This window comes from Diadema antillarum, unplaced genomic scaffold (assembly GCF_040938485.1).
Source record: "Diadema antillarum isolate AM-2024a unplaced genomic scaffold, OU_Dant_1.0 seq00001153_RagTag, whole genome shotgun sequence".
In the NCBI taxonomy this organism is placed as follows: Eukaryota; Metazoa; Echinodermata; class Echinoidea; order Diadematoida; family Diadematidae; genus Diadema; species Diadema antillarum.
Genome location: NW_027271964.1, coordinates 269,564 through 413,742, shown reverse-complemented (window position 1 = coordinate 413,742; position 144,179 = coordinate 269,564). Strand labels below are relative to the sequence as shown.

At 38.7% G+C, this 144,179-nt stretch overlaps 5 protein-coding genes across 5 annotated transcripts in view; all 5 read right to left on the bottom strand.

The window, feature by feature from the left end:
- LOC139744279 (serine/threonine-protein kinase PLK1-like) overlaps nt 1–21,302 on the bottom strand; it is a 78,840-nt gene extending 57,538 nt beyond the window's left edge. Inside the window, exons 1-2 of the mRNA XM_071654723.1 lie at nt 21,182–21,302; nt 13,126–13,436 (exon numbers count right to left, since the gene is read on the bottom strand). Of these exons, the coding sequence (XP_071510824.1) occupies nt 13,126–13,407 (282 nt within the window). The 5' untranslated portion in view covers nt 13,408–13,436; nt 21,182–21,302. The remainder of the gene's footprint in view (nt 1–13,125; nt 13,437–21,181) is intronic.
- Nucleotides 21,303–25,910: 4,608 nt separating this feature from the next.
- On the bottom strand, nt 25,911–26,528 carry LOC139744286 (dynein light chain Tctex-type 5-B-like). Its single transcript, XM_071654731.1, has one exon. The coding sequence runs from the start codon at nt 26,526–26,528 to the stop codon at nt 25,911–25,913; it is 618 nt and encodes a 205-aa protein (XP_071510832.1).
- A 7,431-nt stretch (nt 26,529–33,959) lies between these two features.
- On the bottom strand, nt 33,960–34,760 carry LOC139744278 (dynein light chain Tctex-type protein 2B-like). The gene has a single exon (XM_071654722.1). The coding sequence runs from the start codon at nt 34,578–34,580 to the stop codon at nt 33,960–33,962; it is 621 nt and encodes a 206-aa protein (XP_071510823.1). The 5' UTR covers nt 34,581–34,760.
- Nucleotides 34,761–47,882: 13,122 nt separating this feature from the next.
- LOC139744284 (tyrosine-protein kinase receptor Tie-1-like) lies at nt 47,883–70,525 on the bottom strand. Its single transcript, XM_071654730.1, has 18 exons — nt 70,489–70,525; nt 69,485–69,715; nt 66,388–66,747; nt 62,469–62,744; nt 61,556–61,690; nt 60,899–61,051; nt 59,920–60,057; nt 58,851–59,006; nt 56,898–57,029; nt 55,852–56,157; nt 55,054–55,374; nt 54,793–54,866; nt 54,037–54,277; nt 53,287–53,389; nt 52,521–52,662; nt 51,693–51,768; nt 48,796–48,989; nt 47,883–48,107 (listed from the first exon to the last, which is right to left on the bottom strand). Exons 1-18 carry the CDS (start codon nt 70,523–70,525, stop codon nt 47,883–47,885), a joined length of 3,300 nt encoding a protein of 1,099 aa, XP_071510831.1.
- Nucleotides 70,526–82,595: 12,070 nt separating this feature from the next.
- On the bottom strand, nt 82,596–140,378 carry LOC139744283 (angiopoietin-1 receptor-like). Its single transcript, XM_071654729.1, has 28 exons — nt 140,321–140,378; nt 139,026–139,313; nt 122,753–123,016; nt 121,681–121,812; nt 120,171–120,308; nt 104,622–104,750; nt 101,527–101,661; nt 100,969–101,084; nt 100,033–100,210; nt 99,197–99,469; nt 98,388–98,693; nt 97,951–98,024; nt 97,090–97,312; nt 96,337–96,515; nt 95,570–95,672; nt 93,425–93,736; nt 92,790–92,913; nt 92,144–92,280; nt 91,295–91,485; nt 89,219–89,456; nt 88,574–88,684; nt 87,239–87,444; nt 86,716–86,829; nt 85,756–85,826; nt 85,057–85,097; nt 84,447–84,543; nt 83,908–84,007; nt 82,596–83,467 (listed from the first exon to the last, which is right to left on the bottom strand). The coding sequence occupies exons 1-28, from the start codon at nt 140,376–140,378 to the stop codon at nt 83,375–83,377; spliced, it is 4,431 nt and encodes a 1,476-aa protein (XP_071510830.1). The 3' UTR covers nt 82,596–83,374.
- Between the last annotated feature and the right edge of the window lie 3,801 nt (nt 140,379–144,179).

Sequence of the window (144,179 nt, the reverse complement as noted above, 5' to 3'; positions counted from 1 at the left end):
CTGTTTTAAACCCATTTAACCAACTGAAGACTAGTCCCAGTACTTGGGCAGGTGTCTAGGGGAAATGCGTGTGGTAGCAAAATCAGCCCGTCTTCTACAGATTAATACCAAGGAGCTTCAATCCTTGTTAATACCCACCATCAAAACGCATTTGCAAAGGCCTTTCAGATGGCCTTTCTCGAGTTGTCGCATTCATCATCTCTTCCGCCAGTCGAAAGGAACTCCTTGTTTAAACTGTGTAAAGTCTATTGCACTGTTTGACCTGAGGAGCAGAGATCATGCATGCAGTTGGCAAGGGTAGATCCGAGATATAAATGCGTTTCAAACCCATTTTGTGTTTATCATCTCCACAGAAATGTGATTCTGGCTCAACAAATTCAGAGATCAAACTTTTTTCAGTGTATCAGAAAGGTGTTTCACACCTCATAATCAAAACAGCTTTGCATTTATTAACTGCCAAAATCTCTCCAAAAGTTATCTGGAAAACGTAATTCTAGGAGTGACCTTCAGGCCCCATAGACTCAGTGTGGGCCAGCGGAGCGGTTGAGAAAAAGTGTCGCGTGACTGAAAGGCCTATTCTATGCCAGAAGTGAGCTGAAACGCTCCCCAAGTTGGGTCAACCTTCCCATTGCATGGTATACTGTATCCCTATGCTAGCGTGTCCTTTAAAATGAGAAATACCGTATGCCAAGAGCTGTGCTGACCCATATACATGTAATGTCATGAATAAAAATGTGAGTGAGTCAAGATAATGATTCGCTGATTTTCAGCCATCCTGTTCTAACTGCTTTTACCTTTGTACCCAAATCTGTATAAATTAATACTACTATACAAAAGTTAAAAATCATTTATCTTTTTTTTTCTTCAAATGGTAACATGTTATTAAAAATCCCCAATGAAGTGGAAAATACAAAGTATTCTATGATAATCTGTCACTCTCCCTTCCAACGCTCCTCCTGTTTTCTGTGTCTGTACCTCTGTCTAATCTCCCTCTCGCTCTCTCTCCGCAGTTTGCTTTGCCGATAGTTCCCCATGGTGAGTCATCAGTGACAGGTTTGAAACGCAGGAAACTGGGAAATTGGGGGCTGCAAAAGGGGGGGGGATGTCTCGAGCAGGAACAGGCACGTGGGTATGAGAAGGGCATGATACACACACACACACACACACACAGACACACAGACACACATAACACACCATAAACGAGATCTTTGCAGGAGATAAAACTGCTAGGAATGTCTAATAGCCATCGCCTGCTACCTGCTATATACACAGGCTTTCGCATGTTTAAGCGCCGAAATGCATTTGAGCGTGGCCAGCAAACTCTAGACGGTTCTCGGTGCTCCTCCGGACATAAACACACAAGGATCTAATTAAGCTAAGATCTTGCACAAGATAAACAGTGCATGACGAACATTTTGTATATCAATTAGAGTTTTACTGGTCTGAAAAGCTGACACTTCAGATAACTTCACTCACTGTTTGCACAGCCTTAAGTTCTTCTCATACACATAATAATCAACAAAATATGTTCACATAAGCACACAGTCTTTGAGCATACTGTATGTGCATGATCATACAGGGAGGTTGACAAACATTCTCCACAAACTATATATCGATGGAAAAATATACAACGTACGTGGACAGATTATTAGACAGATGGATGTGGACATTGGTAAATAGATAAATAATTGATAGACAGACAGATAGATTAACAGGTAGATGGATAAATAGATTGATGGATAGATAGATTGACTGATTGATAGATGGATAGATAGGTACATAGAGGGATAGATAGACCAGAAAAAAAATGCACAATTTTTACAGCAATATGCGTGAATGATGAAACAGCTTCAGTGCTCATATGTGACCCTGCACCACAAAACAAACAAAAAGTCGCCAGACATGAATTTTTAGTTAAGACTACATTCTGAAAGAGCAGACTGTAAGCTTTAAAATGATGTATAACTCCAAAATGGACTCTCCTAACCTATCTACACGTAAATATTGGAAAGAAAGCACAAACTCAGGAAAAGTGTGAACTTTACAAGGTTTTTAAAAAATGAAGAAGGGACTCTAAAGACACACCTAATCACACTATTCTACCAAAACTGTTCGAGATAAACTGCTAAAAAATACACTTTCCCGCCCGTTTATGACCCCAAATTTTAGCATAATGTAAAAGAAGACTTGCTCTTTCAGAAAACATGAAAAAGTCGAGATCGGCTAGGTTGACCCATTTCACTTATTTTCAGTCCTGACGCAAAATCAGTGTGTGCGACTTTTTGTTCGTTTTGTGATGCACGGTCACATATTATAATGTAAGCATGAAGCAGATTTGCTTGAAACTCAATATATGCCACGTTTCATGAGAGAGCTCTGTCTTTTCCACCAGTTTTACAATTCTGATTCAGCCATCTTCCGGTAAATATTTTCCCTTTTCTCCCAAGTTTTAAAATAGCATCTATAGATTCCTCTTTTCTAAATAAACAGTGGCTATTGTGAATGTGTGTATGAAACTTTATACTTGCTCTGCTCGTAGACATTCTTGTATGGTTTGTGCTCAGTCAATAATGACAAACATTAGAGTTTGATAAGATCAAAAGACTTAGAAAACATCCACACCCCCTCTACAATCTACTTGATAGGGGTTGAAAATAAAACCGAAAGTACAGTGATCAAGATGGGGCAAGAAAACATAATTTTGATGTGACCCGTGCCCGATAACTTCTGAACCCATGATGATATTGTTATTCTAGTCATACTCTAAAGCGATAGGAGTATCTTTCAGTGTGAAAACTGAGATAACATATTTGAGCCTTACTGTATTGTTGAGCAAGAAAGGCATGCATACACGAAGGTACCATACTGTTGTGTTATCTGAGAACTTTTCTTTGATACGAGTTACAAATACCTAACATACGAATGAATAATATGAGTAAACAGAAGTCAATCATGAAAAAGAAATGGATGTTTGTCTTACACTTGTGTGGAACATACTGTAATCTGCAATTGACAGAACTGAGTAATGATTAAACTATTAAGACCGACATTACGTAGGTTTTATAATATAATTGAATCATAATTTTGTTAGGCTCAGAAACTATAGCTGTATGTCTATAATATATTCTGCTGTGCTGTAAGAACTCCATAATGCTACTCTGCTGCACTGAACTAAATGAATTAAATCAGGAAATATTGAATATCAAATCCATGAAACATGTTTGTTTTCTCCATTTTTCATTCATGTCGTAGCACATACCTTTTCAGGTAAATCTTCCCAGTGATAAACTGACAATGTGTCACATTTCATCACCACGAGACCCCATGGTGGTCTCTTGCATTCGATTATCTCTCATCTTACTGGAAAAATACCTAAACTATATCTTGTTTACATGTTTTGTTGTTTATTGTACAATAATATTACTTATCAAAAGCTTATCTGTTTGTTTATTGTTTTCCTACAATTTCAATCATTGCATTTGTCAATCTTTGTGTCTTTGAAATTTGTGTTGAATTTGTATCTGATTTAATGCAAAAATGAACCAAGCCATGTAACGGAAGACTCTGAATAATGTATGCATCTCTCTTGATTTTTTCTCTCCACAGTGCACAGACATTTTTCTCACAGTCCTAATATTTTTCTATGAACGAACCTTGTGACAATGTGTTATCGTGTTACGGTTTCATTGTGTGCATTGTTTCCAAGGAATTTGTGTCGATTCTTCCCTCTTCAAGATCCCACATTTCTCAGGTAAGGACTGCAAGTTCAAAGTGATATTTTACATTTGCCTATCCACTGAATCATGTACACTGTAGTTCTCAGATTTTTTTTTTTTTTTTTTTTTTTTTTTGGGGGGGGGGGGGGGGTCTTGTCTTTTGTTGTCCTTTATTCTTAAGCCGTAAGGGGCATCTCTCCTAACTTGTGTAAACACTATTCAACTTCCCATCAAACTCCTTTAATATGCACATCAAGTCAAGTGGCAGACAGTTATAGCATAATAATAGTATATCAATTGCAATGTGCAGCTCAAATTGAAGTCCCATTAAATGTTGGCAATGTTCCATGCATTTCCTCCTTATTTATTGCACTTGAATACAAAAAAAAAATACAAATATCATGAACTTTCCAGACATTGATAGCAGGAAGTGAGGCAGTTGGTGAAGTGTATCACTTTTCAGTATGAAATGAACAAAACAGGCAAAATCGTACACTTGTATGTTGTGACATACAGCTGTACATTGTACATTCATCCACTACAGAACAAACAATTCCAATTGCTACACGTATCTTGTAATTGTAACAACATCTTGTTGCAAAATGAGAGCTTTCAACTGTTCTAAAAGACTACAAAAAAGTAAATTATAATGGTATGCTTAACAATCTACACATAGGGCCTATGCGTGACAGAAATGTGCCGGCTTTCACAGAGACTGGATTTTATTGCATTGCTGTGGTCACCATCTCAAACCGATTTAGTTTATTTGAGTTTTGTCAACAATTGACACCTGGCAACAAAATAAGAGACAACAGTCGCTAACACAAAACTACAACCACAGACAAAGAAAAGACATACCAAAGCATTTGAATAGGCCCTACATCCAAATATTTTATGTATTATATGATTTATGTATAGAACACTGCCTAGTCATGCATGCATCAAGTTTTTGTTTGCTAACAATCTGATGACGTCCAACAGAAGGAATGATCAACGTACCGACAGTTCATTGAACCCACTCATGCGGGACGTCATGTTTCCGGCGGCAGCGGGCCGCCTACTGTCCCCGACTATTTACATTGTACTCGAGAGCACAGTTAGATACCATGCACCAGTAATGGGCCTTTTGTGAGCTACCTGGAAAGGCACGTGTTTACACACAGCTGGAGATAGAGAGGCAGTCATTCTACAAGTGGAGATGAGGTTGCCACTCTCCCCCTTTGTCTGTCCTGCTGTACAGTACAACTCCACAGCAATTTCCCGCCAAATTTCAGCTGGAATCAATCTCTTCTTACTAGCATGGCATAGCATCCAGAATCGCAGTACAATAAACCAATTCTGCATATAGGGGGCTTCATGTGGGCTAGATGGCAGGAATGAAATGATGGATTGTAAATGAGTAGTGGTAAAACTAAAAATACAGTATGTATTTTCCTTGCAGGTAATTCTCAAATGGTACAATTACATGTAGCTAGGCATTATCACGTGGCATCACTAACAATATCAAATTCATACATAAGTGTAGCAAAATTTACAGATGGTATGGTGGGAATTGCCGCAGAAGAGTTAAAATACCTACATGTACTGTCAAAAGGTAATTAAATTTACTTCTTTGTATGATGATAGTAAGTAGTATAAGATAATGCCTTCTATCCTTCATATTTCCGCAAAGTGATTATGACATGATTGATGCAAGAAATCTCACTAAGCAGATAGGCCGACTTTATTGACGTAAAGATAGCTATGGAAATTATGTAGACAAGCAGATTTTTGGACAAAACAGACATTACCAGCACTTGCACATAATATTGCTAGAATATTGCTGTGATCTACAGTACAAATATGCACACCATTGTGCTAAGGTCACACTCCATAATGGCCTTGTAATGTGCAAAAGGCTAGCGCAAGAAAGGTAATTAGGTACTGCATAATAGATAACAGCAGGTACAAATTGTAGGCCTACCCTTACCTTTGGCTGGCATATTTACAATCTATTATGCAGGCATTAGAATGTCTATTTCAGTCTGAATGTGGTGGGGGGGGGGAGGAGGGAGGTCAAATGTATGTGTAGGCCTACTTCCTAAAGCTCAATAATATCCTTCATGTATACAGTTTTACATTTTTAAAACTATATTCAATATCTTGGAATTTCTATTTATCACATTCAAGGTGATCTTGTATATAATCTCATTTCCCAAAGTAGATTGCATAATACACCATTGAGGGAGAGGGAAACTGCATACTAGTGTTAATTGTCACTGATTTCATTTTAGTGGACTCCCCTACTCCAAATGTAGTGATGGGATGATATCCAGACATATGTTCTCTTTCATTCATTATGCATGAAATAATGAGTACAATGAGAAAACATGAACTGTGAGCTTTATAGTCTTCACCAGTTGGTGTAGAGCTTAAATATGGACGATAGGCACAGTGAAAGCCAGTAAAAATATTGAGACAAACAGGAAGTTCATGTGCCTTTTTTATTTTAATCAGACATGAGAATATGAACATGTGATTTTGTTGTTTTCAATGTGGTTATGTCTTTGTTTGCAACACACGCAATCCAAAAAACTGCTAACTCTTCTGTGTGAACAGGTCTTTCATCTTGAACTTTTGAAGTTTTTCCTTATCTGCTTTTGCCAATGCACTGTGTATCCCTACTTTCATGGACTTGCTCCAAGTGAGCGATGAAGGAAAAGTATTAAATTTCCCCTCTGATAACAGAACACTGCAGAGAGTGAGTGAAATATTGTGTAGGTGTGCCTCCAGTGACAGAAGTGAGAAAAAGTCTAAGGAGTTACTGTATTCATGGGGCATAAGAGCCCTGGAGAACTTTCTTATTTGACTCTACATTAAAAAAACAACTTGATTGTGGCAATGACCCATGACCTTTTACTGACCTTAAATAAACAGGTCAGTCCACCCAATGCCTCCACTCAGGGAAGGGAAAACAGGTAACAGGTGCCTTCCCCTCCCCACCATTCTTCCCCACATATTCCAGCTCCTTAAAATTTCCTTCTCAAGCTACATTCAAAGCCTTCAGTATCATCATATACCATAGCCCCTGCAGTGATTGTCAAACCTCAACGAACCCCTTGCCTCAAATCTAGAGAGAGCCATGAATGGAAGTGTTGTCAAAGATGGTCATTTTGGTGCATTTTCCAGTTAAATTTCTTCCGAAAGACTGAAACTAGTAGGTGCAAAGTAAAGCTGCTGACCAGTATTCTTTGACAAATCCCCTAATCTACTGTGAAGAAAAAATTGATATTTGTCGCATAACTTCCACTTGTATGCCCTGTGCAGAGCTCTACTGAGCTAGTCCACCAGGCTATTACCCTACTGTACTTCGCATGCAACAGACTCTCAAACCAATATAACAACTACAAATGTAGCACAAACTTTGCAAATTATTTTTTTCCACAGTTATAACCTTGCAATTTCTTGTTACAATGTGAATGAATGCTTTCAAACAAAGCAAAGATAACTGCCATAAATATATCTCTATAATGGGGTTCACACTTATGCGAATTAGCAGGATGCAAATCTTGAGATTTGCATTACGATCACAATCTTGATATTTTTGCATGACGTCATGTGGACACAAAAATCCCACCACTTATCAGTAGTGTGATCAGCATCGCGATACTAATCCTAAGCAATCTTTTGGTCCATATCACAATAAGTGTTGGTTGATTGAATGTACAGTATTTTATCCATTTTGGCTTGAGGGCTCCAGCCACAAGCACAAATTTGCTTCTTAGGAGTCCTGGCATGTATCTGTTTCTTTGTAATGACCTGCATGTTGTATATTGTTTTATATTTTGCCAAATAAATGAAATGAAATGAAATTATTTCTGAATTAGGGTGCTAATTTGCCATGCGGTGAGCATGTGAATCCTGGACCAAATAATCTCAAGATTTTGTATCCCATCCTTCAAAGCGCACATCACCACAGGGTGCGCACCACATCACTGCGATGCACAAGAACAATAGATTTACTGATTTATCAAGCAGCTCATTAGCGGGTTATTTCTGTCCATGTGAATGCTTGCAAAAAATCACGAGATTTGGAGAGCGATTGTTATCCTACTATTTCTGACCATGTGAATGCTTGCAAAATAACTCAAGATTTGGAGCGCAATCATTATCATGCTATTTTGTGCTTATGTGAATGCGGCTAATATGAAACAGCCCATTGATGAGGACAAAAAGCAACATAGTTTTACCAGCATATCATAAACTTACAGACACCCTGGCATCCCTCTCTAAGTTTCTTATCTAACTGGCTTTAATAGAAATTAAAGAATCCTGTGCACACATCACCAGTGAGAATATATTTCTGTTAAACCAGTGATTAGCATTGTCCATCTATTTCCTGTTTTCCTGACTCTTTTTATGATTAAAAAAACTGAACAGAACAGAAAGTTCTATAGTATCTTCCATACAGGCAGGGTTGTTTTTTTTTTTGTTGTTGTTCACAGGCAATGCTGTAAGCCACATCAATTGAAAGAGAGAAAGAAAATAGAGTCAAATCTAAACTATTGTCATCACCACAATACTTCTTTAACAAATTGCACTAACATCAGATACGAGGTACAAAGAAGTTCATCATTTTGAAGCAAACACCCTATACCCCTTAAAAAAAAAAAAAATCGCTAAACAAATTGGTATATTGCCCCTCTTTGAAGCCGATGTTACAAGGAAACCAAGTAGGCCTATACACGTCATCACCGCTCCTTCTTTCCTTTGTGTTTACTGTCTATATATACAAATGAATCTCTTACTGGTTTCGGCAGTCAAACTCAAAGCACCCGCGTAAAGCGTACACAACGACGCCAGTCATTTGTAAAGTTCCTCCTTCGATCCCTTTTTTACGAGCTCTAATCGCTTTTGTCGTCCAGTAAGAGCGCCAATTACTCATGCCTCTTCTGAAGTGAATAGAGTAAATAATACCAGTTCTTGTAGCAATAGGATTACCGGCAATGATGGTCCTAGTATCCACCCTTCAGTGAACACAGCCCAGAGAAAGACAGAGAAATGAGAGCAAAAGAGGGAAAAAAGGGAAACTGGACCATGATACGCACAAAGAATAAAAAGGGCCTCATCAATTCTCGCCATTCGAGAAAACAGGAAACAGCCGTCACTCAAAGAATCTTCGTCTTTTCCTTTTATCCATTGGCTCTTTGTGCGATTTCAATATGAAATCGCACGCTGAATGGATGCCAATGTACAATGTGACAGCTAAAAATTCATAGTGTCTGTTCGATCACACATGGAGGGACTCATCAGAGGCAAAGTTTGAATGATGGGTGTAATCCAATTTGGATGATTCGACAGCAGAAAGACGGGCAGCGACAGACGGGGAAACATCCTAATTGAATTTCATTGACTGTATCCAATCATGATGACATAGGCATAACTGTTATATTGAATGTAATGACAAATAATTCCGATGTACTACAAAGACTACCATGAGACAAAAAAAAAAAGAGAGAAAGAGAGAGACAATTATTGTCTCTCACTGATTCACTGCAAATCAAGGGCCAGTATTAGAGTTCTGAGCACAATTGTAGATTTACATGCAGTTTGATTGTGTAGCATTTCTATTTTCCTGAAAAAGTTGATCAATAATTGAGTTCTAAATGAACAACTCCACATGTTATTGCCTACCATGACACAACAGTGCTGTATATATCTTCAAAGTTGAAACTTGCTCAAATTAAACTTTACCCTGAATTTAAGGATAATTTTTCTCACTCCATCACAGAGGCTCTCAATTACGAATTTGACAATTTGTAAAATTATCTTTTGAGTACCAGTTCCTGGATATTTCCACTCAAGAAATATAATATATTGCATGGTGAATAGTATACAGTATTCATTTTCTTTTTCACATCAAAGGAAAGCAGAGCATAAAAGCAGTATTGTGCTTCCAAACATAACACGTCGATTGGGCCTTCAGGTTCAACATTTATGACTACAATAGTTTCAAAACAACAACATTTCTGAAAGTGCATCACACTCAGCTTCGGTTTATTTTAGTCTGAGAGGGCTATGAACTTTCATTCAGATAAGGAGTCATTACAATCTGTAGGCTCTTTTAATATTTACAACTGATTTGTGAGGAGTTTGCAAACAACTGAGGCAAAGCCGAGGGCAATCTGGGTCAACGTTTAAGCATTGTCTTGAGATATTCTAGGGACCAGCCGCACAGAGCAGGTCAGGTACGAGTTTCCTCCTGTTATCCTCCTATCATCCCAGGGTCTTAATTGTCCCCAGGGTATGTGCATATGTAATCTAATATTTAACCATCATTTTATAAGCATCATTTAAACAAAAACAAAATAGAGCGGATAAAAGAATATTGCAAGTAAAAAAATAACCACGTTGGGAGAAGCTGCACAAAAGTTGCTGCTTCCTTCACTCCTATGTACTCAACACTCTTAACTCTCTTTTGGTGACAAAAAAGACAGAAGTGAAAGCTCAAAAGGTACAATGCAGTACGTTGTCTCTCAAATGCAAACACTTGAAAAACCACAAATGAAATCGTCCTACTTTTCACTTTCAGCTATCAGAGAAGAAAATAAAAAGTGACAATAGACCATTCAACATGCAAATTTCTTCCCAAAGCTTGCACTGTACAATGAGGGTATCACCGAGTGTTAAAATAATTCGCAACTGCGCAGGCTATAATTGGCTTGTGACAGGCCTGAACTGTGCATGACTCATCCTGGCATTTATAACTTCAGGGAAACATGGGCATAGTGTGGTAGTAGGCAGGATTTTCTCCTTGCCTTGGATGTCTGCTAACAGAAACTGCAGAGCTACTTTTAATACAAAGTTTGTGCAGAACGGATCGGAAACAACATTTCCACATCTATCCCTCCTTGTAGCAGAACATGGTGAACCAAGAGAGAATCCACAAGCCAGATAAAATTCTACCCTCATTCTCTGAAGGCAATTCCAAACACTAGACTTTCCTATGTAATATGATGCATTCTCCAACATACCTTCCCTGTACATATACAGGATATACAGTGATGGATCCAGAGGGGGGCACACCGGGCATGTGCCCCCTCTTTTTTTTCTGTTAAATCAAAAGAAATTAAAGGAAAAAATAATGGGGGGGGGGGGCATGTGCGCTCCCCTTTGATTTTGTAAAGGCACCTCCCCTTTACGGAATTCCTGGATCCGCCCCTGCATATACGGCATACCACTCAAAACAGCCGTGTAGTCTATCATTCTCCCTTCCAAAGAGGAATTTAATACACAAAACAATTCCATACCACACTGAGAACAAATGGACAGGATTCAAAAAGTGTAAAGCTGTAATTTAATCTAAGAAATTATTTTCATGTTTTCATTCTCATTCAATACCACCTGCTCTTGCTCCTTTTAATCATACCTTAATGATTGTTCATTGGAGTCTCCTGATGAATTTAAAGAAATCAAATTGGCATACACAGCATTCTTACTACTCAGTAAAAATCTGCTGCAAAGTGCCAAAAGATCTCAAAAGTAAATCTTTGAATACTAAATGACTTTTTGCTTCGTTGTTAAAATGATGCCCACTTCTACTGTTTGGGGTTGGGGGGAAGGGGAATGGGGGGGGGGGGAGGAAAGGGAAAAGGATGATATCAGCACTCAAAGCCTGGCGGACACAGTGCTCCCCTGAAAAAGCACACTTTGTGAATGACTGATCCCCCCCCCCCTTAAAACTTCTTGTCAAATAACAGGAAATTGACTAATGGTCTCACACCCAGGTTGTAGCATAATACACTAAACTTCATTTACACTAGCATATTGGAGGGTACATCATTTCGATGTACCACAAGGGCAGGAGATTGTGTTTGTGTGTGTGTGTTGGGGGTGGGGTACTAATGGCAAGGTATAGTTTAGATGTACTTCCAGGCTGAAATACTTTCTTCTGTCGTTCAGGATTGCATACAAACTTTAAAAAAAAAATTGAGTCTAGTTCCCTGGTGCTCTGAAAAACAAAAACACTATGCAAGATTGATTGAATAATGACACATAAATGTTTCAAAACTTTACAGTCATTTGACACTGAAATACATTGCAGTATTATAAAATTGAAAAAAAAAATATGATTGAGACTATACCATATGGAGTATGAAAATACATGGGTTGTATCCCCTCCCTAAACACACCTTTTTTTGATAGTGATGTGTGGATTTCAGTGGACCTGGGGAAGAGCCACCAAATCTCACATATTTTTTGCATAAATCCTCTTTGCTTCACTTCAGTTTCACACAGAAATCGTAGCTCAAAAGATGCATGTTAGTACCAAAATCCTTTGTGCATTGGGGCACGTTTTGACTTGAATTAAAAATACGACACACGCATCAAGAGTTGAGGCACTGGGAAGTGTAGATGGGAACCTTCGCTAATTATAGCGCAGGGTTGACCTGACAACAAGATGCACGGAGGAACCGCTGTTTCTGTACCATTATCGCTGTCATCCTAACGCTCCACTTTTAGGCATCCTGCCTAAAAAGAACCGCTCGACTGGGGGAGATATTTAAGGCTTGCCGTTGAGTCACTCTGGCTAGCAGTTTAAAAATAGATGCCCCCTCATACATCTCCTTGTCAAAGGAAACATTAAAAGAAGAGACCAAAAGAAAGAGAGAAAACCTTCCCAGATAAATTTGTCTCATATAATGTGAATAAAGATCATATGACTGCAATTTAGGGGGATGTGGTTTCAGGCAATACCCTGCTCTATCAGGCAGCAGGGGGACACTAATCATTTTTAAGCCAGTTAAGTGCACCATCCAGAAGTCTGGAAGTTCCCGACACACTGCTACATTACTCCAAGAGTCCCTGACCTGCTACTTACAGGGACAAAAGGGTTAAAGGCATAATTTACAATTTGCAGATTAAAAAAAAACCTAGCATAAGTGCTTCAAAAGAGTTCTTAAATGTGAGTTAGAGATAGAAACAACTCATTGAATGTAAAAATTTGAACCAGTGTATAATCAATGTTAAGTATTCAGACAGATGGAATCTATTGAAAAATATATGAAGCGAATCATTGAAATTTCTGATATACCCCTACACCTGTATGCACAAACTCCTAAAATCCACTTGAAAAGTTTATATCCTATATGTGCATTGACAGTCAGGCATCACAGTGTGTACGGCTTCTCGAAGCTTTGCCCTGCAGGAGCCCATAATGAAACAGGAAAAGACTACAGGTTCCTGATTGGGGCCACAACTGTAGTTAATAACTTTGCAAAGACTTTATAATAATAGTAACAGCTGGAGGAACAGGCGGAAATCTTGACAGGTGATAAAGGCCCCTAGCTTAGGTATTTGCTATCAGAGTGAGGTACTGCAATATCAACCAACAGGGTACTGGTTCTCAAAACTATTTTTCCCTGCTTACCTTTCCAAGGAGCCGTCCCCTGCGGTACCTGTCCCCTGTCTCTGGGTCCACGATCACAGCAGGTAGCTCTGGCAGCTTGCTGGCAGTGGGGGTGGACTTGGGCGCCCGGGCAGGTGGGATCGGTGGTTTCACGCCCCCTTCTCCGGGCCTGGGGGGCATGCTCGGGGGTGGCGTGGACGGGTATGTTCCTGCCACCGGCGTTTGCGGGGATGGAGGCGGGGTGGCGCGGGGGCTACCGCTGTCGGGCGTGGCAAGACCGGATTTCATCTGGAGCTGGTCCATGATGGTCCACTTAGCATCCTTGTGGGGACCTGCCATGTGGGAGAGTTGGGAGCGAGTTAATGGCATGGCAGTCACAGTGTAAGTCCAGAGATGAAGTTGCAACTAATCAGATATCACACTAACTATTACACAAACTAAATAATTACGCAACAGCTATGCAGAGGTCGTGTCAGGCTTGGGGGGCAGCTCAAGGGTACAGTGCCAAGTGAAAGGAAATGTAGAGTTAACCCAGAAATAAGGGACAGAATACAAGCATCTACACTGACATTCACACTTCGTTAGTCACTGATGGGCAACTGCTGGATTCTGGTCAGACTGCGGCTGATAACCATCGAGGTATCACTTCCTGACAGCTCTATGCCGTCCGCATCGAAACTTAAAAATAGCGCCGCTATGATGTATTGACATCGTCAACTTTCTGTCCAGGCAAGTTGTACAAAGCATACTGTAACATCACAGATTTGAATCAAACAGTGTAAAATCCAGTTCTAAAATCCAACTTTACATTTCATTTTGTTTTCAATTCACGCCATATACTTTTCACATAATTTTCATGGCTTACACCACAGAAGTCACAGTGGCAGTAATAAAATCTTCAAAAACATGATTATTGTATGTATAATAGATCACAACATGGACTTGAACTTAAACAGAGTGCTAGTATGTAGGCCTACTTAGCTCAAGACTCACATTTTATGTCACAATTTTTTTATTCTCACTTTCTGATCATGCAATCAATCAATTTTAAGAGAAACTACCCATGTGGCTAGCCTTTTGTCAAGGCCCTCTCACTGTAATGGGCGATCTCTTTTTGAGATCTGCTTCATGCATTATTATTCATGACACGTGAACCCTACTGAATATTCATATGAACGGGTTCCGGTCGACCAATGGAATGGCGCGCTCCCCACATCTTCAGCCTTGGTGTTGTCATGCCTATTCGCATGCATTACTGACCACCTGCGGAGGTCTGTGGCGTGCATTCGCTGTGTTCAAATCGGGTTCAAGCAGACAGACACGCTGATTGGTCGACTTTTGCTCCCAAAATCGGTAATTCAAAGGGCTAACAAAAGGATGCGAAGCAGATATCAAAAGGCCCTCGCGAAACCCCACTCAGCTGGGCTCTCTTCACCATATAGCGAGAGGGCCTTGACAAAAGGCTATATACCATGTGGTTTGAGTCTGACCCATCGCAAGTCAATGAAAGTGAATTTTGTTGGGTCTGTTGCTGAATTTATAGATTATAAATATGCATACAGCATTCTACTGCACTTATATATCAATAAAGTGCAGAATCAGCCCATACAGTAAAATACCGTAAAAGTGGAAATTTTCTCTCTTTTTTTTTTATAGTGTTCAGCCATGTAAAATCAATTTTGTGTGTTTAGATTCTGCAGCATCAGAGAGATAAAACATCATATTTTTGCATTACTTTCACAGTGCGTGAGTTGAGCACAAAATTTCCCTCAATGGGTTTTTGTAACAGCATATGGTCCGAAACCTACATTGTGTGTACATACAATTGTACGCTGTAGGCAGATCAATAATCTCACAGAGGTCCAATGTTCAGTCTAGACAGCTTCTTTGTGCACTTCTTCCCTAACACTGTCCTTTTTGTCTAATTTCTTAAAGGACAAGTTTACCTTCATAGACATGTGGGTTGAGTGAATGCAGCAATATTTAAGTAGAACACATCAGTGAGAGTTTGAGCAAAATCGGACAATCCGTTAAAAAGTTATGAATTTTTTAAGTTTCTCCTCAGTCGAGGCTGGATGAAAAGACTACTATAGCTTGTGATGTCACATAAGTACAACAACATAAAGAAAAAATAAAGAAAATTCAACATATTTCCATTTTTCTCGCATAAGAAAAGAACACTTAACTTCTCTCTTTCAGAAGGCAGGGGGAATAATATCACCCTTAACATATGTCAGTAGCAAGTCGAAGAAATGTGCACTTTATTCAAAAAGTAAAGTTTTGTGAAATTCTCTTTTTATTTTCTTTATATAGTTGTACGCATGTGACATCATACACTGTAGTAGTCTTCTCTTCCAGCAGTGACTGCGCAGATACTTAAAATATTTGTAACTTTTGAACGGATTGTCCAATTTTCCTCAAACTTTCACTCATTTGTTCTACTAATATTGCTGCATTCTCTCAATCCTTATGTATATATAAATGAAGGTGGACTTGTCCTTTAATGAGAGCTGTGGCTACACATACTGTATTATAAACCTGATGCACTGCCTCCTGAATTAATCTACTTGGTGTGACACAGACCCAGTGAGGAAGGGGGCAGCAATGCTGAATGAATTTACAGGAAAAGGAAATTGAGTTTTAACTTCTTCTACACGTCTGATTTTATCACATAATATTATGGTATTTGAACCCATTCAATCCTTGCTATCAGCATTGTGAGTTCAAAATAAACTTGTTAGTTTGTTGGTGTATCTAAACACTGAGTCAATCTTTTGTAAACTATAACAATTCTTATCTTCACTAACCTGAAATAACCATAGTAGGAATATCTCCTTTGTCATAAAAAATAACCAACAAATTTCAAAGTACATTTGAGGCATACCTTATCAAAAAAAAAAAATGGGAGTGAGTCATGATTGATACACTCTTTTTCTTCTTTTTTATGACAAATTTTACTGCAAAATATTGATATTTCAATCTCTACACATTTTATATATATCTTTGCTGAGCTGATAGAGACTACATATAATAGTGCAAAGTGTGCTTGAGCAGGTGTATTTGGGTACTGTATTGTTCACACCAAAATCAACCCATTCTCCACAGGCTGAACATACATGTAGCTTCACAAATCTTACACATGGTGCACATCTTCAATGATGTATTTGTATCAGATGTATTTGTATCAGCAGAATTCCTGCACTGAATCTTCACAAGTTGAAACCTCTCGGCTCTCAACTGAGACATACAATGTGTATCAAGTTCTAGGTTGTATGTGTATTGTTGGCCTAATAAACTGTGATTTATGATAGACACTTCCATAACTCATTAACCTCGAAGCTCTGGGGAAACTGAAACCTGGGCAAAACTTGGTTAAGTACACTGTATCATATTTTTCTTCTTTCTCAGTGCTCCCTGTCTGTTAACTCACTCTCCTCATCTTTGTGTGTAGAACTCCCAATGCAAAATCCTTCCAGAGCCATAAGGGCTTTTTACACTTGTAAATTTTTGCTTAGCCCCGGACCAACGGTGGGGCTAAGGGGGGGGGGGGGGGGGGGGGGGGGCCTTAGCCCCACCGTTGGTACGGGACTATCCTTAGCCCACTTTCTGTTTACACTCGTTTTTGCCAAAGTGGGCTAGCCCCACCGATAGTACGGTACTATCTGGCCCTGCAAATTAGCAGGGGTTAGCACCGCAATTGCGCGTGCCAAGCAAGTGAGTGTAAACAGAACGAAAAAATAATCCTGGGCTAAGCGAAGGAGGCGAAGTCCACCCTCACTGACCAATCAGAAACGAGGTAATCAAGTGCTGCCGGTGCGTGCGTGTACGTGTACAGTACACAGCGTAATTATGAATATTCATGTGGTTTGGAAAGTCCGGGGCTAAGAAATACGAGTGTAAAAAGGTCAGTTTTCTCCTTAGCCCCGGACAAGAGATAGTACGGGACTAATTGGCGAGTGTAAAAAGCTGAAAAAATTGGTACGGGACTAACGATAGTCCTGGGTCAGAGAAAGTCCGGGGTTAAGAAACACAAGTGTAAAAAGCCCTATAGAGTCTTTCCCCCCCCCCCCTCTCTCTCTTTCCTTTACAGTGAAATGCCTCTATATGATCGGGGTGACTTGAAGAAACACATTGAATTCAAATAAACAAGCAGAATGGTTCCAATCAGATGCTCATAAACTACAAAATACAGGTAAACCTGCCTTTAGAAGCAGCCATCTGTATACAGCAGCCACCTGTCTACAGCATCCACCCATCTCAAACAGTCCTCTTTTTGACTACCCTGCTTGTGGTGCCTGCTGAACATGTCTGACTCTACTTCAAATATTTAACAAATCAATTAGCCCAATTCCCTTACAAAACATCTTGAAAACCTCATGGGCATTTACGCAGGATATTATGATATACATTGTAGGCACAGGGTTTCATATGATACTGAAAAGACAGCAATATTGGTAAGATCTGTAATATGCAAATTAGATGGTGATGATGTCATCACATTTCATGCTTCCAATCTGTCAGCAAAACATTTTCCTTAGAATATGAAAGGGAAAAGGAATTTAAGCCATCTTCTTTTTACCAAATAATTGCAGGGTTGCAAACAATGGCAAATCTCTGCCGAAAGGGTTTGCAGTATAGATGTAACTTTACCAATTTACAACAACGAAGAGAGAGAGAGAGAGAGAGAGAGAGAGAGAGAGAGAGAGAGTTTTGATTTCTAGGTGCCGTATATATAAGTCTTGTGTGGCAATGACATCAAAACTAGATTTTTTTAAAATTCATTAACAGACTTCTAAATGCACTCAATACTAATAATCCAGTTTACTATCATTAAATATGAGCTTTGAAATAGTTGATACATCACGTTTGGTCAAATCAGTTTAAATGCGTTGGTTCTTTCTACTACAATGCTTTCTACCCTACTTAAATTTGTGGGAATTATTTCAAGAATTTGTTATTGAATACAAAAAAAAGTATTGTGTAGAAAGTTAAAGCTTTTGCTCAAGAGCATAATAGATACATGTGGGAGTCTGTTGATGTTTGTTTTGTTTTGTTTGTTTTGTGTTGACAGCTTTAAATGTCAAGGCATCCATTTTGTCACCTTTGGGAAGTCATGCATGAAGTGTAATCTACTACTCTGACCATGAGATGAATGGTAATTGTTAATCCAGTGAATGCTTTCTCTCCTGAAGTTTGTGAGAACTATTTCAAGAATTTGTTATAAAAAAATGTGTAGAAAGTTAAAGCTTTTGCTCAAGGGCATTTTATATGTATGCGGGAATCTGTTGATGTTTGTTTTGCTTTGTTTGTTTTGTGTTGACAGCTTTAAATGTCAAGGCATCCATTTTGTCACCTTTGGGAAGTCATGCATGAAGTGTAATCTACTACTCTGATCATGAGATGAATGGTAATTGTTAATCCAGTGAATCATTATTTGCACTTCAGATGACCATTTATTCTGAAAGAAAAAAGAAATCAATGTCTCTGCCAAACTGAAGGTTATTTTAAAATGTGAGTAAGTGTACAGGCTGTAGGCACCTATAAAGATAGTGTGCGAGTATAACTCTCAGGAGGTTCTGCACAATACAGGAAGAAGAAGAAGAAGGTGAAGAAGAAGAAGAAGAAGAAGAAGAAGAAGAAGAAGAAGAAGAAGAAGAAGAAGGAGAAGAAGAAGATATCAATCTTTTACCCGACTGGTACAATTTACATGTATGTTTGGGTGAAATAAATTTTTAAAACATTTATGGTAGTTCAAAAGTGATAAATATTTAGTCATTACCAATGGTGTTGCTGCTTTATGTTTTGCTTTTGTTATTGCATTTCTCTTGGAGCAGTATTAAGCATTTTCATATTAACCTAAGTCTATGTAAAGGTCACCTATCAATGTCTCACCATAATATTCTAATTAATGTTCAATACAGCTGATTTTCACATGAATTTATATCTCCTTTCACCTAAAGAAAATAAAAAATAGACTACAAAGAGAAGAAAGATGGAGCAGGGAGGTGAATTTCCACCTCCCTAGATAGAGTAAAGGAGTGTGAAGATACACTGTAGTTGCAGGGAAAACAATGACCATTACAGTCACAATGCAAGTACAGGCAGAGACTCCAACCCCCAGCACCTTATGATCTGGAGATTCTCCCGCCTGAAACCCCTAGCAAACGGGAGACTCCAAGTTGATGTGCGCGAAGTGCGAAATTCCTTGCGGCCGGGGTCCAGTCAAAGGTTCTAGATGCTCTCTCGTGCTATCTAAGGCTTATTTTTCAACTTACAATATGGCAATAAGTAAGAAATCCTTTCCAACGGGAGGCACAGAGCCAGGGCGGGAGAAATCAAATCCCAAGCGGGAGAACGGGAGATTTTGCAAAAATGGGCTTTTGACGGGAGATCTCCCGTCAAAAGCGGGAGAGTTGGAGTCTCTGTACAGGTACAGTATGTATTCACTACACAGAGATTTTGCTTTCTCTAGCTAGAACGGCACTGAAACATCATCATCAATTTGGTCCAGCTGAATTTGCTGTAACATGCATTTCCCATAGACAAATGCCTTGGTATACATGAGTTCTAGTCTCTAAGGGGTTATAGAAGAGAGCTCTGAGAATGCTAAAAGATTAGGGTACATGAAATACAATGTATGTAGACCTACTATTCATAAACATCATGCCTCTTAGTTTTAAACTATTTTATTAGGAAGAAAATGAAACCATAAGCACACACACAGGACTCAAAATTGATTAAAGTAAGAAATCACTACCTTCACAATTAGCTACTGGCAGCACACTCATCGAATCAGTGTGCAATTTCTTCCCCATGTCATTGAATTGTTTTAATGGAAGTGGAATGGAAGTGAAATGTTAAACAATGATTTTATTTTGATAGAAATACTAATACATTACTGAATAACTAAAATCAGAACATAACACCAAATGTGGGGTACAAAAAGGTACAAAAAGGTACAAAAAGGTACAAAAAATCAATTTATTCAACAAGAGAACCATGGCTCTACTTTGAAAAAAAAAATGCATGACCCACAAAGGAGACAATATGAGCTTTTAATGCCTTCAGGTAATTTTTTGATACAGGGCATGAGATATATGATATGATGTTTCAAAGCTTGTTTGGAGGTTAACTAAATAATGCATACAGTGGTGGCATAAGAAATAACATCTTCAAGTTACAAGACAAATATTGCTCCTTATGCCAATATGTGAGCACTATTTCTATTCTTTCAAATTTTCATTATGTAGGCCTACATGTATATGCAGAGTATTTATGTTGAAATTAATTTGACAAAGTGGTTACAATTCATACACAAACAAATATATCATAAAATATACACAAACATATTATCAAAACATCAAATTATTACACTTGTATGTTACTTTAGTATGTTACATTCTTTGTTTAATAGGCCCTATACTCCTCGGGCAACATGCTATTCAATGTCAAAATGTATTTTTTAATTCTCACAAGTAGTATACACTGTAAATGCCTATTACCTAGAAAATCACAATATTTCTGACAATGTGACTTGCCATATGGGCACGTTATATGTTATATGATTCCATGAAACAAACTACAATGTAATCTTATTACCATCAGGCATATAACTAGCATATCATTATCATGTAATTAAGATCCAGGGATACCATAGCCGATGGCCAAGGCACGGGTCTAACATTATCTATTATCAAAATTAGGATGCACTGAAAATGGCCTGATTTTAGTCACATGTATACCCTGCAGCTGTTAAGAAAATGAAAAGAGATGGTTTAGTGATCATTTAGTCTCCACGCGCAGCTTTTTCATGATGACAATTGAACGTTATTTCACGTCGAGATCAAGTGCGCAAGGCCTCGTAGTCGTACTATTTATGAGACACATTTTCTCGCTGCCCTAGCTGTCGCCTGCTTTTAACACGCTGGCTCTCAGAACCCAAGCGCGACAAAATGCTGGTGGGTAGGTGCGCCGGTTTCAATTTTGCATCTCTGTTATGAAATATAGGCATACGCATAAAAATCACATGGATGATTCAGCCATCATAGAATTTGATGAAAATGTACTCAATACTCACCAGATATCGTAGTAGGTATCCCTGTGAGCCAGCGAAGGCTGGTATTGAACAGAAAACTCAAGTAGGTTGGTTGGTTGAAGATTCTCGCAGCTGCTGGCTAGCTGTGTACAACACGCGATCGTCCAAGCAGTCTCTAGCTCTTTGATTGCGGGCTAGTATCCGAGTACGAGTAGTATCGAGTCGAGTCGAGGTCGTCCGTCGCACACCAATTCATACACACCGCTGAATGCACATTGGTGGCCTCGTGTGTGTGCTTGCCCACACGATGATGCGTGGGAAAATAACGGAGGCAAGATCAGAGCAGTGTACACAAACTAACCTCACACCCAGAAACAGTCCGGTGCGCCTCGCTCGACATACCTTATAGCAGGGAGGTGGAGTTCCACCTCCCTGCTTATAGTACAATGAAATTCATTGCACTGGAATAACGTTTTAAATAACCTTATGTACAAGTAGACTGTGCTTTTTGCAAAACATTAAATGATAAAGGATCATTACCTGACTAGAATCAAATCAACAACAGATCCGGATAACAAATATGTAAGAGAACGTAATGATTTTCGGAAATTATTTTACTTCTTATTGCGTGTTGTGTGCATCTATTGATTTTTGTCAATGTGAAATGTTGTCCAAGGAGCACAAGGGCATAATAAATTAACCTTTTTTTTTGCAAAGAATTACCTTTCTCAAGAATTTTAGTGAAGAGACTCTAAAAAAACTATTAAAGATTCTCTTGATCTTTATTTCAAGCATCAGCATCCGCACATACAACATAACACATCAAGCAGATTTTCCAATTAATTATTCTGACTTCATACATATATACTTCAAAGCAAAGGCTGTTCCAGAAGCTAAAAAACCTCATCTAAAGCTTTCTTAGAAAACTGTTCCTGTAAAAGAATTTGTTTCAGATGACACGTAATGACAAAATTTAGATTTTCTGCAATAAATGTGTAAACATGGTGTTATTCCTGGCCGAATAAGTACAAAGATAATGATCAGTTAGATAGCCTGCACAGAGCATATTATTGCAACGGAACAGAATGTTCAAGATGTATGATAATTATTGGTATAATAATATGCTGAGAAGCGATAACATCATCAAACTCCTAAGTTGCATGTTCCTAGGACTGTTCAAGAACTGTTTCGCGAAAATTAGAAAAAGATTACAATTTCTTGATTTCCCGCATTTTAGTTTAGTCAAATTATCTCTAGTGTTTGTAAAACTTTACTCTTTCTTTTCCGGATTAGGTATGATTACGTGCTAATTTGATAAATGACATTTGAAGGCAAGGAATAAACTTGCGTTCTCCCATCGCAGTCAAAGTAAAGTAGCGTAGCGCCATCTACAGTTTAAAACATTACAATAAGTTCGTCACTCTCAACTCGTACCTCACCACCAGCAAAATTCAACGTTCTTCTTCAAAGTTTTTCTCCAGTGTTCAGTCACACCGTCACCACTGTTGGCAGCAGAAAACTTTTCTCCAAGGCCCCTGAACACCAAAGAATAACACTGAGTACCGCGTAAGATACTTTTGATACATGCGGAACAATTCTTTGAAGGGATAGTATAATTTTGGTTGAGATGCCGGATTCAGATTTTAACTGTTTGCGAGATAATATTGGAAACCACTTATATGAGATATAAAAGAGCATACAATACTATTCTAACAGGAGTGAAAAGTCTATTTGATGAATAGCTGAGATAAAACAATACAACGTAAATCAAAACTGTCCCAATAAAAATTGGGACCCACCTGGTATTATCGGACCACTTTGTTTTTGGATACCTCAGCAAATTCAAACCCAATATTCATCCAGATATACGTTTAATTCCTCCTACAATTGCATGCTCTTTTATGTTCATAATACGTGTTTTCTGATAATATCTCCCCAAAAGTTTAAACCTGAATCCCCATCTCAACCAAAACTATACAATGCCTTTGATTTAAACAACCTCCACACGGGCAAATTAAACTTGCCCTAGACAACTACCGTTGCTCAAGAGAGCGGCAGTTACATTGCACACGCTGACATGCACACACGCTGTACATACTGTACACAAAATAATACTCACACATACATAGAAATACCCACACATCCCATCCCCTCCCAAAAAAAATAAATAAAAATTAGATGATTGAAGGTTACTGTGTCATCTTTTTATGACCCTCAAGATCATTGACAATGATAAAAGAAAATTTCTTGCGGAACAACGTCCAGACGTAATTTCCTTTGATCTCAAGAAGATCAAAAATTTTTTCCCCCTTGTAATATATATATTTATGAAGAATATTTGACTTGAATGAGCTGTTATAAAGACTTTTCTTAAAATGTACTTAAAAAGAACGATGAAGACTTTGTTAAGAAGGGGGCTTCAATGTGTGTGTGTGTGTGTGTGTGTGTGTGTGTGTGTGTGTTTGAGATGAGAAACTACTTATGAAATCTGAAAGAGCATAATACAACCTAATTCTAAAAGGAATTCAAAGTTTATTTGATTTAAAAAAAAAAAACTGTTTTGAAATGGTTGAGATATCCAAATCAGAATGGTCCTAATAAAGAGTTTGTGGGACACACCTTTTATCAGGATCACTTTGTTTTTAGATATCTCAGCCATTTTTTAAAACCGATATTCATCAATAAACCACATGAAATAAATACGAAATATGAAAGAGCGAATGATTCTGAGAAGAATTCAAACTTTGGTTGATGAAAATCGGTTTTAGAATGTCTAAGATATCAAACACAGCTAGGTCTGCTTTTGTTTAGTTTGTGTGTGTGTGTGTGTGTGTGTGTGTGTGTGTGTGTGTGTGTGAAGAAAAGGGATTAATCCACTTTCAAACTTTCAAAAGAGCAATCATTACCGCAGAGAAACTTTTCAAGTTCTGAGGACATGACACCGTCCTGCTCCATAAGATGAATGGCGCCAGCTATTGGCGAAATTAACAAAAAAAGAGAGCAAAAAAAAAAAAAAACCAAACATGAAAACGAAAGTAAATGCGTGGTGTGTAGTTTACTAATCCTCCATGACAGATTATTTTCATCAAGCGTAATCTTCAGCTGATAATTGTCGACCAATATGGGTCACACATTTTAAGTAGATAACAAAAATGATAAACTGTATATAGTAGTTCATTCATTCAATCGCAGAGCAAACATGAAAAATCGTCGTTGTATTAAGTTCTTTTATCCCCTTCCCGTTAGTAAGCAAACGAACATGGCATGTAATCATGCAGTGACATAATTTATAAAATAAAACGTTTCTAATAATGGCTGTTGCTGTTACTCTGTTATGTCTTTACTTGACATCATTTAGTTATCTCTCCTTCACTTGGTAATGCATTTCTCGAAAGTGAGGGAGAGAGAAAACTCTTTACATCTTCTTACTTTTAACTCATCAATTCAATCAATTCAATTCAATCATAGTGTATTTCCAATCATCGAAAATCAAAAAAACATAGTACAAAGTATACATGTGATGAAATAATATTGTTCAAACGTTTGCAAAAGATTCATGTAATATAATTATATACGAGACAAATTATAGAACAACATATAACATGTACAATATTTAGGAAAAACACTGTATAAATACTTCGTGGGCGAGCGGAAAATAAATTCGATTATGGAAAATAGTGATCCACTAAAAAGCAAAGCTTGTCGGACGTGGATCGCTAGATAAATAATGAGTAAATTATATACTATTCTATAACAATATACATGTAATTATTTTGAGATACACCGGTTGGGAAAAAAAATATAGAATACCAATGCTAGTGCCCGGACTCTTCGATTTAATGATTCGATATATTGCACATAGATTAATTTTTGCTATTGTACAAATCGAGTGTTACCACATGATGTAAAAAAAAAAACCAAAACAAAATAACAACTCATCCTAAATTTGACGAAAAAGTTTAAAATGCCAGCCCTTCCGATACACAGGTGGTATTCCCAAGAAATAATCGACCAAACATAGTATATAGGTATAATTATGTATAATTCACTCGTTCCTAATGAGCACGTTTCATTTCGGATATCAACGGTTTGCACGTAATAGTTGTCCCTTTATACACAGCGTCGGACAAACGTTAGGCTAACTCCGGGATTGTCACAACCAATCTTTGTTTTATAAAGATGGAATGATATCGTGTTATTAAGCAATAATTTCAATTTTCAATTTCAATTTCAATTTATTTTCATATTTCTCGATGAAAAATTACATCAAATATAACAAAATTAAATGAGATACATGACATAATAGAATATTGCAAATATATAAAACATAATAGTGGTCGATCTGTTAAGTTTGGAATCTGTGAATGAATGCTAAAGAAATAATTTCCTGAATGCTAGTAAGAGGCCTGTATATAATATATATGCGTATATGAAAATTGTGGACATAATTTCCTCTGCAAGGAACTACAATTTACAATTTACAAGCTACTCCATCTACAAAATACACATATCCATCTCTTTTTTTCTTTTGATAGGCCTACCTGGAAAGCCATTTCATTCATTGTTGTTTTGTTGGGCAAACGTCGGGCAGTCTTGCTGGTTGGCAGGAAAATCTTCGTCCTAAATCATGTAAATAGGTCTAAATGAAATTTGAGTCTGTGAGTAAAGTAGTCTATTGGATCAAAACTGTCATCTTTGATGTGGAGAAAAGGGCGGAAATATGTGGCAGATGACCAGGATTGTTCCTTGATGGGTTTTCGTGCAGCTACCACTATTCGTAGTAGAGTCCGTGAACGATGGCCACGGCGTACATCGTCTGGTTCTCGAACGACGCGCTGGCGAAGTTGTCTGTCTTCTTGTCCCATACGGCGCGGGTTGCAATCTCCATGCCCTGTCCGGTCAATGAACCCATGTAGAGTTGGCAGACGATCTTGTAGCGCGGCATGCGTAGTTCCTTGACGCGCCGCTTGATTTCATCCACCAGATCCTGCGTCACTATGGAGACGTTCGTGGGTGAGTATCGCTTGTCTGATAGGCGACTTTCTAGCAAGTCTTTCAATATTTTCTCGACGGCGCTGGACCTGAACGTCGTACCATCGTCCGGTTTCAGTTTATACGTATTCTCACGGCTCACGGTAGGCTTGGCTCGCTGGGAGCCAGCTGTGGATTGCTGCCCGAAATGCCGATGGAACGCGGTTGTCGAGAAGGCGTACGACATTCGGCGCCAGCGAATTGCTGCGGCCGAGAGCTGCTGCGGCTCACTGTCTTTCGTGCGGTCGGAGCGGCTGCTGGCGATCGAGCTTCGCCGCGACGGCAGGGACTCCTGGCGCCTGCGGCCGAGCATCTGGTTGTTGAACTGTTGGAGGTTACGCTCATTCAGGGAGGACATGATGTGCGTTTGTGTCGGGGCTCCCGTTATTTTAGTCTACTGTCAGATGGATTTAAGCAGTGTTTTTGATGTAACGTACGTTATGTCACCCTGCGTTCTGGTCAAACATAAACCAATTGTCTGCAAGGAAAACATAGAAATGGAAAATATCAAAGAACATTCTATAACATCTTCTAAGTGAGCTGTCGTCTCATTTCAGGAGACATAAATTTTAGATAAACTCACGGCGTGATCAAACCAGGTGAGAACTATTGTAATTGCCGCCATATCTTTTCAAGCAAAGAATCAACTACACTGATGACTAATGGAATGATATAGGACAAGGCAGTATAGTCATCTAATGTTAGACTCTAAGCTTTAAAATGATGTATAACTCAATTCCAATGGACTCAACCTATCTAAAAATAATACTGGAAAGAAAGTACACACTCTGGAAAAGTGTGAACTGAGAAAGAGGTTCTGAAGTACAGTCTATTCAAGCCGTGTCAAGGATGTAAACCACCGGAGCAACAACAATAAAGGGATTATCAGATTAAGCTGACATTGAGCATGCTCTATAAACACATTCTGTCCATGATTGATAACAACTTCCAAAGCAGTAGCATTCTCCTTTCAAAAGTTATTAGACTTGAAAGTGAAGAGAGTGCAAAGGATTTTAGAAATGAAAAGGGGCCTCTAAGATATATCTGATAATTCTACTCTTCGACCAAAAGTGGTTGTAGAAAAACTGCTGAAAACACGCTTTCCCATTCATGTTATGATCCCAAACTAAAAAAAAAATAACGTCTGACATGTAGGTCCCTATAAGAAAAATAGCTCTTTCAGAAAATATGAAAAACTCAAGATTAACTCGGTTGACCCATTTCACCTTTTTTGAGTCCTCATGTAAAATCAAGGACTGCGACTTTTTGTTGGTTTTTGCGATGCACGGTCACATAATTATACATTATGTTTAATCAATGATCATTCACATAAATAAACTCCACTAAATACACGCATTGAATAATAACAGACGGGACTTATCTTGAAAAGAAAATCTGCGTATGAAAAGACGATATAATAACTTCATTGCATGAAACTTAAACGGATACGTAGAAACTTCATACAGAAAAATCACATGAAAAAGCACAGTCCGATGTTAATACTCACATAATATTCGGAAGATGTATGACGTGGTTCGTGATGTATTTGTCCGCACAACCACTAACATTTCTTCTTTCAACGTTATTCCTGGCTCATATCTCTGCACAAATTTGAAGCCGAAACATCGACTTCGGATTAGAGTGAATGCTGTGTTGTCTCTACGAAAATAACGGTGCAAGTGCCGTCTCCAGACCTTGTGATTGTCAGTCTTTCTTTGCGGCTCCCCACCGAACCTAATCCGCTGGATTTAGTTCGCGCGATTAACTGGAACAAATTGAAAGGCGGGATTAAAATAATGATTAACGGAAAAGAATTATCGAACAATTCCTCGAATCGATTACGTTGTGTCAGTTATGCAAATGAAGTACATCTTGGTAGGAGCTGCCTGGCTTCCGTGTTTTGACCTGAACTATGATTATAATGTACAATACCGAATACTTGCTGAGCGGACAAGAAATGTAGAGTGTGAGGTCTCGAACCACGCGGTCAGAGAACTCGCCTGTCTGAAAAACTAACGAAGCGTTGAACGTAGAGGGGGTTGTGACGCAGATTGGCCTCGAGAGACTAGAGATTGGCCCTTTGTTGCCAGGTGTGGTCGGCACTCATTCGTGATGGACGTACACGGTTGATGGCGATGAGTTACGGATGTTTAAAGGAATCTATACTCGCTGATTCATTGCTCTTAATGAAATTAATCGAAGAGTTTTCACTCCACGTGGAGATGATTCGACGCAGATTATTTTCACAAAACAGATCCGTTCATTTCCATCTGAATTAACAGAATCTACCAAGCACACTATCGTCAGGCTATTGCTTCCCGACAACGCGAACATTGATCTCGTCGGGGGAAGTAATCGTTGTGATTGTGTTCAGTGGTATCTAATATTTGAAAGCTGTGTTTCTGAAATGAATATCGTTATGTCAAAGACGACAACACACATACACATGCAGACATATAGCAGAGTCAGGATTGACACAAATTCAACGTATACTCTGCAAATTTTATGAACAGGACATGCGCCATATTTCTGCTTGCCTTGACAATTATTGTTTTATTCAACAATCAGACACACTCTTGTTAGTTAAGCGTTTAACTGACACGGAAGAGGAAAAGTTTTACGTATGTCTTGTCAGTGTTTGTTATACATGTGTCTTACCTGAAACCCTCAAACATATACACACATAATTATATCTCCCCCTTTCTCTGTTCATCCTGCTGTCTGCCTCTCCCTCTCTCCCTCTCTCTCTCTCACACACACACACACATACTCTCTCTCTCACACACACACACACACACACACTCTCTCTCTCCCTGTCTCTCTCTCTCTCTCTTTCTCTTTCTCTCTCTCTCTGAAAAAATACATACAGTATAATTATGTATCCGGTGTATAACAGATGTATAATCTGATGTGTTTGTAAGCACACAAAGGTTGCGCAGTCAACGAAAGAAACCAACTTGGCGTCTTTTTTTTTTTTGTCTAGCCCAATCATAGTAATAGTGGAGCTCCCATCTCTGTGACCAGTTTTGCTCTACTTCAGTCGAGCAACAATAAATAGATAAATATTTCACGTTTGTAATGAAGCATATCGTTTCCTGTTAGCACAACTTCTTAAAACTTAGATCTTCCTTAGATCGGTTAAAAGAACAATCTCGACTCTCGGAGAAAAAGCCTTTGTTGCTGCAGCCCCATCTCTCTGGAACGCTCTTCCACTGAGGATCCGATCAGCAGAGACCATTGAAACATTTAAAAAGCTTCTGAAATCACATATGTTCGCATCTTGTTTTGATTGAATTTTCAACGAATTGCTCATTGGGTGTATATCTCTATCTATCTCTTTCTTCTTTTTCAACCTTCTTATGGACAATTATGACTACAATGTATGCTATTCTTTTTGTAATTACGTCCCTCTGCGCCTCAGAATAGGCTACTAGATCGAAGGTGCATTACAAATGCTGTACTTATCATTATTATCATCATCTTCCTAAAAAAAATACTTACCAATACCCAATTGTCAGGTTGGTGTCAGAATTGTCATCATTCTGCCTTCTGCTTTCACGATCCTGTTGATCACGTAAGAAGTGTGTTAGAATTTAATGATATCGATAGGGAGTGAGTTAATGCCATCGATTTTCCATTGTACTACTCTTACACAACCTAGTCTTATCATCCTGTTCTTGCCCGGAAGCTTCACCAGTTTTCCTCACAAATCTCTGCATTCTGCAATTCGCTAGACGAGAAAATTAGTCAATTTCCCTGCGAGGCAACAACAGTCGTATGCAAATTTGAACCACCGTCATCTTGAAGATAAAGATCTCTTTGTAGTGCTAATGTGTTAAATGTATAGTTCTCTGGTACCAGAGTATAGTACAGGGGAAACTCGGTATAACGAACACTGCTATAACGAGATATCGGTTATAACAAGGAAATTTTCCCGGTCCCAAATTTCCTTCCACACAGGTCTATGTAAAATGCTACTCTTATAGCGAGATCGGCTATAACGAAATAACTGCTATAACGAGATAAATTTTGTGACTTCCAAACAAAGAAAAACATAGTCAATCAAACCTGCTATAGCGAGGTAAAGCAAAATGCCTTCGGTAAAGCTTTACTTCGCCTGTGCTATTTGTCTTGTACACACATAATCATTTTCTTCAGTGCACTCCAACTAGCACTGCATGTTGTACGTGTAAGTGTGTGTGTGCGCGCACACTGATACATGCAGAAAATGTGGTGGGACGGCCATATGTATACATGACATCATCATGACGTTTAGCAGGTGTGAGGCAATCTGATGCTGTGATTGGCCTTCTACGTAGGGAATTTCCCATCTTCACACACACACACACACACACACACACGCAGTCATAATGTACATACAGAATGTGTCACATACACACACAGCATTGTGCAGACCATATTCAAGCTTTCCACACAACACACACCCATACGATAACCACATACCAATCCACAGACGATCTTGATACAGTAGTGATACAATCGCAAGCTATATAAATTTACAAATTCAAACATCTACAATTAATTAGAAACACATTCTTGATATTGGATTTCCTTGGTGAAAAACATCTTCTTACCCATAAAGATGAGTATTTCCCTCACACACAATATCAAGTTATCAGTATTGATTGAAATACGATGGGTAGTCCCACATGTGCAAATTAATGTCTTTATGTTATGCCTTCTTTTATGCCTACTGATATAACGAGATATCGGCTATAACGAGGAAAATGACTCGGTCCCGACCATCTCGTTATATAAATATCGAGTTTCCACTGTATGTCAAACAATCTGCCATGGACACTTTCAGCAAGTTATAGTATAATCCGCAAATCAGAGATTAGAAGACGTGAAAGCTTTTATAGATTTTATGCAATTCTTGTAGAATAGAAGCCAACTACATGAACTAAAGACAGGAGACGCAGATCATAATTATTATGCAGATTGACAACGGACAGACGCGATATTTTTCCCATTAAATTTAAAGGGGATTATTCCAGTGCAGTTGAAAGCTAGTCTGAAAAGAAGAAGTAAACTTTTTTAGCACAACAATAACAATTTGATCAAAATGGGGAAAAAAATAAGGAAGTTATGACATTTTTCAAGTTTCGCAAATTTTTCAGGAAACAGTTATTGAACAGTCAATAAGGATATGCAAATAGTGAAGTGATGATGTCATCCCCTTACAACTTGCCATATAGTTTGTACATAAATAATTTGAAATTTCCAGGTTTTCATTCAAACACTACGCCCCATATTCTCAAATCTTGATTATATCTTAACTGATCATTATTCTGAACTTATTCAATCAGAAATAACGTTTTACCCTTAACAACAGAGAGATATTCAATTTTCGCCGTTTTTTCACGATCAATGAAAAATTGTGAGGTGATGAGACATCTTTAGCTTACTCATTTGCATAATCCATATATTGTTCTCCGGAAATTAGCGAACTTCACAATTTCAAAATTTTAAACAGATTTTGATCAAATTTTCACCTTTGAACATTGTTGAAGTCGTAAGATTTTACTCTATTTTACCAGACTAACTTATAACTCGACTGGAATTCCTCTTTAAAACAAAGGTACTAAGAGCCTCATCTCACGATACACCTTTCTTCAACGTGAAATTCATTACACAAAGACTGCAGTATATTCATTCAATTAATCGCCTTTAATATTTCATCAATACACCGCAAGACAGCATAATTAGGATGTCAGCTGCCTCAGTATTTACAAAGTATATGCGTAATTCTTTTCATCTACTTTTTTTTTAGCTGCCCAAAATATGGATAGCCATCTTGATAACACACCGTACTGTCATGCACGGAAAAATGATTTCATAGCAATCCTTGAAGGGAATCGGTGCTATCATTTGGCTATAGTCAGAAGAATGTTGCTCCATGCAGACCTCATATACAAGCGAAGAATTACTCAATTCAATTCAGTATTTTCATTGCCGAAGATACAATCATTTTCTTCATCACGACATTTACACGATTTTAACTCTTGCATTAGAAACACGAGACTATACCAGGGGAGCTGAATATTCGATATGAATACAATTTGTTAATTCGTTCAAAAAATATAAACTCCAACACGTTTTGGTACGTTCCCCCCCCCCCGTATCTATCCACACACAGTGTTAGTGATCTAAAAGTTTAAGAGAGAGGATCATTAATCTAATGATTGACATGAACCGCCAAAGCCAGGGTTAATAACATGGAGGATATATCATTATTACTCTTTTTCTTTTAACAGACAACTTGATAAACCTTTTCTTGTACTATTTTGTGAGAGTGGGGTTCATTCGTGGATTCTCCTCTTCTAACAAATTACACTCAAAATACTCAACCAAATGGTCACGCTTCAAAAGTGAATAACTGTCCTTAATTCCACTTTACTTTTCTACGCGAGGGACATAACATGGTCTCCTACTTATCTTAGATCTGTAATCATTTAATACTGTTCTGCTTGACCTGGACTACGTTTAAGTGCAGATGGCACCTTACTCCATGTACCCAAAACCAACAGTAGAGCGGGGGACAATGCTTTTGTGACGGCTGCGCCGCGATTGTGGAACGATCTACCTCGGTTCGTCCGCATTTCCCCATCCCTTGGTGTCTTCAAGAAGAATCTTAAGAATTTCCTTTTTTATTCTAAAATGTGACTGAATTTTGTTGTGAAGTGCTGTGAAACCAGTCATTGACTGTGTAAGGGCGCTACGCCGATCCGATTGTATATTGTATTGTATATTGTATTGTCCACACGCAATTCATGTTGTTTCTCAGTAGAAATAATCCGGCCGTACACAATGTAAATCGTGTGTCTAAAACATGGCAGTTCCACCCTTCAGGTGCTGACATAGTCGTCACCAATATATTTTCATATTTTGAATAATAGTAAGATACATGTATTGAAATCTTTACTCGTCGTTATTACTTAGTTATGATTATTACGCAAAATTGATATGATTATGATCTGAAGATCATCCTTAACCAAGCAACTTCTGACTTTCAAGTAAAAATGAAGAAATCAGAAGTTGTCTTTGCATTGATCAAACTTGTTATATTTGCCATTGAGATGTTATCGCATCTCGTATTCAACCTTTTGAGTTGCTTGCCTTTTCTAAGAATTGTACGATTTCTTTTGCATCATGCACGCACCTAACTTTTCAAATCTATGTACAAGTATGTATTTCAGGTAATAATTACGATGTTTGCAAGGGCGCCTCTATCTTCATTCGAAATTAATCGTACTATGAAAAAAAAACAACAACCCAATATTGAGGACTGTGCCACCTACCTCACTTTGACCTAACCATTGACCTTTGACCTTCGATTGACAAAATCTAGGCGGAGTCGAGCGCCATGATAACTTCGGCGATAAAATCGAGATGTTGACTTATATTAATGGCAGAGCCTGAAAACTATACATGCGTTCCGTCAATATTGCTAGTTTTTTTTTTTGCGTAGACATAGGTTTTTGTTTGTTTTTCAACTGAACTCTTAAAGATGAAGAATCCGCATGGACCTTTGTCATAGCTTGCTTTAAAAGGGCCAACATCCGTTGTGGTAGCGTTTACGTTTGAGCTAAACCCAGGCGAATCTAATAAAATATAATAATTATTCATGTACTTATTTCTTTAAATTTCATGTTATCATTATCATTATTATCATTCGTGTATATTCATTTATTTATATATCTATTTTGTTAGTAGCAAGTTCCATGACCCTAAAGGACAATGCATATTGTGATGTGAGATACACGTTTCATTCAAAGTACGTGGCATGGACGGATGCAACGGCGTATAGGGATTCGTTCTGGAACGTTGCCGTGGCAAAGTTATCGGTTTCTGTGTTCCAAACAGCTCGGCTAACCATCTGCATGCTTTGTCCATTCTTCGAGCCGATGTATATCTGGCAGACGATCTTATAGCGCGGCATTCTCAGGTCCTTCACGCGCTTCTTGATCTCATCCGACATGTTCTGAGTGAAGATGGAGACGGTTGTTGGCGCGTACTGCGCGCTGGATAGGTGCGTCTCCAGGACCGTTTTCAGAATCTTTTCGATAGCACTTCTCTTGAAAGCAGTCCCTTCGTCTGGCTTCATCTTGTACGTGTTCTCGTATCGCACGGCAGGTTTCGACTGCTGCGACTCTGCTGCGGAGCGGAGCAAGGTATTTCCGCGATGGCTGCCCATGGATATGGAGTAGGCCCGCGAGAGACGACGCCAGCGGGTTGGCGGCGGCAGCGGCCCGTCACCATCCTTGGTGGAGTGACTGCTACTGACGATGGAGCCGCGGCGTGACATGATCGAGCGACGACGCCCTCCCTGTCCGCCCGGCTGCTGCTGGTTGAACTGCTCCAAGTTACGTTCGCTCAATGCTGCCATAGTTCCGTAACGGCGCACAAGTGTGTCTTGAGGAGTTGTGATAAACGTGAATAATGTCTGTAGTGTGCGAAAAGTGGCCTACAACTTCCTTACAGGCTGCATGTCCGAATCATTCCAACAAGCAGGTAGAAGTTGGTTGGATGAGTGAACAACCGTTTTGCGCCCAGGAACTACTCCGAATCATGGCGTTATGTCTGTAAAAAATCAAATACATACAAAATGTTAATGCAATTAATGAGAAACATAGTAAGAGAGCAGTACAGAGGCCGAACAATTGTTTTTTTTTAATCGACCAGAGATGATTTGGAAGAAGGGGACATTTGAAAACAGAAAAAGTTATAACCAGAGACTGTACGAGAGATGTGTGACGAGAGATGTGTGATAGGGCGGTGAGTTGGCTCAGTCGGTAGCGCGTCTGCCTCACGATCGCGCGGCCCGGGTTCGAACCCGAGTCTGGACTGAGCAATGTTGTGTGTAAACATACCGTCCCTTCTAGCAAGAGGCAAAACACTCTGTCCCTCGGATAGGACATAAAATGGAGGTCCCGTGTATGAGAGAGTCACAGCTCATGCACGTAAAAGATCCCGCTTCATTCATTCATCGCAAAGAGCAGGGTGTCTAACCCGGTGAAGTGGTCCCACCCCACATCCAACTGGACCCCATGGAAGACCAGCTTAGTGTAGCTGAATATGGGCTATCCAGCCATCTTCGCAGATGGAAAATGAACAACAACAACAACAACAACAGGCTTCTTCCAAACGATAGGGGCGATTTCGGCATAAGTCGCTTTCTGTGGTGAAGTTGAAAGGCTTGTGATGTGAAATCCCAGTCAATACACTTCGTCGTATTGGTCCTACTCGCGAAAAATTCATTACCTCTTGATACCTAGTTCACTGTAACTGTAACTACACTCCGCTGGTCCGACTACATTATTTCTCCCGACGGGATTACAGAAGATCACGCGGAAGAAACACTGTGCCACCCAACATAACAGCATAATGCTACATAATCACTCGCACACACAACACACAAACACACACAAGGTAACACACTGCTTTATACGTGACAATTAAGGTTGGTGCACATTACATGAATCTAATAGGTAAGACTTTCATTCTTCTTAAACATGTTTTATGATGGGCTACCTCTCTTATTCTATGCTCTTTGAAGGCTCAATTAGGGTGGAGGGCTATGAATTTCTACGAAAATATGACAACGAAAGATTAGCAGACCATTGTAATGCACAATGTCTATCTAGTTGTGTGGCTAATTCTCGCCCGAGATCTCACTCAAAGCGAACTCACTGCCGCTGCGTTTGGGTCCCGCTTCATAAAACTTGTTATCAGTAACAACTGCCACATTTCTGCGTCACATTTGCTCTCAGCGAATCAGATGCAAGGATTTCGGTAGCGTATAACAACTACTACTACTTGTTATTGATAACAAGTTTTAAGAAACAGGGCCCTGATTGTCTCTGTCACCTGTGCTTTCTTTATCCTAGTATAGGTCGGGGACAGACTGATGAAGGTACCCATGACGAATGCCAGGGCTGGAGAACTCTCAGGGGAGCGAACATTTTAGATTTCGTTCCACTCAGCTTGCTCCTTCTGTCCCCGATGTGTGGAGATGCTATATAGTGGGGCCTACGTGCGCGTCGTCGAAAATCGATTAGGACAAGGTGGCTGCACAATCACCCACCCGTGACCCTGCTAAACGACATTGTGTACACTGGATCGAACCGACATTGCTGACCTAACTAACTCAAAGGCAGGCAACAAAGAGTTGAGGTAACATTCTCATCGCTGAGTGCAATGTGCTTGCCTGCCTGCCTGACTGACTGTATATGACTGACTGACTCTGCATACCGACACGTCAGTTATGTATACCCAGAACTGAATTGATAGCAAGAGTGTTGAATTTCTCACAAGAAGATTTAGAAACCAGGTCCAGGACCGACGAAGACACCACCACCACCACCGAGAACAGAACTTGAGCACCAGTGCGTGGGATGCATAACATGATCTCTCAAACTGTGACTCCTAACAACCCATTATTGTTTCTACACTGGTGCTAGTTTTTCGTGTTTCCTTCTTCACCTAACTGTAATAATAAGCTCGAGACTTTCCAAGTAACATCCTGATGAAATATTTTTATATGAAGGAGCGCCAATAATGACTGCAACAAAAGAGTGGGAGACCTTGAGGTTCTATTTCCAGACAATAGTACTATGTCCTGTTAAAGATTGATCACCATGAATATCATTAGAATCTCACTATCAATCTCTATCCATTGCAATTCGTCACCTAAATGGCTCAGGCCTTGACTGCGGGGTGTCCGCGCAGCATCCATTTAGATTTCGAGGAATGAAAGAGAGGGCGCTTCTTAAAGGAAGAAGGAGAGGAGAAGGCAGATGAGGAAGAGAAGGAGGAGGAGGAGGAGGAAGAAGAACAAGAATACGAAGAAAGAAGGAAGAAGAAGAAGAAGGAAGAGGAGGATCAGGAGGAGTACATTCTACCGTCAGGCGTGAAAATAGTATAGAAGAACAAATCCGAAGCATACTTGTATTCCGAAATTAATTTACGAGTCTAAAAGATATCATAATTGCCATACGAACTTTTGTTTTGCCTGCTCAAAGCTCTCCCTTAACAATGCTCAAGCCGTGTTTTGTTAAGATTATGCCTTAGAAGAGCTCTTCATTGCGTTTTCACGTCCAAGGCCTTATAGGTTACTAGTACTTGCCGCAGTGCGGAGGATGAAGTTCACCGAACATCATTGTGTCCACGTTCAATACGAATCAATGTAAAGACAGCTCACGTACCCCTGGACTTTTCTTTGTTTCTTGGCGTCATTACAGGCAAGATTGACGGCCAGTAAATCCCTCCTCCAGTAGCGGAACACTAAAAGTAAGGACACAGCGCCTCATCACACAATTGACGTGGTCGTTTAGATGTAAATTTCGTTTCACTTCAGTCGATGTGCTAATGATGATCGCTTATTTCAAGCAGAAGCTCAAGTACACTCGATCGAAGCAACGCGTAAATGAAGAGAAAAGAAACGGACGAACACGCTTGCGTGCACACTGAAGAACTGCTGCTGGATTCTGCCTCGAGCCAGCATCGCACAACATTGTGAGAGGTAGTTGCCATGGCCACAACACGCGACAAGTGCAAGGGAGAGGTCCGCTCCGGGGGGTGACCCTTCGTGACATGGGTGATATATTGAACTGACTTCGCAATCGTCATGAGACAAAGTTATGTTCCCTCCTCAGCCCACTTCCCATTTTCCTCACACTTTCAACCCCTCCCTCCCCTTCTACCCCCCCCCTCTCTCCTTCTATCTTTCCAATATTATTGTCAGTAAAGGATCTGAAAGGAACCGGCGACCTACCATCATGTACTCTTTGTACTGGATGCTGTCGTTGTAATGATATTATGGGAAGAACGTCAGAAACATTGCACAGTAGCAGAGATCAACCACAAGTGGTGTCATCCTCTATGAAGTATAAAGCCCGAGAGTGCAGGTCTGCACCACGTTCAAATTGAGCGTCATAAAAAGAGGAATTTGAGTGAAGATTCCATTAGTGTTCAGTGCAGTGGGAGATTTACAAGGTGATAACATCACCGCCTTTGCCATTTTTGAGTATGTTGTCGTGACTTATATCGCTTGTCAAAAACGCGTGACAATTCCACAGAATTTCATGGCGTTCTTATTTCAGGCCCGATTTGATGAAACCGCTATAAGATATTTTTGTCCTGATTTTACTCTTTTCGCTAAAGCCTACTTCAACACGGTGTGGATTGGCAGTATAGATACATCACTACGTGAATCGCAATCGACGTCTAAAGAGAAAGAGAGAAAAAAGAAAAGAAGGACAGTGGGGAGAGGGGAGATACCATGTAATAACTAACTCCTTTTGATAGGTAACTCCTGATTTTTGCATTTTATACGCCATGTCACCATCACCACAATAGCAGGCACACCCGTGTCTCCGGAGACGACACGGAGCACTGACCTGGGCTACCCCTCTGGAAGCCACCAACTCCAAACACTCCAAACACCATCGATATGATATATAGACAGATCTCTCATGGTAACGAGAGAGTTAAAGAGGTATAGACCACATTGTTGCCGGGATAGTTGTTTGCGCAGCGTGTTTTTCTTTGAAAGTTGTGAGGATTCAAATAAAAAACAGCACGAACCCCTTAGTATCTGTTCAAACATGTCAAATGGCGTTATATCATAGTTCTGCGCGTCTCGGATTGATGAAGGACTAACGCTGAAAATATCAAGTGCAACCTTTTGATTACTTTTTGTTTTCACTAGACTATAGATATTGCAGAAGCGATGACATAGACCTGTATCAATTATTTGGAATTTAATCGCCAAAAGGCTCGTAACATTAAGTATAAATGAGTATAATTATTGGGATACTGGGATACTGATACGCTTCTGGTATACTTCGTCGCAGAGAGCAGGGTGCATATCCACGATAGCCCGGTAAAGTAGTCTGCCCCAAGTATACCTGGATCTCATGGAAGGTCAGCTATACAATGCAGCTGAATATGGGTTATCCAGCCATCTTCTCAGATGAAAAATGAATACAAAAAATTCATAGGCTTTAAAAATAGGCAGATTAAAAAGAAAAGAAAAGAAGATTACTACAGATCATAGTGTACTATAGGAATGTACATCTCTTGTTCCCCAATGAATGAATGTGCACATCAGATAGCTTCATGAACTAATTATTATTTTTTTTTCTTCCACGACACGCCAAAGCAAGTATGATATGGAATTATCTGTGCCTCTATAAATACAAAGGAACAGGCGGCGCAGAAAGAATGTTTGCACGTAAATACTATTTATACTGATGGTACCATCTTTCGTTATCGATCTACTGGGCATGACCTGTTATGAACACATTATTGTAAAGAGCGAAATAATGGTTTCTTTGAAATCTTCTTTGCTTCTTTGCAAATCATAGCCAATTCAGGCGTATTGAAGCCATATAAAACAGATATGAGAATCAGCCAGCTCTGCATGTGGTATATTCCATGTGTTTTTACAATGCAAGAAGCAACAAAAGAAAGAAACCCAACTGGAAAGCACACAGTGTCCCACAGTGTGTTCATATTGTGGTCATATATAGTCGACTATATGAAAACGCTCGAATTTAACAGTGTGGGGATGATTTCCCACTGTGGTTTGGTTTTCACAGTGTTCACGTGGTAATGTTCTGTGTCACACTGTAAATTGATGATTCGCAATGTGTTCACGCTGTTAAAACACTCGAATTTAAACAGTGTGAAGAGATTTCACACTGTGTTCACAATGTGTTCACATTGTCTTCACAGTGTTCACACTGTGTTTTTTTCACACTGTGGGATTCTGTGTTCTCTCCAGCAGGGAATACGAGAAACAGAAGAGGAAGAAAAAGAAGGGAAACAAAGGGAAAAAAAAGAAGAGGAAGAAGACTTAGAGAAAGAGATAGAGGAAACAAGAAGAAGTGGAAGAAAAGCATCGAGGAAGAAGAAGCACAAGGCCAAAGCAGAGAAACACACAGCAAACAGCAATCTTGATCTGAAGTGGACATAACTGGTAGCATGGTCCTGTCCCCGGAAATTACATGAAAGTCCCGTACCCCATGACGTCAGACATACAATTGTACAGGCCAATGTGCAATGGCTATAGATATTGCGCGAAGAAGTCACCTTTTTGGGCCGAATAAAAAAATCAAGGGAGTGAAAATCATTATGGACTACGAATTGCAAACAGATTTTCATGACAACATTTGCACTGGGGGTCCTGCTTTATGCAGCACACGGTTGTAAAGAGAGCAGAAATAACGCCCCTTTCCCATGGGACGCCTGCCACCTCCATTTTTGCCAATCCGAAAATGAATGACTGTACAAAATAATCAAAATGATCGTTTGAATATTACTCGTACACACTGTTGTGAAAGCAAGTTGGTCCATGGCAACTCCTGCCCGCTGTTCAATGTCAGTGTTTACCTTCGTTGCCATGGAGATAGGCTTCCACCAGCCTCTTTCTCCTCGTTGTGAATGGCACGTTCTTCCGAGTTAATGCTATAAAGGTATTATTAGCAACTTCTCGCTTTTTTTTTCTTGAACTGTACTATTCTTTCCGTGATGCCGACACCGTAAACAGAGACCATGGAATACGACTGAGACTTTACAAAAGGAAGAAAGCATACCATAGAATTAGGGTGATGAATTTGCCCATTAAAAGAGATGAATAGAATCCACCAAAGCTGAAAAGGTATGGAAGAAACATCAAAACCAGTCAACCTCTTCGACAGGAGAATACGGAACCAAAGGTTAGAATGGTTTGAATGAATAGATTTGGCGGATTTTCAGACGCTGGTGTTTAGTGTCAGGAATTTGAAGGAATAACGGGGATAAAGCTCGATTTTCCTACAGCAGTACGCCCTTGGAGCAACAACAAGATTATCTGCAATGATCCATTCGGCAAATTACGCGTATACGAAGCATCGTATGCACCAACGTTCTGGAAAGTCCAATGTACATGATGGTGCAGAAAGAGAAATTATAGTGTTATGCCAATATGACAAAGCCAAGACATTCAAAAGGAGTTACTCTCTGACCACGTACTCTATACCACTGGATATACAATATTATCGGTTTTGCAGCAAATGGGCGGATTTGATCTTTTTCTCTTGTCAACTCCATCTATCTGATCTACGTGAGACGAAATCCCAGGACTCTCTATATAAAATGTATTCAGTACAAAACTAACATTTTGAATTGACAGTTAGCACCCAAGAAGCATGGGTAAATAATCACTGTAATTTTGAAAGACCCCGGTGTCTAGGTAGAAATTGCGAACATGGTATACAGTATGATATATCATTGCTCTATCATAATTTTCCTTAAACATTTATGATTGTGAAATTTCCATCTTATTTGACCTTGATCTATGTAGAACGAAAATGAAAAGATAAAGACTTGCAACAAACTTAGAAACTCGTTGAGATAAACAGAGTCTGGCTTCCATCTTTGATACACGGCAAATTTCGTAAGTGCAGACGAAAAGAACAACTTAATACACTATCTCTTTTATTTCCATCTTTCATCTTATTATCCTCCTTCTTCTACGAAAATGTACAGTAATTGTGCCCCATTCATGTGGCATGAATGGTATTTGGGTTTCCATTACAACAATGGAGCTAGATGTCAATTAAAAGTTGTATATGAATTTAGGAACTCGCAGAGGGGACGATCCAATGTTAAAATGCAGTTTGATATTGTAGTCACTCTTGATATGACCCAGTTGGTATTATTATGCATAAAAAAATGTCGAGACCGAGGCCTACTTTCTCCCTGCCAGTGTTTCAAACACCTTTAACAGTGAGTTACAAACACACAGAGAATACAAAATGTGCTGGGATACATGATCATCTTATGGCTGTCACGTTCAGACTAGAACAGTACTGCTATAGGGCTGATGTGAATATCGTTAGTAAAAATGTACTACTCAAACATGCTCGTTCTGACTAACTATGCTAGTTACACGCCTAAATATTTAGCGAGTTCAATTTTTCGGGACTTCCCGACAATTTTGCAAGGGGTTGGATTGGCGACCGTGGAGTATATCAATGGAATGAAAATGTAATCGTGCACATCGCATTCATGTCGGGACGACAGATGATATTCATGCGTATTTTAAACTTCGCGATTAGCACACTACTTGCGAAATTCGCGAAAAAAAACCCGACAACAGCGAAATGTGTGGCATATACAGTACTATCGGTAGGCCTATGCGTTCTATCTACAGAGCATAAACCCACACACTGGCATAGAATATCGAAATCCTTTTCGAACAGACCTTGTACAGGACCTGGAGTTAGGACTGCTAATCACACATGCTAATGTTCGGTATATAGGGCGACTGTATGGGTTAATCATTGTGTTGAATGGTACGTCTCAAACAGGTTGCCCTGTCAACGGTCAACGCAATACGGCAACGTCTGATTAGAGATGTATGTTTCTGTGTATGTTTATGTGGGTTTGTGTGTGTGTGTGTGTGTGTGTTTGGGTGTGCTTTAGTTGATTTTTGATTTTTCAGTCCTATGATCATCATACCAGTGAAAACAATTCCAAAAAAAAAAAAAAAATCACAAGTCGCGTACATGCGATATTAGGGCCTGCATGATTGAGAATAACACAACTACAATAATATTCTTAACCTGATTTACAAATTTTAACAGATTGATATATGAAAAGTATAATATATAGGTCTAATAGGTTATAATAGTCCAAAATTGAGTTACTTCCTCAAATACTCACCTATCCCAGCCACCATGCCAACCCCCAATCCAAAAGGCTATCCCCTCCCTCCCTCTATGTATGTGTTTTTCAGGACCAATTAAACGTGAAGCGCTTGATAATCGAGTTTACTTTCGTGCAGTGTACACGTAGCAATCAGACATGAACAAATACATGAACGTCATCAAACAAAGTTTGAATACGAGGAGTTGAAGCTTAGAATCGAATCAATATTTGACAGCTACCCATCCTTCAGCATGGTCACAGTTTTAAGACATGAAATAAGACCTAGAAGTCTACACATTCATATTCGTGTAGCCTTAAATGTATGACGTGTAAGGCTCGTTTTCCTGCAGATTCGCACGCCTCGGGGTTTTTCCCCTCTCCTTAGGCTCTCAGTATGACATACATGTAAAATATTAGGAGAATGTAGAATAGTAGAGAAGGTCTATAAAGATTGAAAACTAATCGAGACGAGAGTAGAATATCGAATTGGAGACAATATTGCCATTGTGTTAGAACAACAGCTGATTAAAATAAAGTTATGTTGAAAAGAAATAATGGAATTAACAACATTTCAAAATACTTTGCAATAGCTACATAATTGTTACCTTTCGTTGAGAAGATGACCAGACGTTGTGCATATTCGAAGTAAAAATTATCACAAGAGACTGCGAGATCGACATCAAAAACTATACTCCTTCAAATGCACATCCAAAGAGACCTCAAGTCGTCAATACGGAACACACTTCGAGTATTAAACGATTTGCAAAGAAATAACACCTCGCTTGTTACTGCTCTTGTCGCTGCGATGTGAGTGTAAATAAAAGGTCCGATTGTTATGGCCACTTCGATTTGAAGTACATGATGACCCTATATGCCTAACGAAGTCGAACGTGCGAAAACACACAAAGGGATTGTGCCGCAGACAATGTCTAGGCGATAATGCGGCAAAATGATCCTAGGAAACGATGTATCGATCGCAATCGACAATGTCTATACTTGAACGGAGGTCTTCGTATCGACGTTAGGTCTTCGCGCAGCCCGCACTGGTGGTGCGCTGATCGCTCCTGGAGCGGTTACTAGGTCTGTGTACTGACAACGGACGCCGCACAACGGACAAGCAGCGCGTGAGTAGCACCCGTTACGAATGGGTGAACAACCGCAGAAAAATAAAAACAGAAACAAATCAAAAAGGAACAAAACAACAACGACAACGACGAAAAGTACTTGAAGAGACCCTCCAGATAAAGAGTGCATTCATAAGCAATAACAGGAGACTTCTCAGAATTAATAAATGACGACTGGTCGATTGGTTGGTTGTCTAATGATCGGCTTTCATGGTCATGTGTGAAGCAGAGCTCTACGCCTCTGCACACTGTCTTATTTACTTATTTGTTAAAGACGATCATCTTGATCATCATCCGATTTAAACCTTATCTCTATCGCTCACATTGCCTTATACATCATCCTCGAGAAAAAAAAAAAGTCCGTTCTTAGCCCTGTTAGCTGCCGTGTTCAATTGAGACGAAATTAAGACTCTTTTTTTGGTTTTGTCTCAGGACAGCATGTTTTGAAAGTTGTATATTACCTTATTTTTTTAAAAAGTAAATCAAGTTACTAATGTTTTGTTAAAATTAATTCATTGTACTGAATGAAATGATTCAGTTTACATAACGTGTGCGTTGTGCAATATTGATGGGATTTGTGCAGAATCTCATGCGACCGGGTAACAACTTCGAATTTGGCTTGTGTGACAATATTGAAATACCCATTTTGCTTGATATAGAATCCAGGTAATCTAAGCATGAAATCTGGTTTAAAAAAATCGAGTAACACTTCCCATGTATAGTTTTTTTAGCAATTTTAACTTTTCATGAATCTTGCAGATGTCAGTATGCAGCAATGAAATAATAGAGTGGATTATATTCGCGATGGCATTTATCTAAGGCTTCTTTTCGTGCTTTGTGACGGCTTAAAGCACGTGAAGGTTATACTCTGAATTTTAAATTGCAAATGCAACTCCGTGTTTAATTTGTCTTTAATTGATAGCAGCATTAAATCTTCGCAACACTAGAAGTTTTATGAAAAACATAAGAACAGATTTTTAAAAAAGCGATTAGTTATAAAATGTCTTTCTTTTTTTAACCTTATATATATATATATATATATATATATATAATAGAAACAAAGAAAGGTAAAACCGACCAGAAATGAATGATAAATTGTGCAAACTTTGAGCAAAGAAAATGGGTTTTGATCGGGTTTGAATCCCGATGGAAACCCATTTTCTTTGCTATATGTATTATATATATATATTACATATATATGCCATAAATGTTCAAATATATATATATATATATATATGTATATATGTATATATATACATACATGCATATATATGTATATATGTATATATATATATATATATATATATATATATATATATATATATCAGGTAAGATGTAAGATTGTGATGCGATGACATCAAATCCTCTTCTTATTATATTACTGGTAAAATACTCCAATAGCTGTCTTTATGTCTGATTCTGGTGAAATTTTTACCATGTTGCTTTATTGTCATTGTTTGATGGTCGTTTTATAATTTCAACTCTATCAATTAAAGTCAGGTCGATAAAAAAGTGTTGTGACACTGCAATCCAATGATGCAGTGAAATCGACAAAAACGCTCGAAAAATAAACGACGTGTGAAAGTTTAATTCTCTCCCTGCTGGAAAGAACACAGTGTCCCACAGTGTGAGAAACACAGTGTGATCACATTGTGAACACAGTGTGAAATCTCTTCACATTGTTAAATTCAAGCATTTTAACAGTGTGAGCACACTGTGAATCATCAATTTACAGTGTGAAACAAAACATTAATATTTGAACTCTCTGTGAAAAATCGCACCACAGTTTGGAATCATCTTCACACTGTTTAATTCGAGCGTTTTTACATAGTCAACTACATGTATGTGATCACATTGTGATCACACTGTGGGACACTGTGTTCTTTCGAGCAGGGTTTGCGTCGATTGTAGCGTTGAATATATTATTTTTGAGTAAACGGTTAAAGATAACTTTGAATATATACTGTACATCACATTAAAGGCACAAATTGACCGTTTTGAATTTCATCTTGATTTTACTCTGAACAGTTTGTATATCGAGGAACATAAATATAAATTTGAATCCTAAATTTGACAGGAAACTGGTCAATATAAATTTGAAATACCGATAGATACATTTTTTTTCTCAATAAATTCAATATAAGCAAACCACAAAAAAGAATTTGGTAGTTCGAACCAAGAGACTTTAGAAGTCTTACCAAAATATCGAAATTATTTACATAACAATTACTCTCTTCTCTCTCTCTCTGTCTCACCCATCCATGAAGGAACACTTCGCACAATCCCATCCTTCTACTTTTATACATTTTGTCAATAAATGTCCTCACTCAAGCAGAATGTTGCTCAAACAAGGGAAAATTCTGATGCAAACTATCAGAGGGGGAAAAAACACGTAAACACGCACACACAAGCACACGCACACTCACCGATTAGATTTGAAGCAGAACCTCATAAGTGCCGCAAAGAGAATCATAAATATTTACATGCATAATATGACGTAACATAAGATAAAACTTCACATAATAATAAAGTCAAATACATTTCTTTTGTAAGAGTGTTTTGAAAACCGTCTTCTTTTCAGTAAAAAAAAAATAGAGAGAGAGAGAGAGACTCCTTGAGTTTTCTATATCGATCTCTCTATCGATCATTGCTCGGGTACCATCTTCATTGGTGTGAGGTGTTTTTTTAAAGTTTCTTGCCAATTTATTGCAATTGGTTAAAATTGCTTTTGCGCTTTCCGCCTCCATTAAAGATATATCCATCCACTAAAAGTGCTTCTTAATGACCTCTCCGTTTATCCAGGGAGGTGGGATGCTTTGTCGATAATAAGAAAAACGTTACCGACAGCAAGATAAATGCGTGTACCACCGCTGTTATTCACGAAGTAAAACTTTTTGAGCTCAGTACAGTTATCATCGTGTGCTTATATTGATATACCATAAGGAAAGCTTACCCGCCTGAAAAAGTTATGACAATTAAGCATATCATATTGCAAATAGTTGTTTCTTGTCGAGTCACCTTGCTTACGTTTATTTCTCCAAGGAGTGTTTAATCAGTACTACCAGTATCTCATCTGGCGCAAGCACATTGCATACAAATAGTTGTCATATTTACAAATATTAACATTTATCAATGGTCAGATAACCGGTCGCTGATTATCTTTCCTTTACACCGCCAATCGTCTCTCTCTCGCTCCCTCCCCCTGTCTCTCTTATCTGCTCTCAACTTGCTATTAAGCACATGCCAAACAGCGCAATCTGGGATCAGTTCTTGTCCACGCGTGCACATCGTTCTGTTCGGATTGCCAAGCATATGAATTAACCAGCATTATCCTTCGTGGAAATGACTCCTCACGTCCGTTCTAAGACCGTATGCAGTATACAGCCAAGTCATAGCAAGAGAACGCACAGACTTAGTGTCGTGAAGCCAACGTCATTAAAGAAAGATGCAGTTACCAACTGACCAATGCAAGCAGAAATACGACATCATGTTTAAACCTGATTTTTTTTTTCACATGGCATGACATGGATGTCCTTATCACCAACAAAACGAAACAACAATCGTCATCGTCATCTTCGTCGCCATCTGGTCATCCTTATTATAGCTTACTGTCGTTGCAGCTCCTGCTGCTGTTGATGACGTTATTTGATGTTGTTGTTGTTGTTCTTGTTGTTCTTGTTGACATTATCATGAAATGCAATATACCACAATATCCATCCATGACAATGCATTACTTCTTTCACTTTTCGGGCGCATTTCTCCTATTCAAGTGCTCGAGATGAATCCGGGCTCTCGGTGTTCTCAAAGTGTCACTGGTCAATGGTCATCATTTTCGAAACGCTCGCCTCTGTCCTACTGCCGCGCGTCCCTCATACTCGCCAGCTTGGCACGTGGTCGGCCTGCCCATCCATCACTGGGTAGCTGTGGATGACGGTCTCGCTCTCTTTGGCCAGGAGCGCGAAGCGCATGACGGGGATGCCCGTGGCGTGAGGCATGTCGATGTACTCGTAGCGGTGGTCGTCGTCGCGGGCCTGCCACGGCGCGGGTTTCGTTGGCCGGGTCGGTGTCTCGATGGTGGTCATATACTCGTCATCCTACAGGGATGAGAACGGATCCAATCACCACCACCAACAACAACCAAAAACAACAACAACCACAAAAACAACAAGAAAACATAAAAAACAAACAGCCCTAAAAACAATAATAAAACAAATGAATTAAAGTATGAATAGATGAATAAACAAAAAAGAATATACAAGTATGAATAAGTGACAATTTCTGCTATTCTTGCCTGCGTGTGTGTACAGGTTTGGTCTAATGCCTTTACTCTTATTTTCATCATTGAACATAAAGACATTCATTTATGGATAAGAAATCAACGATGAAGATATCTTTAAAATGAATTTCGGGGTGAAGAGCTTTGTTACTATTTTGTTGATATGGATGTCGTTGTCGAATGGTCAATCTATTGTACCCCGCGAGGATGATTTGAATAATATCGTAATGATGCAAACTAAAGCGAAGGCTCATTGATTAATGCAGTGAATGTTCGTCACCTCAGGACTCGCGAGAGGTTCGTAATCGCACAACCATGAGTGACGATGTACCATCCCATCTTTCGCGGTATGTAAGGGAGTAATAGAATTAATGCTCACAGAAGTAACATGAACCAACGCGTGTACAAGTGTGCTGAATTGTATATCACTATTTTAGAACTTATCGATCTAACTCCTCTCTTACCGATATTGTTTTTGCAGTTTTGTTGAGTTCCGTTATTCTCACAGGAATTGTTGGTCTGGTGAATGCCACGGTGTCCCGCAGCGTTGATAGCTCGTCCTTCTTCTGCGCGCGCAGCACCTTGCGCAGCCTGGTCCCGCCCACTGAGAGACCGACCACTAGGAGAAGCCCGACGAACACGCCCACAATAGACAGACCAATCACAGGACCGTGTACGCTGCGTTCACTTTTCATAAGTGCTGGAAATTGTAAAGGATATTATACAGATAGAGTTTACAAGTAATCACATGCTGACGGTGAACGCGATTGCCATGAAAAGATACACCAAATCAGAGTCCTTGACTATGAGAAGTCGATTTTTTTTTAATTCGAGTTGCTGATTTTAAAAGCAGAGAAACGATTTGAGAGAGAACGGGCAAATTGTTTAAAAAAAAATTGAAATGCAATGGCATGATTGGTGATTTAATTAAATCACAATTTGAGGGCAGGTATCTGAACCTGGCACAAGCAGTGTAAACAGGTAAATGTGACAAACTTTATATTTCGTTCACTTAATGTTCGAAATAGGATGTGAACGCTACTGTCCAACTTACTTGTATTTCTTCAACACTTGCAAATTTCCGTGGTTCTCGCTTGAGTAGTGCAAAATGCGAACCAAACAAAAGACGAAAAAAGGATTGTATAAACTCCTTACATGTATCCCAACTCTTTGGTCTCCCCCTCCTCTCCCCCCCCCCCCTTTTCTCTATCTTATCCTCCCTCCTCCCTTCCTCTCTCTCTTCTTTCTTTCTATCTGTCTGTCTCTCCAAGCCTAAACTGGTCCTTACAACACCTGGGCAAAGAATGCGGAGAATTGGGTTTATATAGGAGACACTTCAACGCTTCGAGTAAGCTACTTAATCCCTTAATGACTAGGCGCATGTGTTCCAGTCATCGAATTGATTGACATATCATAGGGGCGATGCTCCGAACAATAGTCAAATTAGTCCGCTGTACCCTCCTCAATCACTATCAAAATAGCGAGCTTTAGATCTATGACGCGAACGCTAAAGACGACGCTATCAGGCATTTAAAAAAAAAAAATGTTCTGCACATGCGCAGGGAAGCTGTTTCCATTGTACAACCTGGGCGACTGCGTTCGCTTTGCAGATCTAAAGCTCGCTAATGACTTTTCATCCAGTGTGGGGAGAGTGTTTCGGGGTGGCAAGTGGCAATAGCACTGCGCGTGAAACACACCAAAAATACACAGACGTCAACTCACACACTTCATTCTAAGAAAAATGGTTCTTTCATTGCCTTTTGAGCACTATTAATGGTTCGCGAGCACCGTCACAATAGCGACACTTTTTTTTTTTGGAGCTCATGAGAACCTTTTTAAATGGTGCCTGTCAGCACATTTTAACATTGGTGCCAATTAGAGCCTTTTCCAATGATATGGTTCTCATGAGCATCTTTTGAATGGCGCCGATCAGCACCATTTTATTGCTAAAGGTTTTTACGAGCACCCTTTAAAGTGGAGGATGTAAGCACCTTTTATGGTACTCATGAGCACCATTTCATTGTAAAAAGGCTGTAATGGTCACCTTTTGCAAAAGGTATTGACAGGCACCATTTCAAAAGGTTCTCACGGGCTCCAAAAAATGTGTCGCTATTGCGACAGTGCTGAGAACCATTTAATGGTGCTCAAAAGAACCCCTTTTCTTAGAGTGTAGCAAGGGGGAACTAGGAGGCGGGCAAAGAAACCCCAAGCCCAGAAGTTGCAATTTTCGTGTTGTTAAGGTTTACCATTATTTTAAGACCCATGTTGGTATCAACTCTACGTTCTTGAGGTTAAACATCACTACGCCTCACAAATATGACACTTACGGTGATCCTCTTTTATTAAAGTTACTAATGGTAGGTAATAATCATCTTTTCAGAGATACAATAGGGTTTGTTGTTGTTGTTGTTGTTGTTGTTTAAGAAGGGGACTGAACAACACAGTCAGTAGCGTAGGGTTCGACATAAACAAGAATGGAATCCGATGTGTCTTTTAATATTTCAATTTTTGAAGAAACAAGAAATCATTCTTACGCCAAACAATCATAGAAAAGAACAACAAAGTAATAGAAGCAGATTAGGTTCGTACAATAGTAGTTTTTTTTTTTTCATGCAAGAGTTAGCTACCTGAATCTCGGATCGACGAGAAACTGTACAATATTTGGGTGCTCTGTAACTTCAGTGCGAAATTTCTTGAAAATGTTAATCCTTGCTTTACATGTTCTGGATGACGTCTACAATGTTTGGTAAAGTTAAAGTTGAGGAAAGCATTACAAAATAACACAGGAATTGACAGGAGGATGTATCTAAAATGAAATTCTAGTTAGATATTAAGTAGAAGGGTGAAGGTTGAGGTTTGAATTTTCTTCAGTTTGTCTCCTTCTAACATGAAATTTGTAAGATCGCAACTGCTGATCTGTAATGTATAGCAACATGTCGGAAAAGGGAACCACGGGACTTCATTAAGGTAGACAAACTGAAGAAAATTAAAACTCGAGATTCTATTTGTTTGAAAGAAAGAAAAATGGAGAGAGAGAAAAAAAAGGGGGGAGGTCTCTTTTCACCTCTTTATATCTGAAACCATGGTCAGTGCTTCTTTTCAATCATAGTTCATGCCTGCTCTTTAAAGAACAACATTTGGCAAGTGCACTTATTCAAGCATGAATTAAGCATTCAATCTCCCCCAAGATCTTTTCACAACTGTTCGACTCTTTACTTACTACTTTCTGCTTTCTAGGAGCAAATGGGTTTGTTTGCGATTTTGTTCCGTCTCCTTTTGTTTTGTTCTTCTTTCTCGTGTTTTGACCCTGAATAAGAGACTTCGCATAGAAGTTAGTGATCTTTATTGTTGTGAATAACCAACTTGTTTCGATTGACTGAAGAATCGATAAGGCTTAAATTACCTGCGGGCGGATCAACCGTAGTGGCGCTAACGTTGTCGCTCCATTCACTTGGGCCCACCCCATTCACAGTTCGTACCTGTGGACGCGCAGCGGGCAAGAGAAGTTCATGTTGGAAAATGAGTAACGCCCTCTTTAGCTCTTTTGCATGATAGGTGAGTATGCCTGGATTCAATTTTTATTTTCTTCGTCCACAGAATATAAAATAACATATCATAAACGATTAAAGGACTCATAATCCTAAATCAAAAGGACGGGCCACAGACCCTTCACTTATTTTTTGTACCAAAGACACTACAGTAAATAATAAATGATAAAAGATAAACCATACAAGCCTGTTAAGAAGTAATAGATGTCATTGATAAGGATAGCTCTCTCAACAAAATACATCTCCTGGACACGCGTTGTATCAAATTTAGACTGACTGCGTGACATTGTTCCGGCAAAGATTCAGAAAACACATGGTAGCCCATTCTAGCCATAAACATCTTAAAAATTGAAATGTTGGTGGTTCCAAAAAGAAATGTATTGCCCCCCCCCCCAAAAAAAAAAAACAAACAAAAACAAACAAACAAACAAACCCATTTAGAATATCAGTTGCCCGATCGGACTGTAAAAAAGATAACCTTTTTTTTAGTAGCCCCGTGCCATCGCTGATGGCGAGCCCTCTATAATTATTATTATTATCATTATTATTACTATTATTATTATTATTGTTATTATTATTATTATTATTATTATTATTATTATTATTGTTATTATTATTATCATTATTATTATTATTATTATTATTATTATTATCATTATATTCTATAAAATAGAATGACTTGCCTTAAAGATGTACGTGACGTTGGCCACCAGGCTCATAACTCTGTACTTGACCGAAAACGAAGTCTCTCCAACTCGAATCGTTGATGGTTCAGAGCTCGTGTCGTCGTGTTGATCGGACATTCGATAAGACAGTTCGTAGTGCCTTAAAAGAAACACAGGTCGATAGAACTGTAGTCGCAAGGCTTTGATGAAACTTCATCACCGGAAGCATTGGGTTTCATTCTCGCTTATGCGTAAGTAGCAACAAAATATTACTAGAATGATAACGATATACCAAATATAATCGTACGAGAAAAAGAAAAGCAGCAAAAAATGTAACATCAAAAACCGTCTACAGGATGTCGTTTTTTTTTTTTTTTTTTAGACAATAGTCATGTCAAATGTTTCAGTACAAACGAAACTGTCTACATAAATCTGCATTCTACTAAATTATGATAAAATACTTTAGTACTTCTTCAAAATCGATGTTTTGTATACAAAACAACGCAAAAATAAGAATGGATTTTCTCTTCGAATATTAAGAAGAAACTGCAAAATGTTCTGAATAACAACTGGTTGGAGTAACAAAACGTTTTCTTGCTGGAAAACCGACAAATCAAATTAATAAAAGCAAGCAAAGCAAAACGGGTAAACGGGGTATTTCCCCAGCATTATGTTCAACGCACGTAACCAGTGTAAAACAGTGTCTGCATGACCGTGTATGGCGAGATGACACTCTCGTTTCTCTTTGAAATCTCCATACCTTTCATCAAGTCTGTGACCCTACCTTATTTTCCCGTTGACATTCGGCGGAGAGGGCGTTTCCCATGACAGCATTGCGCCCTCAGACGACGACTCGAGAACAGTGAAATGGATCGGTGCCGGAGGAGCTGTCGACATAATGTCAAGAAATCAGAACGACAAATTAATTATACGAAAATGTAACCAACGCGTCGTTACTTCGTCACGGCATTTTCCGTCTTTGAAAGATCTCATAATCAAGCAGTTCTAGATCACGTATACTGTCAGCCGTGGACGTCAGGGAGATCCCCGAAAATTACTAACAAACAAATATTATGGGAAAAACTACGAAACAACATTTGCCTATATTTGAATAGTCAATTAGCATTCGAACTGTGACCATCGGTACAAACACAGAAAAAAAAGTCAATCAGACTGTATATTGTATAGAATCTACTCCTTAACGATTTGTACAATTTGATGTGAAAGTGGTTATACATCCGTAGGAAGTTGCAATTACAGTTTGATCATACATTATCACAAAAGTTGCTGATTGCTCAGTAATAACCCCTTTCTATCATTGCTATCTTAATACAAATCTGTGCTCCTTCATTTTCATAAGTGGCATATTGTTACCTGAAACTTAATTGTATCATGCATGTCAACTGATTCTTATGAGGCTAATAATCATATCATCGTCAACGTGCTTGCCATTAGTCTCTCTCTGGACGTTGAACGAAATAACATTGATTAACTGATCATGAACAACAGTTTTGCCTCGAAATTTTCAACGGACCTTCCTCGGGCGAGTAGGCTACTGTCTCGGCGCTGCGCTCCCCTTCTCCTGCCTCGTTCAGCAGACTCATGCTGATCATGTACTTCGTGTAGGCGTGCAAGCCAGTTACTATGTGGCTGTTAACCAATGGATTAAACAATCGGTGCGTTCCTGATTCGCTGTAGACCGAGTCGATTTCCCTGTAGTAGATGTTGTAACCAACCAGACCCGATGGACACTTTATTAACGACTGGTCGGGAGTCTAGAAGTAAAAAAAAACAAATGAATATGCGATGGAAAACAATGGGTGATTGCAATTTATTGAAAAAATTGCTCTTCATCGTCGTACACAAACGCTGAATATTCAGCGTACTGAGTAATATTTATGATAAAATTCATGGGCACAATCGGTTCGGATTCGAACCCTTGACCTCCTATTTGTAGACTATTTATAGTTCTGATCCAACATGGCAGCAGGTGCCTCATATTTGCTCAAGTCAACGATTTTTCAGTCGAGTTGTTCTCATTGCAAATGACTGACTGACAAATTACCCTTCATCGACGTAGTCGAATCAATAATTTGAAAGACTGATGTGTGGTCTCAAGTTGGTGTTTCTTTTTTCTCACCATATTTACAACGGTAAAATGACAATGACAATCAATGAATGACAATGGTATTGTAGAAATCAATAAATCCAATCCAATCAGAGAATTATGGCTTGTTGTACCAATGACAAAAATAAAATAAGAATTATTGTGATATTGATCATAACATACCTGCCAAGCCAAACCAAACTGCTTTGGAAATTTGACGTCACTGGATACAAGGACTGCAGAGGGCTTGGCGGGAACTGAGGGATTAAAAAAAGGGAGGGACGAGGAAGAAAAGATAATAAATACATTTTGGCTTCATTACAGAAACTAACGATAATTACTGAATGAGCTACACCGTTATATAACGAGTGCTTTCACATAAAAAATCAACATCAAAACAAAGAGACAAACAATCAATCAGACAAATAAAAAAAAAATACCAACCTTCACAGTTTGTCCGGAAAGTGATGAAGGGACTAGGTGGTCCCTCCCCGCCGAGGCCCTCCCGAACTGCTACAATGCTGATGTCGTACCATGTATGGGCGCTGAGACCTCCCTGCACCACCGAAGTGCGCGACGACGGAACTCGCTTTCCAGCTTCCCACGATCCACCAGTATCGTTCCGTCGATACACCACGTGGTACGCCACTAGAGGCGGGTCGCCGACGGAGTTCGCCCCCGCGGAAGTCCACGAGTTCCACCTCAAGGTTGCGCTCTCTGCAGTGCGGCTGGTAACGCGCGGTGTTTCGGTTAGCGCGGGAAGAGCTGTTATTAGTTTTGAAAATAAGATATTATCTGTCACAATTGATGTTTTTGTCATCAGAGGGAGGCCGGAGCGTTGTTTTGATCACATTATATGTATGAAGAGGTTTGTATCATTGAAAGTTACAATTACTGCAGCTACGATCGACTGTCAAAACAAATTCTCATCGCTAAATATTTGGCTGTTACCAGGGTAACTGTAGTTGTAAGTGTTTCTAAAAAAAAGTGGTGTCTGTTTAGACATCTTTTTTCCTGATATGTATACGATAGTCTGAGTCACGAAATTTCATTGCCTGTTTTTCAAAGTACTTTGTTTGAAGTAGGTCTACTATGATGTACTCTGTGTTTTGATGAATTTGATACGTTTGATGAGACATATATCTCAGTGGGGGAAAACAGTGGTTACTGCGAGTTTAAATTGTTGGAAATTACGTCATATAAAGGAATAAAAGCCAAATATATCAGCGTCATAACACTCACTAAAGGTATCTGACGTGGTTCGAAAATGAGCCAGGATGGTGTTGTCGGCGCTGACGGCGACGCATCGAATCGACTCATCGATTCGGATTCTATTCACGCCAAACCTGACTATCACGGAGCTCGCCCTGGCGCGTGTCGTGATGCTGCCAAGTCGGAACACACCCGTGTCGTTTCGCCCCTCGGTGCCACGGTACAAGAGGATGGTGGAAGCCGCGGGCAGGTGCGCCAGGTCCACAGAGGCGACAGTGCAGTTGAATAAGGCGGTCTGTCCGGCGTTGATCCGCCTGGTGGTGATGCTGACGATACCTGTTGATGATAACGGACATGAAATTTCCTTTCTTGTTGCATCTTTATCCCTCGGATGTTACTAATGTAGCTTGTATTATAGCACTCGTTTCGAGATATCAAAAACGGTTTGAATAGAAAATGTTCCAACCATTAAGATATTCGACGAGTGGGGGGGGGGGGGGGGCTCAAGTTTACTTGGCATATTAATATTGTACTAAAAGCGATGATCGTAAAGACTTGAACTGACCAATGACGAATGTATCATTCAAAAACACCGAAAGAGCTGACACCTGACTGAAAGACTAATAATGATGTATCTGTCTTTCGGTACAGTGCCCGTGAGGTTGTGTGTTCAACCGAAATCCAGTATGTAGGATATCTTATCTGTGCAATACGCATACTTGATATATTATTCAACCATTCTGCCAGTATTTTGCAAAGTGTGTCCTGAAATTTGCTGTTTTAGAAACTGATATCAATATCATCATTAATGTCGCCACAGGAACAGAGGTTTGATAGGAAATAACTATCGTTTCGTCTTTCAGTGGCATACTTGGAGAAATTCACCACCATCGATTCAAAGCGTTGCCAAGCTTTACTTTGGTGATGAGTACAACAGCATTCTGTAATCCACCACTTACCAAAGTGTAGATTTATTATTCAAAGGACGCTATCAAATGTTTTGATGTGTCATCTCATATCTTGTGATATCGTTTCGTCCCTACCATCTTCATGACGCCCCACCCGGATTCACTTACCTGCTTTGCACGTTGGCATCAGGTATCTGTCGAAGCAATCCCCGGAGCACTCCCCGGTCTCCGGGTGGCATGACTCCGACTGACATCGACATGTCTGCGTGCAGCCACGCCCAAACGATCCCGGCTGACACTCTGTAAACAGATTGGCCAACCAAGCAACAGATCGAATATATTGTAATTTTTTTTTTCATCAGTATGACCTTATATCCTATATGTGACATAGCTTTTAAATCCATCCATATTCTAATCAAAACCTTGAAGTGTCTAACCGTAGGAAATGAAATTGTGGTTTTTAGCATCTTTTATTTTTTCCTTGGCTACTAAAGATGCCTACCAGTCTCTTTCAGTATTGCTTAAAAATATAGGTCAAACCCATAGTTGTAATAATGTCGTAATATGACGTCAGGCCCTGTAAGCTGTGAAGTTGTATGTAAAAATAAGGAGGCTGTTTCTTTTGGAGACGTCCCCTTCTATAACGGCAACATACACCAATTGGGCGCTCCTGTAGATGAAAAGCCCAATGTAGCAGTTAAAACCACCGTTCACGGATTATTAATCTGTATACTTAGGCATTCTGGAGTCACAAAAGCAGGTGCCAATTCTAACAAGTCGATGTCATTACTAGGCGTCTCAAATTAATATGTTATGAGAGATACTCAGTACGTTGAGCCCACGTTTCGAATCACGTTCCCCCTTTCTTTCGTTCTTTTTTTTTTTTTTGGGGGGGGGGGGGGGGTAAAGAATTCAATGTTTACATCTTCAGTGGGATGACTATTACATGGCAACAGTGGTCCCAATAAAGTAAGTCACCCTATATCTACTTCTATATTATGTTGTATTCAATCCAGTATAGATGTAACGGAGCACAATTATGCTCGTCACACTGCTAAAACTGCGACCTATTTTGTTTTTCAGAGTCGACGCTGTAAACATATAAACAACATTAATAACAACAAACCTAAAAGAATTTGATAGGCGATGGAGCGCTAAAATGAAAGGGTGCGAAACCTCTCATTCAAAGACAGTTTTCAGAGAAAAGCCTTTCAAAGAGTTATGGCAATATTCAATCATGCCAATACCTTGATGGGTTGTTGGACAGGTGCTGTCATCTACTCTCATCAAGCTAATATTTACATTCACCTGCCTTTAAACGGTATAGCCACTATACTTTGTCTATTCTATTTAGCCTATAGCAGCTGACTGCTAAATTACTTTTCCTTGTGTTCGGAGATAAATAATTGTGCGCCAGGAAATTGGAAAAGGAAGCGCGCTGCTGCTATCACAAATGAAACACACTCACGTACACACACACTCATACACACACACATACAAGCACACACATACATTCCATTTAATACATATGTTACACACAATACACACATACACACTTACATACGGAGAGATTACAAAATATGGTTAAACTAAAACAGTAATAGCTGAGTATATAAATTATTACCTCCTTCGATAAATTATAATGATAATTGTGAGTCTATATTGCGCAGTTTCTATGAAGAATACTACTCAACGGCGCATAACAATAATATACTAATCGAAAGGGGAAAAACCCAAATAGATTAACGAAAAATTAACTCAAACTAATCCTTGAATGAAAATCTTACAATATAATGAAATTCAATCTGTTTTCTAGAGAGATGACGGGTGGAGTACTGCAGAATATGAGCAATAAACATGCAAGAAGAAATTAGTTGTTAGTGGCGTTGTCATAGAACCTTTTTTTTACTGTAATCTTAAGACCTTGATGTAACTTTTACAAAAATACTAGTTTTCAAAAATTATCATTATCATTGTAATCATTGTACTGTCTGCCGTATTCTGCCGAAGTCCCAACCAAAACATTGTAGTCTCAGTGGCAGGTCCGGATATCTGAATGACAGTAACAGATTAATCTGTTTCAATTACGGATGATAAAATCACAAGATAGTTGAAACTCACCCGAACAGTATTGCTGTCCGCTGTAGACAGCATAGCCTGCCTCGCACCGCTTCCGCGGGCACCGACCCGTCACCTTGCTACAAGCCGCGTCCGATTCGCAGTGACATTTTCGAAGACAGTTCGTCCCGTAGTAGCCCCGTGGACACCTTACTGGTACTGGGGTACCAAGAGAGAAAAAGCGCCAAAAAAAAAAAAGACACGAAACTATAGCAGGTGATTAAAAACAATAAAAGGGTGTGGCTACAATCTATTGAAAGGAAAGCCCGCAGCAGCGAATCAAATGATTATAAGTATAGAAATAATTCCCAAAGATTGAGATAACAAAAAAAAAAGAAGATAAATTCCTGATGCAAGAAGCACCGAAAATTTTTCGAGAGAAAGAAAAAGGTCGATTATTGAGCTGTAAAGAGTATCAAAGCGTGATGTTATAGCCATTTATCGCCATAGAAACTGGTTCGAAACAACCTCACCTGGCCCGAATGTTTATGCTCTGACCTGATTCCAATCCAAGGTATAAGAAAAGACTGTGACATCACCACTTGGACACTCAGTAGCAGATTAAATCAGTACAGCGGAGTATAGGACAAGTGGTGATTGAATTTAATAGCCCCCTTGATCGAAAATAAGCCAGTTCGGCGTTCCAGTTTGCATATGAGCAGAAAAAAGGTTATTTGTACTGGTTTTAAAATTCACTGAGATAAGCATCTGTGATGCGATGGTTATTCATGTAATCCTTGTTGAAGGTGCCTAATCAACTGAGAAAAATGAAAGTCATTAAACCCGTGAGCACATGAGCTATCTCCGAACTGGCCGACAGGCGGAGAACTAGTTGAAAAAGTGCATCAAGGCTGTGAACTACCAGTCCGGAATTATTCTAGACCCGAACAAGGCCTATCTAACAACTAGGGCCCGTTTGATTAATCTAAGCAAAATAAATTGCAGAGATATTAATTATCCTTTTCAGACAGAAAGTTTAAAACACAGTTGACGTCTATCGCAAAACATCTTCCAGTGGACATCATGGAAGAGTTGAGAAATCAAGAATTTCACACGGCAGTACGTGACTTACCCTGGCAGTTTTCGCCCGACCATCCAGAGGAGCAGCCCGATGGCGAGCCGAGACATCGACCGGTGAATCTGTCGCATTGCCCAGAGGCACAGTGGCATGTCTGCAGGCATCCCGCGCCGAAGCTGCCCGCATCGCAATCTGGAAGATATCGTTATGAGCACACACATGATAGATATCCACTTTCACCTTAACCATGTGTTACTAGCAAATGATACAACGTCGGGACTTCAATAATTGATTATGCTAAAACCTTCAAAATATCTAGGCACAGCCCGCCGGCACTCGGGTACTGCTGATTTTGATAACGGTGTTCGAATCAGCTCCCTCCGCATTCTACACTGCATTGTACAGGAGGGCCACATCATCAGTACTATCAAGGTAATGCGATGTACCCACATACATTTCTGACGCCAGATCTGACTTTTTATGATAATGAAACTGCTGTATTTTTTTTTTCACGTGGGCATGATTATCAACAAAATGATCAAGTACGCTGAACTTTGTGTTAGAAGAATTTCACAATTCATTCAGTTCATCTATGCAGAGGTCTTTACGAAACCAAAAACGAAACGAAGCGAAGCGAAACCAACAAGATATTCGGTACATTGTTCAAACCTTCATTGAAGGTGAAGTCGACAGGGTTGGAACATACATAATGTATTTCCACATTGATATAGCTGCTACATGCTAAAACTCCTTTAAAAAGCTACGAAGATAAGGAATCGTAATACAATTATCTGCCTGAGAAACAACAAGCCTTTACAATGTTCCTGGAAGAACTGCGTTTTTCTTGTTTCTGTACTTGCAAATGGACCTCGATGCATATTTTTCCCCACCATGGCGCTGATTGCAGCTCATATGAATTTATCACTGTACACGTCTCCTCTCAATTACTCTACGAGAATACTTTCACTTATAAAGTTCTTAGGACCATGTGACATGTCTTTAGATTCATCTGATATAACGACAGGATTCATACCTGTGTAACACTCGAGTCCCCGGAAACCCGCGTTGCAGGAGCAGCCGTACGGATCGGGCAGACAAAACTGACTACCCCGGCACCCCAGCGGACCATCAGCGGACGAGGAACATTCGTACTCGCACAACGTGCCGAAGTGGTTGTAACCACATGCTGAACAAGAAATCAATCAAACGAAGCCAGTTACTTACAAAATGTTATGCTGTATGACGTTTGGAAACAAAAAACAAAACAAAACAAAACAAAACAAAAAAAACAAAACATAAAAAACCCAGAAAAATAGAAAAGATAATAACATTTATCGGCCAAGCAGTAATACGGGATGTTTTTCAAAAATTGGGTCAAGTTCGCAATACAAACCTTTAACTTCCTCCATATCATAGTTACATCAGATATAATTTCTTTAAACAGGATAAAGAGAAAGTTGGTCTATAGTCTGGTAGTTTCACAATGCTTTTTAAATTTAACAGCTTGAGAAATAGAGGTATTGAGATCCACAACCTGCCCAACGCGCATCCGGTTGATAACGACATCGGACTATAAAACTTCTTCAAATGTTATAGAGATCTCGCGCGGTTAGAAATGTGATAAACACGATCTTTTTCGGGATTATGGGAGATTTGACACTACGGTAGAATAGCATGACGTTATCGTTACCTCTTTCGCAGTTATTTCCCATGAACCCCGGAGGGCAAACACAACGGCCCGTCACGTGATCACAGACGCCGCCGTTGAAGCACATGTCGCATATACCCGTGCACCGTGGAGGGCCCCACCTACCAGTGGGACAGCCTTAGAAGAAAAGAAGAAAGAATGGTGATGAAAATGAGAGATCAAGGAGGGGAAATGGAGACAAGGGAAGGGGAAGGAAAAGAAAAAGAAGTAGAAGATGAATTAAGAAGAAGAGAAGAAGAAAAAGACGAAAAAGAAAAGAAGACGACGATGAGGAAGAAGAAGAAGACGATGAAGGAGAAGAAGAAATGAAGAAGAAAAGAAGAAAAGCAAAACAAGAAAAGGAGAAGAAGCATCAAAAGATTTCAAAACCACAGAAGAGTTAAATGTTTAGTCATTGAATTCATCAATCCACTAAAAATGCTTTTTTTTTCAACTTGCATCGAGAGAATAAATCTCTTTGTAATTGTTTGAACCTGGCAACATTGTTCAGATATGAACATTGTAAATGGTAAGAAATAGAAGAACAATGTTCTTTGCCGATACTTTCGATAAATTTACTCTCCACTGTAAGCAGCACAGAAATAGACCAGGGTAAAGTTTCAAGATATGAATCATCACTTTTACCTACTACTGCCAAATCGACCACTGCAGCCACTGACATTTGGTTACTGTGAAATAATTGTATAACGTTCCTCAGTGTGAATTTCTCTCTTCAAATCTGTTATTGGAAATAGCAAAGCCAGCTAATTCGCTCGTAATTTGTTCGGAGAATGACACTTCGAGACACAGGGATACTTACACCCAGTTGTTTTAAAACCGTTAGTGTTCATGAGATATTTTGATGCTATCATTGTGAAATCTGAATTGATCTGGATTTCGTGTAATTTTGACATACCTCGAACTATCAACCTCATAATGCCGTGACGAGCTTGATTTCTTTCATTCGCGTAGTAGCATTCATAGATGCAGCCGTCGGACTCTGTGATTGGCTGGCTGAACGAGAGGCTGTCCAATCCAGTGGCTTCTACGATGATGTCCCCGCCCCCTTTGCGCCACTGCACGCGATTGGTCAAGGCGTCAGCAGGGCTGCGAAGCGTCATTTCTATGACAACGCCAGTGTCTCCGAGGTTGGCGATCTTAGTGAAGCGACCGAATGCAGGAATGATTTTCGCTGCGTTTAGATGAAATCAATATAGACATGAAACAGTTTAACTCCAAAATAACTCCAAAAAGGTATTGGAAATGTAGAAAGTGATGATTATATCAAAGTAATGCATAATGATCTTTAGCAACTGCTTTTTGACATTCAATATAGGATCCTTTATCTGTTAATTTCCTGCAATAAAGCTCTTTGAAATTTACCTCGTACTGGAATCTCAGACTGTAATGCTCGATTAAGATGTCATGATTCCATGTATCTTTCTTCATTTCACTAGGTTGTCTGTATTCCCTAAACAATTCTTAGAATGATCATAAGAACTGAAATTGATATGAATGTGAGCTTGCAAATGACAGACAATCAAACTCAGATAACTCCTCCCAATAAAATAAAAAAACCCGAACATACAAACGAACAAACACACAAACTAATCATATGGACCACCGTGAGTTAATGTTGTTAACTTCAGATAAGACATAGATAAGATTATACACAAAATACAAAATAAAGAACCACATCATAATAAATACATGCAAGTACATGAGGCAACCAAAATAATGTTAATTCTGAAACCAATGATGGTTATCATAAATTTGCCTCGGTAAGTAACATAGTAGGCCTATGTTCAGAACTCGACCGCACTTCGCACTTCAGAAAGTTGCCAGCATTTAACCAACTATCTGATTGAAGGTCGTGTCCTGTTCTCCCAGTTTTTCTATAGTATATTCAAGAAGTCGAATCCCTGAATCTTATTACACCGAGTGAAGCGCGGGCTATGTTTCTAATCATTAAAGTGCAATAGGAAATTTCATTGCCCTGCGATCAATCCCGTGTAAGCCGCACTCTCACAACCGCCCACGCTCAGACCATTGCACAGTAAGATGAGGGCAGCAAGGTTGTTGGCAGGTGATTTGATACGGAAGGAATAAAACAAAACAACAAAGTAAGTTCGAAGGAGGGAGGAAAAGAACGAGAGAGAGAGAGAGGGAGGGAGAGAGAGAGAGAGAGAGAGAGAGAGAGGATGTCCTTTGTGTAAAGTGCACGCAAGGATCCGCTTTAACCCTCTCAATGCACTCAACTCCGGACTTTTGCAGACTCACCGTAAACCTAAGTCAAGATAGTGACTTGCAATACGAAACTTTTACACTTTAGACAAGTGTTAGACAACTGTATTTCGGGAGTTCACTTTGTGTTCCAAAGACATACTGTGATACACATTCATGGTAAAGAAATAGAAAAATATGTATCCTATGTTCTTTGACCTTGAGTGCATGAATATCTTGTTTGCTCTATTGTTTGTTATTTATTATGGATTGCGATGACTCAAACCAAAGCTCAGCTGAAATAAGCAAAAATGAACAAATAAATTGGGAAAAAAATTGCAAAGTTGTCTGGTCTCGAGGGCACACAGAGTTTACCTATCTCCAGAAATCTGTGGCCTGGAAAGTTAAAGCATCAGTCTCGATTGCAGCGGTTATACTTTTGTTTTATTGCCAACCGGCCTTAATCCACAAACCCTACAGTTTTCATAATGATGCGCCCGGAGCAGTCCTGTGTTTTCCTTTGGCCAATGGATTAGTGACAAATAATGTAACTAGCATGCGATGATCAATGTAACCAAGACTTGGTAAATAGACAAGCAATAATAATCAATAACGAGCATGTAACTGTGGTTTATTGTACCTGCGGTTGTGCAACCAAGGCTGCAGGGGTAATGGGTCCTTTTTCAACCAGATATAATGATCACAAATTAGCAGAACGTGGTCAGTTGTGATTATAATGGACGAGTTAGAGGCTATTTTTCGTACGCAAGGCGCTGTGCTCTTTATCGTAGCCATCAACACTTATTTCCTTTATTGGTTTTAGACAATGGAATAAAATTTACAGTTTTTCATAATTAAGGTTCACAGCCTCGTGACAAGTAATTTTGATAGTGCCTACTGTCAGCATTACTACCGACAAACACAATTTCTATCTTCAGTTACAAACATGTACGTAATTCATGAGCTTTCTGTCGAAATCTATATGAGACATCAAAACAGACGGTTATTTTGGGAATTTTTGACTCTCGAACATGTAATCTATCACCAAGACCTAAACCGATCAATTAAGATTATGTCTCGAGTTTGCTCATTATTATTTTTCCCACATCTGTCATTAATGAACTTATGTACTTTTGAGGGAACATTAACTTCGTTCTTGTGTGTCACATTCGATATGCTATTTTGAGACATGTTGGCATCCATGCAGTTTAACCACAACTTGTAGTGAGGAGGAAATAAGCGGGGGAGGGCTATCCATAACGATTTTAACAGAATCCAAGAAGAGGAGAGATAAAGTATGTGGGGGTAGAGTCGAATATGTGTGTGTGTGTGGGGGGGGGGTGGGAGGGGAGGGGGAGGGAATGGGGGAGGAAGGGAGTGGGGGAGGGATGAGTTCGGTGTGGGTGCTACCGGCTAGTAAAATGCCCAGAAGATCTCACGTAAATATGGAAACTTGTGTAGATTGCAGCATTGTCTTTATAACAATCACTGATGATAACATTCGGTTATGCGTCATGTCGCTGATAGCGATCAGAGAACCAGAAGTGTGAATTTTCGGCGGTGTATATCAGGAAATTACATTTTGCTCATGGTCACAGGAAGTCAGAGAAAGAGAGAGAGAGGGAGAGATTTAGGCGGTGCTTTACAGAAGTCAAGGCCACCACTGACGTGGCCAAAAAAAAAAAAAAAAATCAACGGTATTATCATAAGGAACCTGTCATCTATAATCTTTAAATGCCATGGCAACAAGAATATTTCTAACCCGTCTGTAGATAAAAAACAAAATAGACAACAGACAACAAAATTACTGTCACCATTGTCATGGTCAAAGTAATATCAAGGTCATGTCATTCTGGAGATTGTCATAGACATTAATTGCTTCATTCGTTTGTCTCATTTTGTGCATACGATTTAGTATCAGTTTTGTATCGAAATTATTGGGCTTCAGCGTTTTAACCCTATTCCACCAGGAAGTATATGTTGCCAAGTAAGTCATTCAGTGTGAATGTCTGGGTGTGAATGAACTGGAAAGTATGCTTCAAGGCATAATTCATCATTTACAGATGAAAAAACAACAACAACACAGCATTAGTGCTTTAAAAATACTTCTAAAATGTGAGTTAGGGAAAGAAACAACCACTGTAAAGATTTGAATCGGTAAAATCGACGTTAAGTATTGTTAAGTATACAAAATGTGAACAATAGTTATGATAAGAATGTTTCCAGACTAAACCGTCTACAGTTACTGTTTATTGAGAAAAATACAGGTATCTCCTTATATTTTAGGCTTTATCGCGAAAATTTTATATGATAGGATGTTTTGTGGTACTACAGACCTACAGATGTGCATGGAATGTCATATCTTGAAAATGTTTTAAATCACTGTTCCCAAAGGTAACAGGACTTTTCAGCTATAGACTGATCCATCTTGGCAGGAAAACTGCGATGTCCCATGCGCGCCCGGATGGCGAATGCATGATCTTGTTTACACGGCTCGCGCCTGCCGTATTATAGGTCATATATCATGCATTCAGCATACACGTGCGCAACTGATGGGACACCGCAGTTTATAATGGCGGGTGTTTTTCCAGGTTGCATTGGTCTATACTTACGATCAGACGTGAGGAAGATTCCAATTTCGGTTGTCGTGTCCCTGTCAGTTTGCGCGCCCAAGCAGTAGAACGTTCCGAAAGCGTCCATTCCCTCTGACGTCAGGTCAACCGTCAGGCCCTGCGCGCCTAGACTGGTGCTGGCGGGCTGTGACGACGTGCCCGTTGTGGGCGCGTCGCGCGTCTGCGAGTAGCGTCCAGTGGTGACGACGGCAATACCCGCGTCGGGCGGACTGAGGTAGCAACTGTAAGAAGCCAAGCTCAGATCTGCGCCCAGCGGATTGACTACGCGCATGGTGAGTCTTACGTAATGGTCAGAGCCAGCCAGGGGACTGAGCGTTGCCGTCTCAAGCTGATCGCCATCTGTCCAATGGAAAAAAAAAAACCCAACAACAACAACATACACCTGAATATATCAATTTAAATGTGGTGATATCATCAATTTACTGGTATGATATATTATTTGTCATGATAATTATGACTATCTTTATAATCTCAAATATCAGTATTGGATTCCTACTGACAATAGAGCGATATACCATGAGAAGACTTCGCCATTTCATAGCGGAGGAACCTAAATACACAAAAATATTTGCCATTCATATATACATATCGTAAATAACGGTGTATTAACCACACCCCCTTTTTTCGACCGGCGGGGAAAAGATTAATAATACCGCCCGCCGGATACTGTCTTGCAACGGACAGAGGTACTACCGACATTGTTGCTTGAATTGAGTGAAATGTTTACGGAAGAAAAAAAAAATGTGTTGATTTTTGTGTCATAAAAGAGAAGGAAATAAACAGTATAGAATGCCAGTCAGGCAAGCTGAGCCGTAGGTTGTACACATTAGTGAACATTGCCTGCGCGGCTATATGCAGGCATGCAGTATGTATTGGCTGTAAAGGTGTATAAGCCGCATCCTGAATTTTGGCCTGTTTCAGCGGGAAAAAGTGCGGTTAATACACCGTTATTTAGGGTATATACTATTCAAATGTCACAATTTTAATCTATTTGCATTCATATCAATAATGTGTCATTTGATGTGACTGACGATGTTGCAATGTTATGACAAGGTGAATAAATCGCACCCTGAATTTTGGCCTATTTTAGCGGGAAAAGTGCGGTAAATATATAATACAGTTATTTAGGGTACATACTGGTGTCACAATTTAAAATCTACCTGCATTCATATGAAATAAATGTGTCATTTGATGTGACTGATGATGTTGAAATATGACAAGGTGTATAAACCGAACCCTGAATTTTGGCCTGTTTCAGCGGGAAAATTGCGGTAAATATAACGTTATTTACGGTACACTAGAGTCATAACTTTGTTCTAACTGCATTCAAATCAAATAAATGTGTCATTTGATGTGTCTGATAATTATGTCGCAACATGTTTCATATTTCCATAAGTAACAAGTGTTTCCTTGTCTCCTAGATTAAGAGCAACGCGCCAGTTGACTTTTTAAATTAATTCAATTATCTGTTGTCGTGATAAAACATATTACCATGCTAGTAAAACCTTCAAACATAATATGTTTCACACTAAAGGGTATAGATCTAGTCATCTACGGAGTTTATCCTTTTTAAACATTATTTATCAACATTTTTCATGGCTTGATGTTTAGATAAATGTTTGAAAGAAACTGGTAGCAGCTTGAAGGATCTTAGCGCTAAGATTTTCATAAGATGAAAACATTGTTTAGCAAAGCATTCGAAAAGCATTGATGTATACCTTGAGAGCAAAATTACGTTAGGTTTGACTTCTTTATTTATCCCCCCACCCATCGTCTTGTTGGTGATGACTTTAGAGTGTTCAACTCTACATTTTTCTTGGTAGTTTTAGATGCCACTGACCGAAACCGACTTTTTAATGTTTGACATCGAAGGAAATGGGCGGAAAGAAACCGAAAGACGGGTATTTCAAAAATGACAAAATCATGACGTATTTCAGTAACATAAAACTAGCATTCACAAGGAAACGGTGAAAAGTTCAACTGAGGGTGGGGGCATAGGGGTAGGAAGACACTGGAAGATAATAACTCTTCCTTATTACTCACTTCTCATCAAGACAAAGACATAGTGCCTCCATTGAAACTTTTGATCTGCTTTCACTTTAACCCATCCAGCCCCACCACAGCAAAACGCAACTGGTTTTGTGCATAAATGGGTTGGCGATGGAATAGATTGATTTGAAGGTGCAGTTCCATATCATGCTCAAATTTTATTTGATGCATGCAATAAAATCTTTATCAGGGACTAGAATGGAAGACGTTAGATCACAATATTTTAATCTTCATTTCATTTTCATTTCATTTCCGACAAAAGTATACAATACAATACAATACAATACAATACAATACAATACAATACAATACAATTTGCATATAAACAAAATAAAGAATACACTGTGACTTTTGTATATTCAAGTTTTATACTTTTGCATAATGTTTCATATGGTTTCACCAAATACTGGTAGGCCGACTGGTTGAAACATAATGTGTCAATAAGCTGAAGAGATTATGCCATTCACGTACAACTCTCCTATTGATTTGAGCACACACACACACACACACACACTTTAAAATATACATTTAGAAAAATATTATATTCTGTGGATAGATCAGCAAGTAATGCCCTTAACGATAAAAGTGTTTATTGGTATGTTACTCTATATAATATATCGAAGAAAGGCAGAAAGGAACACACACACACACACACTTACACACACACACACACACACACACACACACACACACACACACACACACACACACACACACACACCAAGATTTGATGAGAAGTATACAGTGACAAAATGCAAAGGACAACAGGTCAAGAGCCTGGTTGGCTCGGAAGACTTGAGTCTATAACTTCCGAAGAATCATTTATGGATGACCGATCCTAAGAGGTAGAAGAATGGATGTTTGTAGCCTAAGTTGTTGTGTTGTATGTGTGTTTACGAAGAAAGTGAAAGTGGCCTGGGAACTTTCCCTTTTTTTCCTCTCTCTCTCATCGTCCGTGCTTTCGTCACGCATGGTAATACCGAAACCGGCCCGTCAACAAATTCAACAGAATGCTGTCATGACTCACCTCCATTATGACGTGCCGTTGGTTGAACCGGAAGTACAACCTGCCGCCGAGTCGGTTGCGCCGGAAGTGGACCCTGCGGCTGGGTGGGTATTGGTACGTCGGGCTGTTGGGGCTGTTGGGGCTGTTGGTTGACGGGCTGCGCGTCGGGATACCACTGGTAGAAGTCGTAGTCTGGGCTGCCGAATGGCGAAGCGGACGCGGGATTGGCATACGCGGAGTCCCAGTTCAGGTCTAGCAACGAGCAAAGAAGGTTACGTAGAAGCTCGCTCACTCCTTTAAAGTTCCACTTTACATTTCAGAATTGACTTTTATAGTGTAAAAATGGTAAAATCAGACGAAGAGAAGAGGAAGAAAACTACCCCCAATGATAAAGGTATCGTCAATATCGGACGCATTATCCAACAGTTGTAATGTATTTCAAATATCACATGTCTTCAATGATTACACGCAATAATGTCGTTAACACACAACTCTCTCTATGGTTTGTACACACACACACACACACACACACACACACACACACACACACACACACACACACACACAACGCTCGGACGCACACGCAAACACACGAATAATCTGAGATCATTATTATTATCTTTTTTTCTTTTCTTTTTTTTGGCGGATGCTCTGGTAAAAGCAGCACCTTTCCCCTGAAAGTCATTGTTGTTAGGTTTTTACAAGATCACGAATCTAATGCGGTGGATGCATTTCATTCTGGTTTTATTTCTCGTCAAAAAAAAGATATGAGATTTAATGAGGATTTGGGGTACAGATCAGTGGGATACTTAATATGATGACTTCTTTATCTTTGCAAGTTTGAGTACGTGGTAGTGAATGATTCATTTAATTTTGTGAAAACGTTGGATATTTTCAATTTTATAATTTCCTTAGCTAAAGGTCCGATTTCGATGGATCCTGCAACATTCTGTTTGTCTGACTCTACTCTATTCATGAAAGCCAAGTCTAACATGGCGCGGAACAAAACTTTAAAGTCGAGTCACGTGACCGGAAGTAGGAGGAAGTCGATGCCTTGTCCATTCTAGGGGTTGAAATTTAACGTGATTGTCGGCTTGGCATATTCAAAGATGGTTAACAGCTTGCCTCTCAGATATGGCAATTGTCAATAGACTTTTCATGAAGGTAGATCTGGTTCTCGTTGGGAAGAGGTTAATGTTGGAAGAGATCTCTTTTTTCTTTTTTTTTTTCCTTACGTATCATTGGTAGACGAAAACGGAAGAAATGGGTCAAGGGTCAAGGTTGATGTAAGTATCTTCCGGAAGCAAGACATGCCGCTCTTCGGCGCAATCTTTGGAAAGAGGCGAGAGATAACGAGACAAATAGAAATAAGAGACTGTCAAGAGAGAAAGAAAATGAGGAAGAGAGAGAGAGAGAGAGAGAGAGAGGGAGAGAGGAGTTTGTCTGGCAAATATACACAGTACTTTTTACAGTATTTTCCTCTCGATTACGCTGTTGTGCTGATGTTATGTCATTATGTATATTTAAATGTCTAATTGCAATCGTATTTTTGTTGGAATCGAAATAAGCGAAATGGATAGAGAAAATATACAGAAGACGACGTTATTTCATTGTTTTACTCATTTCAAATTTTGCACTTCAACAATGTACATTGCCATTTAACATGTTAGCATTATTATTACCATCATTGTTAATGTTTGTCTTTTAATTTATATAGGCATTTACTTCACCGAAGCTCTCCCGACATCTTCTTTACAACTTCATAAAGCAAACGAAACGAGTTGCTAGTTTCTAGGTCACAGATTGAAATACAAACACATTTTGAACCTGGCCTGCTATCAATTTAAAACAGATTAAAAAACTCGACTACAACATCATAATGACTGCCTGAAATCATCTGCAACGTATCCCAAACTCGAGTTCACCGTCACTGCACTTTACCGGACCAAGGTCACAGAAAAATCACCCGGTTAAAGACTTAGTCATATAACGTTGAACCGATAGAGGCGGATATTTCAAATTGAGTACCGTTATATGCAATCCCGTATATAATTACGTAACGTATGACCCAACTTTTGCAGTGTATGACTCAACTTCATGATCACGTTTATTTTTTGGTGAGAAAGTATTCTACCAGATGGGAGGGAAAGGATCTTCGAGGATTTCCCACGCTGTATGGACAGGTCAGTCGGGTTTCCGGCCAAAACAACCTCCTTCTTCAGGATTAATATTGGCGTGTCTCTCAAAATAAATCATCACTTGGAAATGCGAGACGTGTGTTAGAAAACTTGGTTTTGGGAATATTTCCAAACGCTTTATCAGAACTGATGGATTAAAAAAAAAATCATCAGATTGGTTGACATAGGCTCTACCATTCATGCAATACCATTAATTGTTTCGAGTGGAAAGAATAATGGGACGAGCTGGAAATTAATAGTTTATGCACGACATTACACGCAATATGGGGTCATGGTTTATTTGTATTATGATTTTGTCTTACATTAGATATGTTCGTTTTCATCCAATGCTTGCCTTGAATTTTATGTGATGTATTCTTAAACCTGTCAGCTCGACAGTAAAGGAAGTATTTTGTTGATTTTACAAGAATCCGAGTGGCTTCTTTAATTGTCCCTGAGCGCGATGACCTATAACTGATATGTAGAACGAAGCAGCACTGACGCTATGTACCTCGTCCTATCACTGTCTGCATACCATGCTAGCATTTCTTTTTTGACGGAGTGTACTGGTCTAAAGTCTTCGTCCATTGTAAATCCTTCGTAAGCATGGTAAGACATCACACATTCGACCTTTCAATGCAAGCAAACAGGAAAAGTCTTTGGAACTTGAAAAATTATCTGCTCTCCTTTGAATCATGTACATTGTAATACTATATATATATATATATATATATATATATATATATATATATATATATATATATATATGTTTTCTAAGGTATTACTGAAAAGAATTCTGCTTTATGGATGAAATTATGCTGAAGAAATTCAAACAAACGAACAGACAAAAAAAAACTATAGCTGTGGTTTGGCTTAACTGTTTATCAGGGGAAGGGGTAAACACAACACTTCTCTTCAAAGCAGCATGCATTTGACATGAATTGCATTTGACATGAAAAGAAAAAAAGAGAGAAAACTATTAGGTTAAAACAATGAAATTCATTATTGATTGATAAATGCTCAGGAAAATTATCATGGTTGTGAAAATGTAACTGCGGAGCAACGTTGAAAATAAGAAGCACTGACAATGACAACAGATAATCAATTACAGAGGGAGTTCCTTTTTCAGTATTAATGTTACCTGACATCAAAAATTAAAATGACAGAAGTCGCTTAATTGGAGGGACTGTTTTTACTTGTAAAGTTAATCCCCTATTGATGAATGGCAATATAGCTACATTTAATTAGTTTCCCCACTAAAGTTGTAAAATTCACTGAATTGAATAGCTATATACTTTAACATCTGTCTCTTTCCTCCGAATTGAGTCATCATAAGTAACGTCACACACCGTGTATCTATTAGATTGAATTAGTTTGCTTACTTCAAAACCAGTAATCTTCACTTCTGAATGTCTTGTTTCTACAATATCATGTGTAAATTATTAGTTATGGTCAAAACTTAAATGTGTTCATTTTGTGTCATATCTATAAGTGAAAGTGGAAATAAATGTCTAAATATTTTTGTCGGAACATGTTCTCTTGAACATATCAATCTCCTTAAATACCCCAAGACCATGGTTTCCTTGTGAAGGAATATGCTTAAGGAATGTTTCATTGCCGATATCGTGAGTCTCTATGAGTTATCATGTCATGCTATCAAATTGTCATCATTAATGGATCCCTGATGGGTCAGAAGAAGAGGATCAAAACTACTGCATTTTTTTTACATCATCTGAGGTTTTCATGCTTAGCTTTGTCACGTTTGTGGAGAGTTAAACGGTTTAAAACTTATCATACGATACAACCGTTGTCCACGGGGATAACATCGGTGATCTTTAAATAATGTTATTCTACAAAATACTTGATGAGATGACCTCGTCAAGAACTGAGAGGAAAAGAGTAGTTTTCAGAAGGAAGCAACAACACAAAAAACACCATGCAACAACAACAAAATCACCACCCCAACCACCACCAGCAGCAACAACAATGTGTACCACACTAAAGCTATATAAACGGAATGAAATGGAATGAAATGGAATGAAAACGAACAGCCAAAATAATGCAAGACAATGATATACACAGGTTGTCCAAGGAGGTTGAAGAATTGTATTACACTTGTACTTGCATCTTGTGTGACGCTTTGGATCATATTACTCGATGAAAGTACAGAATCAATTGCACCTAATTGTTTTGCACTAGGTCCCTCCGTGTCTGTTTGTTTGTTTGTTTTAGCTGAGGATGATTTATTCGTCAGACTGATATAAAAATTGCAGAAATTTGTTTATCCAGAGTTTCCTATATGCGTTAAATGTACGAAATATTCAAAGACATGATATGGATCGACTTCGAATGTAGTGAATGCAATATCAATATCAGATATTATAGGAAACAAAGCCTAAAAGGGAAATGTTTTCTGTGTAGTCTATGATAGTTGGCATGAATTCAATGAAATCGAATTATCAGCTGTGGTAGCAGAATAAAAAGAATAAGACGATGCTGTAGAGCTTTAACAGGGGACAACAGATCTCAAAGTTGGTCACCATACATAAAAAGTTACTTTGGAAATAATGTGACGACATGAAATAGAAAAAAAAAGTTCAACTACATTTAGGCTGGGTAGCTACGATAGACTTTTTTTTTAACTTAGCGAGACGACATTTCGTAGCTATTTAGGAAAGTCACAAAATGTATGAAGAAAGCGACTAGTTTTGATAATGATTAGAATAACTTAAAACAGGAGAAAATGGGAAAAAATAATCTTAACATGGAATATAATCCTACCGTGTGCCTCGGCTGCCATGAAGCTGGCCAACACGATTAGTAGGCCTGTGCATCCTACGAGGTGATATGGTGTACTATTCCCCGATTTTCCTTCATTCCTGCACACACACTGTAATCTGGCTCGTTGAAACATGGTTTTACACACACTGGTCGGCACGGTATCAAACGTATGATACGGCTGAAGTCAATCGAACAATGACCGGTTGCAGTATTGGCACTTGCACTTTTATGTCAGTTTCCGAATGAGAGACAGGTATGGATTGTCTGAGTGAGTGTGTGATTGTGTGTGTGCGTGTGTGTGTGTGTTTGTGTGTGTGTGTGTGTGTGTGTGTGCGTGAGGGAGAGATAGAGAGAGCGAAGAGAGATACTAAAATAGAGAACAATTCGATTTCCTATTCTATTGTAGCTGACTGGCGCGCATGCGCATCGCAACCGAGTCAGGATTTGACTCCAATCGAGGTGTTTAGCCTAGTGCATTTTTTGTCTCACGCATTTAGACCCTGAACACCAGTCCTGTCGGTTCCGCTAATAACATGTAAGTCTTCATATAGGCTCCTCAAACGCACTGCCTTAATTGCTGAATGAGTAAAAAGGGACCATCTGATTTATTGTGGTTATGATCTTCGTTAGATGGTTTGATGGATTTCCAGGTATTTCCACTGTTTGTGACATGTCATCTGTCGATGCAAAGAATTCATAAGGCAATTCAAATATTCAGCTTATTTCATTACTTGCGTTTTCCTCGGAGCTCTGTAAACTAATTTGATTATACGTGATTTTTTTTAATTATTTTTCAATCTCTTCCTTTTATATCTTACTCCATTTGCAGTAAAAACACACATCTGAGAATCTGCCTTATATCTTGTTGTGCATTGGTATATACAACGAGGAAGAAATCTCTCTTCATCCTTTGGTCCAAACCTTAAAGGACAAGTTCAGCTTCATAGACATGTTGGTTGAGTGAATGCAGCAATATTAGTAGAACACATCAGTGAGAGTTTGAGCAAAATCGGACAATCCGTTAAAAAGTTATGAATTTTTTGAAGTTTCTGCTCAGTCACGGTTGGATGAAAAGACTACTATAGCTTGTGATGTCAAATGAGTACAACGATATAAAGAAAGAATAAAAAAAAAATCAACATATTTCCATTTTTTCTCGCATAACAAAAGAACACTCGACTTCTCTCTTTCAGAAGGCAGGGGAATAATATTACCCTTAACATACGTCAGTAGCAAGTCAAAGAAATGTGTACTTTATTCCAAAAGTAAAGTTTTGTGAAATTCTCTTTTTATTTTCCTTATATAGTTGTACGCATGTGACATCATACACTGTAGTAGTCTTCTCTTCCAGCAGTGACTGCGCAGATACTTAAAATATTCATAACCTTTGAACGGATTGTCCAATTTTCCTCAAACTTTCACTGATGTGTTCCACTAATATTGCTGCATTCTCTCAATCCTTATGTATATGAAGGTGGACTTGTCCTTTAACTGCTTGCAGCCCTTTCTCAGAGACTCCAATCCCAAGCACCTTCTGATCTGGAGATTCTCCCGTCTGAAACCCCTAGCAAACGGGAGACTTCAAGTTGATGTGTGCGAAGCGCGAAGTTCCTAGGGTTCTAGATGTTCTCTGGTGCTATCTAAGGCTTATTTTTTCAACGTACGACAGCAATAAGTAAGAAATCCTTTCCACCGGGAGACACAGAGCCAGGGCGGGAGAAATCAAATCTCAAGCGGGAGAACGGGAGATTTTGCAAAAATGGGCTTTCGGGAGGAGATCTCCCGTCGAAAACGGGAGAGTTGGAGTCTCTGCGTCATGTTTGTGTCTACGTTAGATGGTAAGTTGTGTGGATTCACTCTGCTCAGTACAATTAAGTGACCCTTATACCTAGGTCTTGCATCACCTTTCTGTATATGAAATTGTGCAGTAAATGGAGTGAATCTTCAAAACAAGATATGAATCACTTGGTAGATGGCTAATGGAGGAGATTAGCTTTCTCTCCCTCTTTAAAATCAAAAGAGCAACAATGGTAACAACAGCAACATCAACAACAACAACAACAACAACAAAACCAATAATAATAATAATAATAATAGTATTAATAATAATAATAATAACAACAACAACAACAACAACAACAACAACAACAACAACAACAACAACAACAACAACGAACACCACCAGTCCCACCCAACTGTAGGCCTGTCATATTAATGGACAAATCCATCTCCATGTATACGTGTGGATTGAGTGAATTCAACAATAAGTAGAACATATCAGTGAAAGTTCGGGGAAAATCGGACAATCCATTCAAAAGTTATGAATTTTTGAAGTTTCTGCGCAGTCACTGCTGGATGAGAAGACTACTACAGTGTATGATGTCACATGAGTACAACGATATAAGGAAAATAAAAAGAGAATTTCACAAAACTTTACTTTTTGAACAAAGTGCACATTTCTTGAACTTGTTGCTGACATATGTTAGGTGTTAGGGGTAATATTATTCCCCCTGCTTTCTCAAAGAGAGAAGTCGAGTGTTCTTTTGTTATGCGAGAAAAGTAAAAATGTTTTTAATTTTCTTTATTCTTTCTTTATATCGTTGTACACATGTGACATCACAAGCTATAGTAGTCTTCTCATCCAGCTGTGACTGAGCAGAAACTTCAAAAATCATAACTTTTGAACGGATTGTCCGATTTTCCTCAAACTCTCACTGATGTGTTCTACTGATATTGCTGCATTCACAAAACCCACATGTCTATGAAGGTGAACTTGTCCTTTTATTAAAGTTTGTGTGTCCCTTTATAGCAATCTTGAAAATCAGATTCCTGTCATAAGCTGGTGCACTGAAAAGATAGGTAAGTCAGATATTTCCTCAGAAAGGTAAGACTGGAAACTTCTTTATGACAGACGGGAAACAATATTATGAATTTTAAGTGACTTTGTTCGAACCCCGAAAAAAAAAAATCAAACTGTTATTCTCGGTACAAGAAGGGAGCGTGTTTGAAGTTGACATGGGGTTAGTTTTTCATTTCTTTGAATTTCTGGGATGTATTACTGTGAGATTTTATACATGATGCTTGGAGACATTATTTTCTAGCCATACGAAATTTCCCGACGTTTCAAAAGGGAATATACATAATTATTTTTAGCGTAGATTAACAAAACGACGTGCAAGTTTTCGAATGGTATTAGTGACCTCTGTGCCGAGTTTAAAGAGACCTATATACCCTCTCTCATATCCTCTCCAAATATTATGACTTAATTATTTTCGTCTTGACACACTAATGGATGATTCAATTCAATTCAATTCAATTTTGAATTGAATTGAATTGAACTAATGGATGGTTTGCGCATCCAATTTTGTCATTTTTTTCCATTTCAACTTATAACTTTTTTTGCTTAATATTATCATATGTAAATGCGATTGTATGTCTTTATGTCATCTCAGCCTCCACGCTGACTTTTTTTTATTGAAGTACAGGTTAAACAATTTTCACACCTAAAATCTATTCCGACATGCCTCGCCCGACACAGGCACCCATTACAGTTTCGGCCTACAAGCGGAAAATTTCATGTTAAAGGACAAGTTCACCTTCATAGACACGTGGGTTGAGTGAATGCAGCAATATTAGTAGAACACATCGGTGAAAGTTTGGGGAAAATCCAACAATCTGTTCAAAAGTTTTTAAATTTTAAAGTGTCTGCGCGATCACTGCTGGATGAGAAGACTACTAGAGCGTATGATGTCAGATGCGTACAACGATATAAGGAAAATAAAAAGAGAATTTCACAAAACTTTACTTTTTGAAGAAAGTGCACATTTCTTCAACTTGTTACTGACGTATATTAAGGATAATATTATTACCCCTGTCTTCTGAAAGAGAGAAGTCGAGTGACCTTTTGTTATGCGAGAAAAGTGAAAATACGTTGAATTTTCTTTGTACTTTCTTTATATCGTTGTACACATGTGACATCACAATCTATGGTAGTCTACTCATCCAGCCGTGACTGAGCAGAAACTTAAAACAATCGTAACATTTGAACAGATTGTCCGATTTTCCTCAACCTTCAACCCTCATGTCTATGAAGGCTTATTGCTTATATTATGAATAAACACACACACAAACACACACACACACACACAAACACATTATGATTATATAACATACCAGTTTACAAATTGATTCTTGTCTTAGTGTTCGTTTACAACTTTAATTTACAAACAGTCACAATAATTCACAACGATTCAAGGAAATTGCATAACGAAATATGCGCAGACACACAAAGTTTGAAAGGATTGTAAAACAAGACATATATAGAAATATAAAGCACACATTGCTTTAACTAAAGCTCCGATGTATCGAATATTCACTTAGATAAGCACCATACGAACAACCGGAGTCACGCTTATACTGTATAATTCTCAAATTGCATACTACGTTTTAGGCCAATGGCAAATTGTAATTCTGACGTGTGTGGCGAGATTGAACGTACTATTACTATTTACAAAGTATTGTGTTGGCCTACTCGCTATTTGGCAGTCGCGGATTCAGTACGATTTATGACTGCCATATCATTTACATGTAAGTTACAGCTGGCATTCCACGGGAAGAACAAGAGGCCACCCCGGAAAGGGTGTGCTGGTCACATGACGCGTTGAAGTTTTAATAAAAGGCGTTATTGGACTTCTCGTCTGTTTCGCTGTTCATATTCACTATAATGGACATTATGTTTAATCATCGTCATAAGGAAATCATCGTACAAAGGAAAGGCAGGGGAGGGGAGGGGAGGAGAATATGTATGACAAAAACGGAATGCCGACTGACAATTTCCCCCAAAATTTAAAAAGAAAAAAAAAACACACTATCTCTATACTACAGTCTGACTCGTAGAGACATACTTCGCTTGTAGGTATTAACGTTATGGTTACAATCAAATGATGCAGAAATAATCATAACGAGCAGCTGTGCCTGGCTACTGCAGCTCTGTCAGATGATGAATTAATGTCCATTATAGTAAGTATGACATAATGCCAATTTGTGTTAAGCTCTCTCAATGACCTGCAAAGAAAAAAAAAAAAACATTCAAGAGTCTTCTTTACCTTTGTCTGTCACTTTATCCCGTTTTGAAGTCTTTTGAGACGATGTAAAAAAAAAACTGAGGAAAAGAAAAAGTTACAATGACGGTATATACTTATCGGGGTAATACCCCGCAAACCTTTCACACACCTTTTCGTTATTCAGTTACCAATATTTTGATAGAACGTCTTTAATGAAGACTACAATTATTACCAACAGTGAATCGATATCATATCTGTCCATTCACTGCCAGCAAGGCCAGGTTTGTGGTATCAAAACTATGTACATCTAAAGGTTAATACATTGCTTTCCGACGACGAAAAAACACGAAGAAAAATTATATAATTTGCCTCTTATTGAGTATATGCAGCTGCAGCTATAGAAGTTTCTTTAGCGTGTCTATATCTACATGATGAGTACGAGTTCTTTTATGATAAGAGGAACGAAACTAGAAAAAACGGAGCCAAAAATATGTCTTTAATAGCAAATTTACAAACATATACTCCTGTACTGCAACTAACCTATTGCATTCACTCACTGAAGACGGAAACACGACGATTGCAACGCTAAGTTTGTGGATATACGAATCTCGTAAGTAAGCGGTTAACCAAATATCGGTGATACTTCCATGAGAAATTTTGCAGCGACGCAGAAAAGGATAAACGAAAATAAGAAATTGGCAACAAAACTACGCAGAACCACCTGTCTTTGATTAATGACTTATGAACGTTGCTCTTAAGTTACAACACATACATACATTGGCAGCTATCAGAGTTTTTGGAAGAGAAAGCTATTTCTTGTTACATATCTTCTACGCACCTCTTTCTACAAGAACCAGAGAATCGCCATGAACGCACTAGTCACAGAAATTATGGGGGAAAAAGGAGAGCGAGAAAACAGTTACTGCTAAAATGACGGTACAAGGGCAGCCGTGAAGCTTAGTGAGCGTTGCCTTTTGGATGAATACGGGAAAAGCTTTAAGGTAGGACTGAAGGATGTTGTGTTTTCGCAAAGAAAATGAAAGCATTAATTGATGTTGGTCGGTCTTTATACGATCTGGCAAAAAGAACAAAAATAAAAGAAAGGTGAATAGGAACATGGTTCGAAATCACATTAATCATGACCTTGAGGATGACCACTTTGATCATCATTACGTCATCTTAGTCCTTCCTTTTCATTGGGTGGCTTGACTATTTTACTTTAGTGGGAGGTAAATATGAATGGTTCGTGACGAAAGCTCACGGTTTCACCTTTCTATGAGGACGCCAGATCGTGACGAGAAAACGGGAAGACACATTTACAACACCCTGATTCAATGCATGCTGCATTATTTCATACACACTGTGTAAAATTTCGATATTATAGTAAATAAATATTTCAGGACAAGACGTAGGGATATATTCCTTATATTCTTATTCAGCCACGCATATATAACTACTCGCTAACTCTACGTGACTTTATAACGGCTAAAAAGGAGCTAATACGTACTGGACAACATTTTGTTATAAAGGAATAAAAAGGAAGTATACATGATACAAGGTCAGGACGAATTCTTTTCATACTTGTAAAGTACTGATGTGGAACTTACATTACGTCAAAATGCCAGATATGAATGGATTTACACGTAAAAAGGGGAATGTAGTACTATAAGGAAAGGATGCGTGCCTGGAGGTCAAAGATCATTGAGTGAAAAGAAAAGAAAGATATTAGAATGCTATTCACAATCTATGAAAACACAAATATCAAGAGTTACGCAGGGTGGACGAGTTTTCTTTAAAAAATGATCAGATTTAATCACGTTCTGACTGAATGAGGGGAAAAAGACAATAAGTTCATTGCCATGCAAAGAAATTTTGTGTCGTTATGTGTATTCAAATGTTTTATTGCAATTGTTTGGGTTTATTTTTTTGGAAAAGAAATGAATGAAATGAAATTGAATAAAAAAAAATCCACACAGATATGGCTATTTAATCCTTTGAGTGTCAGGCACTTTGGACAGTGTTTGCAACATAGGGTTTTTTTTTCTATCGGCACTCTTATAGCACATGAGGGGTTATAGCGGGATTAGAGTACATTCACGCGCTCTGATTGTTTTTCTTCAGGTAGGGATTCAATTGGAAGCCTCTAAAAGGGAAGAATAAAAAAAGATCTTTATCAAAAAGTAGTACTTTTGCAGACCCTGAATGGCCGAAGCCAGGTATAGTACTATGACAGTACGCAGACACGCTGCCAGCTGCTTTCCAGCATTCACTTGGGAAACCTTTCCGTTAAGTCTTCACTTCTTACATTGTCTTACACCAGGGAAAAGGAAATCATTCTCGGGATAACCTATACAGACAGACGGGGAAATTATGACAATGACTCTGATTATAGGACGTATGTTACACTTCTTTCATTCCAGTTTTCCAAACTCGCGAAGTTTGTTTTAGATTTAAACTTCGCATCACAATCTACAGACCGACGAATGTGGCGGAACACAGGGACAATACTTTAATCACTGTGCTGAACATCAGTTACTGTTATTAATACACTGCATGGAAAGTGTAAAAATCGCATACAAAGTAATGTCGAAGGGTTAACATCACTGGATTTTGACAAGGAAGAAAACACTTTCTTCACCATAATGCACCCACTGCATGCAGTATTCCTTTCAAATTGTTTTGCAGGCAAGTTGGTGGCATATGAAAACAATTAAGGACTTAAATCTTGATAGCTTCCTTTCATCGGATATGCAAGGTACAAAGTTAACACTGGTTAATTACTACCAACAGTAAACCGAAAAGAGGTTATCCGATTACCCTGTTCGGATTTTTTTTTAAACCAAAATGTTTAATGTCAGTTTCGTGGATGCGCTATATTGATCCTTCATTTCAGTGGTATTTTTTAAATCTTTTATCACAAGCACAAGCTGAGACGATAAAGCGACACGTAACCATGGTAACCTAGCTTCAATGCAAGCCCGACTTCCATACCATACCTATCCTTAGTTTGTGCGTGTTTGTGTTTCTTTCTCTCGCCTCCTTTTGCCTCATGTAAGTATTTGGCACAGGAGGTCAAAGCTCCCCCCCCCCCCCCCCCCCCCCCCTCCACCTATCAGTTCTACCCACAAAGTCCATGAAGAATTTGTTGCAGATGAAAACTAAAGTCATATTTTCATTACAAAATTGGCATCAGTAGATGTTATTGCATATACCTCACATTGAAGAAAGTTCGATGGAAAGCGCTAAATTCATACGAAATTCGCACAAATAGAGATCAGACAGAGATTGAAGGCACCCCCCTAAAAGAAGCCAATTCGAACGAGAAGCCAAATTCGATCTTCTGAAATGGAATTTAACAATCAATTATACATTCTTTGACTTTTCACTTCAACATTCTTTAATCTTATAAAAAAAAAGATAAAAAGTAACATTAAACAAGATTCTAATAAACTGATATAGTACCAAATCACAGATAATATTATGTGGCTTCTGAAAATCGAAAAAAAACCCACACAACTCCCACAGTCTCAACAAATAAACAAACAAACAAACAACAAACAAGAAAGCGATATCACTGGCCAAATAATGCTGTACGTTCCCTTTGCCGCTGCTTTCCACGTTTAGTAAACATAAAATCCTTTTGCCTTTAAAATTTCGACATCATTTTTCTTTGAGGGCTAGAGAGTTCTTCCAGTGCACTTTTCCCCTCGCCGTTTGTTGCCTCCTTTGGTCGACAAACAAAAAGAAAATCTCTGATTTCTCCCTCTCTCTGTAAAGCCGAATCACGTGGGATATCAGTCTTTCATTTCTTTTGCGTTCTTTTCGTTTTGCCTTCGATCACGGCGCAGCGCAGTCGATGCCCTCGTCGATCTCATCATCCGATGCACGTGTTACATAATCCAGCTATCGTGTTTGAAATCCTCCTCGGAGTTGATCTCGAGAAACTCCAGGTCGTTCTCGAGTTTGTCCAGGTTGACGTAAGGCTGGTAGGGAGAAATCAAATCGTGTGGCCGTATTAAAGCAAGGCGACAGTTCCAGACCTTTAAAAATCACTGTCGGACTAGAAACTTTGCGGGAATTGCCAAATTTTCTGGTCCTACATGACCGCCGGTAAAAACAGCATTGTTGGGGAAAGTCGAAAAAGAGCAGGGCCTTTTTTAAAGAGCTGTTTGTAAATTACGCATGATGTACGAACTACTAGAATATGAAGTGCCAATATGTGTGCCCATTTTTTCTTCCTTTTTAACAAAGTACGATTGTAACTACGATATTTCATCTATATTGGAGCAAAAAAGAATACACTTTCAACTTAAAACGCGTCTTAACATGTGAGAATAATCATTCTTAGAATACGTCATTATTACATAATGTGATTTTTTTTAAAGAACCGCAGACCAATTCCCCATGTAGCTTGTTAATATACCTGTTTGGCTTTGATAAGGCCCTTGAGTACGGTGTGGAGTTGGTCGAAGGTGGGGCGATCATGGGGACGATCTCGCCAGCACTGCCGCATAATGTTATACCTGAGGAGTGGAAGGAACATTGATAAACGAATATCAGCAAAGGAAACGTATTGTCACTTTGAAAACAAAACAAAACAAAACAAAACAAAACAAAACAAAACAAAACAAAACAAAACAAAACAAAACAAAACAAAACAAAACAAACAAACAAACAAACAAACAAACAAACAAACAAACAAACAAAACAAAACAAAACAAAAACCGAACATCTGATTTTTCATTTCGTTTTTGCTCTAGGTTTTCGTGCAATTATATGATGTCATATCATGCAAGCAATATATTTGGCAATGGTATCGTATGCTGTCCGGCAAACGTGTCGTCAGAAATAATTAATTATAGATTTACAAAGCCTAGATAATCGTAACGTTAAGGTGTTTTTGTGTGTATGTTTTGTTTGTTTGTTTGTTGTTGTTTTTTGGCGTGTATATGTGTTTCTTACACTTCGTCCTCGCAGTTCAGCGGTTTTTCCATGCGGTGACCCAGCGGCAGCCGTTCGTACAGCTCGGCGCATGTCAGGCCTGGGTAGGGTGTCCCACCTGGAGAAGCAGGCGTGAGAGAAGGCAAACAAAAATAGATGGATGATACTTACAAAAGGACTAAAAAGGTGCCGAGAAGTCTTTGTGATAGTGCGCTTTACGGTGATTTCAAGTGGCGTAAGATGTAAAGTAAATTATTCATCTTCTCTCTTATTTCAGTGTGTCTGTTATCAAGTAATATCGCCAATGCTATCAGCATAATTGCTTACTCATACTCTGAAGGTAAATAGGCAGATAGGTAGAATAAATGCAATGTACTTGAAATATATAATCGAATTGATAATTGAAAAGTGCAGTGTAAAATCACACAGTATGGATATCTTGATGAAATATATCGCACCAGCAGACTTAAATCACACAATTCAAAATGCATTGATTTTCTGATTCAATAAAAAATCAGTCCTCAAAATTCTAGACAAGCGAGCAACTTGTATGTCATGTGCTTTGATTATCTAGAACATGTTTCTTTTTTATCATTTCATAATAAAAAGATAAAAATCAACCGTCGCATACCTAGTGTACAAATCTCCCATAGCAAGACTCCAAAGGACCATCTAAGAGGGAGATAGAGAGAAAAAGGAGGAAACAGTAAATTTTAAGTATATAAAAACTATTTTCTTGATCAATTCATTCTTTATCCATTTTTTTCCTCGCCAACAACAGTAAACAAACCATTCGAATATACATATCTTTTTTTAAAACATAAGATATGAGTGCAACCAGATCGAAATCGTGACAAAATATGATTAGTTAAATCTATGGATATACCATTGATAAGGTAAAAAGAAAACCACAAAACCATTTTTAGCGACTATTGATGACAAAGAAGAAAAATCTCTTTTGGTCATCATCATGTTTTGAACTAAATCAAGTTACAATTACCATTTTTGAAAAATGGGCTTTTGCCATGGAGCTGTGTTGATCCACTTTTGACTGAAAATAACGTTTCGAAAAAAAAAAATGTTTGTATACGATTCTTAAAAAGAATAAAACAAACAAACGTGTGTGCTACCACGTCTCCTCACTGGAATACGACTAACAAATGGCTATGCCATAGTTTCATCACATTCATGCTCATGTGAGATTACGAATATTTCGTCACAATATAAGATCTTGAAAGAAGAAGGATGGCAATGACACCCAAAAACGCATCTGGAAATCATTTACCCTATGACAACTTATTTTCTATGATGAAGATAAGCCTTGACTCACACGTCACTTTTGGTGGTGTAGACGCTGTAGTTCAGAGATTCGATTGCCATCCAACGGACGGGGAGACGTCCCTACGGCCGAACAAACAGACAAACAACCACAAATGACGAATACAAATCGAAATGTACTCACTGGATATGATTACGACTGATTTACCATCATGGCGATAAGTAAGCGCTCAAAACCAAGTTTAAGTTGCAGAGCACTCATGAAGAATGGCGCACAGGTTCATGTAAGAAATTTGTAAGCTAGAATTGTATTTGTATTTTCAGTTTTCATAGATAAAATAAAGTTTGATCTCTGCCATCTCATTAAATTCTAAATATCTGAATCTACACTAGTTGCAGCTTACACATTTAAACCAAATATTTGTCCTCCTCTTCTATAATACCGCTATCGCCCTTATTATTCATACTATTTATTTATTTATTTATTTATTCATTCATTCATTCATTTATTCATTCATTCATACATACATACATAAATTCATTCATTCATTCATTCATTCATTCATTCATTCATTCATTCATTCATTCATTCATTACTTACTTACTTACTTACTTAAATACTGTATACAACAAAAGGCCATATTATCCATGAACAAATTGATTTGTCTCATTTTTCTTGATATCTAACTTTTGATTATCAATGGTATTTTGCGTGTGGTTCCACGTGGTCTTTTACTACGCTATACAAATACTCATGATAGTATTTCGAGTAATTTATGCAGTCTGATCACATATTCACACATTAAGATTACATATTAACCTCTTCACGTACTTCTTCTCCCCCCCCCCTTTTTTTTTTATACAAAACGGTTTATTTTGCTTGCACGGTGTACACACGCATGTGACCTACTTGTTCATCTGTTTTTTCCCCTTTTAATCAAAACACCCCAAATTTCAATTAATTAAGGAGCAAACCAAAATTGAAAATGAGGACATTTGTATGATGACGTACCGCTGTTGTCTTCACGTACACTTCGTCACTTCTCGATAGTCCAAAGTCCGTGACTTTGCACACGTAGTCATCACACACCAAGATGTTTCGAGCAGCCAAATCGCGGTGGACACACTGAAAGTAAAGACGTGGAGTGGGTAAAGAAGGAGTTGTTGAAACATATTTCTAGATCGGAAACAACTCCTAGATTTGCAAACAGAATGGAGAAATACTCTACCCATTTTGCTTTGCAAAAGAATAAGTTATTATTGTTATCCTTATCTATATACAATACATCACTTGTTCGAAATTAAAAACAAATTGACACAGATACAAAAACCGAATTTTAGACACATGAACATAAGCTGATATGAAAGGTATTCGATACCAACAGACATAAAGGTTAGTTTTTCTTCTAACTTTTACAATGGCAGGCCACGGATGGGCTAACAAGATAACATCCAGATACGTCCTATAGAGATTAATGATTTCAAAGACGAAATACCGACACGATAGGCCTATACGTTCGTGTGTGGCGCCCTACCCCTTTCTCGGATAGATGCTGCATTCCCAGCGCCACGTCGGCCGCGAATCCGAGAAGCTGCTCCGCAGAGAGCGAGCAAGTCACGTTGACCTTGAAGCGGTTGGCCTGGCCGGAGAACGGGGACTCGGGCTCCAGCGTCCTGCTGGAGCGGAGGAAATTCAACAGGTTGCCGTAGCGGGCGTACTCAGTGGCAACGTAAAGAATGCCTAGAGACGGAGAAAGAAATGATGTATATAGAGACAGAAAGAGGGAGGTGGAAAGAGAGCAAGAAAGAGAGGACGTTTGCTGCTTATTTTGGGAATATTTCGCTATGAAGTTTATTTCCTGAAGGCAATTGCAACATTACAAACAACAATGATAATAATAATGATAACAGGGAGATAAAGATAACAATTAAGATACAACAAGAACGATACTAGAACTACAAGCAATGTCACATCAATAATTTCAGCTCAGTTCAGTTCAGTTCAGTTGTTTTCCATCCGACATCCTAACAAAAAGTACAAGAAAAAAAAAATACGGAAATTTGTAACAATAGTGAGTCTTCTTCTGATAATGATGATAATGATAATGATGTCTATAACAATACCCCTACAAGGACTAATGATTATAGTGAAAACATCAATGAGAGGATACGTATGATAATGATGACTTCAAAAATCAGATTGATAGAGAAAAATTAGCAAATGATTAGAAGCACACATTCAAGTATACCATGAGAAACTCAATTGACACTCAAATTATGTCAAGCAAAGAAAAGAACAAAACCTATAAAAAACACCGAGCAGAAGACACAAAACAGAAAAAAAAAGACGCACACATAAAATTCTGGATAATGCAGGCAAAATCAAATCTTTTATATCATCCGGCTTGCCAATGGGTAATCCCCGAAATGAACTGAGATTACTTTAATTGTGATGGAAGTATGTTTTAAAGGGGTGCCGTTCGTTGTTCCGAAGGTTCGATATTCCGAAGGTTCGATATTCCGAAGGTTCGTTAATCCGAAACACGCAAATCCCCTATACCTAGAGGTTCGTTTATCCGAAAATGAAAAAGGGTTCGTTAATCCGAACATTCGTGGCGTTATTCCGAAGGTTCGTTATTCCGAAGATTTGTTCATCCGAAAGTAAAATTCGGAAAAACGAACCTCCGGAATAAGGAATCTTCGGACTGAAGAGCCTTCGGAGTAACGAACCTTTGGAATAACGAGCTGTAACCGTTTTAAAGATACCTTAGGCACCGCTGTTATGAGCTATGCTGAAGATATTGGTGCACATGATTGTAGAAAAATAAAATATTTGCTACTCCTAGTGAAAACACGGACGAACAACGTACCTTGGTGTTCGCAGGCACCAATCAGGTTTACAATGTTAGGATGATGACCCACTTTACACATGATTTCTAACTCGCCCATGAAATCCTTCCGATCAGCGTCCGAAGCGCCATCTACGGTAAAAAAAAAGCAGAGCGAGAAAGACGCGGTGAATATAGAGTTGTACATAAAGCGATAAATAGAAAGATATATAGAGACATAATTGAGGCGGTATTCAAGCAATCACAACAGCCAAACTTATATAAAACAAATTGCTACTAGATCCCGAAGGCAACATATCCACAAATTTCAATATATCAATATCAAAACCAAACTACATTCATCTTTTCGGCTGATGTTCTTTCTAAAATAACAAATAATAATGATAATAATAATAATAATAATAACAACAACAACTACAACATCAAAGCAACGACAACAACAACAACAACAACAGCAGCAGCAACAACAACAACAACAGCAACAGCAACAACAACAACAACTGCATGGGCAGAATCTTGTGTCAAGATAAGGAATAGTTTAATACTTTTTGTGCATTAAGCTTTCGAGCTGTGTGGAAATCCATCAGGAGTGTACTGGACTGCCAACGAGGAGGCCGAAAGCTCACAACATATAAACAAGAAAAACTTCCCTGTCGATCACGATACCTTTCAACGTCTTGACAGCCGCCTCGATGATGGCCCCGTCCTTCTTGATCGTCGCCTTCGTTACCTGTCCAAAGTTGCCCTCGGCGATGACGAAATTTTCCAGCGTGAGGCAGTCGAGCGGGATCCGCCAGTAGTTCAGGGCTGGGATGGGCGAACTCGGCGGGGAGGCCACGGCGCCGAGTAAGCCGTGCCGCGTACTCTCGTCATAGTCGTTGGACGTGGATTGTTGACGAGCAAGCTACAACAAGAGAGCGCGTAGGTTGTAGTCATTGACAAAATTTATGACGGCAAATTATCAGCCATTGATATCATTGTTTTACAGATTGACTTGCATTAAGCCAGTTAAGGGGAATTTCAGATAAGATATTAGTCATTGTGCTAAATGAAGTGAGAGAAGCAACAAGAAGTTGATAATATCAGAGGAAAGGGAAGCACAGAAAGGTGAGGGAAGCACAGAAAGGTGAGAATAGCCTAAACCTATCAGCCTATTGCTTCATTAAACATCATAATAATAAACATTTCCACTACAAAACCTTCCGGTCCATTTCACAGCGATTTGAAAAATGGAAGAAGGCGCTGTGCGAGTGATTAAGTAAATTACTGATTGTTGTGTTGAATAGGAAGAGAAAGATATGTCAGATGGAAGTACTGACATTAGCTGACATACTGACATCAGCCTCACATCATGATATCAAAATTTTATACATGGAGTCCTTGACGGATCTTGATATGCCCTCACCTTCTAGAGTAATTCACACATTTTACAAGCTATGCCTTTCTTGTGAATTCCTCTTTTCCATGTAGAGTTATAAAATAAGATTGTATTGCTTACTTGTTTATTTATCCAAACCAGAGTTGATATCATTATAATAATCGTATTCATGTTTTGTTGAAACTTATACGTGATTCATTGTTCTTTTAAACATTATGTACTCATGTAAGCGTTATGTATATTACTTTATATTACTTTATATGGAAATAAAATCATTTTGAATTGAATTTTGAATTTGGATAGGGATAGATACCTAACTCCCTGGCTAATCAGAGAACGATAGTACAAGAGATAAAGAGAGGAGGGATAGAGCAGGCGAGAAAAGGGAGAGAGAGAGAGAGAGAGAGGGGGGGGGGGTGGGGGAGACAGACGGACAGACAGACGGACTGACAGACGGACAGACAGATCAACGTGCAGTCACACATATTGACGAATGATAGCTTGATGAAATGTGAAAGAGTTAGCTGACTAATGTGAATTGAGGGAAATCGTGAAACCGACAGGGCATTGAAGTGATGGAATATTATTCGTGGAGATGATTATTGGGCTTTTAACTTTTTGCGAGACACCAAGAGACCACATATGAAACAAATTTACAAAGCATAGCACTCTAAGAGGAATTCAAACTTTATTCGAAGAAAATCGGTTTTGGAATGGCTGAGACATCCAAAAACAAAGTAAAACAAAGCGATTGTAATAACAGGTGGGTTCCACTCTTTATTGAAATCGCTCTGTTCTGGATATCTCAGCAATTTCAAAACTAATGTTCATCAAATAAATGTTGATTTCCTCTTGGAATTACATTTTCTTTCAGATTTCATAAGATGTTTCTTATTATCTCACCCAAAATGTGTTAGAAACATGAAGTTAAAGGGGATGGCTAGTAACTGGTCAGTGGGAATCAGTGGGAATGCTAGGGGATGATTGTTCAAATCCTTGTGCGATTCATTTAAGAGTACATGTACATTATATATCTATTGTTATATGAAAATTATTTGCTTCAGAATGATCTCATATTCAAGTAATATGCAGATCAATATTAACGATCGCCCTGTTACTGTATACAGACATGCTAACCTGGAAACATTAAACTGCACATTACTTGAATATGAGACCATTCTGAAGCAAATAATGTTTACGTAACAATACATATATAATGCACTCTTAAATGAATCCCACAAGGATTGGAACAATCATCCTCCAGCATTCCCACTGATTCCCACTGATCAGTTACTTGCCATCCCCTTTAAGTTTCAACCAAAATTATATGATCCCTTTAAAGGCAGCGAGTTGGCCTGTCTCACCATCTCGGTGAAGCGGTAGGCGCCGATCTCGGAGCCAGCGATGCTCGCCACGAACTCGGCGCTGCCCGTCAACTTCTTCTTCTTGTACATCCAGCCGGCGAAAATGAGGACGACGATGATGATGATGGAGGCGCACACGAGAGCCATGACCATCACAGTGTTGCTCGAAATTCCTGATGTTTGACTTTGTCCTGACAATAGCAAAGAAATGATTGATGAAAATGAAGAATACAAATTATGCAAACTTAAGTGCCTTACACAAGATATAAACATATACACAGATAAAAAATCTGACACGCAGATAAACAGATTGACCCGTTGGCATAACAGATATATAAATTAGTAAATGTAATTGATTTTTTGATTCAGTGTAGTCTTTTTTTAACTTTCCTGTTGCTGCTGCTCCTAAGTCTTGCCTTTTACCGGACATTTTTTTCATGTTCTTCGTGTTCATATTAACTTTACGACAGCTTTCCGACAGCACTTTACCTGATTAAAGTAAGCCCTCTTCCAGTATAAGATAGATCATTAGTTTATCCCCAATGTGAAACTTAGATTCACACGTGCCTACTCTGCATAGTCAAGCACATTCAAAATGATGTTTAAATGCCAGAGGCTTCTCTTTATAACGTTGTCAGCGATATCATGGCACAAGTTGGTTTTGATAGAGTAGTGTTGTTATATTGGGAAGGACTTTTCAGTTAAAATTGGTTGACTATGACGTCATAATATCGTACTCCTACTCACACGCTCCCTTGTAACACATGTACACTCAAAAGATATGGAAGAGGAAAATTGCTGGCATTTTCGTTTGATTTACAAACCGCGTATAGCTTTGAATAGTCTCACCCGATGATGGTCCAGTTCTACCCCCACCTGAGACGTTGGAGTCGTCGCCCGGATGAGTGTCATCCAACGCGGAAGTGGTGGTGATGAAATCTGCGTCGGCATAGACAACGGGTGTTAGATGAATTAAACATAAAGAACTTTATGAAAACAATGTGAGGGGTTATGTCAATATAACAAATTTCTTTACATCAGTATTATTTGTTAAGAATAATTTTCCCAAATAATCGTGTCTCAGGGTTAAACAGAAGTAATATTTTCCAGGTACCTTGTATATATACATCGAAATCAGTGTTATTTAATAACTAGTACCTCATTGCGTTGCTCGAAATGTTTTGAATTATTTTTCACCAAAATGTTAAGAAGAAACAGTAAATGCATGCTTTGCAGGATACAAACTCAAACAAACAAAAAGTAATCTAACCGGACATCATATTAAGATCGATCAAGGTTTAAATCGGTCGTTGTCTTTACAAAATTAAAATGTAAAAGAGCGTTCATCTCTGGTCTTTTAGGCCGAGTAGCTGATTTATCTTGGTAATAGTAAAATAATGTAAAGGAGGAGAAGAGGAGAGAAAAAGATGGTGGCAACTCAACACGTCACACATATCCTCATTCCTCAGTGACACCAAACACATCACTACCTTACCAGACTTTCTTAACGTAACAACAACAAAACCGTATTCCTCCCCTTGAGCGGCATAGTCCCAAGCGTCTTGAATCTTCCTCTGCCCTATGTGGGCTGATCAGGTCATGCTGACAGCCAGTACATACTTTACATAAATGCAATTCATGACAAAAGTAGTAATAAAGATCAAATAATCTATGCCACACAGAGTCCCTGGCGTAGGGGGTTGTTCTGCGATGATGCCAGTTTTATAACTTTGAAAGTGACCGGCTGGACCCACCAAGCAAGGTTACTAGTCCTGGTGTGATGTCACATGCGAACTCATTCCCATTTCCTCTATCATGTCTATACTTAACACAAACATGAAATATACATCCTCGCTAAAATCAACGTAAATATTTTACTATACAAGCCTGTGTGCACAAAAGATTATACCGTCATCGCTAACGCAAAAAAAGGCAATCTTACAGATAAGTTGCTTATTTGTTTTTGACTGATCAAAACTTCAACAAATCATAACTTTTATGGTGTTGGCCAGAACTTGCTTAAACTCTCTCTCTCTCTTCCTTCCTCGCAGTTGTTCTTCCCCTATTCAAACAAATCAATGTCAGGGTGAACTTCCCTTTAAGAAGTGAGAAGAATTACATTATTTTCACCTTCTTCTATTGTGAGCGTCTTGTGGCTAATCTCCGGCGTGTACGGTCCGTATCCCACAGACGTGAAGGCGCGCACCTTGAAGGTGTAAGACGTGTCCTCCTGCAAGTTGTCCAGCGTCTTCCCCGTGCTCGTCACGTTGCCCACGTCGTTGTACGTGTTCATGCCGGCGACGACCACGTACATAATGCTCCATTCGTAGGCGATGATCTCTCCGTTGCGCTCTTCCTCTAGCGGGGGGTCCCACTGGAAGGAGATTCTTGTCGAACTCGTTCTTCCGACAACTCGCAAATCGGTCGGTGGACCGCTGGGTTCTGTGTTACAACAAGATCAAAATATAGTGTTCATGTATCGTTCGAGGTGAAGTAGAGAGGCCTCGAAATCAAAACCACACGGACAGGAAAGGGGGATGGGCAGTGGTGGATCTAGGCGGGGGCGCATCGGGCGCGCCCCTTTTAAATCTTTGTTACAACAAAGGAAACAAAAAGAAAAAATGAGGGGGGGGGCATGCGCCCCCTTTAATTTTGTAAAGGCGCCCCCTGTTTACGAAATTCCTGGATCCGCCCCTGGCAGGTGGATGTGTTTAGAGTCTCCCTTTTTTATATTGTACTTTTTTTTTACATGATAGGCCTACCACAGCGCTGTCTTATAGCGTTAAGCCGGTGCTGTTCTGTGAGATTACGCGAGATATTAAGTAGATTCTTCGTATCAACGAAAAAAATACGTATATAGAATCTACCCTGTTCCAATATCTATCATTTTTCTGTTTTTTTTTTAATTGAAAAAAATGAAAACGAACAAGGACATTTGCGCACTGTCACGATGTGGCAGTGGATGAGAAACAACAAAAAAGCTGACACGGAGAGTAATGTCAAACAGACAGAATGGTAAATTTTTAAAGAACAGAACAGGAAAGCTTCAAATATAACATATTTGTTCACTTTGACTGAAACTCTCACTGTCCTGTCATAGATGTTGTCATTTTACCCAATGTATTTTACCCAATGTATTTTACCCGATGTATTTTACCCAATGTATTTTACCCAATGTATTTTACCCAATGTACTTTGCCCAATGTACTTTGCCCAATGTATTTTACCCAATGTATTTTACCCAATGTATTTTACCCAATGTATTTTACCCAATGTATTTTACCCAATGTATTTTACCCAATGTATTTTACCCAATGTATTTTACCCAATGTATTTTACCCAATGTATTTTACCCAATGTATTTTACCCAATGTATTTTACCCGATGTATTTTACCCAATGTATTTTACCCAATGTACTTTGCCCAATGTACTTTGCCCAATGTATTTTACCCAATGTATTTTACCCAATGTATTTTACCCAATGTATTTTACCCAATGTATTTTACCCAATGTATTTTACCCAATGTATTTTACCCGATGTATTTTACCCAATGTACCCAATGTTAATGTACCCCAATGTATTTTACCCAATGTATTTTACCCAATGTATTTTACCCAATGTATTTTACCCAATGTATTTTACCCAATGTACTTTACCCAATGTACCCAATGTATTTTACCCAATGTATTTTGTACCCAATGTATTTTACCCAATGTATTTTACCCGATGTATTTTACCCAATGTACTTTGCCCAATGTACTTTGCCCAATGTATTTTACCCAATGTATTTTACCCAATGTATTTTGCCCAATGTATTTTACCCAATGTATTTTACCCAATGTATTTTATCCGATGTATTTTACCCAATGTATTTTACCCAATGTATTTTACCCAATGTACTTTGCCCAATGTACTTTGCCCAATGTATTTTACCCAATGTATTTTACCCAATGTATTTTACCCTATGTATTTTACCCAATGTATTTTACCCAATGTATTTTACCCGATGTATTTTACCCAATGTACTTTACCCAATGTATTTTACCCGATGTATTTTACCCAATGTATTTTACCCGATGTATTTTACCCAATGTACTTTACCCAATGTATTTTACCCAATGTATTTTACCCAATGTATTTTACCCAATGCATATCACACGGCAGATATCGACCTGTTCAGTTACTTGGAGTGAACAGCGAAGACATTGAATCTTCCCAGTATTTTGTAGGTTCTTATTTTTAGCATAACTGTTTGCAGATCGGTGAATCTTACCTGCTTCTTTAGTGGTTGCCTCCATCCTGTTCGGGTCCCCATCCTGGACAGTGAAACCTCGGACCTCCACGATGTAAGTCGTATACGGAGACAAATCTCTTATCTAAATTCATTTAGAAATAAGCAAAGTAATGTCATTTGCTAAACAAGCACATGTATATCAATATACATAGTCTTACAATAAAAATGTACATAATCGAAACACTCGAGTTCAAAGCATCATGATAGAGTGATAAAAAGATGCGACCAAGTATGAATTTGCCTAACAATCATGACAATAATTTTGCACGTTTTGAGTAAATTTTGACCATTAGTTTTATCAGCCGCGCCATACCATTAGTCGCTTCCCATGAGATGAAATCTAGTTGAATGCGGAGGTGGGTCGTGATGGTCCCTAGATATCATTTCAAATGACAGAGGAAGACAGGATTGGATAACATCGGTTTTCAGTGGGCCGCGTTAACTTAAAATGAAGAAATTGAAACTTACATTCGGCTTATCGGCGCTATTCGATAATTTTTGCTATTTTCGTCGCTTCTCCTCTACGTCATACATGTCATAAATGAGTCTTCCGCCGACAGCAATTTATTACAATATGAAACATCACGCCATGTATCCATAAGTAGTCTTTGATAACCTAAGAATGGTAAAAATTTGGTTCAGACATTTTTTTTTTTTTTTTTGGGGGGGGGGGGGGTACTCTAAACTTTATAAAAAAGAGCATGACCATGGTATTGTACCTAACCAAGATTTACGGAATATAATACCTGATACACACGGCTCGTAGTAATATCGTCCAAGACTTCTTGATTTTGATTAGTACGTGTCCAAACTCTCAGAGTGTAGCGACGAATGACTCCGTTGGATCTCTCGGGAATGTCCCACGTAGCGGTAATTTGCGTAGGCCCCGACACAATGAGACGAAGGTTACGCACGGGGCCCGGCGCTGCAGGGAACAGAAGTAAACCCCAAGCAAATTAAGAAAGTTATATAAATGAAAGTTTAGATTACTAAATAGATGTATTCAATCAATGTTCTAGACAGATAATTAGCAAACGAATGAATTAGAATAGATTAATGGATGAATAAATTGGTCAGTTAATGTCCAAACTGCAATTAGATAAGTTGATGAAAACATAAATGAATGATTAAGTAGAAGGAAGCAAACAAAATGAAACTAGAACGATTGTATGGTTCACAACATCGCCCAAAATATCGCCCATATAGAAATAAGCATTTGATTGTTCATCCAAGCCCGTCAGTTTTCAAAGTATCACATCAAACTTATACTGTATCATTACAGTTTTCTCCTCTTTCAAATGTTTTGACAATGATTGTCTTTATCATACACCGAGTTAAAAAAAAAAAACAACAACTGGCATTTGTTTTGATATTGAAATTTTCGGAAAGTTTGCTGTCACACTTGCAAAACTTCGAGAACTTAAACGTCGCGAACTTAATTTCTAGATGTTCTGCCAGTGTAAACGTCTGTCGCAACTCCATAATGCGGTCACACTTACGTCCTTGCTTCGTCCTGATGCCGTTAGTAATTGCGTCCCTGCCGTCTCCGCCGCAGTTCACCGGGGTGACCGTGATGGAGTAGTAGGTGTTGGCGATGAGTCCTGTTAGGGTGTACGACCGCTCACTCGCGTCGTTGATAACTTGCACCTGTGTCTCCCCGCCTGACGACCGATACGCGATGCGGAAGCTTTCGATCTCGTCATCGGTAGTATCTCTCAACTTCTTCAGGGTGGCGAAATGGGGGATAAAAAGAACAACAACAATGTTTACTACTATTCTCTTTTACCATTGCTATTCCCATTATCAATTACTATTACCTTGTGCCGGCATTCGAGACTTTACCCTCCTCAGACATCCCCAAAATATCCTCTAGGGCAACTGGCAGCTGGTGAGATATATACACTGGCCGCCCTCAGCAGCGCTACAGAGAATATGGTCAAGAGGGACTTTGATAGGCTCTATAGAAATCAATACAGTACACAGAAGGAACTCGATCCCCATTGACCGCTCGGCGAGCTGGAGAAGTAGCCGGCCTGTCGGGCTGCAGACAGTGGGAAGAAGAACTGAAGAGTGCAGAGGAAGAGAAGTGGACTCGCAAAAAAGAACGCTGCTGTCTTAATACGAATACCGTACGGTGTTGATCCACCAGTGCGACCTGTGTGACGAAGACTGCCACTCGCACATCGGCCTGTTCAGCTGAAGTTACCGCTGCTCCAGCAGGACAGTCAGCTCGGATTTACATCTATGGTCTTTACATATAGACGTACATACTTATGTGATATTAACACACTTAAATACGCGCGCACACACACACACACACACACAAACAAATTGTCTATCATTCGGTTTCTTTTACTTACCCTCCAAAATAACCCGATCTTATCCCATTCCAAACCCGAGGTAGAAGCGGTCAACACGAACTCGGATGTAGGAGCTGAAACGAAGCACAAGAAAGAAGAAGAATCTGTCACGTATAATTCCGCGGGAAACCGGTCCCATAGTCAACGAATCAACTAGCGTTATTTCCACATGAACGATAATGCATTGATATCAATGTCCGCGGTCCTTGTAATGTCACCCATGCATACAATCCTTTTTAATACATTGTAACATTTTGTTCCTTTAAAGCATAAATCTGCTAACAGCTAGCGTTACCGTTATGAAGATCGGAGTACGCTGGACTTTTGAGTTCGTAAACGAGGAAGCTTAGAAAAAACATGATTACTAGCATGACTAGTATCACACATATTATATGGGGGTGGTCCTAAACTTTTTACGGGAAACCCATTGCACTTACGGGAGCAAGTTGCCATAAATGTCGTTTCCGGACCTGGCTCTCCCCGGCCGCCGTTGCCCGGTCGTTTGAGGATCACGTAGACCGTGTAGTTGGTGTTGCTCACTAGACTGCCCAGCACTGCTGCCGTGGCCTGGCCTGGCGGCACGATGATACTACTTGGGTCGGCCAAAGTGTCGGCGCGCTTATACCAGAGCTCTATCCTATCGATTGGACCGTCGCCACTGTACACGTCTGTGTTTAGGTTGATACTGACACGGCGGCTGTCCGAATCCAGAATCACCGGCTTGTTTATGGGCCGAGGTGGCACTGAATGACGAAAGACATGGAAAGACAAACAGATATGAGGCCTCCCGCTGACACTTCTAATTCGACTTGTTAATCAAGTTAGTGGTTGTGATGTCAAGTACATTATTTGGTATCATCTCTATATATTCAGGAAGTTGCATCCAGAATATTATGTTACGTACACATTCTTTAGGGCGGATATCAATTTAATTTTCCTCAAGTGGTTTGTATTTCATTCTTATAAGATATTTCTGGTGAGATCGATTTAAAAGGAAAAACAGAAACTGGAAATAAACTTCCTCAAAAGGAATACGGACGGCATGCCTTTAGATTATAAAACCAGCAAAACAAAACGAGATCTTTTAACTTTCATCAAATTGAGACTGTAAAACATCACCATTCTCCACGAGTAATAAAAATAATATTATTGCCCAACCGCCTCATTTTTTTATGCAACATAATAATGACCTCAGAATAGTACAGCGTCTCTACGTCATGGTGGATATACCGAGCATGATCCTTACCCTTGACGAACAAATTCGCAGTCCTCTCCGCCCTTCCTGTGATGCCGTTGGCGACGCAGCTGTAGATTCCCGCCTCGCTCTCCGTCACGTCCTCCACATCGAAGAAGAAGCTGCCGCTGATCTCGATCCTGGGCCGGATGACCTCTCCGCCCGGGGTGACGAGAGTGACGTTGACGTCCTGGTAAGTGAGGCCCTCGACGATGCACCGCATAGAGGCCGTCTGGTGGAGGTTGACGTCCGCTCCGAGAAAACTGACTATACTCGGTGGATCCCCTAGTGGAATAAATGGAGGGAATAGATAGTCTTGTTGTCATAGGGTATTTGATTCACTCATTAGATTATTCCAATTTGATCTACTCCCAGTGTCTTTCTTTCAGCTTTTATTTTTATTATAATCATTTTTTTATTACAATAATAGTATTTTATTTTTTAGGGGGGGGGATCCAGTACACACCTTAAAGCTACATTTCCATGAACAAAAAATGGTGTTACCCAGAATCAAATCTTAAAATCTAGAGATTGCGCCAACCCAAAGCTGATTCTGATCATTAGTTCCCTCATTTGCATTGACTAGATCGCCATGGTGCCCTAGACGATCTATTGCCCTCCCTATTACCTCGTGAAGATGTTTGTTCAACCTGCGTTTGTCCGTTTTCCAACCACAATGAGCTTACATTCCAAGAGACTGCAATCAGATAGTAGTCATTCCGGTCAAATACTCTCTTATGATTCTACGGATCATTGCTACTTGATCGACATTTCTCGTGTCTTTGGAAGACTCCAAGACCTTTAGACTCTACCGACCGCTGGAGTTTGTTATCGGGACTTTTTCTCACCTGTCACATTAATCTTGAGTGTCATTTTTAGATTCTGGTCCCTGAAGCCCTCGGGGCTGCAGCTGAACTGCCAGTCGCCAATAGAACCAAATGGGGTGAACGAAAGCCTTTGGGACGTGGCGTCGGGAAAGTCGTACTGCCTGTTGGTACCGAATGGCATCTCATCCGGATTTTCCCGCTGCGAGGAGAGAGGTAATAGAGTGATCACCCACGTTATGTAAAAGAAGCCCCTTCTCCCCTCACATATATTACGTGGACTCTAAGATTGTAGAAAGGTTTAACATTTGCAATGTCTTCCCCTATACATGTATAGCCTTCAGTCAAGGTGTTCCTACAGAGAACAACTACAACAATTTTGCATGCTGCAAAATTTCCGTGTAATCATAAGGATTAACATTTGCAGTGTCTTTCCCCTATATAGTCTTCAGTCAAAGCGTTCCTACTGACATTGATTGCAACAATCTTGCAGGTCGCAAAATCTTCATGTAAAGTACAATTTCAGACCACCACCACTCAATAAAACAAAATTCTATAGACGAACAGAATGGTAGGGGCTCCATCAAGATCTGACATTGAACAAGAAATTAATGGAATTTTAAAGCTTAATTAAGATAATAGACATACTTTTCCGAAACAGTAAAATGAGGATCAAAGATACGCTCAAAGTGAAGGTGGCAATGGTATCTTCATACCATATCTCCCACTAACCTATACATTGATCTTCACTAAAATATCGTTTTCTGACATGAAGTCAATAAACAATTTATTGTATCTTTAGCACCTGGTTATTGTAGTCCTGTAATAACCTATACAGTGAAACGACTTTTCGGCTTCAAGGTGTTGTACTTTGAAAGTTCATCGACCAAAAAATCTTGCTCGTAATTACCACGTTGGTCATCCAGTTAAAAGACAACTCATCCGTAATAAATTACTTACGAATATCCTAAAACTTGGGCAGAGATGTGGAGGAAGAGCTGGGGTGCATCCGCAAACGATTCCAACTCGAGTCTGCTCCACCACGGCCACGTTGTGGGAGGAAGTGAAATAGAAAGCTGTCGGTACAAAAATATCAACATAATTATAATATAATAAATTTTCATTTATCCACATAATATGTCTTCTGATTATAGAGAATACATATAGAGGGTAGAATAGCAAGCTGAACATTTATTGATTTTGATTTTCAGTTTTTCACATCTTCATTTTCTTTAGACCTTTATCTAGTTTATCTCATCTGCTTCATTTGGTTATGATCGCAATACATCAGGACTTGCGACATTATTTAACCTGAAAACCACGGATTGACTTAGCAGCTTTCGGTGCTGATTGCAGTGACTGAAGTATGAGTATACTAACAGCTGAATGGTAATGAAGTTACAATGTACTTAACCCGCTGGAGGCTCCATTACACCAGGGCAGGTGTCTATGGGAAATGCGTGTGATATGATAACATCAAAATCGGTTAGTCCTCAACGGGTTAAACGTATGTCTCACCCTTATCCTCGCAGGTAGGCCCCGCCCAGTCGCCCGTGCAGACGCACCCATCGCACGGGTCGCACGTTCCGCCGTTCTTACACACAGACGAATTGCTGCATAAGGAACCGTAGATTGTTTCTCCGTCTGGGCAAGCTGTGGAGGGAGGGGGGGGGGAGGGGCAGGCAAATGAAACAGAATATTGAAGGGCAAAAGCTAAACAATACATAGAAGTCGTAAGTTAAAAGCACTCCTGCCATTTCCGTAGCCGGCTTTTATGTCCACACTCCGCTGAGCAGTAGATGACAGGTTCGATTCCCACTGGTTCCCCGCCCTTTTCCCGACATGCTTGTTAAAAATGTAGATCATCAGTTGCGATCTTACATATTTCTTTAGTACAGAGTGCAGAGAAATTGAAGCCATTCTTCTCCATTCTGCTCTCAAACAGTAGGCCCTATATGGAGCGATAGAATGAATGATTTTACAATCATGGAGTTCGACTAGTCACAACTTCTGAATTATCTGACTTTGCTCAGAGTTCCACACTGACCTCTTGTATAATACCCTTTGTCATGTTTATGTGGCTGTCATTATTTTTCACAAATTTTTTCATAAAGATAATAATGCTGATCTTGAAACAAAGATTATATATCAAAGATTATATCAAAATATGTTTGAAATGTACAATAAATGTTTTGTTATAATTTTTGGCAACTCTCTGAGGATAACGCTACTTAAACCCACTAATTGCTTACCATTCGATGCAAAAGACATTGTGATCTACATCAAAAAGGACTTGTCAGAGAAATGCTTTTACTCTCCGATACTCTTTATTTTTCTCTATACATTATGTAATATCTATATCTATATAAAATTATATATATACATATATACATATATCTGTGTCTCTCTGTTCTAAAGTCGCTTTTGTAAACTTGTGTATATTTATTTCTGACCCTTTTTGCCTCCATACAGGGCAACAAAGCCGTCGTTTTCTTGTCTTGCTGTACCAGCTTGACTGCTCTGTGCACTATATTTGGCACTTGACTTTAATAGTTCTGGTTGTGCACATTGAGCTCCCGTTTGCTTATTTTTGCAGTCATCCCTGCCCAAGTGATCGACTTTTGGGAAGAGATGTATTTTTGGTGCCCTGGAAGAGCAGAGCGCTACTATACGCCCGCTCTCCCGCCCGCAAACAGACACAAAAGCTCAGCCGGCTGCGTTTTCGATTCCTACCTACCCTCGGGGTGAATCGATTTGCCAGTCAGCGGGTACAAGCATAACAGGCGTACTAGTGATCTCATGTGGTATTGGTAAGTGAAAAAACAAGAAAAGAAGTGGAAAATCGGGTTTCCTGATGCACGGTGTTGTTAATTAGATGATCATCAATTCCATGAGTAACGTTCATTTTTTGGTTGCAGGTTAGTTTTTCATTGTGTCTAGATTGCATATCCTTGTCATTACTTCTCTTTAACGTTGCCCATCCCGGACTATAGTGCTCTAGACTGGAGATGTGATCAACTCTTGTTGAAAAAACCCCAACACCCTACATGTGACGTGCTGATTTATTCAGCAAATTGTCACTGAGGTCTTGGGTGTCTACGTTGCAACATTGGTTGAGAGTTCATGAAACAAAATTCTTCTTGTTTACTGTTTATCTATGTCTTCATGATTATAAACTCACTTTATTCAATTTGTGTGTGTGTGTGTGTGTGTGTGTGTGTGCGTGTGTGGGCCATGTCTGTCATCAATCGACTACAAGTACATCAGCCTCGTCGCCTTAAAGTGTTCATTGCTATATGTATAGTTATTACAACTCTATAATGACTTGATGTGAATGATACAATTAATTTTGATTTACTTTTATTTGATATAGCTTTTAAGCAATGGTATCTAGGAAACATTCTTAAAAAGGGGTTAGTGGTAGACTTGAGGTGTAAAAGGCGAAGACTCATGGCCTCATCAAATCTGCTTGTTTGATCATAAGCAATAACCATTGTTTTGTGAACGGCAGTACGAGACTTTCAAACTTCGTTATCTATGTCCGATTTTTATGAAACATTCATCTATGTCCGATTTTTATGAAACATTCAACCCTTCTCGGGTTTTTTTCTGTATTTGAAAGTAGATTTGAAAACTTTGTGGATTTCCACTTTGATTGGAATCAAAAGCTGACTTACGATCCGAACAGTTCAATTGCGAGCACACTGTATACCCAAAGCGCGCATTTACTATACATTTCTCTGACCACCATCAATAAGCCACCACGTGCTGCTCAAACCATTTTTCATTTTCCGTGTTCAAGTTGTCTCAAAAACACAGATAACAACCTGACAGACAGAACGACAAAAGTGTCAGTAAAATTTGGAAGTTATGGAATTTGAAATTCGCACGTTTTCCCCCACCTTAAGATTAATTAATGGAGTGTTGATAACATTTCCAATTGACATGTCTGTGTTGTCGGTTCAAATTTCTGATTGCTATTACTGCAGATATTCTGGGAGCAGACACAGGCATAACATAATTAAGATTGTCAAATTTCTTGAATGCTTGTGGAAGTATAGATAAACTTTGAAGATCTTATGCTTTTTAATCGTAATCGTAAAACTCTGAAATTTGTCAAGTAATCTAACTTTCAAAACACCAACTTTCAAACATTTGAATAATCGATCTTTTAAATCGCAAGCTTAAACTTATAAAGTTTCAAACAGTAAAGTGTCAACTTTCAAACATAAAAGCTTTTAACCATAAATAGAATAAAATAAAATAAAATACCTTAAACTAAGTCTCAAAAAGTCAAATTCTGAAACTAGTCAACTAATCTAACTATTAAAGACCAACTTTCAAATATTCAAAAGTTAAACCTTTGAAATCTTGAACAATCAAACTTGTACATTTTCAAACTCTAAAGAAGCAACTTTTAAACATTCAAACAAGCAAACTGTTAAACTGAGGAACTCTGAGACTTCAAGCATTCAAACATTCAAACTTTCAACTCTAAAACTTTCAAGTATTCTTCAAAATTTTCAACTTCCACACTACCAGGCTTTTGAAAACTTTCAAACTTGAAAAAAAAGTTTCACTTTTGATGACGGGTCTGCACAGGTTGAACTTACTCTTAATCTCGCAAGAGGGACCGGTCCAGTCACCGACGCACTGGCAGCCAACGTAGGGGTCGCAGAGGCCGCCGTTCTGACAGTGGCAGGTCTGCAGACAACCAGCTCCGAAATGACCCGCGGGACACTCTGTAGCGAAGAAAATTCAGAATTTAATGATCGCTGCCAAAATAACGCCGCTCTTAGATATTCATGGGTGCATTCTGACGAGAGTATATATCAAGTATTTTGTAGAGGTTTGATCGTTGTTTGGGGAAAACAAAAGAGAGAAATGTATTGACTTTTGTCAATTAGTCAATTAAACAGTGTTCAGCGTCCTATGATATATTATTACTATGGAGTCTGCAGAAGTTGAATGTGGGCTTTCATGTGTTAAGTTTGATTAAGTCATATTAGGTTAAAGAGTAGAGGAAACATTCACTGTGGAAAATGCCAATGTGGTTTTGGCTCTTTTCCGAGCCGAAGCAATGAGCCAGAAGTACGTGCCCTGTTGTCGAGTCCCGCTAGAAAACCATGAAAACGAAAGGCGTTTTCGTCTGCGCCGCGGACGCGTTATAGTAGAGCAGATAAGCCGAAGAATTGTGCAAAATTTGACTAAAGCATGAAACTTTCACCATTGTTAGTACACGCTATAAGATTAATTTTAAGATCGGGAGGTAAGTCTGAATTGACCTCTGATGACCTCTAGAGGTCAATGACCTCAAAATCTAAGAAAATTGATATTTTGCGTCATTGGTTAATGATAAACACAGTAATGATGTACTAAAACTTAATATTTGTCACAGTGAAATTGTCTTTATGTTCCACAGAGCCCTGACAGGTTTCTACCTTTGACCTCTGATGACCTCCAGAGGTCAATGACCTCAAAATGTCAGAAAATTGATATTTTGCATCATTGGTTAATGATAAAACACAGTAATGATGTACTAAAACTTAATTTTTGTCACAATGAAATTGTCTTTATATTCCACAGAGCCCTGACAGGTTTCTGTCTTTGACCTCTGATGACCTTCAGAGGTCAATGACCTCAAAATGTCAGAAAATTGATATTTTAATGCGTCACTCATAACTGAAGCACGATAATTATGTACTAAAAACTTATTTTTGTAAGAGGAATTGCCTCAATGTTCCACTGAGCCTTTCGAGTCAGATTTCTACCTTTGACCTCTGATGACCTCAGATGACCTATGATGAGGCCAATGACCTCAAAATGTCAGAACATTGATATTTGGTGCAATTGGTTGATGACAAACATGATTTAGATGTTATATGCATTTCTATTACAATTGAATTGTTTTCCTATTCCACAGAGCAAGAGAAATTACTCACGTGTCTCTACCTTTGACCTCTGAGGAAGGTGACAGGTCAATGACCTCAAAATATCAGAATATTGATATTCTATGTATAGTCAATGGTCAACTTTGTAATACCCAATGTACAATCATTTATGTTATAATAGAAGAACTTTGTCATTCTATGGAACATTGGTCATTAGCCTGTGCATTATATCCAACTTTGACCTCTCAGGACAATGAGAGGTCACTGAGGTCACATGTGTAGGCTTTACCTGTATTGATGTTTGGCTTCATTGGTGTAATCGTAAATGCTTAATCACGTACAAATCACGCATTGATGTTTTGATCAAAGTATGTATGCATATTCCACAGAGCATTGGTTTATAGTAACAGGTCTCTGGAATGTGAGAGGTCAATTACTTCAGAAATAAAGCTTAAGTTTCTTGAGTGATGGCAGTGACCTCAAATACAACTATTATGTTTGGGTTAGTTATGTAGACTAGCAAATATAGGCAAATATGGCCATTATCTCGACACTCGAGGAAAACAAGGCCCACGAGACTGATATACAGAGTGTTTAATCTATTCAGTGTAAGTCTCATAGATCTTTTCCCCCATTTGTCGGACTCATTATGGGACTGGTTTGCCTAAGTGTCAAGCTCATGGGCAATATTTGCATAGTTTCCAGCTGGTGGGCCTGTATTGGCCAGTGTAAAGCTGGTGGGTTGTTACAAAATGACTGCGATGAATGACTCATGGTGCTGGAGTATACAGTCCACAGCTGCGACATCATGGACCATCTTGAAAACTTCGACATACTGTGAGGCCCAACATGCATTCCACATGAAGCAATCCTGTGTATTGCAACTAGCTATTGCCATCCGAGACCTACCCAGGGAATAGATAAGCATTCATGGTAAACCATGGAGAAAGCGGATTGTGCAAAATATTTTGGAGTTCCAATAGGAGGCTCAACTGGAATCAAATCGCCACAGCAGCTTAAAAAGGTTATACTTCAACCAAAGACTCTCTCCAGACGAAGATGCGAGTATCATAAAGTTCAGGTGTTTTGCTACTCCATACCGCTCAGGACTGTCCTGGAATATGCATGCATCATCTCGGATCCATTCACCCAGGTGAAACATCATGAAGTTTGGAATGATCCAGAGAAGATATGCACTCTTTAGCTGCAATGACCATCATATGCAAAACAAGCAGTGTTACAGCCACACTTGAAAAACAAAACAAAACAAAGCAAAACAAAACAAAACTACAATGGCAATCCCTGTAAGAAAGTACAGCTCAGGCAAATTCAGCGATGATGTTCTGCATCAAGAACCCCACAATATCCACTCCGCAGGAAGTTGTGGCTCTATTGCTGCATTCTTCAAAAAGGGCAAATGACCAAAAATGTCAGGCATCATTTGCAAGAACACAAAGTAGGCCTACTCCCAAAAAAGGTGGCGGCTACTCTCGGCCACTGTCTCTTGTATCTCTTTGAAACACTTCAGGAGAGAGATACTCAATATTCAGCTCTGTTATTAAAGATACATATGTCTCTCTTTTTGTTTTTGCATTTGTTTGTTGTTTTTTGCTTCATATAGCTCTTTGGATACCTTCTTTAACCAATTAAGAAAAGGCTCCATGGCAGAATATTACAAGATTACACAGTATAATGAAGAAGAAGAAGAAGAAGAAGAAGAAGAAGAAGAAGAAGAAGAAGAAGGAGAATAGGAAACGAGATCTGCTGTCAATGATGCAGAGCCAATACCAATCAGTTCCATGGCAGATCTTAGTCGGCACTGCAAAGGTTTGGATGTCTCTCTCTGTTGACAAAGGATATTCTAAAGCTCCAAGTAAGTCCATGGGGTGGTTTACATTGTCTGGGCATAGAGGGTTGGGTTGGGTATATGAGGATATGATGCTTTGTTATAACAATTAGGTCTGAGATATCTATTTTTTATGTTTGTTTTGACCATCCCGCATGGATCTCCAACGAAAAGGAATGATAATGTGTTAGACCCAGCCGCCACCATTTTTTCAATAGATTTTGATATTGCAGTGTAGTTGAGAAAAAAGTAACCGCTCATTGTCCTAGATGGAAGTCAAAATTGAACTGCGTGTGGAATACTCTGCATACAATTTAGGACACACACACACACACACGCACAAAATGCATTTTTTAAAATATAATTATTATTTCATAAGCAGCTGGCCATTACAAACCAATGAGACCAGACATCAATATTCTTACATTTTGATGCATATCTTTGAAATATCCTCCAGAGGACAGAGGATCATCGCTAATGTTCATGTGAAATGAGTGCACGCCTTTTGAATTGCTCACTTTTATTGCTATAGAAATACACAATATGTGCATCATGTCAATCATTAAATATTGTATTAGTTTCATTTTCAGTCTTGGATTATTTTTTCTATGTACAAATAAAATCGTGGCAAAGTAAACAACTTTCACATCAAAATATAAACGAGAATACTAAAAAAGAAATAGATGTAATAACGTGCAAGGCAAATACCAGGCCTACATCATCTTAAGGTATACAGGTGAAGGAAATCACCTTATTGATAAACAATTTACTTGACTGGGATAGCGACCACTGAACAATATTGTTTCTTAAAACTCTCTCTTCTTTTCAACAAGTGGAATAAAACACATGCACATACCGGGGCATCAGTTTGGAGGAGGGGTGGGGTGGTGGCAGGGATAGTTGACCCCTACCCCATTAAATTCTGAGATGTGGACTATGTTTTGTTGTTGTTAGTTTTTGTTGTTGTTGTTTTTTTTTTTTTTTTGCTTTTTAGACAGAAAACTGCCCAAGTTTTTCATTTTAAGTGTGCATCGGATTGTTAAAATTTAATTCTGAAATGCAAAATCTCCCTTCTGTGAGAGGGGATATCTCCTTTCGATAGACTCCTTCCCCCTGCTTGGTTCCTTCCACAGATATAACATACTTTGGGGAATGATAATTTCCCTTATTCTATGAAAAATGTTTTTAAGATATATTTTTATTTGAATTTCAAGATGAAAAGCCTTTCCTATATATGCACGATTGTTCATTTTGGAGGGCAAGAGGCATTTGCCCCGCCTCCCGAGAAAATATGGGAGGGGGAATGGTGGGGACATAAAACTTTGCCTCCAAGTATTTCCTGAGATTGAGATTTTTTTTCTTCACTTTTTTGACAGAAAATGAACTGTCACCGAACATTTCAGCTATAGTATGCACCAGATTAAAAGGCAGAATCTCCTTTGCATACCCCCTCCCCCACACTATCTTTCGTTATGTCCCCTTCCATATACGCTCAGTGCTTTTGTCCCATTTTTGTTCTATATCATCACAAAGTATGTACTAGATCTTTAATTTCAGTTCCGACATATTAAAGAAAATCCCTCTTGTTGGAGGGGGTAGTGTATCTTTCAATTAACAATCCCTCCTCGGTTTCTACCCTTAGATTTGGTACACTCCTTTTACTGATAATTTCCCAAATATTTCATCATAAATGTGTATACTAGATTTTTTTTTTACATTTCTATTCTTACTGCAAAGGCTCCCTCGCATGGGAAGGATTGGGGGACAGCCCCTTTCATACCCTCCTCTCGCTGTATCAACCTCTCCTCCATGCATTGATTATGGCTACACATTTGGGTATGGACTTTTTTTTTTTTTCAAAATGGTAGTTCAACCAAGAGTGGCACGAGATCATTGAATTGCAAACAAAAGAATGCAAAAGCTCCATAATGTGGGAGGGGGATACCTCCACCCACATCCTTCTGTCGATTGGTCTTCCTCCATAGATGGCTGACTTACTACACCTTTTTGATACAAATTTCGAGGTATTCCTTCAAAAGTGCCTGTGTGCCAGGTCGTTGAATCTCATTTCTCAAAATACAAGAGCTCTGTCGAATGGGAGTGGAATACCCTACCCTCGCCAACGCTGCGCTTGCTGGGTTCCCATCCATATAGACTTGGTACACCTTGGTGATCCATAATTTTCCAAATATTCCCCAAAACGTATGCATCAGATTCTAAAAAAAAAAAACAACAAAACTTCGTCTTTGGGAGGAGGGTAGGTGAGATGCGCCCACACTACATCAACTTCCGTATAAGTGATGACGCACACATTAAACAAGAGCTACACTGAATCACTGATTTCAGGTCTAAACCTGCAAAAATCCAATCCCCCACCCACATCCTCCCCCTCCCCCTCCGCTTCATTCCTTTGCACCATGAACTTATGCTTTTACATATTTTCCAAGTCCCCCCCCCCCCCCAACGTGAAAACAGATCGACACCCCTTGCTCTGTGCACATACCCGACTTAGATAATTACCTGAAAAGTTCTGCGGAATGAGTAGCCAGAAATGCATGGTTTGTAAGCCCTACATTATAAACAATTATTAACTATTAACTATCGCAATATCAATATTAGCATCCTCACATTTCATTCGAGGTATTTGACCTTGTGTAATTTTCATAGGTGAACGGTAATTGCTCGTTAATAAACAGGGCCTACGAGTGCCCTCTAAAACATCATCATGTTTACCATTGATGATGCCAAACTATTCTGATACTTTGAGGTCATTGACCTCTCGAGATCATCAGAGGTCAAAGGCAGAAACTCGTCTGTGTGCCTTGGAATATGAAGACGATGTCATTGTACACAGATCATATGCTTGTTTTGTACATCTTTACCATGTTTGACCTTTCACCAATGATGTCATACTTCAATATTCTGATATTCTGAGGTCATTGACCTCTCAAGGTCATCAGAGGTCAAAGGTAGAAACCTGTCTGCTCCTTAGAATATGAAGACAATTTCATTGTAAGACAAATATGCTTGTTTTGTACATCTTAACAATGCTTACCATTAACCAATGACATCACAGATCAATATAATATTTTGAGGTCATTGACCTCCAAAGGTCATCAGAGGTCAAAGGTTAAAACCTGTCAATGCTCTGTGGAATCAGAAAATGGTTTCCCTGAAGTATAGATGCATGTTTAGTGAATCATAACCACATATATCATTCACAAATGTCTATAAACATCGATATTTTGATATTTAAAGTTCATTGACCTCTGGAGGTCATCAGAGGTCAAAGGTAAAAACCTGTCAGTGCTCTGTTGAATCTGGAAATGATTTCTCTGTGGTATAAATGCATGTTTAGTGCAACATAACCACATATATAATTTGCAAATGTCTAAAAACATCGATTTTCTGATATCTAAAGTACATTGACCTCTGGAGGTCATCAGAGGTCAAATCAGACTTACCTCCCGATCTTAAAATAAATCTTATGGTATGTACTAACACTGGTTAAAGTTTCATGCTTTAGTCAAATTTTGCACAATTCACGTGATTTTGAGGGCTTATCTGCTCTACTATTAGGAGTTGTGTCGACATAGGCCCACAACATACAAAAAGAGACGGACTTGCTGTCAAGGCAACAGATTTAGAAAATAAAAGCCAGAAATGGTGTGGTCTCGAGCAGGGGGGGGGGGGGGGGGGACACGAAGGAATCTTTACAAGCTGTGATGGCAGACACGCAGTCTTTTGCGAGTGTAGTACGTGTCATCACCTACCGGCCTATAGAAATGAAGGGGGGGGGGGGGGTGGAAGCGCGATCTATGATTATGAAGGAAACTCGCATATCACACAGAAGAGCCATGGACAACCAGCCGTCGCCTATAGTGACAACAAAACTTTCGTAAATCGTACCACCTTGTTGATTTGAAGCAAAGGAAGCGGCCAAGGATATGTTTCCACTTTCAGATCTCAATGAACGAATCAAACGAATAGACGACACAGCAAGAATGTCGACAATGATAGAAATGAAAGTGGTTGATATGTAACGAAAACTGAAAAAAAAATGATGTATCAACAAAATCCACTATATTGGCATGCACAAATACATAGAGTTAGTTTTCCTGTTTTCCGGGGTCGACATTTTCCAGAAGGCCCTGTTTTCACTATTACCCAACCTTATCCAGTGAAATGTTCAGGTAAGTCCCTTGAACATTGGCGGCAAGTCAACTCGCCAACAAGGGTAGGACCCAAGATCCACTGAAGCCTCTGCCATTACAAATTTGATCAATTTGGTGTGTATGTGTGTGTGTGTGTGTGTGTGTGTGTGTGTGTGTGTGTCAGCGATCTGTTGCCGCCTGATTAGCTTATCGCACTTTTACAATTCGTGAACAAAACATGGCTTTATCATCAACCGCAGTTTACAGAAAAAAAAATACTTATGTATACTTAAGACTAATGTTGAAATAATTGTACAACCGGGAGGAACCTTGCCAGATGAACTTTAGCGAGAATGAGAGAGAGAGAGAGAGAGAGGGGGGGGGGGGAGGAGACAAATAACTGAACTGCAGGTATGTGATTTTAAAGCACAGCGATATGAATAGATCATGTTGGGCTGGCGCAGTTTTATAATGGTCGTTTCGTGTATTACAATCGATCGTTTCAGAGCACGTAATAAATTGACCTAGAACTCGCGGGAAAAGCCATACTTAGTTTTTCTTCATCTTATCACTGAGACGTAAACAGAAGGGACAATTTCCAACCTTTTTTCCGCTCATTTTCTGGCGATATTTTTAGACATTGAGGTGAAAAAAAAAAGATACGTATAAAGTCTTGACTTGCTTAGCTCTCTGTGCCAGTTTTTTGTTTGGTTTCTTTTCTTGATTTTGTCATTGTCTTGCTCGTTTTCACATAATAATAGGACACTACAACTGAACGCAATTATTTTCAGTGTCTCACGATGAACCGTAATCCACACCAAACTGCCGTCAATTTCATGCCCTTTAACCCATACATTCCCTGCAGAGCCATTGTCTTCAACTTCTGCTTCTGCGTCGAAGAACGCTAACGTGCTCATGTGGGTATCCGTAGTTTCGGCAATGCAGACAAACATATGAGTTTTGAGTATAGGACTGCTTTGGGACACGTTTTGCTTTCATGGGCTTCATATCATTGCCACCGAAGACCAACCAACCAGGCCATCCGTGGCTCCGCTTCCTGTTTGTCAGGAAAGGAATTCTGGGAACAGATGTTTGGTCGGTGGTGGATAAATAAACTGAGGTAGCTTTCATCATCTGTGTGAGAGCGCATTATATATATATATATATATATATATATATATATATATGTATATATATATATATACAAATCTATTACGCTCTATCATGCACTATACTGGATTATAAAACGACAAAAATGTTCTACGATGTATCCCGAGTACCGTTTTCTTTCACCGAGTCCGCAGGCCGAAGTGAAATAGAACTACATGAGGGATAATTTAGTATTTGGAGTTCTGTTTAGTCCAGTACTGGTGCCACCGTATAGAACATGCACCAATTGTTATAGTATTAGACCCCTCGATCTACATGCATATTCCGTAGGTCTAAAGGCCTTACTAGATCTAGACTCTACTGCGGATTTCGTTCACGCAGAGTATAACGAAAATCTTATTAACATACAACTGCGTAGGTTTGCGTTTTTTTGACGAGCAGACATATGTATAAACTGCGTACTTTCTGCGTCCTGTGCTTCACGCGGAAAGGCTTGGTCTGGTCTAGTCTGGTTTCCAGACCCTTTGCCAACTGGACTCCGCGGCGACGAAGTCGCCGCCCCGCGACATCTCTGCGTAGACAATCACAGCGTAGGCGCGCTGTAAGTGTTTCGGTATAGCGCACGACCATGCACTATACCAACATTTATGCACGATCACGTGATGCAATCAGGGAGGTGAGACGTCTCACCTCCCTGATGCAATCTAACCAATCACAAAGGAAATTAAACATGTATATCAATTGTATGTATATCATACACAAAATGACAGTAAATGATGATAATTAATTCAAGTGAGGTAGTTTTTATGATTTGTGCAAGGAGTCTATACATACACGCACACACACACACACACACACGTGTGTGTGTGTGTGTGTACGGTTTGTTGGATAAGAAAGGCGAGAGAGTTTTCTCACTTGAAGAACTGTCAGCAAACTAAATCAGAATTATCAAACAACACACAGAAGAGAACAAAGTTTTAAGACTAGGGTGTCTATACACTGTATACAAGCAAATAGAAACAAACACTAGAACACCTGTCGTTTTCCAAAAAGGGAAGTTGAGGGTACGTAAAAAGTACTTCCATACCAGGTGTCAATTAGAAACAAAAGGAAAAGCTTGAGATCAACCAAAAAACAACAACAACAACAACAACAACGCCAAGGTGTGGTGTGGGCGTGAGGTCATTAAATTTGACCCTAATCACGTTTGCCTGCAATGGGAACTTCTCAGTCATTAATATTGGTCTGTATGAACTAAAGCCCCTTTTACACTAATTATGTTTCTTAACCCCGTACTTTCTCTGACCCAGGACTATCGTTAATCCCGTACCAATTTTTCAGCTTTTTACACTCGCAAATAAATCCCGTACTAAGCTCTTGTCCTGGGCTAAAGAGAAAAGTTACCTTTTTACACTCGTATTTCTTAGTCCCGTACTTTTCAAACCACATGAATATTCATGATTACGCTGTGCACTGTACAAGTACACGCACGCACAGGGCCTGGCAGCACATGATTACCTTGTTTCCGATTGGTCAGTGGGGGTCGGACTTCGTCTCCGTCGCTTAGCCCCGGATTATTTCTTCGTTCTGTTTACACTCACTTGCTTGGCACCGCATTGCGGTGCTAACCCTGCATTTTTGCAGGGCCAGATAGTACGGGATTATCGATGGGGCTAGCCCACTTTGGCAAAAACAAGTGTAAACAGAATGTGGGCTAAGGAAAGTCCGGTACCAACGGTGGGGCTAAGCCCCCCCCCCCCCCCCAGCCCCACCGTTGGTACGGGACTAAGCAAAAATTTGCAAGTGTAAAAAGCCCTGTAGGGAAGTCATTCAGGCCTGAAATGTGTGACTAAACATGCTAATGCAAGATTAAGTGTCTGATTTTGATACTTTAGTGTTCTTTTTCTTTTCCTTCTCCTTATTCTCCTCCCCTTCTTCTCTTTCTTCGTTGTCTTCTTCTGCTTTGTCGTCTTCTTTCTCACTATCATTATCATCATCATCATCATCATCATCGCCATCCTCTACTCTCTCTCTCCCTGTCTCTATCTCACAGCGTATGGGAGTGTGATTTTGAATGAATGCATATCAGATACATCTTGTATATGACCATATTATGTTGCAGGTTATTTTGCCTTTCTTTTCGGTGATCTATTACGCGTTCCCTATAATGTAGGTTTGAATCAATTTTGGTTGTTTAGTTGCTTGTTTTGTTTTCCTTTCTTTCCCAAATACCCATATTATGTTACCTCAGGAGTAAGTTCCCACATGGATCATGGCCGAACTTTTTAAAATGATGTATATTATTTTAAATTGTGAGGAATGTCGTACAACAAAGGTATTGAAATATACGCTACGATATGTTCCCTTTCGTGTTACCTTCTATTTACATTGATTTCGTTGGGTTTCTTTTGTTGTCATTATCATAGATCGTCTTGTTTCTTTAAAAAAAAAGATGTAAGCCTCGACTATAAGGAAGCAACAACCACCAAGAAAGATTTTTTTTCCAGATTATGAATTTATGAATATGTGTATATAATATTGAGAAATGTGCAATTGTTTTTCAGTCTGTTTAAGTCTAGGTCATTTCCATCAATCCATCAAGGACAAGGTCAAACAAATCGGAGTAAACAAGGAAAAGAGAGCTATAGCGTTCTATCCGCAATTAAGTAACAGATCCCAGTCCAAAGACCTTGTCAACTGAATTGGTTTGAGACTTACAATCAAGCTCAGTCTGTAATGAGTTCAACTCTGCTGGAAAGAACACAGTGTCCCACAGTGTGTTCACAGTGTGTTCACATAGTCGACTGTGTGAAAACGCTCGAATCTAACAGTGTGAAAATTATTTCACACTGAGGTGTGGTTTTTCACAGGGTATTCATATGCGTAGTAACGTTCTGTTTCACACTGTGATTTCCACTGTGGATTGGTGATTCACAATGTAGTCATACTGTTAAAACAGTGGAATTTAACAGTGTGAAGAGATTTCACACTGTGTTCACAATGTGTTCGCACTGTGTTTCACATTGTGTTTAACACTGTTGGACACTGTGTTCTTTCTTGAAGGGAAAAAGTTGAAATAAACCTTGCAATTGTAAAGGTATACTACGTGTGATTGAGATAAGTATAGATGTTAATGATAACATTACAAGAGATATGACCGACCATTGTCCGATATTCCCAGATTGTGCAAAAACAATGCATTAATGTTCCATGATGGCTACAAAAAATAAAAACACAGTGCGCAAACATCAGTATAGTATGAAATATGAAGTATGAAAAGGGCGGCATTTTCCATGCTAGTCATCTCATGATAATTATTAATGACGATAACAACAGTTGAAGACAATAAACAATTGTCTATATGAGGACAAATGTTGGATATGTGTGAACATGTACGTATCTTTACATAACGTATACAAAAAAATATCAATACAAGTAATAAGATATGCACCCTGAGATTTATGGTGTATACGTGCCTGCGAGCTCGTAAAAGATTTGCTATCGACTAACTAGCCATTTTTTTTTTTTTTTTTGGTGTGCCTGAAATTGGGATTGTGTGTGAATGACTGAAAGGAGACGCAGAATTTTGCGAGAGAAATATTATCAGTTGAACAGAGTAGGAGAGAAAAGGAAAGTTATGAGAAGAAGCTAAAACATACAAACACATACGCAGAGGGGATTCGGGATTACGACACGACTTTCAACCCGGAAGTGAGTTGGGGCATTGTCTTCCTGCGCAGCATCCATTGCGAGGCCGAGATAAGCTGGAAGCAGTGACAAGTACGGTAAGGCGTACTAAAAGCGTACACACAGTGAAATCCGATATAGCACGTCGGTTTAGATGCATATTGTCTTGGTAAAGAGAAGGGAAAAAAAGATCCAACTCCAAATTCAACCAAACCTCCGTGTCTTTAAGGTGTATTTCTCTTTCACACACTTGCAAACACAGACTCATGAATAAGTGAATAATCAAGAACAATGTCTTTTCAATTTGACCATTTATAACAATCATAGACATCATGGATGAAAAACGAAAGGTATCAAAATGTATTGTCAATTTGGATAGAAAATCAGTGACAGCCATGGCATGGTCAAGTTTCATAGTTGTTGTTTTTATTCCAGGAAATGATACTGAAAACAGACTCATGAAATATCCAAATTACACGAGCTGATGACGTCATTGCCTCACGCGTATCACCTAATATTGTATGCACTCAATTCCTTTGTCTTATAATCTGCTCAAGAGTCATACTGTTCTGTAAAAATGGTCAATGAGTTTGAACTACTCAGCCATTAAAAGAAAAAATTTTAATAAAGAGCGTTAAATGAAAGCGTTGTAACGGTTGAAATCATAGGCAAAACGGTGATTGTATCACATACTAATGAATGAATTAAAGGACAAGTTCACCGTCATAAACATGTGGGTTGAGTGAATGCAGCAATACTAGTAGAACACATCAGTGAGAGTTTGAGCAAAATCGGACAATCCGTTAAAAAATTATGAATTTTTGAAGTTTCTGCTCAGTCACGGCTGTATGAAAAGACTACTATAGCTTGTGATGTCACATGAGTACAACGATATAGAGAAAGAATAAAGAAAATTCAACATATTTTCATTTTTCTCGCATAACAAAAGAACACTCGACTTCTCTCTTTCAGAAGGCAGGGGGAATAATATTACCCTTAACGTACGTCAGTAGCAAGTCGAAGAAATGTGCGCTTTATTCAAAAAGTAATACACGTGTATTTTGTGAAATTCTCTTTTTATTTTCCGTATATAGTTGTACGCATGTGACATCATACACTGTAGTAGTCTTCTCTTCCAGCAGTGACTGCGCAGATACTTAAAATATTCGTAACTTTTGAACGGATTGTCCAATTTTCCTCAAACTTTCACTAATGTGTTCTACTAATATTGCTGCATTCTCTCAATCCTTATGTATATGAAGGTGGACTTGTCCTTTAACATACCAATTGGAATGCTATGTCATTTCATCTCCTTGTCTAATTTGCAAATGTGTTTCATGATACATTATCACTCTTTCTTAGACACATCTTTGTTAGCTCCCACGAATCATTAATTTATTTTCCCGATTTCAGTGGAAACCAAAAACTTGAAGTACCAAACGACATCTTTACCCAACAAATCCAACGCGGACAAGAATAGAACTGAACATTGTCCGAAGAAGAACATAAGTATTTGAAAGACCAAACAAGAGAGTGTTATGTATGTATGACCATCTGTTTTTGCTTCATGAAATGACATTCGTTGAAGGACACGCAAATATTTTCCACGAAGGCAATGACTTTTGCCGGAAATGCGAGCCTACATTATCTTGACCTGAAATTGGAATCAAATCTTCCGGGGAACAAACACGATAATTATACCGCACGTTTAAGGCATCAGGGCAGTGTTAAACCAATTGTTCGTTCGCAAAACTGGTAAATCATTCTAATTGTTTCAACAAATTAAAAAAAAAATCATATTTTGAGCAGGAAATGATGTGATCTATTCAGTTCAGAGGAAACGTGATCGGAAATCACATATCTAGAAACCGTTCATCGAATTGTTTGGGGTTTTGTTTTGCAGATTACAGGGATGAGGACACAGTTGGCTCAGTACCCGCACAGATGGCCGGGCAGATGACTACACAACTTATCGCTCCAACACACAAATTGAAAAAAAAACAAATGATAAGTCTTCGCATTCTACAATCATCGTTGGCTGTGGTATCGTTCTACTTTTTATCGGATCTCTCTTTCTCTCTCTTTTCCCTCTCATCTACAAATGTATATTCTCTGCCTGTCTGTCTGTCTGTCTGTCTGTCTGTCTGTCTCTGTCCCTGTCGCCCCCTCTCTCTTATTTGCCATGAGTACACTCCTATTACCCTTATTGCTTCTTCAGTATGGTGTTAGTGAAGGCGACTGTCGTTTATAAAATAATATGATTATGTTGAATGGATTATTTTATACATTATTGTATATGATACGAACTTACGGGAAATAAAAGTCTGGAAAAAGTTTCACCAGGGGATTTTGTTAAAGTGGAAATAATTATTTGATCCCAATTTATATATTTTTAAAGGTAAAACACCAATTTACATTCTAATTTTGTAGTTCAGTTTGTAAAACAAGTATGCAATATGTTTGGAAGCTCATGATATTGAAGGAGTTATTTTTGGACTGGACGTCAACGAAGAATTATGCTTTTATCAGAACTTTTCAAAATGCTGTTTTTCATCATTACATCAAAGATGCAAAGAATCAAATTGTTTGTTCTTTTGTTAGACCATTTGATAACAAAATAAATAAAAAAACTTAATCAGTTCATTATCACTGAGAGACCTAATAAGTAGATTGAATAGTGGTTGATTACAGTTAGAAGCATTATGGTAGTGCCGGGATGAAGACGGTTATGCTGAAGAGAGAGAGAGAGAGATTGCAGCACGAGTTTGAGGAGGAGGAGATTAAAGGGGATGTCTAGTAACTGATCAGTGGGAATCAGTGGAATGCTGGGGGATAATTGTTCCAATCCTTGTGGGATTCATTTAAGAGTACATCATTGTTGTGTGAAAAATTATTTGCTTCAGAATGGTCTCATATTCAAGTAATGTGCAGTTTAATGTTTCCAGGTTACAATTTTCACAAAACAATAGATATATAATCTACTCTTAAATGAATCCCACGAGAATTGGAACAACCATCCCCTAGCATTCCTACTGATTCCCACAGATCAGTTAATAGCCATCCCCGTTAAGGGGTAAAGAAGAAGGCGCTGTGGCATAGTGGATACGACTCTCAGTTCCCAATAAGGGGACCCGAGTTCGATTCCTGCTCAGTGCTTACGTCCTTGGACAAGATTATATGTTTTTCCCCACCATGTCCCTCTCGACCCAGGTGTATAAATGGGTGCCTAGCAACGCTAGGGTAATAATAATGGCAGGGCCCTCTGGTAGAGGAGTGACAACACTGAAGAGGCTACCCTGGATAGATAAGACCTTATCATTATTATGAGGAGGAGAATGGGAACACAATATAGGAAAGGAGCGGAAAGATAGAGTGGAAGAACGGGAGATTGTTGGAAATGTTGACATTTACCGTGGCGCTTGATAGCAAACGTTCATACAATGCATATATTGGGCAGGTGTATTCAGTACTTACCCTGGTCACAGGCCAGTCCGGCGTACCCGGTAGCGCAAGAACACCCGAAGGGGTCACCGAGGCAAAACTGCATGTGCCTGCAAGAACTGCCCGTGCATTCGAACTCGCAGTCACGCCCAAAACGGTTCGGGCCGCATGCTGCAATAAAAACCCACCAACCAATCAGTACAACAGAACAAAACCATACATAAGAAAGTACTAAAGTACTAAATTCAGAAGACGAGGAAGTCAACGACTGGAAAGGGGGGGGGGGGAGGGAGGAAGGCGGATGGGGAGGGGGGAGGGAGAGATAAATTGGTGATGTACGTTATGCCCAAGGTTCTTTCATCCGGAAATGAAAAAAATATATGTTCATTATTACGAAACACATAAATTCAATATACATAGATGTTCGTCAATCCGAAATTAAAATGAGTATCACTATTCTGGAGGTTCGATAAACGAAAGATGACAAAATAGCGCGTACCAATAACCCTCTGGAATTACGTACCTTTAGATTTCATTTTCGGGATTAAAGGTATTAGCCCACATTTGCAAACCCACGAAAATCAAAACTGCATAAAATAGGTCCAATATGACTTCAAGTACAAGTTATAACAGTAACATACCTCACCTGTTGCTCTTTGTCTATACCATTCGATAAAAGAGAGAAAATCATCGTTTTAAAATCAATTTTCAAACCGGGTCAACCCGACCCAAAATCGAATTACGAGCGCGGGCTAGCTACGTACATGTAACTTACACATGTATCGCATGCATGTAGTACGTACGTGGACCGGAGCTAGCGAGCGTTGTACGCATGCATACGGTGCATTTTCATTTATTTTTATGAAAGTAATGGACTAATTGGAACGAAATTTTGCACAGGTGTTACTGCAATCATACTCAAACTCCATGCTAACTATGAGACCAATTGCTGCAGGTTTACAAATGTGGGCTAATACCTTTAAGAACCTTTAGAATAACCAACTTTCGGAATAATGAACCTTTGAAACAACGAACTGTTTAATGGATTGTAAATATAAAACATGAAGAACACTAAAAGAAGAAAATTGACGGTATAGTACAAGAGATATGAAAATGACTCTCATGCATAAAAAATTCTTCTTCTCTCTCTCTGACTCAAAGTAAATAAACAAGGAAGGGTTCATTCCATTCAGCCCTCTGTGAAGAAGCCTTAAAGAATACAACCTTCAACACGTAGCCTGTATGCCAGGTCAGTTTTCCAGACGCACTCACGTTCACACATACACAACGAATGCCACATTTTCATTTCATATCACTTTCAAATCAAATCTAAGTGAAAACAAATATGATTTTCTTTTATTTCAGGTAGTTTGGGTACCTCTGACCTTGAAATTTCATAGTTGGTATCCAAATAATTTTGGCTGAAAGTGTGCAAACTTTCATGAATTTTGAAGAAGTTTGCAAAAGGGACTGACCATCTTTAATGTCGTTATTCACGCATATTACCATCACCACACCTTGCGGCTGCATCTTTTTAACTTACCTATTTCGCAGGTTTCTCCCTTAAAACCAGGGGGACAAAGGCACTCCCCTGTTACATCATCGCACACCCCTTGGTTCATGCAAGCCGGGCATTCATTGGTGCATCCAGCTCCCCAGAGGTTCGCTGGACAACCTAAGAGAAAAAAATGGTAATTTTCTCAAACCCACCATTTGTGAGATTTGTAGTTACCACCTATATCACTTTTAGCGAAGTCACGACGAACCTAAAAATGTCAAAATGTTGTAATGCTTATAACACTGACAGTTTTACGACATTATGAAGACTTTTTGTCACGTGATTAGTTGCTTGTGTACGACGTGGTTCTGAGTACAAATCTTCATTGCATTTTACCTTCTGTGGACAAACATAATTTTACAAAATGACAATTCTAAAGCAAAAAAGAGCTATCAAATCCTTATCATCCTCTCTTTGTTTTGCGTTCATCCGATATATCAGTTTGCAATTTTGTATTTATGACTTTGCATTTTTGATATATATTTGCCATAGTCAGACGTCAGCATGTTTAAAAGATTCAATGCATCAATAGTATATTATAAAGTTCTATTTTTATAGTCTCAAACATACCTTTTCATTTCATTAGTATTTCAGTTTAATTAGTTACGATATATCGTTTGATGATGTATCGAATTGTTAATTGATTATCAGTCTTTTTTTATATATATAAATATATATATATATATATATGTGATCTGTTTGTTATTCTTGTCGTGTAATGCTCTCTTATCTTGCCAGAGGAGGAAGATTTTCTGTATTTTTTAAATCAGACAATAAATGATTGAATTGAATTGAATTGAATTGAATTGAATTAATTTCAGTTTTTATGTACAAAGATAGAAGATCAATCAAATACATAATTTGTTACTATGATTTTGATTATAAATAACTATATATAATTATGATATATTAAATACATTGAATAAATGGATGAATGAATAGATGAATAAATAAGTAAATACATGAATAGATAAGTGATGAATAAAATATGATGAAGGATATAAAGGATAATGTAATTAAACATTCCTTTGATTATTTGCCTACAGCCGCTGCTTACTTCTTACGATGAGACGCGTGTAGCCACCTTGATCTGGGTCGTTTGGCAGGTGGACGCGGTAGAGTCCTGCGTCACTGACTGAAACTGCGGGAATGGTGTAGTACTCGAAGACGCCGAACCGCGTCGCGTTTCGCGGGAGGGGCGTTCCATTTCGGGACCAGACGATGTAGTCGGGAATGCGCGTGTGATGCATAAACTGGACTGATATATTTACAGAGTCCCCGGGACTGGCAGTCACTGTGAATTGGCTTGGCTTCACTGAGGCTGGAACAAAATCGAGAACAACAAGAAAATTAAAGATTAGATTAAACGATAAAGATTACCAGAAACAAGAGAAGACTATAATGACACGCATTCTCAAACTTGAGCAGAATGTAATATAACTGATTGTAGTGTCTTCTTTCGTTACATTTTTCTTTTCAAGAAAACAGTGTTGTCATGGTTGGTTGTTTACTTTAGTGTCACACCGAGATAAATCCGTTCATTCTTAATTCTGTCTTCATTTATTCAGTTTTTAAACACTTGTTATCGATACCGTCAATATATAAGGCATTGTAGGTATGAAAATCGCAATAATTTTACCAAACTCCAATGAAAACATCGAGCACCTGTTACAAAGATTGTGAATATTCAATATTTTTTGAACGACGCAATTTAATGAACATGAAGGCAATTGCTTATATCAACCTGACAAAATGACATTTTGAAAAAAAAAATAGAGGGATTCATTGTAAGCTACGGTTGTAAAGTGTTTTAATACATTCTGGAAGATTCAAGTTTTTGTTTTTTGTTATTCTCTCTTAGCTGGGCATATACTTTTCTGATTTGTTTTTTAATTAATGATTATTTAACCAATTCAATCTAACCTTTTTCCAATATAAGAGACGCTGCGAATCACAGTATAAGTGCTAAGTTTTATGATGATGAAATAATATCTGCAGGAAATTTCCCTATGTTTATTTAAAAAGAGTGAGTTTCTGTTAACCTGAGAGATATATTGAAATATTTTCAGCTATTACACATTACACATGAATTTGCTTTAATAGGTAATGCCTCAGCTCCAGTTAAAATATCACATCTCATAGAAAACAACACAAACACGAGCAGCAGCAAGAGTAGCAACAACAACGACATCGTTTGGCAAGATATAATTTGCATTGGTATGGAATTACATTGTAAAGTGAAAAGTCTCGAACGTATGATCGGGTGCACGCCACGAGTTCGACACCTACGAGTTCGACATCCACGAGTCATACAACCCATGAGTTCGACACTTAGCAAACAAAGCCCACGAGACTGACACATTAAGCCCCGTGTTGTATAATGTCGAACTCATGGGTTGTTTTTACCTAGTGCCGAACTCATTGGCGTTATTCGTCTTTATAATAGTGTCGAACTCATGGACTTTATGACTCGTGGGCTGTATTGGCTCGAGGGTGTCGACGTCTTGGGATGACCCCATTTATTTTTATTTATTCATTTATTCTTTTGTTGTTGGTGGTGGAACATGAATTTCGCCATACTTCCCCTTTTGTCTGGAAGAAGAAATCAAACAGGGTTGAATCGGCGAAAGACGGCAACATAGCAGTTGAATAACAAGAATCATTATTTATGGTGGTTTTCCGTTAAGAAAAATAATTTCTTGAAAGCAGGATGCACGTAGGCACTATCATGCAAATTCATGTGGTATTTTTCCTGTTTCTTTTTTTTTCTTGCGTTGAGTTGGGTAGGGATTCATTTTTCTTGTCTTCCTTCGCATAGACAAAATATTCGTGTAAAATAAAGCACAAAGACTGAAATAAGTATGTTTACAGCGCAGATGTGCATCCAATTAATTTCGAATTTATTGCACATCGTCACGTGTAAATAGAGTCTTATAACACAGAGCGTACACTGCAAAAACATCGGTGTTAGATTTAACACCATGGGTGTTCAATCTAACACCGATCAAACTTCAATAGAGGACCACACCCACAGGTGTAGAAAATGCACTGCGATGGTGTTGAAAAGTGTTCACCTGACACTTCGTGGTGTTAATTTGACACTGTTCCTGGTGTTATTTTGACACTGTACTGGTGTTCATTCAAAAATGACACCACATGGTGTTGATTTGATATTTGTTGGTGTTAATATCAATGGTTTAACACCCGTCCAGCTTCAATAAGAGACCACACCAGCTGGTGTTACTGTGGTGTAAATTTATTTTCACATTTTTTCAAAAATCTAGTATTTTAATGTAAAATTCTTGATCGTCTTGTTTAAATTAAAAATCAAAAAGAAGTGCAGTTACTAAGAAACTCTTCAAAAAACAGTTTTATATTTGGAAATGACACCCGGAGGTGTTAATTTAACACCATAAATGAGCACCGAAAATTTAACACCAGCTCGGTGTTCATTATTTAACACCGGACTTTTTGCAGTGTAGAGTTAACATACGTGATACTGCACTGTGAGGAAAGCTCATTCATCTTCATGATCTATCAATCAATTAAATAAAATGTTATGATGCTCTAGTGAGAATAAGATACGCCTACTTCCCCGTTTTGATGCGACTTTCCATCATTTACTTTATACATAAAGATTGGGTTACGTGGGTATGTATTCGATTTTCCACGAAAGCACAAACTTCTTTCCGTTACAATAAATGGATGATATCATTACTTAAAAGAACACACACTTCAAAATGACGTTAACAGACAGCTATCTATGTTTTCCGTCATTCAGACTGTTTCCCTTTTTTTACTCAGAATATCCTATTTACCTTTTTTTTTGTGTATACGTTTGCTGATCGAGAGACATTGTCAGTTTACTGTCTTGTAAGAGTGCAATAGTATCTTTTAGTGAATGTCACGTGATGAACAGTCGCCCAGTCGGGTTGCAGAGATTTTGTATTGGTGATGGGTTGAAGATACAACCGATCACATTGCTTTTAAATGTCACAGTGTCCACACTATACGCGTGTCGTGTGCCTGGACATTGACAAAATTCTTTGACAGTGGTTAGCATCGTCTGGGAAGAAATTCAAGACGAGGTGGCGACAAAGATAAGAGTATATAATCTGTCAATCCAATGATCTATAAGAGACAGCATTAATGACCACTTATCTGTCGATAACATGGTTTATATCCGCACTTCTCAACCTTTTTATAACCCGAGGCCCACCTTGGATCCTACAAAAGGCCCACTTACATGTGAAGATCGAATACATTTTTTTTTTCCATTTGTGGGAGACATCGCGGAACACTGGTTGAGAAGCACTGGCGTATGATCATGACAAGTTTGGAGAACGAGATTATGCAGATTCGCACTCTTCTCAATAACAACTATGCTCCAGTACATTTGACATTTTAATTTTCACCCTTAGATTCTACGCAGAGACAGAGACTGACTTTATACAGACACAAAATACCGATCGGAAAAAAAAATCAAAGAGTGGTACGTTATCACGTAGAATTTTTGCTGAATAGTCATCCTTTCTGCATGTGCGTGCATGGTAACATTAAATGTTTGTTGTTATTGTTTTCAGTGTTGTGTTGTAGTGTTTTTCTCCCGTCGATGTCCGTCGTGAGACAAGCATGAACATGATATTATCGTACGAACGGATATCAAAGGATAAACGGATTATCGGATCAAGGGATAAGGGAAGTTCTTCTCCTTGAACCTGCGTCTTAAACTCTTCAACCAATTCTACAACATTCACACGTGACCATGGATAACCAGGATGACAGCAATCAGGTGTGCAACCGGCGAGGCGACGTGAGAATGGGCTGTCCATTCAAAAAACTGCAGACCGACTGGGAAAAGAGATTCAAACTTGCACATTATTATGCAATAACATTTCGTTCCGTTTTGTCTATTCGTTTCCGGTTTAAATTATTGAAATTGATAAACAAATTCATACACAATACTCCATGATAAGTACAAATTAATTTGAAATGAACAGAGAACTTGAGAAGAGGCCTTCTGGACCTTATAAACGTTAACTTGATATAGAAACAATGAAAAAGTAACAATGGCACACAGAAACAAAACACATACCATACTTTCATTACACGCTTTTGAAGGAGATGATGACTAGATAACATATTCAGTATTTAAGCAAGAGACAATTTTTTGAGAGATTAATCACATAACCCTAAGTTTGTGAACGGACGGGAAAAATCTCACATACGTATATTAAGAATTTTGAAATTCGACTGTGAGGGAGATAACGTCTGTTCTGTCACGTAAAATATATGTATTTAATTTCCATCCTTATTTTTGATTTACATCGTTATATATATATATATATATATATATATATATATATAGTTATATATATATATATATATATATATATATATATATATATATATATGAATGTGTAACCGATAATTGTATTTTTAGTTCTACGGAAATAACTATTTTGCAGTCATTTCTGCATTCTTTATGCACTGTTAGTCTTCTCCATCCTTTTCTATTTCAAAATCATGGTTCGACCTGATTTCCATTTCGCACAGCAAATGGCAATCTGGAGAAGAACGAACGACCAAGAAATAACCTTTCCGTCTCCCCCTCGCCGCCTGTAAAGAACATTACAGCCAAAGCCAATACGGTTTGTCGAACAGCAGGTAAAATAACCCTTATCTGTTTTCCTCATCCTTCGGACAGCTGATACAGGCGTTGGTGGTCAGATTTTTACATCACAGTATCATCATCATCATAGGACCATTGACTCCGACCGTGAACTAGTTTCACCAGAGTCCGACATTCATGGGCCTTGACGGTTTCTCGTGATGTGTGTATGAAGCCGGTCATGATAAGAAGCAGTGAACATTAATTTGATCTGCTGTAAATGATTATCACTGAAAAGACATGCTTGAGTTTCCATTCTCGCTTCCCTCACAGACAACTTTAACACTTAACAATGCTCTAGACGAATATTCTGCAGGTTGATCATTGTCGTAGCAAGAAATCCTGAAAGGTGTGTCATCAAATTTCTTTTTTTTTACGTTTTTGCGCACTTGAATTTTATCAATCTGCTTCTTTTTTACTACTGATTATCTGACTCTTTCGACAGTTCTCATCTCTAAACAGTGAGTATAGAGGTCAGTTTTTTTCCGTCTCCCCTGTTAGAGCATACTGATAATTTCATAGTATAGGTCTAGATATATAAACCTTTCGTATATCCTGGTATTTAACGAGGACATAATGAAATGACATTTGATTACAATATTTGATAATGTAGCCATCTTCCATTCATTATTCGTCTCTCCTTGATATGATACAAGTTATTGAAAACAATTCAGAAATGGATATGAACGTATCATAATCATATAGAATATCTTATACACGATAAATTGTTATACAGTTGTTAGTACCAGAACAATATCTAATTTTACACAATGTTACACATTCGCCAGTCAATATTTTCTATTTGATATCTGGAATGAATGAAATCGATATGAATGAAGTCATGAATTATGAACATGAATGAGGTCATAATGTGCATCAGCCTGTTTTCTTAACAATAATAAGTCGATATATTCCACGGAGTTAGGTTGCAATTCTTCATAACTTAGCTAACGGGAATGGCATGTTAATCAAATACATGGTTTGGTGAAAGTCAGGACTTTCTACATGTATGTTTTTAACCCCCCCCCCCACATCTATTAATAGAACGTGGTATATTACAGCTGATTCCGACGTGCTCCATACACATAAAGATAACACTTACATCAACATTAAATACTCTATGATGTACGAGGCCAATACTTCAGAATCTCTTCCGTTATCAATTTGTGTAGAGCATATTACGCAGTTTTAACGGAAGAGGGCGGTCGTTGTGGGCGCATTTATCTCTGTCGTGGAAGGAATGATACCCGACTGACGAAAGATAACAAAAGGCATTCTTCTTTGATAATACGCATAACCCAGCTGCAGCCTTACACTCGCCAGAGGCGAGAAAACATATCCAAACAAAACAAAATGACCTCACTCTGCGAGCAAGTATATCCTTACTTCCACATTTCGTAAAGTGAAAGTGCATTTTCTCAGAATCTGACTACTTTGTCTCTTTATTTCTGATTTTATCAATCGGAAGGGCATGTATCAGAAGTCTATATATATCTGTTAGGGGAAAAAGCATCGAATACCCAAGTCATGCCAATGTAAACATGTGGTAAGTTTGTCGAAGTTTGTTTGTTTGTTTGTTTGTTCATTTCCATCTGGTATAAGATGGCTGGATAGCCCATATTCAGCTACGTTAAGCTGGTCTTCCATAGGGTCCAATTGGATGTGAGGTGGGACCACTTCACCGGGTTAAACACCTTGCTCTTTGCGATGAATGAATGAAGCGGGATCTTTTACGTGCATGAGTTGTTACTCTCTCATACACGGGACGTCCATTTTATGTCTTATCCGAGGGACAGAGTGTTTTGCCTCTTGTATTGCTATAGAGGGGACGGTACGCTTACACACAACATTGATCAGTCCAGACTTGGGTTCGAACCCGGGCCGCGTGATCGTGAGGCAGACGCGTTGCCGACTGAGAGCCAACTCACCGCCACAAGTGACAAGTTTGTCGAAGTGTTCCTGATTGAAACAAAGACCTAATGAACATTGTAATGCAGTATTGAAATGAAACAAGTTATGCATACATACTTTTATCATGTATTATTGGTCGTTATTATTTTCGACAATTATCGTAAGCAATTGATTAAGGTTCAGTTATGGATATTACATTACATTACCTCTATGTCGTAAGGGGTCTGGAGACGAGTCTCTTTTTTGTCCAATTTCAGCAGGGTTTCCTCTTAGTCGGTGGCCGTTCAAATCACCCCACATGAAACCCAGTATGTGGACATTTACATCAAACCATGGAAAGTTATTTCACCCATATAGACATACACGGCAACAGTGCTCTTCGACACCCAGAAACAAAAAGTGAGATAGACATTCTTTTTTTAAGTTTGTTTTCATAAGAACAAATTAAAATCAATTACAGATTTAACTGAGATAAACAGTTGATAAGGGATGGCACAGCAATTTCATACTTTGGGCAAATGCTTTACTCGAACCGATCTTTATTTAGTTGTTCCGCAAAGCGTTTGCGATTATCGGATGAACATTGTACCCTATACGTGGAAAACAGCAAAACACCATAATCATTATGGACGTCTGTCATTTCCGTTACTGCAAAGACAATGCAAATGTACGGATGTTTATTGCTCTCATAAGGACATTATGTTATTTCACAGATCACTATCATCAACACCAAATCAATTGACTGTGTGATGAAAATAACCATTGATTAAAACGAATGACAACATTAACGTGACAATTAAAATTCCCCTGTTCCGAAATGCAAAAGGAGAATCCAGGAAAATTATATGAAATTGCTTTTTGTTTCGGTTTCATACTCCACGTTTTGACATTACACGTATCGTATTGTCTTATATGAAGACCTAATAACTACTGCACATACAACACCCACTCGGCGTCAGTTTATTTCAACTGAGGATGATACTCAAATGAAGAAGTGAAGAAGTATTTAATATTCTTGTCACCAACCCTATCCGTGACGTCATGTTACTCGGGATATAATCATGGTTTATATACGAACGTGCTCTAGACGACACGGAAATATTTCTGTGTTTGCTCGCTTTCGTGCTTGCCATATCAATATCAGCTTAATGGTTGGCAACTTTAGTAGAAGTAAAATCATCATTTCAAGGAAGCCACTATTTACATATGTTTAGCCTTCTAAATTTACATCACCCATGAAACATGCCGAATAAGAAAGAATGACAGAGAGTGAAAAGGGGAAAGAGATAGATAGATAGATAGATAGATAGATAGGTAGATAGATAGATAGATAGATAGATAGGTAGATAGATAGATAGATAGATAGATAGATAGATAGATAGGTAGGTAGATAGATAGATAGATTAGATAGATAGATAGATAGATAGATAGATAGATAGATAGATAGATAGATAGATAGGTAGGTAGGTAGATAGATAGATAGATAGATAGATAGATAGATAGATAGATAGATTAGATAGATAGATAGAAAGATAGATAGACAGACGGCCAGCCAGACAGAAAGAAAGAGGTGGTTAGGAGCGCAGGGTAACTGGATGCGGGTATCGCTGAGCTATCATTGTCGGGGAACAAGCACTTGTACAACCATACCCAAGGTTTCACGATGAACTTCAAATGGACTGCGGCAGACACAAAACAACCAAAAGGAATACTATGACTATCATTGCCATAACCTATGATTTCAATCAGGTGGCTTCTTAACTTAGAGCAGAGCTAAATTCTATCAGCCTTTAACACAATATCATGCGTAATCTTCGTTGGATATGAATATATAGCACTTGTTCTGGCATCCTTCCAAGACGTCCCCACTCGATGCGTTTCCCGGATGGGAATACAACACCACATTTCTTTCTTTCTTTCTTTCTTTCCACAAGGATGTACAAAAGTGGTTTTGCGCCTCCTTAATAGTTTATTTTCTTTTCGTTTTGCTTCAATTTGTTTTGTCACCGCTAAGTCAAAGGTCATTTCCCTTAAAATTTGAGACATTATTTTGTCGCAGAGTACGTATACTTAAAAAAACTCCGCAAACACATGCAGTCAACAAGGCACTCCGCTACAAGCCACACCTGTGGACCAAATATCAAAACAAACATGCAATCACAAACACATATACCCACCAACGCACACACACAAACACGCACACACACATCTACAAACACTATAACACACACGCGAGCGCGCGCACACGCAAACACACAAACACACAATCACACACAAAACCTAAGCCAGTCTGAAGAATATCGTCATCGTCATTGGGCATCAGTTTCCTTGACATGCATTGTATATTTTTTATCTTGAATGAAAGACACTTGGGTCTTGTTAGATATCCTAATTCTTACAATAATGAGTTATACAGGTGGAGATTGGCCTCGCCAGAAAAACAAACAAACAAACAAACTGGTTTATCGTACTTTCTAAGTAAACGGCAGGTTTCGGTTTTGAAAGTTGATTTTTCATGAAACTGCAAACTAACGACAGATAGACACGGACCAATATTGTAATGAGTTTTCACAAAATCGCCGGTCTTGCAAGTTTACAGAAAAAAAAAGGCACACACCTTACTCAAAAGTTCGTCTCCAAATGCTGCATTGTCTACTACGTCTGCTCAAGCCTGTTTTTCCTTTGTACTTCGTAAATGAACTTTCAACGCAGGTATTTTCATGAAGGTTGGGTTTGCGGTTGTTAGAGTAAACATGGACGTCCACAATTTTTGATGTCAGTTCAAACCGTCTTTCCCTCCTTGATTGATCTTGCTTTCGTTTTCAATTCATGGTGATTGCAAGAGAGGTGTTTTTCTTCGCTCTAATGGGGGAGGAGAGACTGTTGTTATTATTCTCCTACTCTTTAGGAATGATTCACCTTTGACCTGTTTACACACCGCGTGTAAAACGTAATCTTTAACCCTCTTTCGAAATGAATCACCCATCGCCATGATCTTACTGCTCGGGGAGCGGCGAGAATATTCAAACGCCAAATCTCGTGACGTTTGCAAAGGTCACTTCGCCCTGTGTGCAACTGACCTGACCGATGAAGAAAAAGGTTGTTTCATGCACTTTTTAATTAATACGTTGGCAGTAGGACACCATAACTCCTGTACAGTATGTCCCCCCCCCCCAAAAAAAAAAAAACCCAAAAAATACAATCAGATTTCGTGTTGATAACCTCCTAACTGTCAGAATGCTATTTCAGGGTCTTAAAATATAGCGTCTTTGCTATATTTTGCAGAAGAGCCCATTCAATCTAATCAAGTCGTCACAGAGAAATGTGGATCGTTGTAAAGCATGTCATGGATCTGATTCTTCCAAGTTTAACATTTGGATTCTCTTGGAACTGCATATTAATGTGTGAAGGGAAGGGGTTTCTGACATGCTCTACAAAAATCCTCATTTCTCTTTGACCACTGAGGCAAATCGGATGTTGTTGTTGGTTTTTTTTTGTATAATGTGGGTAATAAATTATAGTTTCATACACTGAAATTGTATTTGGATAGATTCACTGTTTCTAAAGTTATCGTTGCCGAAGGTCCCGTTATTATTTTTGGGGAGACAGACGGTACTAGTCAGAATTGATATCATTTGATGACCACTTTATCCAGTTACCTCTAACACACTGAAATTTCCTTCATACTGGTATAGGGTTAGTACGCCTGGTTTTGGTAATCAGAGAGTTAAAATTCTAATTTCCTTCGCGTTAGAGAATTGCAATCGATTTTCGCAGTCCTAACGAAGATTTTTAATAACTTCACCTGGGTCTCACACCATTACTTTACACATGAAATTATGTTAATGATGATGTTGTATTAAAGATTACGATGATAGTAAAGATATGACAAATTATTAGACTGACAGTAATTGTAATCAGATGCTTATTTCAGTTATAATCATGAAAAGTATCATTAAGATAGTAAAGCTCAGGCAAATTCTAAGGTACCAAAATTAATTAGCTATTAAAAAAACCCGCGCAAGAATACGTAATAAAGCAATATGAAACGAAACAATGAGGATTCAGAGCAATTTTGGTCTATACTTAAATACTCCGTTTAACATATTGCTTAAATTGGCATAACCACATAATTAGTACTTGTATGCTATTGAAATACATCCTGCATGAGAATGAACAGAAGACGAAGCAATTGCTTCCTGTTATTGTTTTTGATGATGATGTTGATGACAAGATCGCCGCTTTAGTATTATCCTTTCTTCGTAACAATACTCAATGGTAGAAAGCAGCTCCATGAACGTGACATCTTCACTGAGCTACAAGTCGTGCAAGGCCGTCAACCGCCATTTGTTGTTCAATCGTCTGCTCAAATCTAGCAGCGTAAACACCTGTCCACACGAATAACCTTTTCCAAGGTATATTAAGTGCCAGGAACTGCTGCTGCAATTACCTGTGCTTTAAAGGGATAGTATAGTTTTGGTTAAGATTGGGATTCAGAATTTAACTCTTTGAAAGACGATTAGAAACCACTTACGTAGTATTATGAAATATTAAAGAGCACGCAATTCTAAGAGGAATTAAAAGTTTACTTGATGAAAATTGGTTTTGAAATGGCTGAGATATCCGAAGACGAAAAGGTCCTAATAAAAGGTGGGTTCTACCTTTTATTAGGACGATTTCGTTTTACTTTGTTTTGGGATATCTCAGACATATCTGAACAGATTTTCACCAGACAAACTTTTAATTCCTCTTGAATACAGAATCGTATGCCCTCTGATATTCCATATAAGTGGTTTCACGTTATCTTCCAAAAAGTTAAAATCTGAATCCCATCTCAGGCAAAACTATAACCATCCCTTTAATGCATGTACATGATTCTTTGTGTTATGTGTGTGTGTGTGTGTGTGTGTGTGTGTGTGTGTGTGTGTGTGTGTGTGTGTGTGTGTGTCGATAGAAATCGCTCCAGTTTTTATCGCAAGTAAGAAGTGAACATACACGGGAGATTATAACACAAACGGATAGAAAATGTTGTTATCTATCTACTTGTCTATTGCAATGGTATATTACCTCCAGAAATGGCATGTTGTCTTTACTGTACACAGCGTAACATAGTACTATTTTTATTTTTAAGATGAACATAAACATGAACAATGTAAGATTTTTAAGAGCATTATTTCGCTGTATTTCCTTCCTGTCATCTTTGACGCGAAAACATTGATATGATTCATTATACTCCCAGACAAAATAGCCTACCGAAACTTTTCGACTACTTGAGTATGTTGACTATCCTCTCCACATTGGTCTTTCAGATCTTCGCGTGTATTTATTGATGCTGTTCTGTCTCCTCCATGCTGCTCACTTTTTAAAGCCTCTTATATTTCAAGCATTTTCTCCTCAGTCTAATTCCTTTACTTCCCTCAGCTCTGATTTCTTTTCATCTACGCGCACTGTTAGCCCTCTTCACCAACGAGCAATCGAAACGTATCCCAGTATGACGTTGCTTAGCAACTGACATTGATTGACTATCTGGGTTGTCATCTCCATCTTGCCCGTCCTATCTATCCTGTCTGTCTACTCACGTATAATTGCGAAACATGAACTCTTCGTCTTTTCTCACTAGCCATGTATACTTAGTGCTGTTATTTTTCTCTTTACTTTGATTAGCCATCTTAAACACAATTCAAGCAAAAGGAGTACAATAAGCTCAAAAACAAGTTTCAGGTGATATAGTACAGTGAATACAAAATGATTTCTGGAGTATATACAAACAAAGTCCACCGACCAAATCCATCATCACGGTGCAGACGGTACCTTATATTATTGCATGTCCTCAGAATTACAGGATAGAGCCTACCAGGACAGAGTCTACCAACGCTTAAACTCATCGGGGGGGGGGGGGGGGAGTCAAAAAAGAAAGAACAGTGATGTACGCGTAAACACAGGTACAGCCATTACTCACCCCTCTATCCTTATCCAACGGAAGCACCGCGGCGTATAGCTGGTGCTATCACACCAAGGCATTTCCGTGAGGAGGAAAAGACAAGCTATCTGTGCACAATGAAATATTCCTTTGTAATCGGCCCCATACAGTTTGTGTGTGCATACGTGTGCATGGGGTGGCACAACTGTATGTGTTTATACTATGAGGATAAGCCGCCATTTTGTTTTATTCGCACAACAAGGCGGTTTTAAGCGATGATCGATAGAGAAGTCGTATTTTTCTGATGAAACCCGACCTTCCAGCAATATAAAGCAATCGAATAATGGCGCTAATCTTCCCGTTGTTCCCGGTAGGGGCAGTCAATGGAAGCAAAGTCGGTCTCACAAATTTCCGATAGGTTAAATTCTTAAAGAAAGTGAAACTCGTTAACGTCCTTTATGAAGAGTACCCATGGTACCATTATACTTAAAATAGGGTGACGATGTAGGCCAAAATTACTCATTGCCTTTAAGGTTATTGGTCATTCGTCTAGGGCAGCAGAAGCGGGTAAGTTTAGATCTTGTAACCCGATTCTTTTGAAATGTTATTCTATCTTCAAACCTGAAAAAAAAATAATAAGAGTAGTGAAACCTGCCAGGATCATTAATTCCATGTAGCTTTATGCTCTCCACAGATGAAATTAATGCACTCCAGTTCTATTTACATAACATTTTAAGAGTACAAGACCACTTAGATTAGCCACTGACTGATTGAATACAACCAAAGTCCGGCAGCCATCAGTAAAAACCATCCCTTATATTCGTCTGGAAAGGTTTAGTGAAAAGTCATTGCGTCTTTGAGAACTTGGATGGTCTCAATTTTGTCCTTACTGTTCTCTATCTGTGTCTCTCTTGTCCCGCAGGTATATGAACTCCTACAGTATTTAGTTTCTTTCTGGTATGGAAAATTATAGCTTGACTAGGAATGGCTAGTAACTGATCAGTGGGAATCAATGGGAATGCTGGGGGATGATTGTTCCAATCCTTGTGGGATTCATTTAAGAGTCCGTCACTGTTGTGTGAAAATTATTTGCTTCAGAGCGGTCTCATATTCAAGTAATGTGCAGTTTTATGTTTCCAGGGTAGCATGCCTGTACAGTGACGGGGCATGAAACTGCACATTACTTGAATATGAGACCGTTCTGAAGCAAATAATTTTCACACAACAATAGATATATAATGTACTCTTAAATGAATCCCACAAGGATTGGAACAATCATCCCCCAGCATTCCCACTGATTCCCACTAATCAGTTACTAGCCATCCCCTTTAATTCACATCGAGCACTTGCATTGTAAAAAGTCTATAATTTTGATGCAAATGTCATGGAAATCATAGTCATAAAAAGGTCGTAGCTTTACTACGCATCCGTTTGATAAAAAATGGCAAGATTGCACCAGACAGAAAAAGAGTAAATTCTATCAATATTTTGAAATGCTAATGGATTGAAAATTATCTTAGCACATCCAAAAAATAGGAATTACATTCTGACAGCATCAAAATTCAAAGTAAAGACAAATTCACTTTGGGGCGCGATAGCAGACCGTGAATTCCAGAACCTGTTGAAACTGTTTTTTTTTTTTGTGTATGCATGTCTATTTATTTTATGAACACCGACAAAAATCTTCATTTTCATTTTTCATATTTTTTTAATAATCAATCTCATCAAAATATAAGCAAAGCAGAAGTTTATGTAAGAACTTTTCATACTGACTAACAGGAACTAGCTGAAAGTATGTTATCCTTGTTCATATAAGGCATTTATATAGCATTTATGCGAGGACTGAATAATGGAATATCTATCATTTTACTAGGCGTATATGCGATGTAAACTGAACCTCACTTATCCCTGCTGAATGGAATTTAGGTTTGCATCCACTGGTGACATTAACCCTCGATCAAATCTATCGAAAGTTTCTCAGAATGAAAACAAACAGACTTGCTGAATATGAATAACACTTATTGATAGAGCTAAGGTAATATGAACTACTGAAACTCATTTACAGTATACTTCTATGAAACTATAATAGGATCGCAGTAATTTAGTTTCTCTTTCTGGCAAACACTCGCGTGTCAACGAGAAATTCAGGAACGTGTGACACGTTTATGTCATGTTTGTGTGAAGTTTTACTGTCGATTTTTTAAGGAGGGAAAATACCCTGCACAAAATGAGTATCGGAATGAACAATGATTGTTAATAGAACAAATTTTGTTAATATTTTGAATGCTGGAAAGATGATAGAGGAAGAGTAAATAAAATCTAATAAGCAAAAATATCATTATGTATTTTCACTCGGAGCCCTTGGGAATTTTAGTGTATGATAACAGAATGTTTTGTGGGAATGAAGGGGCTTTAGGTAGTTACAAAGGTCTCACTATGTTGCTATTATTCTTCGTGAATTCTGAGAGTGATAGTAGTTACAAAGGTCTCACTATGTTGCTATTATTCTTCGTGAATTCTGAGAGTGATAGTAGTTACAAAGGTCTCACTATGTTGCTATTATTCTTCGTGAATTCTGAGAGTGATAGTAGTTACAAAGGTCTCACTATGTTGCTATTATTCTTCGTGAATAAGATCTGATGCTGGATCTGTATCGTTATGAACACCAAGTGAAAAAGGAGGAGCTCGCCCGGGGTTTAATCCCCGCGTCACCTATACTGCTTACTGGGCAACCACACTACCACTGCGCCGAAGCCAGTTCATGGCAGTGACATGAAGATGCTTAAACAAACACCACCTAATCCCTAACTTTTTTTTTGTCAATTCACGCGTGGTTCTATGTATAATTCATCAGCAGATTTGCTTCCATGCTAAAACGAGTTATGAGAATGAAGGAAATTGTTTTTGAGGAGAGATGCCTATACCGTGGTCTTGCAACTTTACAAACTTGAATCGCGTTGTGCTGTGTCATTGTCTTTTAGGGATACTCTCTTTCGTCTTTTTTCAAAAGCGTGCTTTCGTTTTATTGTCTGCTTAATATATTTTCCCCGATGAACAGAATGATTATCAAACTCACATTATATCGGTTTAATACACAGCTGTATTGTGTGACTCGCCAAAGCTCCGTACAACGATTTTCTAACATTGAATTTTCTACATTCTTCCAACAATGACATCATACAAAAAAGAATGTTATTTGCTGACTTTATTTTCCAAAGTTTCATACAGAAACTTGAAGAATATAAAGGAAAAAAGCCTGCCACCAGACAAACGCACTTATAAGAAAATGGGGTCATGATGTCTCGATGCAGTTAAGCGCATGATGACAAAGTGTATAGGAAAGAAGGCATTTGGACACAACAGCTGAGGCGTTCGAGACACTAATCAAACACTATTTCTAGTAACCGACAAGATTCGAATTTCAAAACAGTTCCTAGCCTTCGAAAGTCGGGCAGAATGTCGTGAAGATATCAAAATTGTAATTAAAGAAAATCTTATTTCTTCTTCCTTTTCTAATCATCGTCTTAGTCGTTGTCGTCATATCGTCGTCGTCCTCTTCCTCCTCCTCCCCCATCACTCATTGTGTAGTGCAGTCCACCGTCTGGTGTTTCTTCACACTATTTTGAGTCATGATCCCATCATGATCCCTCCCCCCCCCCCCTGCCTACTGTTGTCTGCGACTTTATCAGGCCTTGTTGACCGGTGATAAATATTCTTCTTGTATGGATGTATAGATATAGATAATAACAATAATCCTGCTGATCGACGATCGACCTTTGACCTTCGACCTTTGTTTAATTCAACAGTGCAATGACTATTCATCCTCACCTTCTCTTTTAATTTTGATCGTCATCACTTTCTTCGTTGCGTCGGTGCCATGACACGAAAACACGCCATAGCGCAACTCGGCCGAGGTGGAATCCCACGCGGCCTCGAGTCTTGAGGTATCTATCGCAGAAGGCGCGGCGGCTGCCGGCAGGGCCGCCCCTTCGGGTTCCACCCGCTCGATGGTGAGCTGGCTGGCTTGGAGTTGGCCGCTGACGTCGAGACACTCGAGGCGAGTTTCCGCGGCCGTTACCAGCGGGGTCGAGTTGATGATGGTGACATCTTCACATTCTGCATTGGCACAATAGACAGATAGAGACTCCAACACTTGTATCGTAGTTTAGTCGTGCTATGGTGAGATAGCTACCTATGCTTTCATATTGTATGACATTTAAAACTGTTTTGAGTAACCTATATCACTTTCGAACGTACAGTGCATAGTGATGCAGTGACATTATTATATCATGATGAAATGATGCTATGTCGGCCATTTTGGACAGGTGAATACAGACAAATACTAAAAGACAGGCAGAATAATGTACTATATAGACACAGAGGTATTATGGTGGATAGGTGAAGTGATCAAACGCATGTTGATTTATATCTTGATGAAAAAGTATATTCAGCAACAAATCTATAACTTTTTGATGAGTGGATGGACGATTGGAGGGAAAGATTCTAAATAAGAATGGAATAAACCCCCTCTAACCGAGCAACTATGAGTGATTACATGTCACGATTCTCTAAAAACGGTGAACTCTTCGCATCAAGGAAATTTCGCATCAAATGCAATGCTCATTAGGAAAACTGATGTATAACTAACTGAATACTATGATGCTGTTAAGGGAGTAAGCCTAACAAGCGCAGAAAGAGAAAAGAGAGACAGTAGTAAGATAAAATCACTCTCAAAGCCATAAACATGAACCGTCTTGTCTCCTATTACGAAAGTTAATTAACCTTCTTTGCACCGTTTGTATTGCGTTTTATCTGCTTCTGTTCTTTTTCCTTGTCTTCATTTTCTTTGTACTTGTATGTGTGTGTGTGAGTGCGTTTTTTTAAAAATCAAAAGTTCTTTGTAAAAGTTTCAAGCAATGCAATTCGAGAAGTATACGGAAGCAAAATTCCGGGAGTCGTTATATTACGTGTGTATGTCTGCTCGTTTACTTCAACAATTTTAACATCTATGTGAGCCTAGAAACACGAGTGAATTATACAGCTGACTATTACTTATTATTTCACCGGGATTCATTCTTTCTTCTCCTACGTTACCTGTCAGTCGGTTAATGTACAGTACTTACTGGAGCTACTCATCAGAGAAGAGAAGAAGAAAATAAATCCACACAGCCGCTTCATCATGATGAAAACTGCAACCCAAGCATGAAGAACTCAGAGCGTTGTCTACTTTCCAAAGTCCACCAATTATTGTCACAGGAGCATCACAATCCAGCTCTTAGAGTGGTAGAAGATATTTCCATAGACTTTCAATAACCGTTATGGAAAACTGACCGGGAAAAAAAAACACCTCAACAAACTTATCTTCTGAAAGAAGCAAGAAAGCCACACTCGATGACTGTCCAAATGTGTATTCGTTCAACCATCACGGAGCGACACAGAAATTGGCACTATTTTAGTTCAAGATTAGCCAGACACAACTTCGGTGAGTACGCCGATGTGCTGATACTTGCCCCGTGGCACTTCTAACACTTCCTCGTATTGCCGTGAAAAAAACAACAACAACAACAAAAAGAAGTCGAAAGAAAAAGAGAGACCCGTTACCGTGGCAATATCGGAGGACCGCCCCCTTTCCGCCATCCAACCATTCATCATAGCTTGTCACTACGCGCAAGGTCACACACGCACCAGATTGGGCTACGTTTGTAATTACATGTATGTCAATAATTCGTCGTATCTGCCAAACCCATCCCTCTCTACCCACCCCTAAAACAAAAACAAGTAAAAAGAAATAGAAAAATAAATGACAAAAACTGACTTTGAGGTTTCATGTGACCTTCTTACAACTTTACCATGATTTGCCATTTGACAATCACTGTCACTATGATGAGGATTCGATGTGAGGCACGAGCGGTTTTAATTCGACATGACCTTGGCATTATAGCATGATAAACAAATTAAGTTTGGTGTTGTATGTAGAAGATAATGATTACCAAGGCAGTCAATCCACCACTGCATGTGTTACAATTATTATTCAAAAATCTTTGAGCAATAGTTGATACATCAATCAAACGTTTTTGATATATTGAGGGGTTTTTTTTTATTTCTTCTTACGCGGGTGCAAAAGAATGTTAAAGGGAAAATCACTTCACGAAAGAATAATGATACAGAGTGATGAAAGCTTAAGGGCAATCAGACTTTATACGGCTTAAAGGGTGTGTACAGTTCTGGTCGAGGTGAGGATTTAGCTTTTAACGTTTTGCGAGATATTCAGAAACCACTCTATGAGATGTCAAAGAGCATGCAGTTCCAAGGGGTATCAAAAGTTTATTTGATGAAAATTGGTATTGAAATGACTGAGATATCCAGAAACAACGTGAAACAATGAGATCCAAATAAAAGGGGTGGCCTGTCACCTTTTATCATTATAACTTTTTTTGGATATCTCAGCCATTTGAAAACCAATTTTCATCAAATGAACATTGAATCCTTCTTAGAATTACATGCTCTTTCATATTTCATAAGAGGTTTCTCATTATCTCACTTAGGAATGTTCGAAACATAAATCCCCACCTCAACCAGTACTGTACAGTCTCTTTAAAATCTGTCGAAAGCTAGCACATAGTCAATTTTGTATTCATATCTACACTATAAATAAGTTTTCCCCCCATTTTTTTAATAGAGTGACGGTGTCTTCAAGGGTCATTTGCTCCCTCTTAAAAAAGATTATTAGTTTGTATACTTTCTTCCTTCTTTCATGGGGGGGGGGGGGGATAGGGATTATCATTGTGAGAGCACTTGATTAAAGGATGATGTTGTGGACTTTTAGAAGGGAGACAGTGAGTTCAAGCCCCGCTCGATTCGACGTTTGACCCACTTTGCACACTCTTTACCAAAGTGTGGGTGTGAATACGCGGCATTGCTATGATGCGGTGCAATCGATATTTCTATGTCCTCCTCTCAATGGTTATCATTACCGATGATCTATTAGAGGAGGATGTAGAAACATTGACTACGCCGCATCAATGTATTGCAGAGACATCATAATTTAATAATGGACTTTCCCTCTGACACTGAAAACGCTACCCTATAAAGGGGTATAACTTTGCTTTATCGTAATGATGAAGACAGTAATGATGATGATGATGACGATGATGATTATTAATCTAATATTTAATGTGATAAAGATGATGATAACAATGATGATGATAATGATGATGATAGAAATGATATTGATATTAGTTATGGTGAAAATGATTATGATCAAAATAACAATATTAACGATTATAACAAGTATTGTGACTTCAACAATAATACAAATAGTATATGTAGTACAGAAGGTAATCATCATCTTAGTAGGAGTGCTGCTGCTGATAATGATGATATTGATTATGATCATTATTACCATGAACATTATTATCAATTTATTTAGGAACGAAGTATTTAAGAACGATTTCACTTTGGGTAAATGATTGTTGAAAGTCATTTTCTTTCCAAAAAAAGTAGAACGAAATAAATCGATGAATAAAACAATAACTGCTCAGCTGGATAGCCTTGATAATAACTTGACTAGAGATATCTATTTTTCACCGCTATCAACTTGATATTACTATACTTATTCTATAATAATTCTAACATTCCAATACTTCAAAATTGATTCTTTATTCTTCATCTATTTCATTTGTGTTCTTTGTTATTCATAATTGATTATCTTATTGTTTTTTTCTTCCTGCAGGTGCAGAATTTTCCAAAGCTTCTTAAAAGCTAAATTTATAACAGCACTGATCCTTGAATGAGCAACACATTCTAGACTACGACATATCCTTATGTTTTTCTCAAAATGACACCTTTATTTGGTCAGTGTATTTCTGATTATTTTTCTTGTGTGTGTGTGTGTGTGTATGTGTGTGCAGATTTAATGACTTTTGTCCATTTCATCAAACTTTTCTTGAATAGTAGATATGCAGTGACGTTCATGGATGTCATGTGATGACAACATGTGTTTGAAGGCATAATTTGCCATTTGCGGATGAAACAAAAACCCAACATTAGTGCTTTGAATAGTTCTAAAATGTGAGTTAGTGATAGAAACAACCCCTGTAAAAATCTGAATCTGTAAAAATCGATGTCAAGTATTGTTAAATATACAAAATGCGAACAATAGTTATAATAGAAATGTTTCCAGACTAAACCGTCTGCAGTTACGGTTTATTGAGAAAAATACAGATATCTCCATATATTTCAGGCTTTATCGCGAAAATTTAATATAGGATGTTTTATGATACAACATACCTACACATATGCATAATGTCATATCTTGAATTTTTTTAAATCACTGTTCCCAATGGTAAATAGGACCTTTGATATATATATATATATATATATATATATATATATATATATATGATATATATATATATATACATATATATTTGCTTTAACTAGTCAAGTGACTATTCCTTGTATGATATAAAAATAAGGATTATTCAATCCATTGCCATGCAGGTGATGCAGGAAATAATAGAAGAATCAGTTTGTTTCAAGTTTGGCTTTCAATAGAGTATCTCCTTCACGTGTTTTAACCACATTAAGTGAGTGAAGAACTTTATCAATCCGCATCATCACCAGCCGGCATTGTGAAGATTGATGAATGCCTTCACAGCAGTTGTTCTCATGGCAACATGTTCTTTATTCCTTTATTGCGCATACCGCATCCCGATATGCTTATGTTTATCTATGAGAAAAAGAAGTAAAAAAGACAAATTGACCGCTCTCCAAATTGGTGACTAGAAATGAAAGCGCTGCAGCTAACTATGACATGGAAGGCGACGACAGGAAAAACCTCCTCGGAAAATCGTCACATTACGCTTTCTGTGACGTGGGGGTCAAAACTCAAGTTTGACGGATGCTATGTATATGTATATATGTATATATATATATATATATATATATATATATATATATATATATATATATATAGTGACG

Bases quoted from the DNA above. Each gene is read 5' to 3' on its own strand.
- LOC139744283 (XM_071654729.1), bottom strand. From the start codon at position 140,378: ATGATGAAGCGGCTGTGTGGATTTATTTTCTTCTTCTCTTCTCTGATG. The intron at 121,813-122,752 runs GTAAGCAGCGGC...TTTTTCTCTTAG, and splicing joins CACGCGTCTCATCGTAAGAA to GTTGTCCAGCGAACCTCTGG. The intron at 85,098-85,755 runs GTGAGTCAAGGC...TCTCCCTCTTAG, and splicing joins TACACCACCAAAAGTGACGT to ATGGTCCTTTGGAGTCTTGC.
- LOC139744278 (XM_071654722.1), bottom strand. From the start codon at position 34,580: ATGGCAGCATTGAGCGAACGTAACTTGGAGCAGTTCAACCAGCAGCAG.
- LOC139744286 (XM_071654731.1), bottom strand. From the start codon at position 26,528: ATGTCCTCCCTGAATGAGCGTAACCTCCAACAGTTCAACAACCAGATG.
- LOC139744284 (XM_071654730.1), bottom strand. From the start codon at position 70,525: ATGGACAAGGCATCGACTTCCTCCTACTTCCGGTCAC. The intron at 61,691-62,468 runs GTATGTCAAAAT...TTTTCTTCTAAG, and splicing joins TATGAGGTTGATAGTTCGAG to GCTGTCCCACTGGTAGGTGG. The intron at 48,990-51,692 runs GTAATTTAAGCC...TACAATTTCCAG, and splicing joins TACGGTTGATCCGCCCGCAG to CACTTATGAAAAGTGAACGC.